General features: G+C 47.8%; 12 protein-coding genes and 1 long non-coding RNA gene across 52 annotated transcripts in view; 6 read left to right on the top strand and 7 right to left on the bottom strand.

Annotated features, from left to right (window-relative positions):
- The window catches only part of F11R (F11 receptor), a 19576-nt gene extending 4188 nt beyond the window's left edge, over positions 1–15388 (bottom strand). The window contains exons 1-3 of the mRNA XM_001503884.5: positions 15195–15388; positions 360–428; positions 91–198 (exon numbers count right to left, since the gene is read on the bottom strand). Coding sequence (XP_001503934.1) covers positions 91–198; positions 360–428; positions 15195–15258 — 241 coding nt within the window. The 5' untranslated portion in view covers positions 15259–15388. The remainder of the gene's footprint in view (positions 1–90; positions 199–359; positions 429–15194) is intronic.
- On the top strand, positions 15199–20468 carry LOC138924056 (uncharacterized). 2 transcript variants are annotated; one of them, XR_011438619.1, is made up of 2 exons: positions 15199–15578; positions 17865–20348. It is a non-coding gene; the product is annotated as an uncharacterized lncRNA (long non-coding RNA). The 2 variants fall into 2 exon arrangements; XR_011438618.1 differs by having other exon boundaries at positions 15357–15578; positions 19792–20468.
- A 7766-nt stretch (positions 20469–28234) lies between these two features.
- Positions 28235–29781, bottom strand: TSTD1 (thiosulfate sulfurtransferase like domain containing 1). Of its 2 annotated transcripts, XM_014739631.3 has the most exons (4): positions 29524–29781; positions 29200–29322; positions 28535–28697; positions 28235–28431 (listed from the first exon to the last, which is right to left on the bottom strand). In XM_014739631.3, the coding sequence occupies exons 1-4, from the start codon at positions 29597–29599 to the stop codon at positions 28380–28382; spliced, it is 414 nt and encodes a 137-aa protein (XP_014595117.1). In that variant the 5' UTR covers positions 29600–29781; the 3' UTR covers positions 28235–28379. The 2 variants fall into 2 exon arrangements, with proteins under 2 accessions (XP_014595117.1, XP_014595118.1); XM_014739632.3 differs by lacking the exon at positions 29200–29322 and having other exon boundaries at positions 29524–29688.
- Positions 29782–29894: 113 nt separating this feature from the next.
- On the bottom strand, positions 29895–36369 carry USF1 (upstream transcription factor 1). Of its 14 annotated transcripts, none has more exons than XM_070266854.1 (12): positions 36274–36369; positions 35546–36028; positions 33599–33691; positions 33150–33199; positions 32902–32986; positions 32423–32524; positions 31989–32184; positions 31652–31739; positions 31457–31515; positions 31216–31310; positions 30840–30968; positions 29895–30648 (listed from the first exon to the last, which is right to left on the bottom strand). In XM_070266854.1, the coding sequence occupies exons 6-12, from the start codon at positions 32519–32521 to the stop codon at positions 30559–30561; spliced, it is 756 nt and encodes a 251-aa protein (XP_070122955.1). In that variant the 5' UTR covers positions 32522–32524; positions 32902–32986; positions 33150–33199; positions 33599–33691; positions 35546–36028; positions 36274–36369; the 3' UTR covers positions 29895–30558. The 14 variants fall into 14 exon arrangements, with proteins under 14 accessions (XP_070122955.1, XP_001503926.1, XP_070122951.1 ...); XM_001503876.5 differs by having other exon boundaries at positions 32871–32986; XM_070266850.1 differs by lacking the exon at positions 36274–36369 and having other exon boundaries at positions 32871–32986; positions 35460–35665.
- Positions 36370–36636: 267 nt separating this feature from the next.
- ARHGAP30 (Rho GTPase activating protein 30) lies at positions 36637–51899 on the bottom strand. Of its 4 annotated transcripts, none has more exons than XM_001503866.5 (12): positions 51464–51899; positions 46571–46673; positions 44536–44680; positions 43318–43400; positions 43040–43147; positions 42304–42431; positions 41645–41816; positions 41462–41565; positions 41303–41380; positions 40294–40695; positions 39131–39396; positions 36637–39038 (listed from the first exon to the last, which is right to left on the bottom strand). In XM_001503866.5, the coding sequence occupies exons 1-12, from the start codon at positions 51558–51560 to the stop codon at positions 37401–37403; spliced, it is 3324 nt and encodes a 1107-aa protein (XP_001503916.1). In that variant the 5' UTR covers positions 51561–51899; the 3' UTR covers positions 36637–37400. The 4 variants fall into 4 exon arrangements, with proteins under 4 accessions (XP_001503916.1, XP_070122922.1, XP_005609925.1 ...); XM_070266821.1 differs by having other exon boundaries at positions 44536–44676; positions 51464–51852; XM_005609868.4 differs by having other exon boundaries at positions 39302–39396; positions 51464–51835.
- A 701-nt stretch (positions 51900–52600) lies between these two features.
- On the bottom strand, positions 52601–76827 carry NECTIN4 (nectin cell adhesion molecule 4). Of its 15 annotated transcripts, XM_070266826.1 has the most exons (11): positions 76666–76788; positions 70687–70851; positions 69617–69762; positions 60680–61039; positions 58253–58543; positions 57153–57273; positions 56039–56187; positions 55654–55810; positions 55169–55244; positions 54707–54781; positions 52601–54361 (listed from the first exon to the last, which is right to left on the bottom strand). In XM_070266826.1, exons 3-11 carry the CDS (start codon positions 69690–69692, stop codon positions 54137–54139), a joined length of 1530 nt encoding a protein of 509 aa, XP_070122927.1. In that variant the 5' UTR covers positions 69693–69762; positions 70687–70851; positions 76666–76788; the 3' UTR covers positions 52601–54136. The 15 variants fall into 15 exon arrangements, with proteins under 15 accessions (XP_070122927.1, XP_070122928.1, XP_070122925.1 ...); XM_070266827.1 differs by lacking the exon at positions 70687–70851 and having other exon boundaries at positions 76666–76827; XM_070266824.1 differs by lacking the exon at positions 70687–70851 and having other exon boundaries at positions 55654–55813; positions 76666–76803.
- A 2493-nt stretch (positions 76828–79320) lies between these two features.
- On the top strand, positions 79321–81233 carry KLHDC9 (kelch domain containing 9). The gene is made up of 4 exons (XM_003364972.5): positions 79321–79970; positions 80268–80427; positions 80521–80719; positions 80951–81233. Exons 1-4 carry the CDS (start codon positions 79444–79446, stop codon positions 81115–81117), a joined length of 1053 nt encoding a protein of 350 aa, XP_003365020.2. The 5' UTR covers positions 79321–79443; the 3' UTR covers positions 81118–81233.
- Positions 81234–81433: 200 nt separating this feature from the next.
- On the bottom strand, positions 81434–92940 carry PFDN2 (prefoldin subunit 2). 2 transcript variants are annotated; one of them, XM_001503858.7, is made up of 4 exons: positions 92821–92940; positions 82564–82652; positions 82326–82449; positions 81434–81740 (listed from the first exon to the last, which is right to left on the bottom strand). In XM_001503858.7, exons 1-4 carry the CDS (start codon positions 92893–92895, stop codon positions 81564–81566), a joined length of 465 nt encoding a protein of 154 aa, XP_001503908.1. In that variant the 5' UTR covers positions 92896–92940; the 3' UTR covers positions 81434–81563. The 2 variants fall into 2 exon arrangements, with proteins under 2 accessions (XP_001503908.1, XP_070122962.1); XM_070266861.1 differs by lacking the exon at positions 92821–92940 and adding an exon at positions 90660–90682.
- NIT1 (nitrilase 1) lies at positions 92916–95922 on the top strand. Of its 3 annotated transcripts, none has more exons than XM_001503854.7 (7): positions 92916–93047; positions 93635–93733; positions 93986–94240; positions 94352–94455; positions 94675–94808; positions 94979–95104; positions 95379–95922. In XM_001503854.7, coding segments are annotated over exons 1-7 (987 nt in total). In that variant the 5' UTR covers positions 92916–93045; the 3' UTR covers positions 95646–95922. The 3 variants fall into 3 exon arrangements, with proteins under 3 accessions (XP_001503904.3, XP_005609932.1, XP_005609931.1); XM_005609875.4 differs by having other exon boundaries at positions 92952–93078; XM_005609874.4 differs by having other exon boundaries at positions 92961–93395.
- Positions 95923–96201: 279 nt separating this feature from the next.
- DEDD (death effector domain containing) lies at positions 96202–107080 on the bottom strand. 3 transcript variants are annotated; one of them, XM_014739637.3, is made up of 6 exons: positions 106522–107080; positions 104740–104772; positions 98711–99099; positions 98400–98507; positions 97945–98091; positions 96202–97399 (listed from the first exon to the last, which is right to left on the bottom strand). In XM_014739637.3, exons 3-6 carry the CDS (start codon positions 99033–99035, stop codon positions 97023–97025), a joined length of 957 nt encoding a protein of 318 aa, XP_014595123.1. In that variant the 5' UTR covers positions 99036–99099; positions 104740–104772; positions 106522–107080; the 3' UTR covers positions 96202–97022. The 3 variants fall into 3 exon arrangements, with proteins under 3 accessions (XP_014595123.1, XP_023496603.1, XP_014595124.1); XM_023640835.2 differs by lacking the exon at positions 106522–107080 and adding an exon at positions 106362–106483; XM_014739638.3 differs by lacking the exon at positions 106522–107080 and adding an exon at positions 106081–106308.
- A 15219-nt stretch (positions 107081–122299) lies between these two features.
- On the top strand, positions 122300–127038 carry UFC1 (ubiquitin-fold modifier conjugating enzyme 1). Its single transcript, XM_001503835.5, has 6 exons — positions 122300–123402; positions 125304–125371; positions 125612–125675; positions 125974–126050; positions 126300–126390; positions 126592–127038. Exons 1-6 carry the CDS (start codon positions 123280–123282, stop codon positions 126670–126672), a joined length of 504 nt encoding a protein of 167 aa, XP_001503885.1. The 5' UTR covers positions 122300–123279; the 3' UTR covers positions 126673–127038.
- Positions 127039–127586: 548 nt separating this feature from the next.
- On the top strand, positions 127587–133993 carry USP21 (ubiquitin specific peptidase 21). Of its 2 annotated transcripts, none has more exons than XM_001503833.6 (13): positions 127587–127850; positions 128666–129286; positions 130084–130143; positions 130316–130436; positions 130660–130771; positions 130964–131119; positions 131600–131664; positions 131920–132023; positions 132209–132295; positions 132580–132658; positions 133087–133194; positions 133296–133410; positions 133624–133993. In XM_001503833.6, exons 2-13 carry the CDS (start codon positions 128687–128689, stop codon positions 133712–133714), a joined length of 1698 nt encoding a protein of 565 aa, XP_001503883.1. In that variant the 5' UTR covers positions 127587–127850; positions 128666–128686; the 3' UTR covers positions 133715–133993. The 2 variants fall into 2 exon arrangements, with proteins under 2 accessions (XP_001503883.1, XP_070122924.1); XM_070266823.1 differs by having other exon boundaries at positions 127656–128172.
- Positions 133994–134355: 362 nt separating this feature from the next.
- The window catches only part of PPOX (protoporphyrinogen oxidase), a 4257-nt gene continuing 3754 nt past the window's right edge, over positions 134356–134858 (top strand). Inside the window, exon 1 of one of the 2 annotated variants that reach the window (XM_005609877.4) lies at positions 134356–134858. This exon is cut by the window's right edge and continues 58 nt beyond it. The gene's annotated coding sequence lies outside the window, so the exon portion shown is untranslated. The other variant, XM_005609878.4, reaches the window with a different exon arrangement.

A 134858-nucleotide genomic window follows, 5' to 3' on the forward strand; every position in this document is an offset into this window, starting at 1 on the left:
GGAGCCCCAGGGTGTGCCCCTACCCTGGAATCCAGGCACTGATCATCCCTCCACAAGCTGGGCAATCAGAAAGGAGGCAGAGCCACTCACCTGTGATCTTGTTGTTATAGCAAACAAGGCTGGTGGTGTCGCCTTGGGCAAACTTCCACTCCACACGGGGAGAGTTGAAGCCCGAGTAGGTGCAGGACAACTTGGCAGCTGCAGGCAGAATCCACATGAGCGGGAGGAAAGAGCAGTGGCAAATGGAGAAGATGGGGAAATGGCCCCAAACCACAGTAGGGCTGAATCGTCCCCAGGTCCCCAGGGGTCTGCACCTGCCCACCCACCCCTGCCACGCTCCACAGCCCTTCCCAACTCACGTTTATTCTCAGCGACTCTGACTACAGGTTCAGAAGTGTAGACTGTACCTTTGGTCAACGCCAGGGAGCCTGAGGAGGAGAGAGGTGGGCCCATCAGGAGTGGACGAGAAATGCAGTGAAGAGGGAGGAGCAGTCCCGGCCGACGGAGCATCAAAGACCGCGGCTCCCCAGCGGCTTCTCCAGCCTGGGATCCCAAGGTGAAGGGATTCTAGAGATTCAAGCTCCTCCCGGGGTTTCCATCCTCTCACCAATATCCTAATACCTTCTCTAAAAGCTTTTTGCTACAATTGCAGGCCAATGCTTCTTTTACCAATGGAAATAAACTATGTCCTTCAAGTACCATTTCTTCCATGTTTTTTTCCCCTCTGTGACTCCCAATAATCTAATTAGATTCCTGCTAGTCCGACAGCAGCTTCCCAAATGACATTTCATGGTTCACAGAAAGCTTCTCAACAAATAATTGCAGCCACTTGTCAGACACTCCTGGCAGGAAGCCAGCAAAGCTGGAGGCAAGAGAGGGAAGGGAGAGAAGGAGCAATAATGAGGATAATAATAACACTCGACGTTTGTGGGGCATTTTGTGCTTTTTCAAGTGTTTTCACATACCTTCTGTCATTTGATCCTTGAAACAAGCATGACAGGTCAGCAGGGCAAGTATCGTTATCCCAGTTTTACATGAGGAACCGAGATGACAGGGAAGTAAAGTGCCTCAGATCACATAGCTCGTTCTGAGACGGAGTCAGGACCAGAACTGGCCTCAGACCATCTCATTAGAATCTCCCACCCAATGGAGAAGGGAAACAAGGTGGTGTGTGGTGGGGTGGGGAGAGGGGGAGAGGAGAGACAAGGCTAATTAAATAACAGTGGGAGGGCAGCCACAGGTTCACAGGAGGGGCCCAACATTCCAAAAGAAGCCCGTGACGGAGGATTCTCGAATAGTACTGTTACAAACCTGCTCTTACACAATTACTCTCATTCATGTTTTCAAAGCTCAAACTCATGGCATGTGCTTTATTTATAGCTTTAAGTCAGAGTTCTGTCTTCCTTAGATAAATGCAAGTGCACTTTTCCTTTATTTAATTACTCACAACTGAATATGGGCTCTTGACCTCTGAGGCCCCCTTTTCTCATCTGAAACAGGAAGGGTTTGAACTAGATGTTCTCTAAAGTCCTCGAGGTTCTTTGTGTTTGTTTGTTTGTTTGTTTTGGCATTAACATTTAGAGAGTACTTGACAGAATAACACTGTGTATAAGTCGAAATAAGTATTCTCTCCCTCATTTTAAAGATGAGAAAATTAAGTATCTAAAAGGTTAAGTGAGGGCTGGCCCAGTGGCCAAGTGGTTAAGTTCACACACCCGCTTCTGGAGCCCAGGGTTCATGGGTTCAGATCCTGGCACAGACCTACACATCACTTGTCAAGCCACACTGTGGCAGCGTCCCACATACAAAATAGAGGAAGACTGGCACAGATGTTAGCTCAGGGCCAATCTTCCTCGAGCAGAAAAAAAAAAAAGGTTGAGGGGTTGGCCCACGTTTTCACAGCTAGAATACGGCAGAGCTGAGATGAGCTTACAGGTTACTCCTATACCCCCTTTTTTCCCTTAGTACACTATACTTTTATAAACCATGCTGTTTCTCAGAAAAGCCATCAGTTTAATGGAGGCAGAGCACGTAATAAAATGTCATTCTTTTAGAAGTCAGGTCCATTTTACCTACAAATTATTTCTAATATTACCTTGTATACGAATATATGGCATTACACTTTACTGTCAAATCTATAATGAAATGTAATAACAGATACAGAAATTAAATAGCCTTTACTAAATTGAAAACTGAGGACATGGAAGTCCCTTACTCAGCTCTCATCAAGAATGCTGCTAATAAAATGCTTTGATTTTTGCCCAAGTCAGCTTGTTCTGCTTTGATGGTGGGAATTTTGTTAAGATTCTCAAATTTTACAGTTAGGTACCTGCAAAGTGCACTGTGATGCTTGAAGCGGATCTCTCCTCAGGAATGAAGGACCCCTTGTCCCAGCTGCTGGGGGAGCTCCCAGGGGAAGGCCTCCAGCTATCAGCCATCTTTGAGGGTAACCAGAAAAGCCCCTTGCCCAGGGGCATGCCTCCCACAGGGAAAGGGCGAGGGGCAGGGGCAGCCAGCATCCAATGCCTGATCAATGAGAGGAGGCGGGAGTATGAAGCCCAGCTCCATGACCCCAACTCGGGACAACACTGCAGGGCTATTCCTGCTCCAAAGTTCCTTGCGGAGCAGGCTGAGGCCTTATCGGGACTACAGTGCCACTGAGCTTCTCCCTCTGCCCAATCCTGTTCCGCCCCCTCCTTTCCATAGGTGTGGATCCCGAGAGCTCTCCCTAATAAAGGTCTTGGTACAATAGTTGACATCTCGGAGTCAGCTTCCCAAGAACCCAAACTATGACGCCACCCAAATAAAGAACAGCTTCTAATTACACTAAAAGCTAGCCTTTGAAATAAAGGGCAACCAAAAAAAAAAAAATCACAGCATATGAATTTGGTGATTATTTCTGCATCACTTCTGATGTTAGCTAAAGTTCTTTTTTGAGTCCTCTCAGATCATCGCATGTAAAACACATTCAGGAATTCCACCCCTATAGATACATAGACATATTGGGCTACAGGCGTCTTCTCCTTCTCCTCATTAATCCTGATTCCATGACCTCGTCCAGGCTTCTCTTCTCTTGTTTAAATACAGAGCCTTCACCTCAATGCCTTCCCACCTCCCTCTGATGTGGGACTGCTGATGTCTGCCTGTGGCCTGACTGCCAATGCTCAAAACTCTACTGGGACAGCATATCGCACCATGAGTTAGTCCAGCCTCACCACCATGCCCTCCCTAGTCACCACAGGATACCTCAGTCGCCCTGGTCCACAATCCCCTTCTCATTCCTGAGGATGCCTCTGGAACCAGACAGCCTGCATTCAAATCCCAGCTCTGTTACCTCCTAGGCTGTGCGACCTGGGCAAGCCACTTAGTCACCTGGAACCTCAGTTTGCCCGTTTGTAAAATGAGGATAATAACAGTTTCTACATCAAAGGGCTGTTGTTGAGAGTTAGAGAAGCTAATACAAAAAAAGTGCTTACAACAGTGTCTGACCAACAGGAAGCACCAAATAAGTATTATATCTTATTATCCTCATCATCAGCCCTTAGGCCCTTCTGTACATTCTTCTTTTCTTTTTTTTTTTTGCTGAGGAAGATTTGCCCTGAGCTAACATCTGTGCCAATCTTCCTCTATTTTGTAGGCAGGTTGCTGCCACAGCATGGTCACCAATGAGTGGTGTAGATCCATGCCTGGGAATCACACAGACCACCAATGCAGAGTGAGCCAAACTTAACTACTAGGCCACAGAGCTGGCCCCCACACTTTTTTTTCTGACTTCAAAATTTTCTTCAATAAGACATATAAATAAATATAAGTACTGCCTGGAAAATGCTTACACTCCAGCCCACCAAACCATCTCTCTCTATCCTTATAACCGCCTTGGAAAGCCTAACTCGTCTCTAGAAGCTTCACAGAGAGACCAGCAGAGCTGAGGGCTTTCCCTCATGACAACCTGTCTATACCAGGACACCCCCAGTTTCCCTCCCCTTCTCCTGATCCATTTTCTATTTTCCTCACCTCATCATGGCCCCCTTTTGTACTTAACCTTGGACCTATACTTGGCATATTGTACACACATACAAATGTCCTGCAATGCACACTGGTAGCCCAAAATAGAAGGAAATTTCATCCTTTCCATTATGAAGTTTAATTTATTCTAAATTCACCAAAAAAAAAAAAAAAAAGCCACAGAGTCAAAGGCATCAATAGATTTTTGGCCCTTTTCTGTACAGAAAACCTTCACAGTCTTGCACACCTCTCTAGCTGTTATCCTCTCCTCCCTTCCTCTCCAAACTTTTTAAAGAAGTGGTCTACACACACTATTTCCAGCCCAAAATACCCACTCACTGCTCAACCTACTGCACTGTCTTTGGCTCTCACCTTGGAGTTAAAATTGTTTTTTGGGTTTTTTTTTTTTTTTTTAAAAGATTTTATTTTTTCCTTTTTCTCTCCAAAGCCCCCCGGTACATAGTTGTATATTCTTCGTTGTGGGTCCTTCTAGTTGTGGCATGTGGGACGCTGCCTCAGCGTGGTTTGATGAGCAGTGCCATGTCCGCGCCCAGGATTCGAACCAATGAAACACTGGGCCGCCTGCAGAGGAGCGCGCGAACTTAACCACTGGGCCACAGGGCCAGCCCCGTTACAATTGTTTTTACTAAGGTCACCAATCATCATATTCCTCAACTCTAAGATGCCCTGATTATGAGACATAACATCGATTTAATAATAGCTTCTTGGGGGAAAATTATATTAAATGGATGCATAGGCTGTAAGTCACATCCCAGTTTTCAGAACATTCAAGTACTCTTAGGATTAAGGGTATCCAGCACTTGCCTTTTCAGCTGCCTTCTGTGGCTTCTGGAAGACGTCTGGCCCTGCGGATCACTCCCCTCCTCGGAGGTCACCCCACCCCTTGGTCCCTGCGTACAGCCCTTCTGGTCCTCCTCCTACCTCAGAGTTTTATCTTATTCTCCTTCTTGAACTTTTTGCTTCCTCTGTCGAGCCCTTGAAATTAGTGATCCCCAGCATTCCATCCTGGGCCTTTTCTTCTCCCCATATTCTCTCTAGGAAATCTCAAACACAGCCCAAAATTCGTCCAGCCCCATGTACGGCCAGCTCCAGCCACTGCTTCTCACCCGAACTGCAGACTCCTATCGCTGTGCTTTCTGACATCTCCACTTGGACTGCACACACCCCCTCCTGCCATCTCACTCTGCTCATGATCTCCCCCAACTTCTCTCTTGCTGCTCCTCTCTCCAGCTTGATGGGATCACCACTGACTTGGTCACTTAAACCAGAAGCCTTCAAGCCGTCACCATCTCTCCTTCACTCTAGTCAAACACCAAGCATTACAGTGTCATCTCCCAAACCTCTCTCAGCTTTGGCCCTCCTCTCTATACCCACTGCCACTTTTTAGTACCATCATCATCTGAAGAATTGCGATTGCTCTCCCTGCCTTGTTTAATCTCTACCCACTGAAATCCACCCTCCATCCCACCACTGGAGGAACAGCTAACACTTATTAAGCACTAACTATAGCCTAGGCAACGCTGCAAGCACGTTACATGGACCATCACTCAACCCCCACAACAACCTTAGGAGGTAGGTGATACTGTTATCATCATTTTCTACATGGGGAAACTGAGGCCCAGAGCAGTTAAGGGATGGTGCAGATTGAAATCAAGGCAGTTCCAGAGGCTGTGCTGCACTTAACTATACAACCTTCCTAAAAATGCAAATCTGACACTCACTTCAAACTTTCAATGACTCCTCATTGCCTATAAGACAAAATCCAAATTCTCCAGCAAGGCAAAAAATCTCCAGCACTATCTGACTTTGTGATAAGTTTATCACCTTCATCACCCGCTCTACTCTTGCAATTTACCCTTTAACAACGCAAAACTACTCAAAGTTCCCAGCAAAGACAGGCCGTTTCACAACCTCTGCCTTTGCTTATGCTATTCCTGCTATGTGAAACACCCGTTCCCCTCTTTCTTCATCTGGCCAGCAGCTACTCATCCACACTATTTTCTGAGAAATGACCTACCCCACCCTTAAGCCTCACCAGAGCCAGGTTAAGGCCTCTTTCCTAGGTTCCCCTTACCCCATGCAAAACACCATCAAAGAGATTCCCAAGTTATAATGACATCATCTGCGTACACGTATGGCTCCCCTACCAGACAGTAAATCCCCAGGGAGAAGGGACAGTGTTATTTATTATCCTGAGTACTCAGCACTTAGCATAACGCCTGGTACCAGCTGACATTGAACAACACAGAGCCTTAACGAATTAGGTCATAGCAGACCATACACCATAACAACTACTTGTTAAGGTTTATCTACAAAGATAAGACATACTTTTCAAACTGGTGGATGGGGGCATGCCCAAATGGAGAAAAAACAAACTTAAAGCTCAACCTTTTTAAAATTTTAATACCAGCAAAGGTTTTTTTTGGTTTTTCTTTTTTTTAAGTATGCTTTTTGGTGAGGAAGATTGGCCTTGAGCTAACACCTGTTGCCAATCTCCCTCTTTTTTTTTTTTCTCCCCAAAGCCTCAGTACATAGTTGTATATCCTAGTTGAAGGTCATTCTAGTTCTGTATGGGACACCATCTCAGCATGGCTTGATGGGTGGTGCATAGGTCTGTGCCCAGGGTCGGAACTGGTGAACCTCGGGCCGCCAATGTGGAGCACACGAACTTAACCAGTTGGCCATGGGGCTGAGACGGATCTGCACCTGGGCTGCAGTACGGCTGGTTTCCTGCATCCAGGGAAAGTGTGCAGAGCCAAAAGTGGAAGAAGTACGAGGAAGTCTTCTCATGCAAGGTCTAAAATAGCAGTAGGAAGTAGGGGAAAGGTGTGAATCCATTTAAAACATCCCCATTTTCTTCATGATCACAAAAGCAACCAAGAAACTCCAAGGAGGCCCAAGTCAGCTGAGGAGGAGACCCTTGGCCACAGTATTGCTTTTTGTAGAACAAAATCTTCAAAATGGTTTATGGTTGTTAGGGACTGAATTGTGGTCTCTCAAAATTCACATATTGAAGCCCTAACCCCCAGTACCTCAAAATGTGACTGTACTTGGAGACATGGCCTTTAATAAAGAGGGGATTAAGTTAAAATGAGGCCCTTAGGACGTGCCTTAATCCAATCCTGACCAGTGCCCTTATACAAAGAGATACCAGGGAGCTCGTCCCAGAGGGGACAACCACGTGAAGAGGCAGCAAGAGGGCGGGCATCTGCAAGCCGAGGAGAGAGACCGCAGAGGAAAACAACTCTACTAGCCTGGTGATTTTGGACTTCCAGCCTCCAGAACTGTGAGAAAATAAATTACTATTATTTAAGCCCCCCGGTATTTTGTTATGGCAACCCCCCGAACAGACCAATACAAAGGTCTAAGCTGGGTATCAGCAGTGGGCATTCTGGTTGAATCCCCAGAGACCTCAGCCTTGACTTTAAGTAAGCGTGATGACGTTTACGCACAATGAAAGAACCAACAGAACTCCTGAAGACCTTTACAAGGCTTGTCCTATACTTTTAACTAATCATATCTGAATTCTAGACACATATTACTGAGCATGACCAAATGAAAAAAATAATAGCATGAATAAAATAATAATAGCAGTTAACATTTCTTGAATATCTACTATGTGCCAGGTATTGTTCTGAGCCCTTTACAGGATTAATTCATGTAATCCTTGCAATAATGCTATGAGACAAATAGTATTGTTGCTCTCATCTTACATATGAGTTAACTGGGACACAGAAATTAAGTAATTTGCTCAAGGTCACAAAGCTAGTAGGTGGCAAAGCTAGGATTCTTTGTACACTTTTTTTATTTTTTTCGTGAGGAAGACTGGCCCTGAGCTAACATCTGTTGCCAATCTTCCCTTTGTTTTTCTCCCCAAAGTCCCAGTACGTAGTTGTAGCTCATAGTTGGAGGTCATCCTAGTTCTTCTATGTGGGATGCCACCACAGCATGGTTTGATGAGCAGTTTGAAGGTCCGTGCCCAGGATCCGAACCAGTGAACTCCAGGCTGCTGAAGCAGAGTGCACAAACTTAACCACTCAGCCACAGGGCCAGCCCCTAGGATTCTAACCCAAGTAATCTGGCTCCAGTACAGGAGACATCACACAACTATGTAAAATAGATATTGCCATCCCAAAAGTCAAGCTAAATCAGTTTGTACTGACATAGAAATATGTCCAAAACACATAAATAATATGTAGAATATGATCCTATTTTTATAAATTATAAAAATAACCTGAGTATATGCATAAAAAGGTCTCTAAGAATAAACTCCAAACACTTGACAGTACATATTATCTGAGAGATGAGACCACAGGGAGCTTTTCTTCTCTATGTTCTGCATTTCTGTAAAAAGCAAGTATGTATTAAGTGTTTTAATTTAGAGAAAAGGGAGTAGGAAAGGGGAATAAAAAAGAAAAAAAAATCAGACAGATCACAAGAAAAATAAAACTAAGCCAGAAAGGAAGGGCAAAACAAAGTCAAAAAAAAAGGAAAGATGATAAAGAATAACAGGAAATACTCAAATAGTGGCACACCAGGAAGCCCAGAATGATTAAACAAAACTTTAAAGGTAAAACGAGGTACAGATGAGTCAAACATATGAAATAGGAGATTATGACGCCATCAAGACCCTAGACAGCATATGTGAGTCCGATAAATGTCGAGGAGAGGAAAGGGGCAGGAGGAAAGAGAGCAGAGGCAATGTGGAGATGCTGCGGTGGATGGAGAAGAGGAAAGGAGGCAGGTGGAAAGGCACAGGGGTAGGAAGTGGAAGAGAAGGTGAGTGAGGCAGAGAAGGGGAGGCAGTGATTCAGGCATTAATACCTAAATCAATTCCCACACATTTTCATACACATCAGAAGAGTTGGTGGTATATAAATCTGTAAGACTGACGATATAATTCCCGAAGATCACTACGTATCTGAATAATAAACCAAGCGTGGCAAAGTGTAGTTTCCAAAAGGGACACACTTATCTGTATATTTATCTCATCCCACATGCTTTTCCTACAGTGAGACTGAAGTAGAGCCTCAGTTCCCTCCTCTTGAGTCTGGGCGAGGTCCTGTGACTGCCCTGATCAATGGAGTCACAGCAAAAGGGATACAGTGAGCCCTCACATTCAGGTTAGTGCCTTAGATGGATTTTCTCATTAAATTCTCCCAAAAACCCTATGAAACAAGTACTATTGTTATTATCCTTTTTTACAGATGAGAACACTAAAGCTTAGAAGAGTTGCCCCAAATCACACAGCTACATATAGCAAGGTGGGAATCTTAACCCAAGCCTGCCTATTTCTGAGCTTCCAAAACTATTATGCTACACAGCATCTACATCGGACAAGCAAGGAAATCCCACCCATCCTTCAAGGTCCTGTTCAAATGTCCCTTGATCCATTATGCCCTTCTCCAATCAAAATTAATCTCCCCAACTTCTAGAAATTTAGCCTAGGAAAATAACCAATGGTAAGCTTAAAGATTTGTGTACAAGGACAATTTAATGTTATTTAGTACAGCAAAGAAAAAGAAAACCAACTAAATGCTCAATAAAAGGAGAACAGTTAGGTAAATTGTGGTATAGCCATAGAGCAGAATACTACAGGATGGATTGTGCTTAAAAACAGACACACACACACACACACTCATACAGCAACAACTAGAATGAAACACCAGCAATGTGTTTATCTCTATATAACAGGATTACGTTTGATTTTATTTTCTCTATATTCCTGTTTTCCCATTTTTCTACGCTGAGCATGTATCATTTCTTAATTAAAAAAATTTATCTTTTTAAAAAGTAACTCTCTTCTCTTCTATGCTCCCAAAACATTTTGTACTTTGATGACAGCCCCTGGCACACTCTGCTCCACATTCTACTTAGTCAGTATATGTCTAGGTCCTTGGGAACAGAGACCAAGTTATGTTCGTATCCTCCCCACTCCTAGCACTGGGCTTTGCCTAGAGAAGGTGCTCGATGAGCCGCACAGAAGCAATGCTGCGATGGGAAGGTGGTCACAGAGGGTGACCAACAACCAGCCCTTGTCCCGGCAAGTCAAACCCACAACAGAAAAGCAACCTCCTACAACTGCATCATTAAGAGAACATTGTTTTCTCTGTATGTTCTGTTAATTATTAGAATCTCACTCAAGCCGCTTTCGTGCCACGAGTTTGTTTGAATTCATTTTTTTAAAAAAGGAAAGAAAATGAAGGAAGCCAGCCAGCCAGCGTCTCTGGTTTTCTCTAAGGTTTCAACCAAACTTCCCCTTTAGGCATCTGACCCTCATAGGACCCTCCAGCTACACGAGAGCTAGAGCTGCTGAACAGGCAGGATGAGCCAGAGGCTCCGAAAGCCACCAGCTACAGCGCACTCAGTTTACCTAATGGAGGCTAACCGTTACCAATACCCTTGGCTCCCTCAGAGCTTTTAGATAGCAGGTGCTATTCATTTTTTTATCCCTAATCTCCAGCACAGTGCTCAGAACATAGTAAACACCAATGTTTGTTAGATTAACAAATACATTTCGGGCTGGCCCGGCGCAGCAGTTAACTGCTCATGTTCCGCTTCTCAGCGGCCTCAGATCCACTGGTTCAGATCCCGGGTGCGGACATGGCACCACTTGGCAAAAGCCATGCTGTGGTAGGTGCCCCACATATAAAGTAGAAGAAGATGGGCATGGATGTTAGCTCAAGGCCAGTCTTCCTCAGCAAAAAGAGGAGGATTGGCAGTAGTTACCTCAGGGCTAATCTTCCTCAAAAACAAAACAAATGAATTTGATGTTGCAATACAATTAGAATCTGGACCTAGGGCTTCCACCCCTGGGGTGTCCTTTCCTGCCCACCAATCACCCTGTAGAGACTGAACTCCCTCCTGGAGCTTGTGTGAGACAGATAAGGAATGCATGGGCAAGAGGAAGGCTTTGTGAGCCCAAGAGGTCAGGCTAGGCCCCAACAGCCACCCTTGGCCGCACTTTCAGTGACGTGGGTCAGCTGGCACAGCCCTCTGAGGATGGCGGAAAGTGGCAGCGGCAGTGTAGGGCAGGAGTTTTCACTACACTGCTCCCTGCTGCCTTCTCTCAGCAGAATTTCCAGTTCTACCTGCTCAGCTCCTCCCCTCCCCCACCCATCTCCCCATTACAAGGGAAGGTGGCGCACACCCACCTGCCCAGGGCTCACTCCAGGGGCCTGGCATCCAACTTCCTGCCAACCAGCTGCTTCCTCCTATCCAACCCACACACTGTGAAACAAACGACATGAGCTGGACTTTAGACAGAAACCCTGCTTATCAGGGAGTCCCAGGCAGATGAACTCTGAGTCTTCAGCGCCTGGAAAACCCCAGGATACATCCACTCACACTGCCTTCCACAACCCCCTCACAACGCGGAAACCTCTTCCATAACTACATTTGACGAGTGGTGATCCAGGTATTTCATGAACCTCTGAAAAAAAGGAAGCAGGTCTGAGTTTAGAGATCCCCAAGGTCTCTCCCCGATGCTAACAGACGTGAAAAACCAGCTCCATTATTTCCTGATCTATCACATAAAATGTGTGTAGCTTTTAAATCTCTTTGAGCAGAAGTGTCAGCCATTTCTGTGTCCATAGAATAGGTGCCCCTGGGGCCAGTTGACTTGTGAGGGGGGGTGGGGAGGAGGGCGATCCTAATGGCCAAGCCCACAACACCTGTAATACCAATATGAAAAGATCTCCAGGGTATATTAAGTTAAATAAACAAGATGCAGGACGCAGTAGAACGTACATAGTGTGCGTCTTTTTGTGTAAGAAACAGAAGAAGAAACAAATTTGTATTTATATACACTAGTATCTGCTTAACAAAACACTGGAAAGGTACATAAGAAACTACAGAGAGATAGGGAGGGAACAGGAACAGGCTGGGAGCGAGATAACTCCTTTAATATCATCTGGATTCTCAAACCACGTCAATGTATTAACCTATTCTAAATAAAGAAACTTTTTCTTTTTAATTACAGCAGCTCCACCTCAAGCCAAAATTAGGCTGGAGACCCCAGACAAGCCCAGATCACAAAGAAACTGAAGAGAAACAGCAGGAGGCGAAAGTGTCCTGGAGCTAGGAAAAGACAAAGGTTCTGGAATTCCACTACCACAAATTTCCTAGTTTCGGCTACTGCCAGTCACCGGTTTCGAGGGAACAGCTCTTTCCTGGGAGTAAATTCAGCTGGGAGAGGGAGGGGAGGAGGAGTGACTCACCAATCTACAGTTTCGAGGTATGTCTAACCCTGAATGGCAAAGCTAGAAGGGCTCGAGTTGGAAACATCAGCAGGAAACACCACGACTCAGGCTCACAGGCCGCAGTTCCTCCCTCCTGGAATGCCTCAGTGGGGACACTACAGGGGTGGGGGGCAAACACCAGGGTTCCAACCTAGGTTCCCCTCTCTCCCCTGTGGTTACCCCAAACATCATCCTGACCACACGGCACCCCGCTGAGCGGAAATGCCTTTCCCTACCTGGGAGGTAGCCGGGAACTTTTCTAAGTACAGGCTCTCTAGAGGGAGGGAGACTGGTACTCTTTTAGACACGAGTTTTGCTTTTCCCAAGCCCAGTGCTCCCTGTGCTTCACCTCCCATCCCCGCCCGAGCAGGCTCAGGCCTTCCTCTCCGCTAGCTTCCCCAGCCTGCAGTAGGGCCTCTGCTTGACTTGATCATGTCTTGCCCTTTCCTCTTCCTCCCTGATGGCAGAGCCCACAATGAGCAGCAGCCCTGGAGGGAGGGAGAACACATGGGAATCTTGTATTTGCTTCCGACGTCCCAGGGGCAAAGGACAGATTAGATGCCCAAGAAAGAACCCCTGCCATTTGGATCTATCAGGGTCTCCCTGCTTTCTTTGACCTACTCTACGAGGGGCAGCATTCTTTCATCCTCATAAAATCCAAAGGGGATATCAGCTGCCCAATAACAAATAATCCCTTCACATATATGTAATGTAGCCATTAGCCCAGTTGATCCTCAGGACAGGCTTGGGACAAGTATTATTACTCCTTTTTACAGATGAAAACACTGAGCTACTTAGCCTAAGATCACAAAGAAGGCAGAAAGCCAAGCTAGAACCCTGGGAGGATGACCTTGCCTCTAGTCCCATCTTCATTGTACTAATCAAATCACTCCCCCCAGCTCTAGCCTGATTTAAATGTGACAAAGTCAGTTCCTCACACCCCCACCCTGCCCCCCTCCAACACCTTACTACCCAGGACCCACTGTCCTGTCAAGCTTACATAATATCATCTCAGGCTCCCTCTGAACCACTGTTTCTTGATTCCCTGAACATCCCCAAGCTCAGAATGGTGCCATCACAACGCTGTCAGAGCCAGTATATCACTGTGTGATTATCACAATATAGAAAATTAGAGGGAGAGAAAAGAAGAGGGAAGGGGAGCAGCACACAGTTCCAGGAAGCTTACAAGCCTGACAAATACTGTCACAAATAAAGTCACTGACTCAGAAACTTCTAGGTTTGGGGGGAAAAGTACTATCACAGTACAAGAGTTGGGAAAGTCTTTAGTACTGAGCCACACAGAACCAAAAAATGACCATGAGTGTTAGCAGTTCTAAGATAAATGCAGAAGTAAATAGGTGAGGGTAGGAAAAGAACGAAAATTGAAAAAAAAAAAAAAAGGAAGGGGAGAATGGAAGAATAGAATGAAAGGGAGAAGTGGGAGAATAAAGAATCTGGTGGGAAAGAAAAACGGAAAAAAGAAATAAGATAGTGGACAGTATCCCAAACTGATGTCTGTGATAATGGTTCCTGTGCCACAGGCTGCCTGAGATGCAGGATTCAGGAGTGGAAAAGGAGAAGGGAATCAGGGGACTTTGGATCCATTCCCAGGAACTTGTGTCAATCTGGAAAAGTCATTTCCTGTCTTTGGACCTGTTTCCTTATGTGTACAATAGAGAGAGGATTAGACTTGCCTCTGGTCCACTCCACCCACAGGGTTTATGTTTTTGTGATAAGGGACAAAGGATTAGTCAATCCATCTGTCTCAGGGCAGGGAATCTATTTCCATCCTTCAAAACTGAGCAAAATGAAATACCTCATAACCACGGATACTGAGTGTAAATGTTCATTTCTTTTACACTTCCTAAAACATGGACCTTGAGAGAAAAACAGAGATTCATGCAGAACACATACTGACACAACTATCGACATAAGCACACGCACACTCAAGAATCAGACAGATACACATACAGGTGCTGACACAGGTTGACTGACGAAGGCACAAACCTTTCACTCAGCCCGGTACAAACACATCTATAGACAGAGGCATGCCCCAGCAAGCCAGCCTCATTGTTCCACAGTAAAGGGAGTTTACAAAGGAAACAAACCCTCTCATACACGGCCAGGGGGAGGGCAGAGTTCTGGCTTAGAGAAGGATCCAGCCAACCAACAGACTGGCCCTCCCCCTGGGAATAGTCACTCAGTCAACAACATTTGTTAAAGACTTTTCGGGTAGCCTAGAGAAAAACTCTGAATTCTGTGCTCTGAGAAATTTCAGATTCCAGTCTTATTTCGTCTTGAGAGTTTGCGCCCGCTTTTCCCAGAGCAACCACCGCAACCCAAAGATCCAGGGGAGCTAAAGAGACCCCTTCAGCAACAGCCAGGGAAACATACCACCTCACCCCACCTCCTTTAGATTTTCTCTGAGAACCTTCAAGAGCAGAGCATCCACGGGCCAAGGGAGTCAGGGGGTGAGAGGCTCATGGCTTCTCTTGGGTTGCTCGCTGGTGTCGGATGAGTACTGGAGGGGAGGAATGCCCTTCCCAGGTGCGTGTGGAGGAGGAGGGCTGGGTAGACGTTTGTGGGCAGGGTCCTCGCGCCTATGACCCTCACCAGTATGTGAGGATAGGCAAAAGGGGAACCAACCCCTCCCCGTTATTTTTGGTGTATATGCGGAAAAGGCAGCTCACTCCCGGTGGGCGTAAGGGAAAAGGTCACAACTCACTGGTATGGGGGAGGGGAGCCAGCCACTCACCAGGGGAGGGGAAGGAGAAAGAAGAGAACTGAGCCAGAGGTGGAAAACAGGACCAGGAGAGAGAGGCAGGCAGGTTTCTGAACTCCTCCCCACGCGGGCAAAGGGCGTGGGGAGCGCCTCCCTCCAACCTCTGACCCGACCCACCGATTTCTCCCGAAACTCCGGGAACTTACACAGGATCACCGATATGAAGAGAAGCAACTGTTTTCTCCCGGCTTTCGCCTTTGTCCCCATCATGATGAGGATCCCGAAACGACAGCGGCCCCCGAAGCCCTGGGAACAGACACAGCTTCGCCCACAGCAGAACGGGGACTAAACTCCAGCCGCCAGGTTGAGCCCCGCCCGGCTCTTCCCTCCACGCCCGATTGGTCGGCGCCCCGCCCCTGCACATTCCGATTGGTGGAGGCAGCCGCCGCTCCGTTGAGTGACTCACCGTCGCCAGGTGCAACTCCGCCCACTACTCCCCACCCGGGCGGATTGGCGCCTCTCCAAGCCCGAGCCGCCCTTATTGGCCGGTGAGACTGTGGCGTAAGGAGCCAATTCCTCACCTTCTGCAGGTAAGGACATCCTGATTGGGCGGCGTTCTTGAAGTAGGGATTTTCTGACTGGCTGGGTTCTGAGTTTGAGCTGGAGGACTAGAGGAATCGCTAAAAGGAGGAGGCAGGGAAGGTAGTCGTACTGCGGGGCTCGCGGGGATGGGCTTGATTTTGTCTTTTGTCGTTTGTTGGTATGTAAATTGCTGGGTGTTGCAGAAACCTTGGTCCCTTTGGCAAGTGAAAATCACATATTCATATGCGAGAGTTGGGGGAGAGGACCAGGAGAGAAGTGGAATGATACCTTAACACAACCCCCAAACGGTGTTCCTCTGTCGACCTGGTTCGCAGCGTTCACAGGCTTTGAGAGTTGGGCTGCGCAGAGAAGAGGAAAAAAGAAAAGAGGGGACGGGAGTGCTCAACTCAAAAGTGGGAAAAGCAGAATTAGAGTATCTCAGAAAGAACTTTAATACACATGTGCGCCAAACACACCCAGATAATACAAACTGACCTACAGATGCTCTATAAACATTGTGAGTGATCGTGGATATGTCCTTTACGCGTCAGATCTGCCAGCAGAGCCCTACATTTTAGAATTATCTTCTCACTGTGACTAATAGTTGGGTGATGACTAAGACCCTCTTTCTATAGACTGTTGATACTCAAGCTTTCTGTTAATATTTACATTGTTACATCTTTTTAAATTGAAACTCATGCTCAACACCTTTCCTATTTCTAGTTTCTTTTTAAAAATTTTTTATTTTGTTAATTGTAGTAACATTGGATTATAACAATATAGAGCTTTCAGATGTACATTGTAATATATTTTGAATTCTGTGTAGATTACATCATGTTCACCACCCAAAAACTAATTATAGTCCATCCCCTCACATGTGAGCCTAATCACCCCTTCTGCCCTCCACCACCCTTCCCCTATGGCAACCACCAATCCAATCTCTATTGCCATGTGTTTGTTTGTTTTTATCTTCCACTTATGAGTGAGATCATACGGTATTTGACTTTCTCCCTCTGACTTATCTCACTCAGCATAATACCCTCAAGGTCCATCCATGTTGTCACAAATGGCCGGATTTCATCATTTCTTATGGCTGAGTAGTATTCCATTGTGTATAAATACCACATCTTCTTTATCCATTCGTCCCTTGATGGGCACCTAGGTTGCTTCCAAGTCTTGGCTATTGTGTATAATGCTGCAATGAACATAGGGGTGCATGTATCTTTATGACTTTGTGTTTTCAAGTTCTTTGGATAAATACCCAGCAGTAGGATAGCTGGATCATATGGTAGATCTATTCTTAATTTTCTGAGGATACTCCGTACTGCTTTCCATAGTGGCTACACCAGTTTGCACTCCCACCAGCAGTGTACGAGGGTTCCCTTCTCTCCATATCCTCTCCAACACTTGTTGTTTCCTGTCTTGTTAATTATAGCCATTCTGACCAGAGTGAGGCGATACCTCATTGTGGTTTTGATTTGCATTTCCCTGATAGCTAATGATGTTGAACATCTTTTCATCTGCCTGTTGGCCATCTGTATATCTTCTCTGGAGAAATCTCTGTTCAGATCTTTTGCCCATTTTTTAATTGGGTTGTTGGTTTTCTTGTTGTTGAGCTGTATGAGTTCTTTGTATATTTTGGATATTAACCCCTTATCTGATATATGGCTTGCAAAGGTCTTCTCCCAATTGTTAGGTTGCCTTTTCGTTTTGTTGATGGTTTCCTTTGCTGTGCAGAAGCTTTTTAGCTTGATGTAGTCCCGTTTGTTCATTTTTTCTTTTGTTTCCCTTGCCCAGTCAGACATGGGACTTGAAAACATGCTGCTAAGCCTGATATCAGAGAACGTACTGCCTATGTTTTCTTCTAGAAGTTTCATGGTTTCGGGTCTTACATTCAAGTCTTTAATCCTCTGCGCAGCCCAACTCTCAAAGCCTGTGAACGCTGCGAACCAGGTCGACAGAGGAACACCGTTTGGGGGTTGTGTTAAGGTATCATTGATTTTTGTGCATGGTGTAAGGGAACGGTCTACTTTCATTCTTTTGCGTGTGGCTGCCCCGTTCTCCCAACACCATTTATTGAAAAGACTATCCTTCCTCCATCGTATGCTCTTGGTTCCTTTGTTGAATATTAATTGTCTGTAAGTGTGTGGGTTTGTTTCTGGGCTCTCGATTCTGTTCCATTGATCTGTGTGTCTGTTTTTATGCCAGTACCATGCTGTTTTGGTTATTATGGCTTTGTAGTATATTTGGAAATCACAGAGTGTGATATCTCCAGCTTTGTTCTTTTTTCTCAGGAATCCTTTGGCTATTCGTGGTCTTCTGTTGTTCCATATCAATTTTGGGATTCTTTGTTCTATTTCTGTGAAAAATATTGTTGGAACTTTGATAGGGATCACACCGAACACTATAAAACATTGTTGAAAGAAATCGAAGAAGACGCAAAGAAATGGAAAGATAGGGGCTGGCCCATGGCCGAGTGGTCAAGTTCATGCGCTCTGCTTCAGCAGCCCAAGGTTTCGCCGGTTCAAATCCTGGGCGCGGACATGGCACTGCTGGTCAAGCGATGCTGAGGCGGCATCCAAAATACCACAACTAGAAGGACCCACAACTAGAAATACACAGCTATGTACCAGGGGACTTTAGGAGGAAAAGGAAAAATAAAATCTTTAAAAAAGAAAGAAATGGAAAGAATTCCATGCTCTTGGATTGGAAAAATTAACATCGTTAAAATGTCCAAACTTCCTAAAGCAATCTCTAGATTCAATGCAATCCCAATCAAAGTTCTAGTTTCTAATTTACAATGATTAATTTTAACTGAACTTAGTGTATCCAGGTTGCCTGTGGGAAGACTTTCAGGACATTATCTCATTGCAAGTAAAATCCGCATTTATCCAAAACAGTGGTGTTCTTTGACCTTTTACTTCAAGCATTTCACCTTTGGTCTCATTCCTTTGTCCACATCTCTTGGGCCAAAGGTCCACTTCCGGTTCCACCAGAAGCAAAGTTTATCAAGCAATATTTATCAAGCACCTACTGGGTGCTGAAGGGAAATACAAGCAAATATAAACCACAATCCCTGACTTCAGATGATTTGCAATCTACTTCCTAGACTAATGCAGGAAACAAGACAATATGTAACCAAAAGAGAAACTTCGTATTACTAAATCGAAACAAATACTTGGGTGGCAGCCATGTGTAAAGCTCTGTTCTTTTCCTTCAAAGGAATTAGTCTTGGAGAGAGAGACATATACAGGATGTTAAAGTATGAGAGTAAAGAGGATCAAGGGAAGAGCTTAGAGCAGGGACCAATCACTGTGGACTGTGATTGTCAGAGAAAACTTTAAGATGGGAGCACTTGAGCAGGGGTTTAAAGGAACTCTAAGACTGATCTAGTCTTTAGGTAGAAGGGTCATCTTAGAGGTCATTTAGCTCATCCTCTCACCCTTCACAGGGAGGCCCATACAACCACCCAGAATTTAGACATCCTCTGCTTAAACTCTTCTTAAAATTCTTAAGGCAGACCATTCTGCTTTTTGTACAATTCTTAATTATTAAAATATCCTTTCAACAAATTGAAATCTGCCTCCTGGTAACTTTCAGCCACTGTTCTCTGGCATTACACAAAATGTCTCATTATTCTTTGCCAATGACAGCCAGCCCTTCCTTCATGTATTTTAAGATACTTATTATAAGCCTTCTGAGTCTTTCCTTCTCCAAGCTAAACATCCGTATATCCTTCAGATAGTCTTCATATGGCATGATTTCGCAAGCCTTCCACCCCATAATGAGTCTCCCTCCTTTAGATAGTTCCTTGTTTGTTCATAAACTAGGCATTGAAGAAGCCATCTCTCTATGGGATGGACACATCTCAGTTCAGACCCAGGTCCCCAATATCTAGCTGTGTGTCTTCAGCCAGTTCACATCTCTCTGAAATTTTCTGCATCCAGAAGGTAGTTATGATGATGGTAATATCATTTACCTTATGGCAAAACAGGATTAAATAATATAATAGACATCATATGCTTAGTACAGGGCAAGGTACATTTTAAGAAATGAAATGGTATCTACTTGCATCACCCTTATTTACAGCCTAAGAACACATTTGCAAATATAATAGCCATATTACACTATTGAGTTATAGTCAATTTGTAGCAAACTAAAACCCATAAGCCTTTTATTTTCACTTGGACAACTATCTTTTTTTTTTTTTTTTTTTTTTAGGAAGGTTAGCCCTGAGCTAACTACTGCCAGTCCTCCTCTTTTTGCTGAGGAAGACTGGTCCTGAGCTAACATCCATGCCCATCTTCCTCTACTTTATATGTGGGATGCCTACCACAGCAGGGCTTGCCAAGCGGTGCCATGTCAGCACCAGAGAACCTCAGGCTGCTGAGATGAGGAAGATTCAAATTTGACCGCTGCGCCACCAGGCCAGCCCCTCTGGACAACTATCAAATCAGGTCTCTTACATCCTATACTTGTGCAGTTGTTTCTTAACCAAAGTACATTTTGCATGTATACCTATTCCATTTTATATCTTTTTGTTTTGAAAATGAAATATTAATATGTAGAAAAGTATACATGAAATGTTAATAATTAATATTAAATGAAAAAGTAATTACAAATAGTATGTATCCCAGTTATTTTTAGGTAAAACATTTGTGCATACATTTACAAAGCATGAAAGTAATTTTAGAGTATGCAAATAATTTTATATTCACCAAGTTCCTTTTCCCATATAGTTGCTTAAATGAATAATAAACTTTTAAATTGTATTGTCATTGACATTTGTTTCCTGTAGACTTTCAAAAGAAGAGCAGAGTTTGTAAACTTCAGGCTGGTGAGTTTGTCTGCAAAGTAGAAAGTTCTGGAAGGGCTTATTAAACATAAATCTGGGGCCAGCCCTGTGGCCGAGTCGTTAAGTTTGTGCGCTCCGCTGCAGCGACCCAGGGTTTCACCGGTTCGGATCCTAGGCGCAGACATGGCACCACTCGTCAAGCCATGCTGAGGCAGCATCCCATGTGCCACAACTAGAAGGACCCATAACTAAAAAAAATATACAACTATGTACCGGGGGGCTTCGGGGAGAAAAAGGAAAAATGAAATCTTAAAAATATATATATAAATCTTGATTCTGTCATCCAATATATTAGCAGTCACACTGGAATTTGTATTATATGCATGTTTCATAAACACGCTATTACCTAATCCAGTAGGTTAATAAAAATATTGAACAAGCATGGACTTGAAAACAAAATCCCCCAGGGCTGGCCTGGTGGCACAGTGGTTAAGTTCGCACATTCCGCTTCGGCAGCCCAGGGTTTGCCAGTTCAGATCCCGGGTGCGGACATGGCACCGCTTGGCAAGCCATGCTGTGGTAGGCATCCCACATATAAAGTAGAGGAAGCTGGGCATGGATGTTAGTTCAGGGCCAGTCTTCCCCAGCAAAAAGAGGAAGATTGGCAGCAGATGTTAGCTCAGGGCTAATCTTCCTCAAAAAAAACAAAAAACAAAAAAATCCTGAAGTGACCTCTTTCCAAGCTGGCATAGTACACTAACAGCACTCTAGGTATTGATATTTTCAGATGTTTCTGTTGAGAGATGCTGTGCTTCTGTCATATATTTGTCTGATGGATACCTTGAATTTTATATTAGATTCTATTGGTCATTTTGCTTTGATCTCTGGGAAGACCAAATCCAAATCTGCAATCCAAGTCCAAAAATTGACATGCATCCCTAACTTCATTTGTCTGTGTCCCGACTTCACCTGACTATGTTATTCAATTTTCCCTTAGCCCTGACATATTTTTTAAAATTCTTTTATCCTTTTTGGATGTAGGGTTTTGTGCACATACAAACATACTGAGTGGGTGCTGCGATGTGCTACCCAGACTCCCCTTCAGGAATGACGGACTTATTCCCCTAGCTGTTGGCCTTTTTGGGAATTGCATCCACTGCAGAGAGGCACCTAGGCCTAAGACACAATCCCTTCCCAGGGTGACCTACATCTAGTGACTAATCAGTGTGTGTCATTCAAGGGTCACCTTGAAAGAAGTTTCATTGGAGTAGTAGGGTAGGCAATAAAACCTGTATGGTATGTCAATAATACCTCAATTAAAAAAAAAAAAACTGCACGGAGTAGACTGAGGAGAGAGTGTAAATTGAGGAAATAAAAACTGTGACTAGAGGTCAGCCTGGTGGCACAGCGGTTAAGTGCACACGTTCCACTTCGGTGGCCCGGGGTTGGCCGGTTTGGATCCCAGGTGCGAACATGGCACTGCTTGGCAAGCCATGCTGTGGTAGGCGTCCCACATATAAAGTGGAGGAAGATGGGCACGGATGTTAGCTCACGGCCAGCCTTCCTCAAAAAAAACAAAAAACAAAAAAACTGTGACTATAGACACTTCAATAGAGATGTTACTGAGAAGGGCAGCAGGAAAAGGAGCGGCAGCTGGAGGGGTGTTGGATGAAGGCAGAGTAGGTATTTTGTTTACGTGGAAATGCTTGTATGCTAATGGCAATGATCCAGTAGAAAGGAAAAAATTAATGGTGTATGAAAAAGAGGGGATAGTTGCAGTACAAATTCTTGAGGAGAGAGGAGACAGGATCCAGAGCTCAAGTTGAGGGTCAAAGGGAGCAGAGACAACCATCCACTGTAACAAGAGGGAAGTATATGATACAGTTGGTACATTTGTTGGTGGGAAGATGATGGAAATTCAGTACAATTTCTTCTGTTCTCAGTGGAATATGAGGTAAAGTCATTAGCAGAAGAGAAAGGAAGTTTAGAAGATCTAAAGAGTGGGGAGAAGTGGAGACAGAAACTGAACACACTAGGGAAGTTTATTAGGACTGGTGAGCATGTTAAGTGCCTACTAGATATTTTGGACATAATTTAAAGAGACCCGTCACACTGGTGTGAATTTTACTCCAGCTGTTGGACTGCAGGGAAAGAGTAAATAGTTAGGTGGGTTTGACCATAGTTGGGATTTTCCGAAGCACGTGGATAGAGAGAGCAGCAAGGATGCTAAAGAGGTCTGCAAGGGAGTTACCTTTTACCAATTCTCTCTGTGTCCTTCAAGTTTCTTTTTGCTAATAAATATATATCCATATTACTTTTTTTTTACACAAAAGATAGCCTACTACATTTTTTTTTACCTGACAGTATATCTTAGAGATCCTTCATGAGTACACTGAGAGCTTCCTCATTCTTTTTTACAGCTATATAATATTCTATTGTATGTTTATGATGTTTATTTAGCCAATTTTAACTTCTAGACACCTAGATTTCTTCCAGTCTTTTGCTAATATAAATAAGGTAATGAATAAACTCATACATATCATTTTACATGGAAGCAGGCATATTTGTAGGATAAATCTCATCAGAAATGTGAATAGTGGGAAAACAGGCTATATGCAGTTATTATTTTGGTTGATGTTGACAAATTCCCCTCCATGAGGTTGTACCAATTATATTTACATAATATATTAGCATATCTATTTTCCCCAGTCTTGCCAAAAGAGTGTTTTCTCAAACATTAGAACTTTTGCTAATCAGATAAATGTAAAGTGAAACCTCAGTTTAGTTTTAATTTGCATATCTCTTATTATGAGTGAGCTGAGCATCCCCATAGATTTAAAAGTCAGGTGTATTCTGTGAGCTGTCTCTTCATATGTTTTGCTCATTTTTTTATTGGGACAGTTGTCTTTTTCTTATCCATTTGTAAGGGCTCTTTATCTATTCCAGGAATTAGCACTTTATGTATGCTATGAGTTGAATTTTTCCCCTAGTTTGCTGTTTGTCTTTTGACTTGACTTGTGTGGTGTTTGTTTCTTAGTTTTTGCCATGCAGAAGGCTTTCAATTTCTTGTTTTGTACTTTATCAGTCTTTTCTTTTATGGCTTCTACATTCTGACTCAAAGTTAGAAATATCTTCCCCACTTTAAGATAATGAAAGAATTTGTCTTGATAGTTTCCATTTTTACTTTAAATCTTTGATCCATTTGAAATTGATCTTGGTGTATAGTATGGGATATGGAACCCATCTCTCTATCTATGCACATTGTTTTAGTTACTAGCAATTTATTACATATGTTAAAAGCTGGTAGGGCTTCCTCCCCCTCATTGATGTTCTTTTTATAGCTTTTCTGGCTATTCTTAACTTCAACTAAATTGATATATTTATGAAGTTGAGTCTTCCTCTCCAAGAATCTCCTAAGTCTGTTCTTTTGTACAAGTCTTTTTTTTAAGGTCTTTTCATCGTGTTCTTTTTTTTTTTTTTTTTTTTTTTTTGAGGAAGATTAGCCCTTAGCTAACATCTGCCGCTAATCCTCCCCTTTTTGCTGAGGAAGACTGGCCCTGAGCTAATATCCATGCCCATCTTCCTCCACTTTATATGTGGAACGCCTATGACAGCATAGCTTGCCAAGCGGTGCCAGGTCCGCACCCGGGATCTGAACTGGTGAACCCCGGGCCGCCAAAGCAGAACATGCAAACTTAACTGCTGCACCACTGGGCCGGCCCCTTCAGTGTGTTTTAATATTTCCTTCAACTTAAACTTTCTTGGTAAGTTTATACCTAGTGATGCAAAGGAATGATGATAATGATGAGCCATGCATGGAATCTACTGGATTAGGAGGAAAACAGAGGCATAAGGAAAATAATGAATAGCAAAGTTTTGGAAAGGTCAATTAATTGGAGGACTTGATAGTTGAGGAGTACGATTAGGAATGGGAATACTAGTAGAATGAATGAGCGGGAAGGATTTTGCATTGAGAAATACTATCAAGTCTAGTTTCTGAGGACTTTCTACTTTCTTGATTCATATTCTCTTTTGCGTCTCTGGCCATGAGCTTAACCTATATTTTCTTTTACTTTTAAAACTCTGCTTTCCTGTAGTTCACTTCTTGTGTCTAATTTGCTTAGTGTTTTCTTCTTTGGTTAATATGAATTTGAGGAGACATGGTCTATTATTCCCATGTAAACAGTAACCAAAATGAAGCTGGTATCATTATACTGATAGCAAACAAAGATAAGAAGCATCACCAGAGCTAAAGAGGAACATAATGAGAAAGAATCCATTCAGGAGGAAGCATAACAATTTTAAATTTGCACACTCTGATAACATAGTCTCCAAATATATAAAGTAAAATGCCAGAACTAAAAAGAGAAAAGACAAATCCAAATCATAGTGAGAGATTTAAACATACCTCTGTAAGTAGCTGATAGAACAAGCAGACAAAACAAATTAGTAGAAATACAGATGTGAACAACATAATTAATAAACTGGACCTAATTGACATATATTTAGAACACTGTACCCAAAAACTACAGAATATACCTCCTTTTTAAGTGTTCATGGAACACTTACAGAAATTGACCTAAACTTGCCCATAAAGCAAGTCTCAACATAGTTTAAATGATTCAAATCAAACAGCATAGTTCTCTGACCACAGTGGTGGTAAACAAGTGTGTCCACTTTGTAAAAATTCATCAAGCTGCACACTTCTGATGTCTGACTCTTCTATTAAATGTATTTTCTTTTTAATATGACATGCTTTTCCACTGCCAGTCATAAGTTCCCTTCCATCAAGTTTCTATAATATTGATACTATTTTATTTACCTTCTTGTGTTTATTATTCACACTTGTATATACATCTCTAAATCCACATGTTCTATGTGGCAGGCACTTTACACATATTGTCGCGGTAAACTTTCACAACTATGCAAAGAGATAAGCCTTTTAACCCCCATTTATAGATAAGGAAAGTGAGAGTTGGAATAGTTAAAAAGTAACTTGCAGTGACCACTAAGTCGCACAAAGTCAGAACTGGAACTCAGAACTCTGATTCACAGGCTTTCCTCTTTATATAATAACGTGCTACCATTCATGAGTATTCTTCCCAACTTTCTCCTCTTGCATTTTTTCCCTTGGGAATTACTAAACAGCTCAATAAAAATTCAACATCCGCTGAATACCTCCTATGTGCCAGGTCGTGGTTTAATTGTGGGCCATACAAAAATGAAATAAATAGTCCCTCCCCTTAAGGAGCTCAGTTGAAAAGTGAAGAGCCATGCAAGTTATAATACAGTGTGATAAGTGCCACAACAGAGGTGTGTATCTTATCCACTGTTCTCCTGTTTCTTGTGTCCTTCATGGAATTCAGTTACATAATTTTATCTGGTTATTTTTCTCCCTTCTCCTTCAGTTTAAAAGCCCTCTGGATGAGGACAGCAAGTGTACTGCCAGATACATTCCTCTAATTCTTGTGAAATTCAGCGTGGTACAAAAGAGACTGGAAGTTTCCCAAACAGGGGAAATGGTGAGTAAAGGCCAGGGTTAGGAAGGAGTAGGGTCTACTCAGGCCACTAAAGAAACCAGCCTGATGGGAGCTGGCACTGAAAGGTAAGTTTGGAAAGGCGGGGTGCTGCTAGATCCAGACTGCAGACTGCTTGAGAGGCCGGCCAAGACGTGTGCTTGAGCCATCAGGCAACAAGGACCTGCTGTAAATTATCAACTCTGACTGATAAGACAAAAATGTTATTTTAAGATTGCTCAGACGGCAATGTTTCAGAAAAGCTGATATTAGAAGACTCTGAAAGTCAGGAGGCTAGTGAGGCTCAACAAACACCTCCTGAGAATTCACATTCATTCCAGACACTGGAGGTAAGGAAATGAAAGCCAGTTCCTGCCTTTGAGGAGCTCACAATCAATTGGAAGAGATAAACAACAAAAATGTAGTGGAGTAGATGTGATGACACAGGTATAAGGTCAACAGAAACCTGGGGTAGATAAAGTATGGTGAGAGGGAAGAGTCCAGTGTAGCATGGAAAGGAATGCAGAAGGCAAGGGAAGGACATAAAGCTGGTCTAAACTCTAGCTCTTCAGCCTCCCCTACTGAAATAGTTAGCTATGAGGAAACGGAAAGAGAACTTTCAAGGGCAAGGTAATGGGTTGGAACAGCCTATCAAGATTATGAACCAAATAGTTAATGAGGGAGAAAGAGGAATGTTCTCTTAGCAATCATCAAGCCAAAGGGCATGGTCACGTAGTGGGTCAGCTCAGCTTACTTGCAGGATCCTCCCTAACCCTCAACAGCCAAACTGGAGAAAGCAAACAGTGTAGGTTGGCAGGCCAGGAAGGACTCACTAACCGGGACACCTCAGAACTGTGCATTTTATTGTAGATAAGTTATGCTTCAATAAAAAGAAAGGAAATGCTATAATCAAATTTTAAAACTTGCAGAGGGGAAAAAAAAAAAAAAAAAAAAGACTCAAAGAGGGACATTAGACCCCAGGAAAAATTTCCCAACCAGTCTGAGAACCAAAGGGATTTGGGTATTTGGGGAAAGAGTAATTGACACTATTTGCTAGACCCAGAGCTAGAGTCTCTCATATATTTCAACTTTATCTCCAGACCCAATGTCCAGCTAAGCTCCGGCAGTAAGGTATTGTGCTTAGCCCAGGGAGAGAGGGGGATAGCTCTGTGAGAAGGTAAAGAGCCCAGATGAATGGAAGGTTTTGTAGAGTGACAGCATAGATGATGAGCTAAGAGATGGAGGAGTGGTATAGTGCAGAAGGCAGAAGGGAAGAGGAAGAGGAGGTGAGACAGGGGAAGGAATATAGGAAAAGTCAGAAGGAATTTCTTTAGAAACTTCAGAAATCAGAAAATTGGGTCCATCTCTCACCCAAATTTCTCTTCCACAAATAAAGCAATAAAATTTTTACAAGTCAAACTTAAGAAGTCAAAATTCTGCTGTTAAAATTTTTTAAAGTTCTGGAAGGATATGCATCAAACTATGCGCCACGCTAGAGGGAAGTTTTATACCTTCTGTGTAGTGTTGAATTTTGTCTCAGTAAGTATGTGCAGTCTTTTTTAACCAATTAAATTTTGTTAAATCCAGTGTGGGATCAGAAAGCAGTGTTGATAAAAACTGGGACCTGTTTTTGGTGGCACAAGAGGAGTCCCTGATACCTATAATCTGTGTTTGACACATCTGTAGGGATGAAGAGTGGCATCTGTTCCCTCAACCAACAGCCTGGGACTGACAGCCCTTTCATTTGCTCAACCCAGTGACAAAGTCTGAGGGAAGTGAGTTTGGGGCTGCAGACCTGAAGATCTAGAGCAAGGGTAGGCCAACTTTTTCTACAAAGGACTAGAGTAAAAATTTTAGTCTTGGAAGGACATATAGTCTCTGTTGCAACTATTCTGCCATTTTTGCACAAAAGTAGCCATAGACAATGGTCTATGAATGGTCATGGCAGCAGGGCCAAACGGGGCCATAGTTTGCTGACCTCTGCTCTAGAGCAGTGGTTCTAGCTCCTGACCGCATAATAGAATCACTCGAGGGGCTCATAAAACCACTAATGCACAGATCCCACCCTTGAGATTCCAAATCTGGGATGGGTCCCAAGCTGTTTTTTTTTTTTTTTTTTTTTTTTTTTTTTAAGCTACCAGGTGATTCTAATGTGCATCCTGGGCTGAAAACAATTGTTCTAGAAAGAGAACTGTAGTCTCAGGAAACTGCTGGATTTATTTATTTATTTATTTATTTGGTGAGTCGGGGAGTAGATGAATGGTGGAAGGAGAAGGACCCGGGGCTGAATTGAGGTCTAGATTAAGATCAGAACAGTTTTCAGTCCACCTGACAAATTTAGTGCTTCCGATACTTTGATTAAATGCTCTTTATTTGATGCTTTTGCATGCACAGCGCTACAAGGCATTGCCCAACCCAACAAGTCAGCCCCTTCATCACCCTTAGTCAAGGTGGCCATGGGCAGGCGAGAAGGGGGCAATCAGTAAACCATCTTCTACCTAACCTTCTTGCTGGAGCCATTCTCTATAGGCCCCTGTGTAGTTTCGAGCCCTGTGGAGACAAAGAAGGGTGAGGGAAGGACAGGCCTGGGAAGCAGTCCCCACTCACTCCCCAGCTAGCAATTCACACCTTCCGCATACACACTATCCCATACCCGGTGTATCCAAGGCCCTGGGCCAACTGGGTGGCCTGCAAGCCCCGCTTGCCCATCTGACAGAAGAAAATCAGATTCTCATCTTCCAGCTTTGGCTTCTGGGTGGAGTACAAGGCCTGGAAAGCAGCTGGCTCCATCTGCAGGGCACTTTCCAACTCAGACACTGGGAGGATTTGAGAGGACAGAATGGAAAGCCGGCAGTTTGGCAATCTCAGGTGAGGTTAGGCCTGGAAGGACTGGGTGCTGGTGGTCGAACAAATCTCCAGGGGGGGCCAAAACAACACATGGTGGGCACCACTCCCCAACCTCAAGGTCAAGATACAGCCTAGTCTCACAGGAAGTCAGTCAAACTACCTTTGAATAAGAGCCATTTCCCGAGTTGTGAGGAGGAGCAGGCCGACTCAAGTCTCGGGAGGTCAACCATAGAGAAACTGGTCTGCCCCTTCCTCACCGCCTGTTATCCCCTCAAACTGGAAGGGCCAGTTCTGCTGCCAGGATCCGCCTCCAATCAGCCCTTCTCTAGCTTAGCAGGGTAGGGGCTTAAGCAAACGCAGAACACCCGTAACAGTGCCTCTCCCACGCCATCCTACGTGAGGTCCCCTTAGCTAAGAACCTCCTGGACTGTCTCTACTCCACCACCGGGGCATCCCCTCTCAATCCCATACCCGGGATGTTGAGCGCCCCAGGGATGGTCCCAGCGGCCGCCTCCTCCCGAGATCTCACATCGATGAGTCGGGCCCGGCCCAAGGCTAGGAGCGAACGGAGTTCAGGGAGCGAGACGGCGGGCGCTGAGGAACGGAGCACGAGAGACCTGAGGGGAGCGGGACCTCACGTGGCAGCATCCCAACCCAGTGGGGGGCGTACGGGAGAACCTCTCAGCCACGCCCCTCGGCGCCACCCTCCGCAGACACCTCCACCCAGGGGGCTCCACGCGCTCCTGGGGGCCACATGTAGGACAGGATGTGGCCCCAGGTCTCCGGGGGAGGTACCTCCAGCCATGGTGCGCGCCGCGATTGCGAGTTGCAGGAATGCGGCCCCGGCCCGCCCCCTCGGAGCCTGCAGCATCTCTCCCGCCCTCCCGAAGCCGAGACCGGAACCGGAAGAAAAGGCACCGCCTCCCGCACGGCCCCCGCAGCACCTGTTAGAGGTGCAGCTAACACTGGCCAGCTAGGGAAATCTCCGCGGTTGCCGGGTGTGGGCGGGCAACCGTACATTGGTCCGGCCCAGGCTCTAGCACGTAGAGTAACGAGTATAGGAGGAGCACCCCAACCTAATCTCGGCCCAACCCTATGGTCAAAGTGCAATGTGCCCCCTCCCTTCCGCCCTGGGGCCCACAAAAGGAGGAAAAACAGGAGACAACTGTGGCTCTGAACATTTTATCTTAAAAAAAAAAAAAAAGGAAAAGAAAGAAAGAAAAGAGAAGAAACCATCCCCACAAGGGGGAAGGCCCCAAGTGGGCCCCTGCCTGTTGTTCTCCCTGGCTGGAGACTTCTGCATAGGCCTTAGCTGCTCTCTGGCCAATCTCCTCTTCCTGGGGCAGCAAACACTACTAAGCATCCTTTCCCCCACTTCTTGCTAAAGCCTGTTCCCCAGAGTCCTCAGGTGCACATCTGAGCTCCAGGGAAAGGAAGAACCAGTGGAAGCGCCAGAGTCCCGGGGCAAGCCTTGTCAGCAGACCCTCTGCTGGCACCCTAAGCAAGCACAGGGCAAGCCCCCCAGTTTAGTGTGTCCAGCATCCAGCGTGGAGACAGCACATGCATTGTGCAAGAGGAGCACAAGGGGCCCAGGGGCTGCATGGTGGGGTTGGGCAAGGCTGTCAGTGCACGTCCACATGTGTGTTTCACACCACTGCAGGCTGCTCTATCACAGGGCCTCAGTTCAAAGACACGCCTTCTGAGCTCCCCCCAGTCCCATGCCAGAGGTGGGCAGTGAAGGAAAGGGGCACGGGGTTAGCCTGTTGCTCCTGGGCTATCTGCAGTTCTCAGAAAGGGGCTGTGGGGCCCAAAGCCCCTCAATCCCCATCGTTAGTTGCTGTCATTCTTGATGACGACTTCTACTCCGTGGTGCCGTAACTGAGCTCGCAGCAGCAGATTCTTGTTTTTAAGATCTTCCACCTGACATGGGAAGGAGGCAGTAAAGGGAATGGGTAGAAAAGTGGGCCCAGCCAAGTCCCTGAACTTATTCAGACATCCACTGGTGAGAGGAAAAAGGTGAAGGCTTCTCTGTGGAAAATGAAGTAGGGAGTCCCAAAGTGGGGCGGTGGCCGTGGGGTGGAGGAGGGCCACACTGAGGATAGGAGTCTGACCTGCTGTCGAAGCACATCATTGTCCAGCTGCAGCTGGTCAAGCCCCTGCAGTTCTTCAGACAACCGGTGGTTACTCTGCCGAAGCTCCTGGATATAATCACAGGCTTTGGATAGAATTCCACCTTTACTCTGCAGGAGAAAGCCAGCAAAATGAGGACTCAGATATAAGATACCTGGCTTGCTCTCCAAAAGCACATTCACATTTTGGACTTCACTTTCCCCTAAGGGTGGTGGTATAACATCTCCCAGGGAAACAGGAGCCTCAGAGAGATGAGAAGAGACTACTGCCATGTGTGCCCACTCTCTACCATTTCTGGCAACAATACCAGGAGACAGAATTCAGGCATCCTGCCCACTACCAGGGTCTTTCCATGACCTGGCCAGACTTGGTGCTCTCCATGGAGCAGTCTGGGATGATCTTGGACAGCTGCACAATCCAGTTGTTAATCTTGTCTCGGCGGCGACGCTCCACTGTGGGGCAAAGCGGAGGACCAGGTGACTCAGTGACAACTCACCACAGGCCCCATATAAAATACCTACCTCTCCCAGCCTCACACATCACTGCTGTCCCCAGTCCCACCACACAGCTGCTGGCTTCACACTCGGATCACACCTACCTTCATTATGCTGAGCCCTGCGTTTCTCATCCCGAGTTGTCCGGGGAGCTTCTGACTTCCTGACAACAGAGCCCAAGGCGGCCAGAGTGAGGGAAGGACAGAAGATAAGACTGGAGTTTGGGATAAGGAATTACACAAGATTTGGCAGGGATCAAGACCACTCATGGTAACTGAAAAGAAACAAGGGTTACTCACGGGGAATAAGGGTGGGTCCTGGGGGCAATGGAGCGCTGGCTGCCTCCTTGCAACACTTCTTGTGGGGACATCATCACAAAGAATTGACCTGTGAAGGTGCAGGGCAGATTCTGTCAGGATATGGGACCAGGAACCTCACCAAGCTCTGAGGCCAGTGCCCTGGGACCCTCCTCTAAAAAGGTCATACTTCCTCCTGCTGGAAAGGCAGCCCCGGACTCACTGCCTGCTCAGGTCTTAGTGATCATTAAGGGATCATGAGTAAAGGCCCACTGCCCACCAGCCACGTCCCACAGCCTGTCCTAGCCCCGCCAGCCAGCATCCTCACACAGTATCTCACCCGTGCTGGGAGTGTTCGCCTGCCCCAGTAGTGCCTCTGAGCCCTGGGTAGTAACAACAGCTGCTGTACTCCCCGATGTGGTACCCCCTGTCCCATCTCCCACTGCAGTGCTGGGGAAGTAAGTATAGTGCGTCTCAGCAGCTGTCCCCTCTGTGTCAACTGCATCATCACTGGTGAACGCACCCTGGATCACCGCCTGGGAAGGGGGCAAGAGAACAGAGTCCAGCGACAGTCAGATACTTCCCACTGAACTACTCTGCAGCTTCTATCCCTTGGGGGAGGAGGGAGAAACATCCAGAAAGGGAGAGCCTAGTGCCTTGGGACAAGGCAGCCCAGATGCCTCACCACCCCTAGCCTCACCCCCATCCTATTGGTTCCCTTCTTCATCTTACTACTCAGAGCTCTAGTCCCCTCCCCAGCCCATACTCCTGTACCTGGGTCATAGATTGAGTGGCAGGGTAGCCACTGATGGCGCCAGTCCCCTCAGTCTGGCCATCTAGCTGCCCCTCAGACACCTGGATCACTCTGTACATCACCTAGAAGCAGGGAGGAAAGGGGAGGGAAGGGAAGAGAGAATAAGAGAGTAAGTGCTGGGGATCTCAGGGCCCCTCATAAAGCTTCTCTTGAATAGAACCCCAAAACAAGAGTCCTTCAGAGACACAGATTCAGCCATTCCCCCTTCCTTCCCCATACAGAGGTTTCAGCATAGCCCCTACCCCACCCCAATCTCTACTCCAAACCTCATTCTCTAATCCCACCACCCACCCCAGGAGTCCACATCTTCACCTCATCCTCCAAGCCAGGTCTCCCCTTGACAGGTTCAATTACCTCCCTCAACCCAACCACAGGGAACACCTGCAGCCACCTGGCCCCCTCCCTTACCTGGCCCCCATTCTCAGTTCGGAAGACGTACTTGACGTTGGGGTCAGGGAAAGTGGCAGCTGACTGGATGCTGGCGATAGCCACGCTGGTTGGGTCCTCCCCAGTTGCCACTGCACCTGAATTAAAAGAACAAAGGAAAAGTCTGTGAGTTACTTCCTTTCTCCCTCTGTTCCACTTGCATGTCATTCAGAAGGAGAAGGGCTCACAAGAGACGGGCTGATGGGGGAGGGGAAGAGCCCATGATGGGTTCTTGGTCTCAGGTCTGTTTCTACCACCCACCTTCCTGAATCTGCACTGTCCCCTCTTCCGTTTCAGCTGTTTTCTGCTGCCTGTTTGTGAACGGACAAAAGAAAGAATAAGGGAAGAAGTGAATGAAAAGCTCACCAGGCCAGTAACATATGGCTCCCAAACTCAGTGGCATTCCCAACAGATGTAGGTTAGGTTAGAGTAACAACAGCTAGTATTTACTGAGTGTTTACTCAGTAAACTAGCTAAGCACTAGCTAAGCACTTAACAGGCACTACCTTATTGAATACCAGGAACAGCACCAAGAGGTAGGTAGCGCTACTTGCATTCTATGGATGGGAAACCAAATCACACAGCTAGTAAGTGACGGAGCTGGGACCTGAATCTAGGTCTCCCTCACTCCAGAGCCAGTGCTCTTAGGCATTTTGCATCCTCCCAGGCCTCCCATCTCCCATCCCAGACCCTACCACTTCTTCACTCACCCCTTCATCTCTCTGTGAGGGGGTACATCCGAGGAACTGGTCCTTCTTTGGAAGTCTTCGTGTCTCCTGCCTCACAGGCCTGAGTGCTAAGTCCTGGTAGAAATCAGGGAGTCTGCAGTGAGTCTAGGAAACTGAACAGCGCCCCTGTTTCTAGAACCTAGGCTCCACAAAGACACAGCCAGGAACATAACCCAATCATCTGCAGGGTCAGCTTCCTCCATTCTGATGCTGAGGACTGGGCTACAGTGACTAAAAAAGCAACTCTACAAACCGTGCTCGTCTACCCTCCATTATCACCCCAACTCCTGGTGGAGAGGGGATAATTATACTGGAAGACCAAGAAACAACATATTTCTGCATGGATTATTATTAAAGCTATTATGATCTGCCATGACATAGGGATTAGGAAGGGCCATGTTTAGACCACCACTATCAAAAAATACAGGGCCATGGATGCTGTGAGAAGCTTCCAGCTTCTCAGCCACAAACTGTACATTAAGAAATTTCGGTTCTCAAATCCAGTAAGGGGAAACCTGAAATCCGTTGCCAGTGGAAAACCCTCCAGAACCATAAAGACCAGACGGCCCTCGGGGCCCCATTGTACTGACAGGGCTCTAGTTTTGTGGTGTCCAAATTTATGTTATTTGTTAAAGACCCTAAAGCCCAAGTGTATCATCTTCAAGCCCCTTCTATTTTATTCACCGAGGGAGGCTTCCCGTAGAACAACATAGTTGCTAAAATGTTGCCATGACAACTCCAAATCAACTGAGCTTCAGCGAGAAGGGAAAAACCTCCAGGCTCACGGTTTCGAAGAAGAGACAATGGGGGAGGATTCCATCTACAAGGTGCCTGCCTTAGGCCCCTGACACCCAGCCAGAGGACAGGAAAAACAAAGAGCCGAGCAGATACGCCCCCGGAAAGAAACAGCTACACAGTACAAAGCAATAAGCTAATCTCGACACGAAAGGGGTGAGATTGTTGTGAATTCTCTACCCACAAGATCCCCCAAACCTTTCCGATTCAAGGAAAATCGTCAGCAGATAAGCCTTGAAAAGCCCGTATCCAAGGAAAGTGTTAACCCAGAAAGGAACTGAAAGTGAAACTGTCCGGAGGAAGTAGCGCTGCAAGATCTCAGTCCCTAAGGGGAAGTAGCACTAGTGTTTCGAGACCACCTACCTCTCCACCCCCAAACCTGCGGAGGAAGTGCCCCTCCAGGTTCCATGCGCTGCCTGCAGAAGGAGGCAATGAAAGAGAGGGCAGGGCACAGGAGGCGTCTCTATCGCCCACAGCTGTCAGCCAGGAGCAGCCTCTGAGGACACCCCGCAATGGGGTCAGGCTACTTATTCAAATCTTAGTTGGACATCCGGAAGCATTTCCTGAGCATTAGGGGTATGCGACACGGAAACCGGGATAGGATGTTGTGGCGTGCACGCTCAGGCTAAGGTAGGGCCCAGGAAGAGCCCTTGCTAAGTCTGGACACAAAGAGAAAAATAATCAAGTCCCGAAAAAAGTCAGGCGCCTTAGCCCTTGCCTGAGAACGCGGCGTCTCCCTGCAGGCCCACTAACCAGCTGGCGCTTAGCAGCCGAGTGCGGCCAGGCGCGATCCCCGGAGCCCGTGCCGTGACCCGGCCAGCCCCGCCGCGCCCGCCCGCGCCCCCGCTGCTCCGCAGAGGACTCAGGAAAGCCAGCTCGGCTCGGCGGCCCCGCGGTCCCCGGCCCGCGGCTGGCAGCGCAGGAGGGCGGGGACGTGCGCGCTCGGGGGCGGGGAGTGAGTTCGGCCCACAAAGGGGGTTAGGAGGTGAAGGACCAGGCACGGCCCCCTCCCTCAAAACAAAGGCTCCCTCCCCAGGAGTGCCCGAACCTGAAAAACTGAAACGAAATCAAGGCGGCCCCGCCCCGCCCTGCCGGCCCATCCAGTCTCCAGACCCCGTCCGGTCCTGCGCTCACCCGCCAAGGCCGCCCCAGCTGCCGATTTTCCCCGACCGTGTTCTCCCTCTCCGGGCTCGGGTATCTCCATGGACAGCTGCTCATGCGCACTCCCAGCCCGCGGCCATGTTGATGAGGGGCGGAAGTGTCTCTGTCGACCTCCCTGCCTTCTCAGCCTCTGAGCCTCCCCACTTCCGTTCGCTCCATCTTGCTGAGTGAGGGCTGAAGGTGCGGACTTTGGGGGCCTCTCTGGGGCCGGGAAGAAGCTATTTACGGATTCCTGGGAGGATGGTGCTGAAGTCCTAATCGCTTTCGGCAAGAACGGGAGAAAGACGACTAAGTTGTGCTACTATCTTTCTGCTGGACAGGGCCTTTGTAGTTCACAGAAGAGGGAGTGAGAGAGGCCGGCCTAGATCAAGGGTGGGACGTCGGACGGAGGCGCCATCTTTAACAAGGGCTCTTTGGGAGGCCATCTTGGATCAGGACACCCTTTTGAAGTGTTTCCTGTTGGAGATTAGGACATATCTGGGCACACTCTTTTTGTATTAGCATCAGCAATCGCTCTCCCAGGGACCTCCCAGGCCTCCAGTTTTTCTGAGACTCACTTTCTGTGAGAGGGATCTTTATTCCCATTCTTCTCAGTCAGGACCTACTGTTAATGGATTTGGAGTAGCATGGTGGAATGGGGAGAATTCAGACTCTGGAGCCAGACAAACTCGGGTCTCAAACTATTCTCTGCCGTTTCTTACCTCTGAGATCTTGGGCCAACCTTTTGAGTTAATTAGCTTCAGTTTCCTCATCTGTAAAGTGGAGATGCCAGTACCAACCTTACAGAATTATTAGATGGACTAAATAAGGCCAAGGGCATAGGTTCTATATACGTAGAGCACCTAGGCTTTACTGGCACATAATGAGCGTTATGTAAATACCAGTTTCTCTTCCCCATTTCCTGACCACCATGAACCCAGCTCTAGTTTCTAGCCACAGTCTCCATGACAACAACTGAGGAAGAACACGCAAACAACAAAAATAAAAGACAACGTCTGGCCAAACGTAGGAAAATATGATACCTATCACCTGGGACTTTAAAAGAATAATGAGACTTCACACTATTTACATGTAAAAATACAATTTTATTCTGAGACATCACCCCTTATTAGAATGGGACCTGTGGCCCCAGACTATCTGGAGAAGCAGTCCCAGAGCCTGAGTGACACCATTTCCCTTCCCTGAAATAAGAGGAAGTTATTCCAAAGGAAAAAGGAGAGGCCAGAGAGATCTGGACAGGACCTCTCTTCCCTAAGATGACTGGAGGCAGAGGGTGGAGGAGCTAGAAAGGGGGGCAGTCCCTCCAACAAACGTTGAGGCCTTCAAAGAGCTTCCTGGACATGTTCCTCCTAAGCTGGAGCTAAAAGGGTCAGGAGGTATCCAAGAGCCCAAGAGCAGAACAGGGATGGGCAGCTCTAGAAGTGTTTGTGTGAAAGGCTTTGACCTGGCCCTGTCCTCCCCACCTCCACCCTGGGCTTCCATGAAGAGAAGTTCACAGCCTCAGAGGAGGGCAGGAACTTGGCTGGAGTTCCCCCTCTTTCTTCACTTTGAGAAACCTCTAAGTTTTCTGCCTACTCTTTGTTCCCCTTGACCAATGACCTTGCTCTCTGGGAACAGGATCTTGTTGACTTTCTTGGGAATCTCCTAAGGGATAAGTTCTTTGTGTCTGAGACAAACTCAGGTAAACCAACCAAGGCAGTGCCAGAGGGCCAAAGCCTATAGAGTTGGGCACTACAGCTGCTCAGGCTGCAGAAGAGACTGCTAGTCAGGGATCCCGGAGATTCAAGACAACTTACTGTCCCTTTTGCCCAGTGCTCTCTGGTCCTAATCACAGTCCTTCACCTTTCTCAGGGTTAGCCTGTGTTTCAAATGCATATGATCGGCGCTGGGGGGGCATAAGAGGGTCAGGGGGCTGGGGTTCTCTGGGGGGCAAACTAAGCCGACTCCGGGATCCAGACCCTTCTGTGCCTTCAGATTGGAGCTCCAAGCAGCTAAAGGGTCGGAAAGAATGAGCAGGGATCATGCTACAGGGGGAGGTTCTGGGGATGAGGCTGTAATCCACACCCCCAGTACAGGTCAGCGTCCGCCGAACACCCTGAGCCTCAGTCTTCTGGCGGTCCCGGGCCATGGCCACAGCAGCATCAAAGGAAAGACTGCCCCCATTCCTCCAAGAGGAGCGGGAGGCTCGGGACCCCCAAGCCCTTTCCCCAGGAGTCCCATCAAGCCGACCAGGCCTCGGGCATGGGTTTGCAGGTGCCACATGGATCTTGCCACACATTGCACTGGGCATCTTGGCAAACTGTGGTTTGGGGGGCACCACAGGCACAGAGCGGACCTGTTGGACCTGAACCAAGGTGGAAGCCAGGCGCATGCCCACACTGCCAGCTGAGCCAAATGGACAGGGGCACAGATTGCAGCCCTCTGGACTGGGCTGCCCCTCAGGCTCCATCTCCTCTGGCCGGGGCGGCTGTGGGACTGCCTGTTCTGTCTCAGAGGAGTGAGCATTGCCCTCTTTGGCACTGTCAACCTCCAGGGACTCTACATGTGACCCTTCAGGGAGGGAGCCCTCTTCTAAATGGTCACCTCCAGCCCCCTGGTCTCCCTCAGCCTCTCCATCCCCACTCTCTCGTTCCTTGCTCACCTCCCCTACTCTTCCTTCAGCTGCTGCTTCTGGGCTTCTGCTATCTTCACCATCTCCTTGTTCTTCTCTTGCCTCTTGGTCCCCATCCTTGCTCTGTCCTTTGACCTCATCCTCTCTGCCTTCCTCAGCCTCTTGTTTGTGTACAACTTCCCAGCTCTCCTCAGCAACTTGGTTTTCCTGGGCCCTGTGCTCTGGGTCCCTTCCAGGTTCTACCTGGGCTTCCTCTCCTTCCTTAGCCTCTTCCTCTCTCTCAGTCTTTCTTTTCTTCTCCTTGTCTTTTCCCTGCTCTCCTCCTCCTTCCTCCATAACCTTAGCTTCTTCCATACACTCATCCTGCTGTGGACCCATGGACTCCTCTCCCTTGGCCTCTGTCTCTTCCCCACTATCTTTTCTCAAACAGACCATCATCTCTTGGTTTCCCTCAACCTCCCCTTCTTTCTCATCAGCCTCTCCAGCCTCTACCTCACTCTCTGGACTCCCCTCAGCCTCCTCCCTGATGTCCCATCTGCTTCCAGGCTCAGCTTCCTTGTCCTCTCCAATTTCCCAGCATGCCTGCTCTCCCTCAGTCTGTCCTGGAGCCTCCTGATTTCCACACCTTGCTGCCTCTTCTTCCAGACTGCCTGGACCCTCCCAGCTTGGGGATTTGGGCCCCAGAATGGGACTTAGGTCATCGTAGGCACTCAGGAAGACTTCCTCCCCACTTTCGTCCTCTGCTTCAGGCCTGGGGTCAGCAGAGTCCAGGGAACAGCAGCTGGGAGCTAGGACAAACTGCGCCTCATCCAGAGACAGGTCATCCAGGGGTGGCTCCACAGAGAACTCCTCCACCTGTAGGCACAGCATTATGGCTCAGGACTAGGTGGCCCTGTCCACCCTCTGGATTCCTTACCACCCCCAAACCCAGCACAGCCACTCCTTACCTGATGCCCATCTCCCAGGAGCTCCTCCATGTAGCCCATCCCAGGGTCGTCCTCCCCAGGGGAGAAGGCTGCTCCTGCTGCTCCTGCCTTGGCCACCTCCCCATCCTCCGCCCCCACCCACTCAGGTTCTGAGCTGCTTGAGTCCTCTAGGAAGGAGAAGGAATCCTGCACCTCCTGGGACAGGCAGTCCTCCAGGGCAGGGGCCACATCCGCTGGGCCTGAGTCAGTCAGGGGACCTGGGGCTGGACTTGCCTCCAACTTCTCATCTGTTGGGAGAGAGGTAGTCCCAGGAATACAAAGGTCAAGACCAGCCCTGACTCTTCCCAGTCTGGGTCTTCCTAGCATTGCTGCAGTATGGACACAACAATCCCAGAAAAGATATTCCATGTGGCTGATCCTCTCAGACCAATATCCCTAACTATTGGCTTATAGCTGCCTTGATCGAGCTCCCACCAGGTGCCAAGCACAGTGCTATATATTTTACAGTGCAATATCTTACTTTTCCCACAAAACAACCCTATAATATAGGGTGTTTATCCCCATGTTACGTTTGAGAAAACTGAGACTCAGAGAGATTTGTCTAAGGTCACAAAAACTAAGCAGCACAGCCAAAATTTCAACCCAAGTCTACTTAACCCTGTAGCCCATGTCCTTACCACTAGCCTGTGCTGCCTCAGTACTTCTCGTCAGCGACACTTCAGGAACTGGAGTCAGAGAAAAGATCAGATCCCAGCTCTATCACCTCCTACCTAAATTAATAGCAAATTGCTTAACCTAAGTCTCAGTTTCCACTGCTGTAACATAAGGATGACAACCATACCTGTGTCATGAGATTACGAGAAAATGAAATAAGCTAACGCCTGCAAAGTCCCTAACACAACACTTGGCTCATACTTAGCCCTCGATAATTGTTAGCTATTAGTATTAATGTTACTATTATTGTTACCATCATCTATTATATATTCCCACCTTGTACTTAGTAATCCCTGCTATATATATCTGACACAGGCCCCCATTCTTGGTTATATCAGTGATCTGAAGGCTGCCAGAAATCTTCTTTCCATGAATCTCACACAATCTGATAATATTACTGGATTCCCCCAACCTCGAATCCAGGGAGGCTGTTGAAGGTAACCACCCAAAGCCCAAGGGCTGAGGCTCACCTGGGGGACCGGGGCCAAGGCCAGGGCCAGGGCCAGGGCCAAAGGCAGGGCTTGTCCGAGGCTGTAGGGCCGGGCACTCAAGGCCACGAGTGAGTCTGGCCAAGGCGACGTTAGAGATGATGTTTGGGGGCACGTTGAGGATAGAGGTGATGTGTAGTGGGAGGTTGACATTGTAGGGATCTGAGATGTGGACGCCAGCACAGCGCTCTGCACGGCTGCTGGCCCCAACACGGATCGCTGACCGCCCAGCTCGTGGTGTGCCTGGCTCAGAGTTTGTGCCACCCAGTGCCTCTCCCTCAGGCTCCTGTTCACCCTCTGCCGCCTCCACAGAATAATTCTCCAAGCTCTCTTGCAGCAGTGGGTTTGGCCGAGGGCTACTGGGTCCTACCAGCCCCTCTGGCTCTGTGGAGGAACGAGAGGTAGGCAATAGCCTCAGCTGCAAGGGGCCTGGATACTTCAGGAAGGCTTTGGAGAGTGACCCCTGCTTCCTCAAGCATGAGAGGCAGGATGGCTTGGAAGGCACCAGGCCCAGCTTCCCTTGGCCACTGCTGCACACTCTCCATAGCCAATAAGTCAAAGACCATTGCACCTGCACGTACCTAGAAACCCCCTTCCCTCCCTGCAGACACAGTCACTGGCCATCACTGCCACCACACACACACCACCTTTTCCCTCTATGTACACTCATGAACACACCCATAGATTAAACAATAAGCTCACCACTGTAAACCCAGCATCCTGCACTGTGGCTGGTGTATAATAGGCACTCATTACATATTTTTGAAATTAGTGAGCACACTTGGCCACATGTACAGACACACACACAGAAATGCACACACAGTGGTCTCCTCTATAATACTGTTGGTTCCTCACAGACCCATTCACAAACATGTTTCCACACAGGTGCTCACAGGTCCATGCTGTTTGTCACGCAGCATGCGCGCGCGCGGGCGCACCCACACCTCCCCCCCACACACACACACACACAGGAGTGCACACCTATACTCACCATCACAGGCCCCAGCTGCAGCACTCAGGGAGTCCATGCTCTTGGCTGGCCGCAGAGTCCCCTTATCAGATTTGTCCTCTGCAAGAGAGGGATGTGCATAGAGCCAGGGCCTGACACGCCCTTGGCAGAGCTCCCCCCCATCCATCTCCCCAGACTTACCCCTATCTTCAGCCCCCCGCAGAACTTTACGCTTAGTCTCATGGCCAGAGCGACCCAGGTTGAAGATAGATCTCCACTTCCTGACCTTCAAAGACCCCTTCCTCCTGGAGGAAATGGAGAAATCACTGGGGTTGGGGCCGGGGGGTCAGCGCAGGGGAAGAGGGCCCAGGAAGGAGGCCTTACTTGTGCTCTCCAATCTCAATGATAGTGTGGTAGGGCCGTATCTGTGGGGGGCCATCTCCAGCCTGCAGGCTGCTAGGCAGGTTGTAGGGCAGGGACCTGGGCATAAGGTCATCGGGGCTGCCTGATGCCCGGGCCCCTGGAATTGATCGCCATACACTCTCCACCTCACCACCTAGGAAAAGAAGAAGAATTGACCAGCCAGGAACAGAGATGACAGAGGGCCCTCAGGTACCCGGCTCCTCATTGTACCCTCCCACTCACCAACTACCCTGTTAGGGATATAATCCCAGACCCCTGGAGATCCATGTCTAGCTCCTCAGAGGAGGGTCCTGAAGGACAAAGAGGGCCGGGAGCTCCCAGGACATTAGCCTGGTGGGCTGGGGGTGGGAATGATCAGTCGCTAGCCTTGAGAGCCAGGACGGTGATTCAGAGGTCAAGCTATGCCCTGGACTGAGAGCAGAAGAGGCCCGCTCAAGTTCTGACTGCGACATTGTCTCTCCAGGGTCTTCTCCATATGACCAGAAGCAACATCTCTCTATGAGACTCAGTTTTCTCATTTACAGAATGGGGAGACTGAACTAGATGATCTTTGAGGCCCCCTATAACTCTGATATGACTCCCCAGAGAGTGGTGATGTGGTGGGTGGGAAGGATACTGACCAGAGAGGGCAGCACCCCCAAAGAGCTGCTCCACATGTGTGAGGATGAACTCGACAACGATGGACTGCACACGCACCTCCATGAAGGCTGCTGTCCCATTGAAGCCTGAGGCCTCTATGTCCTTAGACCTGTGGAGATGTGGAGTTATTCTACCCCCAGACCCACCATACTTCCCCATCTGAATTCTCCCTAAAAATACCTTATACCCTTTCCCCTGCATGCCCTTAACTCCACCTCCACCTCTTAAACCATATGCATGATTCAAGTCTCAAATGCCACTTCCTCCAGGAAGCCTCCAGGACTTAACCCTCCTCAGGATTAAGCTCTACTTCCATTGCACACCAGGGTGCCTTGTTTATAATGAATATCAGGACTTCTCATAGTCTACCTTGCACCACAGGAAGTAATATGCAGGCCAGTTCTCCAATAGACTGCAAGACATTTGCTCAAGAAACGTTTAACAAGGACCTGTCCTGTTCCAGTCCCTGAGCTCATATACAATGTAAGAAAACATAAAGGCCCTGCCCTTAGGGTCTTTACTCAAACTCAGAGAAGGCGCTCAAGTGAATGAGCCCCATCCCAGCCAATGTGACCATAACACTTCCTCTTTCTCACTGGGCTCCGTGAGACCCCATGCCCCTCTCCATTGCACTCACACAGCCATACCCCATCCTGGGGTAGCCTCCCAGTGGCTAGTCTCTGATAGAATCCCCACACTGCTCACGCACACACCTACCTCAGCAGGTTGGGGGCCCACACGATGGCCAGGTTGCGGGCGTGCATGTTGGTCTGGGCACTGAATGAGGCCATGTGCACCAAGTGCCTCATGAGGAACTCCAGGGTCCTGCAGAAAGGAGGTGTCATGGGGCAGGGGTCACACAGGGAACACCCAGGGCAGGAGTAGGGCTAGGGCCTGGGAGCTGGAATAGAGGGGACAAGTCAAGGCCCCAGGTAGAGAGAGAGCCTGGGCTGTGTGAGGAGTCAGGGCTCTGGGTGGGAAGGAGCCCCACACACCTGTAGTTTGGGACAGGGAGTTCTCGAAGCACCTCTAGGATCTTGACCAAGCGCTCTGGCTCCAATTGCACTGCCACAGCTTCCTGATTAGGGGGAAGAGTTCAAGAAGCAGGAGTCAGTGACCCAGCACTGCCCCTGCTTGCTCCCCAGAGCTCTGAGCCAAACTCTCAGGAACAATCTGTGCAGTACCCCACACCTCCACAACCCCAGGTCTTCCAAAGCACGCTGACAGAGAGGGCTCAGAACTTGGGGCCCACAAGACCTACAGCTGAATCTTGGCTATACCAGTTGATAGTTTTGTGACCTTGAGCAACTCTCTGCCTTAGCATCCTCATTGGTAACCCTCTGGTACTGGAATACATCAGTGGCCCTACCCTATGGATGCCTCAGGGGCCGTGGAGTTATTCCAAAGGTTCAGGAAGGCCTACACCCATCCAATGTAGCTTATGTGGGCTGAATGGCATGCCGCTGCTGCTCAGGATCTCTAAATGCTGTTGTGCTCAATAAAATGTAGCTTATTTAAAAAGTGTTACTCAGGGGCCAGCCTGGTGGCACAGCGGTTAAGTGCACACGTTCCACTTCGGCGGCCCGGGGTTCACCGGTTCGGATCCCGGTTGCGGACATGGCACCGCTTGACAGGCCATGCTGTGGCAGGCGTCCCAAGTATAAAGTAGAGGAAGATGGGCATGGATGTCAGCTCAGGGCCAGTCTTCCTCAGCAAAAAGAGGAGGATTGGCAGTAGTTAGCTCAGGGCTAATCTTCCTCAAAAAAAAAAAAGTGTTACTCAGTTCAGGATAGTATTTTTGTCATGTGTTTTCTTACTCAAAAGATGTTCAATGTACAATCACAGCTCATGGAGGGGCATGCTTGGAGAAGTTTTGATTTCTGAAAAGGATTTTAATTCTCTTAACTATAGAGAAGCTCTGGTCTAGGTGACTTCCAAGGGCCTTCCAGCTCTGACCACCTGGCCTCTACTCTCCCTGTCTCACCCCATGCTGTGTGTGATCCACAGACCTTAGGGAAAGGAGGGAGAATGAAGAAGAGGGACAGGGGAGGGGAGAGGTAGGAGATTTGGGGAGGGGGGTCTTTTCATTTCCATGTGGTCTCTGTCATTCAGGATCTCGAGGACTCTGTCTGGCATTAGACACACTCGGGATGTCCCAACCACAGCAGCCACCCCCTCAGCCTTCTTTTCCACACCACTGCCTCTCAACTCACAGCAAACTTGTCATAGAGCCGGTAAGTGAGCAGGGGATCTGGCAGTTCTCGGAAATAGGCCTTGCACAAGGAAGAGACGCAGTGAATGTCCTGGAGGTAAACATCTCGCCGCAGGTCTGGCTTCCGCTCTGCCTCAAACTCCTGCCTGGGGAGGTGCAGAGTGGTCAGGAGTGGTGGGGGTCAGAGGAAATGTGGGGAGAGGTGGGAGCTGTAGAGATGGGCTCCAGGCAGGGTCTAAGGTCAGTGTGTGTGGGACTTTGAAGGAGAACGTTGGGGCATGTATATACACAAGGCAGCAAGTCTAAGACGTTGTATATGTTGGTGTGTAGAGTGGATGTGAGGATGGGTAAGTGGACCTGTGCATGAACAGGGATACATATCAGAGATGTAGCTGCAGATGTGAGAAGCAATGTAGGGGTCAGTAGAAGTGGGGGAGATGAGCCTAAATGTGTGTTTGTTTCTGGGTATGTGTAAAGATGGATGAGTGTAATTCTTAGAAGGAAACGTAAGTGTAAATCTTCATGATCTTGGATTAGACAACAGTTTCTTAGATATGACATCAAAAGCACAAACAAAGAAAGAAAACGTAGACAAACTGAAAAGCAACATTAAAAACTTGTGTGTGTCAAAGGATACTATCAAGAAAGTGAAGACAACCCACAGAATGGGAGAAAATAGTTGCAAATCATAGATCTAATAAGGGTCTAATATGCAGAATATACGAAGAACTCATAACGCAAAAAAGACAACCCACTTAAAAAATAGGCAAAGATGGGGCCGGCTCCGTGGCCAAGTGATTAAGTTTGCGTGCTCCGCTGCGGCGGCCCAGGGTTTGGATCCTGGGCGCGGACATGGCACCGCTCGTCAGGCCACGTTGAGGCGGCGTCCCACATCCCACAACTAGAAGGACCTGCCACTAAGATATACAACTGTGTACAGGGGCGGGTTGGGGAGATAAAGCAGGAAAAAAAAATGATTGGCAACAGTTGTTAGCCCAGGTGCCAATCTTAAAAAAAAAAAAAAGACAGAATTTGAACAGCTCTTCTCCAAAGAAGATATACAAATGGCCAATAAGCACACCAAAAGATGTTCAATGTTATTAGTTGTCAGGGAAATGCAGATATAGAGGAGATATCACTTCATACCTACTAGGATGACTATAATTAAAAAAACACACACTTACAAGTGTTGGCAGGGATGTGAAGAAATTGAAACGATCATACATTGCTGATGAGAATGTAAAATGATACAACTGCTGTGGAAAACAGTCCGGCAGTTCCTTAAAAAGTTCAACACAGAGTTACCATATGACCCAGCAATTCCACTCCTAGGTATAGACTCAAGAGAATTGAAACCATGTGTCCACACAAATACTTGTATATGAATGTTTACAGCAACATTATTCATAGTAGCCAAAAGGTGGAAACAACTCAAATAGCCATCAACTGATGAATGGATAAAAAAAAACGTGGTATAGACACAATGAAATATTATTCAGGCATAAAAAGAAATGAAGTACTGGTACATACAACAACCGATACATACAACAACGGTGCAGCAACCTTGAAAAAAACACTAAGTGAAAAAAGCCAGGCACAAAAGGTTACAATTAGATGAGTCCATTTGTGTGAAATGTTCAGAATAGAGACAGAGAATTAGATAATAGTGATGGGTGCACCACCTCGTGAATACAGTAAAAACCATTGAATTGTACATTTTTAAGTGGTGAATTGTATGGTATGTGAATTATATCTAAATTTTTTAAAAGCTGAGTGGGTATATGTGAGAGTGGTGTACGTAGGAATAGAGGGGTGTGTGTGTCTGTGTGTGTGTGTCTGTGTGTGTGTCTGTGTGTGTGTCAGTGCGCATGCCCTAGCCTGGGGGAGTGGGGTGCATGGTCGCAGTCTTGCCTGAGGAGACTCTAGAGCTCCTCCCTTAGTACTTAGCATCTATGTTTCCTTCTCCCCATGTCCCCTCACCCCCCTGGCTCCCTGGCCACCTGGCCGTAGAGCCTTCCCCGCACTGCCTGACTCACCGAAGCTTCTGGATGTTGGAGGAGACCCCTGAGAGGCGGTAGATCCCGTCCACCACTCCATATTCCTCCACAAACTCTGCGCAGCTCCTTAGCACCTGGGGCACTGGGGACACAGATGGGGCAGAGAAAGAGAAATCATAAGGTCTAGGAGGTCAGAGACTGCAGGGGGTCTGAGAAATGGAAGCATCAGGGAAGGAGGTTTGGGGAGATTGAGGACAAAGCTCATAGAATAAAAACTTGTCAGAAAGATCCTTACAGGACGTCAGCTCCAGCCTGCCAACCCCTCTACAATATCTCTGCCCATTAGATCTGAAGCCTCTGCATAAATGTTCCCAGGGAGGAGGAGCTCGCTGCCTCCCCAGACTGTCCACTCCTGTTAGAAAGTTCTGCTTTTGTTGAACTGAGATTTGCTCTCTGTAATTATTAGTTGCTACTCCAGATTTTTTTTTTTCCCTAGGAAGGATTCACCCTGAGCTAACATCTGTTGCCAATCTTCCTCTGTCTCTTTTTTTCCTCCATCCCCAAAGCCCCAGTACATAGTTGTATATTTCAGTTGTGAGTCCTTCTAGTTCTTCTATGTGAGCCGCCACCATAGAAGGGCCAACAAAGCAGAGCACACTGAACTTTAACCTCTAGGACATCAGGAGAGGCTCCAGGATTTTTAAAGGGGCAGCAGTCTGGTTAGAAGGGGGCTCAGGGGAAAGGACTGGTCTTAAAAGTGAGTTTACATACTACTTCATGTAAGATAAAGGAACATTAGTTGTCCCAACCAAAATGGAACCGGGCTACTAAGCAAGTGTATGGATATTAGATCTGTCATAGGAAGGTACACAAAATTGTGGCAGGCCTTCAAACAGGTCACTTCAGGAGAGAAACACCTATGTGCCAAGCACTGTGCATTAGGTATTCTAGTCCCCATTTTACAGGCAAGAAGACTGAGGATCAAAGAAGTAACAAGTGCCTAATGTCACCCAGCTAGGTCCAGGATTCAAATCCAAGAGTGCAAAAAGCTGTCCTACGTCTCCCAACCCCAGACCCCGCCCCTTATGACTCGCCTGTAAGCTCCTTAAGGACAAGATCAAAGTGTGACCCATTTTGATATTCCTCATATTATCTGACATGATGTCTCAGATGTGGGAAACTCTCAAAAACCATGTGTGGAAACCCAGCTCCACAAGGCCACATAGTTATTTCTAAGCACTTCCCTGCTTTCAATCCTTTATTACATATACACCCACTCCACTCCGATCTTCATTTCTTACCTTACAGATACAGAATAAAATATAATCTCTTCAGTGTGGTATATAAGACCCTTCACAAATCTAGTCCAGCTGCCGTTCCAGCCTCAGCTCCAGCCAATCCCCTGACAAATCCTGTGATCCAGCACTGTGCTACAAGAACAAGCCTTGATACCATCACTCATGTTATTCCCTTGCCTGGAAATGCCCCTCCCTCTGTCTCTGCTTGGTAAACTCCTATGCATTCCTCAAAACACACCTCAAATATCACCTCCAATTCTGAACTCTTTGCTTATATCTGTCTTATGGTTCCCACAGTCCTTTGTTTATATCTGTTATAGTACTTATTACATTTTGTTATGATTAATTTCTTTTGTACCTATACCTTCTGACATAGTAACATCCTCCCCAGCATCTAGCACAGTGTTGAAACAGAGCAGGTGCCCAATAAATGTTTATTAAATGACTCAATGAATTAACCAATCAATTATGAGGATTGGTGACATCCCTTGGAGATTTAATAGACAATATTGCCTAAGACAAAACATTGAATCCTATTAACTGGGACTCACCAGAGAAATCCCCATCATGTGTCAGTGTCAGAAAAAGCTATGTTTCTCCTAGGCCATCTTTTTTTTTCCCTCTGGGCTTTATAAGTCTTCTGCCTAATTGTGTTTACTTCTTTACTTTAATCAGTAGGAAGCTCAGAGCCCACATCTAGGAACCATAGAGAACCCCCTGATATGCATTTCCGGGTACTGATTGCTTTCCCTTCACCACAATTCCTTCAGTCATTTATTCTATCTTTTTGTAGAGTTTTGGGTTTTGGAAGTCATCCATCCCAAGCTCTTTGTGGAATTAAGTAAGATAGAAATATAGAATGAAGGAAGTAATCAATAAATCTACCAACCACTATTTAAAACCCTCCTCATATGACCTGGTGTCCACATCCTTTGCCCTCCTGCACCCCAGAGACAGGACTGGGGTGAGACAAGGACGGCATCAAGGGTGCAAAATTTAAGGAAGCACTCACTCTTAGGGTTGCACAAGTGGCAACTGTGCACATGCACAACCTTGAGAGTGAATGTCTCCTTGAGAAAGAGGCACCTAGGCAAGTGCCCAGCCCTGACAATGACAGCTTCCTTAAATTTGCACCCCAGTCAACTCCTCTTGCCTCACCTTAGTCCTGGCCCTTAGTCATCTTTGTTGTCCATCCATCCCTTCAGGACTTGTGCCCATTTGCCAGGGTCCCCTGACCTCAGGTTCCCAACACTGAATGCAGAGATGGGGCAGGTCCTCCTTGCTGCTCTACTCTTGGGTGTCTAATGCTATACCAACTCTCTTGGCCACCACATTAGTCAGTTGACTCATAAATAGTCAGCTGTCACCTAAACCCCAGTTCCTTTTCACATGAACTGCAACCAAGACAGATCTTCCCCATCCTGTCCTTCTCTGTTGATTTTGAACCTCCAGAAAGTGTCCTTAAAGAAGGGATTGAGAGCCTAAGGAGTCAGAGCCATAGAGGAAATAAGTCAAGGAGATGAGGGAAGAGACAACAGGGTCAGAGAGATAGGGGAGTCTAGGAGATAAAGATCAGAGAGATGGGCTCAGAGGGAAAAGAGACAGGATTGGAGTGGTGGAGTCAAAGGGATGGAGCCATCAAGGAAATGGGAGTGGGTCAGGGAAGAGGGCTCAAAGCTTGGGGACCTGGAGAATCAGAAGCCTGAACAAAATGTCAGAGATAAAGATTAGGAAAAGGAAGAACTCAATACAAACAGGACTTGGGGAAGGAGGAGACCTGCCTAGGGCAAAGAGCTGGGAGAGGGCACTGAGATGGAGCAAGGGTGACAGGATGGGGGAAACCAAGATAATCAGGGAGGATAAATTGACCAGAAAGACAGAGCTTCCCTGGCCTGGGCTTTCATTTTTGCTGGATCTTGGATTAAAGAGAGAAACCATCACCAGCCTCTCTTTGTCCTTCCACTCTCCACCTGTCTGTGCCAGGAGGAGCTGGGGGATGGGGAGACAGCAGCCATTGCTGCTCTGGTGCCCCAGATTACACCACCCTTGGGCTCCCATGAGGATCTGATGAGGGCCAGGAGATGCTTCTCTCCCACTCTGGGATTCACCAGGATCAGGACCCAGCAACCAGCTGTCTATCCCTTCCAGAGAACATGCCTGGGAATGCAGACAGGAGCCATGAAGGGTTACAGGAGTGGGGTCTGGGCTGGCTATGGGTTCAATGTTTCAACATGGGGTGGGCAGGGGGCCACAGGGAAGGGCAGGGCCAGGATGAGGAGGCTCAACTGAGGGTTTGCAGAGAACTGGGAGAAGAAGATCGGCCCCAGTTAAATCAAATGGGTCTTGGCCAAGAGTCATCATTCTCAAGAGGAATTCCTTGTAAAGGAGTGAGCCCTGCCCTGGCAGCTGGGCTCTGCTCAGAGAGAAGAGAAAGGCACAGAGAAGCCACTTCAGATGTTTAACACTCTTCCTTGGGACCTGGGCTTTCCCTTAACAGAGGCCACTGGGGATGGGGGCCTCTCGGGGAGGAGAAAAGGGGAAGGAGGTGTCTGGGGACCTGGGGGCGGGGCTAAGAGCAGGAAATGAGCTGGGAACCACCATCACCCTCCCTCTATGGCAGGCGCCACAACCCAGAGCAAAGGAGAGGACAAAGAGGAAATGACAGATTGGGGTGGGGAGGGTTGGGGTGGGGGTAGAATCGTGCCTTCTCTGGGAGGAGCTTGAAGTGCCAAAACCAAGCTGTGTTGGGCAGCCGGGATACCTGCATTCACTGTCAAATCAAATCAAGAAATTTGTTGAGTGGCTACTCTATGCAAGGCTGAGCCCAGTCTTGTCCCTGGTCCTGCTGGTTTCCAAGCCTCCTCCAAGGTAACTCAGGAAGGAGCTGGGTGAGCCCCACAGACAGCCCCCACACTCACTCTCATATGCACCCTCCACCCTCGTCTTCAAACCAAGCCTGAAGCCATCTCTCGTAATTTTTGGGTGTTCCCCATTTCAGCAGCTTCTCCCCTGGCCCTCCGCTTTCAACTTGTTTCTCCTTTGCACAGGGAGAACAGGAGAATCACAGAGACTGGGAAAGGGGGCTATCCCCACCCACATCCTCACCTGTGGCCCAGCAAGGCTGCAGAGGGGCCAGAGCCCCGGTAACCCTGTCCCTGCCTCTCCATCAACCAGGAAATCCCTGTCCCCCAAGTGCCATCCTTAGACTCTCCGGAGCCCTTGTCCTGTCCCCTTTCACTCAGACCCAAGGACTGTCCATGCCCCTCTTGCCACTCATTTCCTGACCCTGTCCCCCCAGCCTCCCTCTCCTCCAGTAGTCACCCTTCACCTCTATTTCTTCTACCTTTCCTGGGTCTCCAGTCTCTCCATCCTCTCTCCTCAGTGCTCCATCGCTGCCCCCATTCTCATGCCCTCAGCCTCCCCATCCACAGGCAGTTACACAGGGAGCTACCCTGCCTTCTTCACCAAGCCACATGTCCTGCCTTGCCTGTTCATCAGCCTCCGGGGTGGTGACCCCAAGCCACTGCCCCTTTCCCAGGAGCACCCAGAAGCTGATTCTGCCCCTCGGACTAGACCAGGCAGGAAAAGCTCCCTGCTCCCCACCCCCAGCAGCAGCTCTGAGGGGCCTCCTTACCCTCCTGGCCTGAGTGCTGCAGGTGCTCCTGCAGGTCGCACCCAAACACCCGCTCCTTCGAGCTGCCCTTCTTCTTTCCTTTCTGCCGAGACTTCATGGCCGGAGCCCCAGGGGTCTGGCCCAGCCACCTCTGTCCCCCAAGACCTTTGCCCTACCAGTCCCCCATGGGATCCCAAGCCAGCCTATGGGCTTGGCCTGGCCCCAGGGGGCAGGGCTCCGAACTGGGGGTGGAGGGTGGCCTGGGCAACAGGCAGCAGCTCCTGCCTCTGGGGCCCCGGCCACACGGAAGTGGCTGTGGAAGAGGAAGCTGCCAGGACCCTGGCAAGAAGCTGTGTCTCGTGGCACTCGCCCTTCTCGCCCCACTCAGCCCTGGGGGGGGGCAGGAAGCTGTGCAGCTCCTCAAACCCGCTTCCTGTTAGAGCATCTTTGCAACCACAGGACCTGGGGTGGGGGAGGTAGCTGACATTCACATCCTCACTCATGGCTGGGACTTCACTCATTGGTCAAGGGGAGATGATGTCAGAGCCTTGGGGTGGGGTGGTGGTGCCTGGGGCGTGAGCAGGTGACTGACACCCTTAGAGACCAGAATTCAGGGGTTTGAGGTGGATACCTGAAGCTGGCTTGGGACCATGGTGGCACATGGCTGTGCCAAGCACACCCAGGAGGAGGAATGCCCAGACTCTGCCCCTGATGGGCCTCAGTCAAGTTACGTGGCTTTGCTAAGCCTCAGTTTCCACACATGTGAAAATAAAGGGAGTGGATTAGATGATCTTTAAATCCTTCCAACCCTAACATTCTGTGGAACTCACTCAAGTTTCAGTTTGTCTGTAAAATGTGTGCACTGCTGTCTACCTCCCAGGCCTGTCGGGGGAGACTCCAATGCAGTGCGGGATTTAGAACACAGCACACAAAGGCACTGCCTATCCTGGAAGGGGCTCTTAGCTCCAGTGTCCTACCCAGAGACTCTCAGAGATGGCTGAAGGTCTTGTGGAGGCCATTTCTTCCCCATCCCTCTCCCAGCTGCAGGCATCCTAACTCCTCCCCTACCTGGGACCACACGGAGGAAGATGCTGAGACAGAGAGTATAGGAGCTTGGGGCTTACACAGTTCAGGAGGCAAGACAGGAACCAGACAGAACAGGTTTTATCTGTTTATTTAAAAACAGAATATTTTATGTACAAATATGCACATATTTACACAAAATGTACATACTGGGATCCCAGATCTTCGGGTACCACATCCAAAGTCCTGGGCTGGCTGGGGAGTGGGAGATGGGAGTCTCTCCTTTGGTCCAGAAATCCATCAGATTTCAGGCCACACAGGGTTTGGGGGCTAAATCTAGATATTCAGGCTGAGTGCATTTGGGTGGCCTGGCAAAAATGGACCTTATCTAACCCCAGTCCCCACCCAGAGAAACTGCCAGAAGAGCCCGAGTTAGTGACCCCGAGCCCCCTGGGGGAAAGGAGACATTCTTGCCCCCCACAGCTCTTTCACCTTGCCCGAACTCCCACCCTCCCTTGATCTATAATCACCACCCTCTCTCCCCTCCCCAACAACTGAACCAGGAGCCCTTGTCACCAAGTCCCAGCAACCCCCCAAGGGACCACAAACAACTGTGGATACAAGTAAGAAAAGAGATGAGGCTGGGGGAAGAGCTAAAGAGCCATGAGGGCCAAGGACCCGACCCTGTCCTCCAGTAGCCACTAACCCAGGGCTCGGGCCTCTAATTCAGACTCCACCAGCCTCAGGATCCCTCCCAAGAGGCTGCCTAGATTAAGATGCCTTCGAAGGAGCACCTTTCAGAAACACAAGAATTCACTCCCTGGAGTGGGGTGGAGCAAGGTCTATCTTTGCTGAATTCCTGTATAGTCTAGTCTCATTTTAAGCAATCCTGGTAACAACAGACATCCAGATAAACCAAAAGTTTGTTAAAAAGTCTTTTCTCTTATTAAAGAGTTTGGAGCAGTATTCCTTAAAGAAGCTCCCCTGGGAAGGTTTATTTACAGAAAATATATACATGCAGCAGGCCCAGAGGCCACCAGAGGGCAGAGGGCTTCTTCTGTAACAGTTCAAGCCTCTAGCCGACCCCTAAGCTGCCTGCTTCATGCTTGCCCCAACAGCTCCCAAGTGGTAGGAGCCCAGCTCCCCCACTCAGGAGGCCAGACTCCAGCTCCAGCTATGCCTGCACACCTGGATCTGGCCCCCAGTCTCTACCTCTCGCCTCCAACCTCTGCATCATTAATACTGCTCTGGGGTCTGAGGAAAACACCTGCGTTTACAGGTAAAGGCCACGCAGCCACACAACACACAAACCAAACCCCACAGCGTTTCCCACGCAGCCTCTGGAATCCTGTGGCTCACACACCAAGGTTTACTTGGACTCTTACACGACAACATGATACACACCACGGGCACAGTCAGCCCTCCACGCACACACTTTTCAGTGAACACTCACAAATGTACACACAGTGACCTGGACACACGGTAGGAGGGACTCAACCAGTGGAGCCCTCCCGTCATCGAACAGAAGGGTTGGAGGAAAAGGTTGAGCAGTCGGTGGGGTAGGGAGCGTCTTCCCCAAGAAATGGGGTGTTTAGGGAGGCCCCCAAGGTGAGCTGAAATCCCCCATGTCAGCAGAAGGAGTCAGGCTCAGGGGAAGGAGGCAGGCCTGGGTCAGACCAGGTGCCCCCGCCCGTTGATGTAGATGCCATTGCCCGTGGGCTTGGCCCGCAGGGTCCCATTCTCCTGAACAAAATGGTTCATGGCCTGTTTGATGCCTTCATCCCGATCTTCCTCCTCCTCTGCCCGCCCAGAGCCTGGAGACAGCAGTTCAGTCTGTGTTTCAATCTCCCTCACTGTGGTCAGCGTGGAGTAACTGCGGCCCTCTGGCTCTTCACTCTGGAAACCAAGGACAGAGGACAAGTCAGAAACAAAGGCAGGGCAGCCAGACATGGGGGGTGGGGCCGCTGGTTGGGGGATGGTGGGGTCAGAGGTCAGGCACAGCAGGGGTTAGGGTTGTCTCAGAGGCATAGGGGCTCAGAGATGGGGGGGAGGAACGAGTGTTAGGCATGGGGAAGGGGAGATGGGGACAAAGGCATAGCAGAGGCGCGGGGCTGGGCAGTCAGTGTGAGCCAGGGCTGAGGCGAGAGGGACTGGTGAAGGGGCTGCTGACGCACCACATCTGGGATCAGGAGAGGGGCCTGAGGAGAGTGGTGGGGACACCGGTGGGGCCGGGGGCCTCACCATCACAGAGCAGCTACTGTTGTCCTTGAGACTATCAGGGTGGCCCTCGGCTCTCAGCCCTACACTCTCCTCCGGCTGCAGGGCCCGGACATGGGGGAGGAGTCAGAACAGGGCTCCGCCTCCTCCCCTCAGCCTCTTCACCCCTGTCCTCCACCAGCGTCCTCCCTAATCACCTTTCCCCCAACCCGACAGGTCCACTCTTTCCTTGATATAAACATGTTCATTCCCCCACTCCCACCCCACCCTGAAATCAGTGCTGATAGTGGCTTCCCAGAGCAGCCCCCAGGCCAGTGCTGAAAGGGGCCTACCAGAGGAGTCCAGTAGACCCAAAGCATCTATGCCCCCCCAACTCTGCCTCCAGCCCAGCCCTAGCTATGAGTCAGCGGCCAGACTGGTGGAGTGTGTGCTCCTGCTCTGCAGAGGGGCCCTGGCCCCATGAATGCACCCAACCTTGGCACACACCTGATTCCTGGGGTCCGCGTGATGAGAATGCAGCCTCCTGATGGAGTTCTCCCTGGTCAAGGTCAGCTCCTCCTCGCTGGGAAAGACACCCCCTTGTCAGGAGCTGAGGGTAGTAGTGGCCTCCCAAGGTGAACCCAGCCTGGCCCAGTCTATGTGAGATGGGACTGGAGGGTGTGGGTGCTGTCCCTGCAGTGCGAGTGAGTGGCTGCAGGTGGCGGTGTGGCTCCAGAGTGTGTGTGTGCCGAGTATGTGTACTTGGTGATACCCGGGCATGTGGATCTGACCTTCACTCAGGCAGCATGGTCCCCCTCCTTCGGCTGCGGTTCAAGCCCCAAGCTCCTTCTCACCTCCCGAAAGACTCTGCCCACCTCTGATCCATAAGCTCCCAGATGTCCGGCCACCCAGTGTTTTCTTGCTCCTGGGTCCTGGCCCACCTCCTCTGTTCCCAGCTTAGCTCTACCTGCCCAGGAGCGGCCAGTACTCACTATTTCTGGGTCATCTGCTGGGCCTTGCGCCGATGGTATCGGGACATGAGCACCACCACCACTACCAGAAGGCAGAACAGGAGCGCAGCAATCACTCCCACCACCACCACGGAGGCTGACACCAGGTCCACCTGCTTCCCTGGGGCATCCTGAGGGTCTGCTGAGACAGGCCAATGTCTGAGGTGGATGCCCAGATCCCTGACCCACCCCTAGACCCCACAGCCCCCCACAGTGTCCTCACAGACACATCCAAAACCAGCCCCTCACCCTGACCCTCTGCAAAATACACGCAGTACCCACGCCCCATAAACACTCTCCCAATTCGCTCTCTCTGTCTTGCTTCCTGTTGCTCCCACCAGGTCCCTGCCCCTGCCCCAGTGCTTACCAAGAACATTCACAGTGACCTGAGAATCCCTTGAAGAGAGCTCATTGCTGACGTGGCAGACGTAGACGCCACTGTGCTCAGGCGTCAGTGGGGGAAAGCCCAGAGTGTCCCCTTCCACTCGTACCCCACTGGGCAGAGGCCCGTCCAGCCTGGAGGACAGGGAAGCTGATGGGTGCCGGCTGGGGCGGACTGAGGCTGCCACCACCCAACGTGCCCAGGCAGCTCTCCACCGCCTTCCCCATGACGTCACCCGGAGCCACTGACTGTTCCCACGGTGCCCCTCCCTCCACTAGGCAGGTCTAGGCAGGGGCCCCTTCTCCCTACCGCCCAGCTTGACCCGGACACCCCCCACACACACCCAAGGAAGATCCACACGTGTGCCATCCCACATGCTCCCACAGGCATCACGTCATCCGGCACTGGGTACCAGGTACACGTGGTATAAAGTCCACACAACAGGACACTCCATTCCTATCTGGCTCAGATGTACTTGGAAAACGTGACTGCCTGCCCTGACAACTCAGATGTTGCGGCAGGGCACATGCACAGAGCCCCAGGCACAGGCCACATGCATGGCTCATCTGCTCACATGTGAAAACATGCCTGTCATGGGCTCACACACATGTGCACCTGACCCCTCCCTGATTCCCTGGACATCTCAGACCCTGGAAAAAGGCCAAGGACTCCTTGAGGGAACTGGTGGAGGCGGGTGGGTGCTTCTGAGGTGCTGGCAACACTGCGGTGTTTATAAGGAGTGTTGGTTTAACAGCAGTTATAGTCAGCTGTAACCTTTTGTCTTGTGCACTTTAGGCACTTGCACAAATATATAAAATATTATTTAAATACTGTATGATATTTCATAATTTAAAAATTAGAGGAAAAAAAGCCACGGACTTATTAGCTTATTCCCTACCAATGACTATGTGTCCTAGACTCTGGTACAAGCCAAGAATAATATGTGGTATCCAGGCATATTCTTGTATTGGTCTGAACAGGTGCCCCAATTTATGTGGGGTTCAGAATATATTGTCCCAGCCCATAATGAGTCCATGCTGGCCCAAGGGGGGAGGACGCTGCTCCCAAGGTAGGCCCTCCCCCAGGCCCGGGCCCTTACCGTGTCCAGTTGTATGAGGGTGGAGGCTGCCCTTCACTCAGGCACTTGAGCATAGCTCCTTCCCTGCCAACCTGCCACAGCTTTTGGTCCTCAAGGCCCCTCACAGAGGCCTCAGCCAGGACTGGAATGGAAGGTGGGAGGAGAAAGAATGGAAATGATGCCTTTGATCATGCTGTTCCTCGAAGGGCCCCCGCCCCACGCCCCACCCTGCCTGGAGTAACCTCCCCCTGCCCATCTCCATCCTACTCATCTGCTGCCAGAGTTGGCCCGGCCCCACCTGGCTCATGGTTCCCTCCCCTCTCTAAACTCAGAGAGTCCTTAATGGTTCACCTGTGCAATGAGCCTATCAGTCCCTCGGCATAGCGATGTGTGACACTTTTGCTGAATCCCTTGTGTTCCTAGCTTAGTGCTAGTCACAGAGCAGGTGCACAGTAAATGCTCCCAGATTCTTCAAAAGCTTAAGAGTCCTACTATTTCATTCGCTTCTTTATGATTTGTTGAGGACCTACTTTGCGCCAAATGCTGGGTTAGCATGAGTAGAAAACAGTCCTATTTCCCCAGAGGTTCAAAAGTCTAACGCTAGGAAAACAGTATCTACTGTTTACTGAGCACCTTCTATGCGCTAAGCACTGTGCAAGATGCTTTGCATTCACGGTTTCTAATTCCCATCAGAACCCTGGAAAGTTGGTATAATTATCCTCATTCTGCTGATGAAGAAAATGAAGCCTAATGAGTTGAATAACAGCTGGTAAATAGCAGTAGGTCTTGTCTCAAGTTTATCTGTCTCCAAATCCTAAACCGTATATTTTACAAAGCGCTTTGAATTCCATGTTTATATGTGATTCTCCCAACAACCCTGTGAAGCAGGACAATCTCCACTGTAAAGAGGAGGACACTAAAGGTCAGAGAGGTCTAAGTGACTTGCCGAGGTCATCTGGGAGGAGCTCCCAGGCTTCTACCTTCGGACTAGTGCTCTTTCAGCCACACAAGGTGGCCTCCAGCACCCGGGCTGGCCAGCTGGTGTAGCTCAGGGTCTCTTGGCATCTCACCAATCCTCTCAGAGCCCATGCGGGCTCCCTACCCAAGATCCAAGTACTCACAGGCCACTTGGAGGATGTGGGTGATCCTTTGGTCCTGGAGCAGGCCAGGGTGAGACACCACGCAGGTAAGTGGCTGCCCATTCATGCTGCGGCTTGGTACCAGATGGAACTCTGAAGTGACAGCAGCTGAGCGGGAATGTGTAAAGGAGCGGCTGGATGTTGTGCCCTTGACCTCTGTGTCCCAGGTCACGTTGGGGGCCGGGCTGCCTTCTGCTGTGCAGGAGGCTGCCAGTGTCAGGCCCTGGCCCTCTTCTAGTGCTGGACCAGGATTCAGTGAGGGCAGGGGAGGCACTGCAGATCGGGGGAGGCAGGGGTCACAGTCTGCACAACCCCTGTCAGGAGGCCCCACCCTGTCCCAGTTCAGTCTTGCACAAGTGCAAAATTTCAGGCCCCTTTTTCTTCTCTTATTTCACCAACAAAGATACCAGATGAGTGGGAGAATAGAATTTCAGCTGACTTTATACCTTTCTCCACTGTTCTAATTCTTTTTCTTTTTTTTTTGAGGAAAATTGGCCGTGAGCTAACATCTGCCACCAATCCTCCTCTTTTTTGCTGAGGAAGACTGGCCCTGAGCTAACATCCGTGCCCATCTTCCTCTACTTTATGTGTGAGACTCCTACCACAGCATGGCTTGCCAAGCAGTGCCATGTCCACACCCGGGATCCAAACTGGCGAACCCCAGGCTGCTGAAGCAGAACGTGTGCACTTAATCGCTGTGCCACCAGGCTGGCCCCCATTGTTTGAATTATTTACAATGAGCATGGGTCATTTTTTTAAAAAAAACTTGTCTCCTTTATTAATACATGAATTCCTTATTTTATTTATTTTATTTTGTGTATGTGTGTGAGAAAGATTGGCCCTGAGCTAACATCTGTTGCCAGTCCTCCTCTTTTTGCTTGAGGAAGATTGTTGCTGAGCTAACATCTCTGCCAGTCTTCCTCTATTTTATGTGGGATGCCACCACAGTGTGGCTTGATGTGTCTGTGCCCAGGATCCGAACCTGCGAACTCTCGGCCGCTAAAGTGGAACACACAAACTTAACCACTACGCCACCAGTCTGGCCCCAGCATGGGTCATTTTTTAATAAATATAATGAATTTTTTTAATTAAAAAACTAACCAGATATCTATATAAGGTGTATATGTATATATTTTTTTTACTATATATTTATTATATAGTATATGTAATTACTATACAATGGTAATTAAAAAAACATATGTATATAATGATAATAGCCACCATTTATTAAGCACTTACTATGTGCCAAGTATTATGCTAAGCACTTTAAAAACATTATCTCATTTAATCCTGTCAACAAACCAGTGAGGTGCGTATTATTATCCCTGTTCTACAGCTAGGGAAACTGAAGCTCAGGGAGGTGAGACGATTCATCTCGGGTCATCAGCGACTAGATTCACACTCAGGTTTTTCTACTCCAAGGCTGGTGTTACTGACTTCCATGTGGACAAAGGGAAACTACAAAGGTCTTTATTATTATCTTTATAGCATTAACAGCCCCAGTACAGAATGGAAAAGACTTAACTTGACCATAGATTGAGGGCAGCCATTGACCACGGGTGCCCACAATGCAAAGCGGTGGTTTAAAAAATGACTGTGGTCTCTAACCACATTCACTGAAGGTGCGGATCAAAGAAGGCATTAGCCCCACTGGTCAGGCACAGCTACACTGAGCATGGCTGGACCTGCGTGTCCACATCGAGGCCCCACATTTTAAGACCATGGAGCCTGGGATGGCGAGGGAGGCTCTGAATGAGCGTCTTTGGCAGATCTGCTGCAGAAAACCAGTAGTTCCGCTCAGAGAAGAGATTTGGGTGGGGCCTGACAAAGGTCCTCAGCTCTTTGAAAGACTGTTGTGGGACAGTCACTGTAGACTGGAGTCATGTAGGAGGGCCTTATGCACGAGTTGGGTAGGATCAGGAGAGGAAAAGATCCAGAAAGGCATTCCAGGTGAGGACCAAGGTGGGCACAGGCCAGGGTGGAAGTGGAGAGGCTGGCTGGCTCAGGAAGCATATGGAGCAATAGGGCACAGGCTCATTCTCTCTTGGCTGTTCCCTATTGCTCCAGAGGGCAAAAGTAACCAAGAGGGAGATTTCAGGTCAACGGAAGGAAGAACTTCCTAATAAATGGATTCTTCCCAAGGCTGACCAAGTTGTATCAGCTGTTGGGGTCACTTGGAGAGAATTTCTGGATAGGGTAGGAGGATGGGCTGATGAGGCTCCCTCATCCCTACAGGACCCCACCTCCTGTTCCGGTTCTGCCTTTGCCCCATCCATCTCTGCAGTCCCCATGTCCGCATGCTCCTGGCTCCAGCTTCTGCCCTCTGACATCCCAGGGCCTGAGGTCCTGGTGCCTCCGCACACACGCAGTACCCTGTCCCCCGCACCGTGCGCAGCCAACCCCACTTACCCAGCACGCGGAGCCGCAGCCGCGCCTGGAAGCTGCCAGCAGGGAAGGTGCTGACGCGGCACTCGTACTCGCCCTCATCGGCCTGCACAGCGTTGCGAAGGAGCACGGAGCCGTCCAGGGGGTTCCGTGGGGGTGGCGGCTGTTCCACGCGGCCCTCGTAGGCCGAGCTCACGTGCAGCCCGTACTTGGAGTGCAGTAGCGCCAGCTCCCGGGCGCCCTCGCCCGCATCCACCCGAGCCCACGCCACCTGCCCCACCTGCTCGTCGGGGTCCCCTCGGTAGAAGCAGGGCAGCTTTGCGTCCTGGCCCAGCACCACGGTCACCAGGTCCGAGGTCTCCAGCTCGCCCGCCAGGCACCTCCCTGCAGGGGGCAGACAGAAGCAGCCAGGATTAGGGGCGCTGCCAGAGCCAGGGGAACATTTATTCATAATGATAATGATAGCAAAGGCAGGCGGAACTCCTGGACATTTTATGCTTGCAAAGCGCGTTCAGCCCATTACCTCATTAGATCCACAAAGCATTCCCAAGAGGTGGGCGTTATCATCGCCATTTAACAGATGAGGAAACTGAGACCCAAAGAGAGGAAGTCACTTTCCTAAGGCCACACAGAAGATACATGGAAGAGTCACACCCTCTCCCAGCCCAGGATTGTATCCAGAGCAATTGCAAGATGGGCAGCTATAACAGGAGGAGAGGCCCAGCCTCTGCCCTCAGGGAGCTCACAGTCTTCTCAGGAAAGTGGATTTTATGCGCACAGACAGGGCAAGGCACCGACAAACTTTCACAGAAGGCTCAACCTACCAAGAGGGTAAAAGTGAATGCTTTCAGGAAGTGTGGCCAGGAGCCAAGGCAAGGGTCGAGAACAGTTGGTGTCTAGGATGTGGCACGTAGTGTGGGAAGGGTCCATCCCAGTAGGCCCTTCAAAACATTCTTTTCATGGCTTGAAGATGAGAGACCTGGATTCCCAGAGAGAAGAAGGTATTCTATGTGGGAGGAATGGCACGAATCAAGGCTCAGAGGCAGGAATGAGCAAGTCACTAAAGACAGAAAGGCCCCAGGTCAGAGGCCCAGAGAGATGAGGTCAGGGCAGACCCACAGCAACAGGGTCAGGACAGTGAGCCAGAATCAGAGGACCAGAGATGGGGACCAGCGACAAAAGGCTAGTGTTTTTTTCTGCATTGACGAGGAACAGTATGAAGCACTCAGGGGTATCTATCATGTAACTTTATCTGCAAAGAAGGATCCATTTCCTGCCCTCATGGAACCTGAGATCTGTTCAGGAAGAAGAGATACACATGGAGACAGATATGGAAACGTGTGTGATGGTTTCTGATTTAGTGCTCAGTGGTGTGTTGCAGGCCAGATGTGGGATGGGACAGTCACTGTGGACCCGAGTCATATGGGAGGGCCTCATGCACGAATTGGGTAGGATCAGGAGGAGGAGAGACCTGGAAAGGGATGCCAGGTGAGGGACCAACGTGGGCAAATCCCAAGAGGATGGAGAGGCTGGCTGGCTTAGGAAGCAGAGAGGAGAGGACACAACTAAGGCAGGGAGTATGTGTTGAGCAGGAGTGGACAGGGTTGGGACTAAATCACCCAGGACCTTCCTCACTAGGCAAAGGAAATCAGAGTTGGTCCAGGGGAAATGGGGAGTCAGTAAAGTGTGAGGCCAGTGGTGATGTGCCCTCCGACTAGAAAGTAGGAAGACTGAAGACAGGAGACTCACCAGGGACCTGCAGCTGCTGCCCTGTGTGGTGCCACCAGGGCGCGAAGGAGGGGACACTTCCTGGGAGAAACTTGTTAGGATTTGACCACAGACCAGAAAGAGAGATAAGGAGAGGAAAGACTCAAAGACAGCTCATAATGAGGGAGGCAGAGCCTGGGGAAACTCATGGTTGGGAAGAAATAAATTTGGAGTTGTGGAATAAACCATGTGAACTGTAGGGCTAGGGGCTGGGGACTAGGGGTAGGCTCTCTGGGATACAAGAGCTCCTTGCCTTGGAATGTGTATCCAGCAACTCCCAAAAGTTCACAGCCCCTGCCTCTGGACAGCACTTCGCACACCTGCTGTCCCTCACCTTGCTCACACTGTGCCCTTGCCTGGAACGCCCTCCGCCCTGTGTCTGGGAGCTCCTACTCATCACTGTCTGGATAACTCCTACTCATCCTTTAAGATTCCGCTTAGACATCACTTCCTCCTGGAGTCCTCCCTCCTCCCCGCCCCACCTCAGGCAGGGTTATGTGCCCTTCCTCTGTTTCCCCCTAGCACCTAGCACCCTGCTTTTACCCCATCATAGTACTTGCTCCCAAAGATTATATTCGCTGTTTTCTTGTCTGCCTCTCCCACCAGTCCGAGCTCTTCAAGAGTAGAAACTGGGTCTCATATGGCATGTGGAAACATGGTTTCTGATTTAGTGCTCAGTGGCATGTGGTCTGCATTCCTGGCACACCACTGGTGCTCAATTAATATTTATTGACTGACTTACTGAATGAATGAGAGATGGGCAGAAGAAGGAAAGGGTGGAACGAGGAAGAATGAGAAGTCTCTGGTTGGGCTGGGCAGGAATGGGTCGGCATGGCAACCTTGGGGTGGAGGCAGGATATGCTGGCTAGCTGAGTTCACTGCCAAAGGGTGCACCTCCAGACTGGACATAGGGAGAAAGAAGGGGATGGAGCAGGGCAGGCATGGAGGGAGAAAGTGAAGCCCTGCTAGAGTGGACCAGAGGGTTCCAGCGAGGCAGGGCATGAGGCAGAGGAAGAGGGTCCTGTGGCCCTGCTAGCAGGGGCAGAGGGAGGGAGGATGCTGTTGGGAGCTGGGAGGGCCTGATCAGGACGGGACAGACTTGCAGGGCCAGATACCAGGGCCCTGACCTGCCGAGGCTGGTGTTGGTCCCACCCAGCCCAGCCTGGGAGTCCAGCTAACCACCTCACCCCTCCCAGGCACCTCCTCCCGGCCCCAGAGAGAGCAGGGTTGCCAAGAAGGGCTGGAGGTGGGCTTGAGATAGAGGTTTCCCAGCACATCCTCTGCTTCCAATGCTGGTGTCTGTGCAGGCCACAGAGATCCCAAGCCCTGCTCCACTGGGACACTCAAACCTTTCTAAAGACTATTTCTGGGACAATGTCAGATGGCATATTTTCCATCCCCATCCCTACACTTGCCAACCATCTGCCCTGTCCCTACCACTAATTGCCCATATTTCCCCCAAAAAATACCTTCTTAGGGCACAATAGGCATTGACCGCCGAGCGCATGCCTGAGTCCCAATCCTTCATGGCCCTACCTGTGAGTCCCAGATCCCCACAACCAAGCAACAAGCCCAAGCTTTGCAGGATGAGGAACCCAGTAAAACAGGAAAGTCCCTTCTGGAGCTCCCGCACAGCCCCTAGTGTCCTAAATCCACTATTTAATCATGGGAGCATCTCAGCTTGGGGCAACACCCTTCTCCAGTTCGAACACACACACACACACAGAGGCTGCAAGACAAGGAAAAGTGAAAGAGAACTCAGGCTCTAGAATCCCTGTCTTCAGCTAAATGGACCCAGAAGCCCAGACCAGGGCAGGCCAGGACTGCCTCCTCCTTCTCTCCCCCACCCAGTGCCCGCCTGGCGTCAGCATGGTGATGTCACCAAAGCAAAGGAGACACACTGCCTGCCTGGTGAGGTCACCCTGCGGGCATGTAGTGGCCAGGCCAGGCCAAGCCCACAGACCCTCCTGCTGCAAATTGTTTGCTGAGGCTGGTGGACTCTGCTGGCTGCGCACTCCTGCCTCTGACCCTCCCCACCCTCCTCCCGGGAGCACCAGGACGCTGGTCAGGAGCCTTGGTGATTCAGCAGCTGCTGCACAGCGGCAGGCCTAGCCACAGCCGCCACCAGCCACCACCTTGCGCAAGGGAGAGAACAGGCCCAACTGGCCGGACGGGATCCCTGCCCTCGGCCTCCCCCACCCCTGGCCAGGCCCCCACGGGCCTCTTTGGGGCCCTGCCTTCTGTGTACCCCGCCCGCTCCCAGACAGGCCCTCCATTCCTGGCTTGGGCTGCTCCCCACCTTGTGCCTGGGTCTCAGCTTTCCTATCTATGGGACGCCTGGCCTCTGATCAGGAGGGGAAACTGAGGCTGGCAGCTGCAGATAACAGCATGTCTGGGGAAGGAGGCTTTTCTTTATCAGGGGCCTTTTTCCGTCAGCATCCCCTGCTGGTGCATATAGGAGTACATTAAGGGGTCCTAGAGCTGGGTCTGTGAGGAAAAGGAAAGGAGTAGATGTGATTCTTTTGTTTCTGAATGTGTATCTTTGGGCGACGGCCTGACTCAGTGCTGGTTCACGTGCATGTGAGGCTGTCTTCTTGCATGAACTTGGGGATGTTTGGCACATATCTGTGTTTATGCCTTTTCTTCAGGAGAGTATGTGTCCTTGTCTGTGTCCGGAGAGAAGAGCTGTGGAATGGTGTGTGTGAACATGTGTGCACACCCCATTCCATGTGCATCTCACACGTCTGTACACATGGCATGCATTCCTGTCCTGCGGAACTCTGCACACATAGTAAATATTTTGATGTCGGTTTCTCTTGGCTTCCGCATGTCTGTCTGTCCCAGGCACCCTTGGTCAGTGGTGTGTGGCTCTGCGCCTTTGCTTCTGCGCCTGGAGTATCGCCCAGGCACCCCTCCCCACCTCACCCTGAGACTTGAGGGCAGATTCATCTCAGGTGGAGGGACCCAAAGATGAGGTCACTGTTCCTCCAGGTGATGGGAAATTGCCATCAAGGGCTCCCCAACAGAACAAAACAAAAACTCTCTCTACCCTTGCTCCTCAGGTTCCTACTAAAAGGACTCCCACCCTTCTCACTCCCTCAGCCACTCCCCTGGGCCCCCCAGCACCTCTGGCCCCCCAAGGAGGCCTTTCCCTGGGAATCTCTGTCAGCCACCACCAGAAAAACCAGCTCTAGCTCCAGGCCTGGGGTAAGGGTTGTCTGGTGTGGGTTTGGTGGGAAGGGGGGGGATCCTGCCTGGGGCTAGGGGGAGGGGTCCTGTCTAGGGTCTCATTCTCCTTTGTTAACTCTTACCTCCCCTCACCCCACAGCAGCAGCCTCTGCCAGAGAGAGCTGGAATATGTGGGTGAGTCTGGGACAAGAAAGGACCTGGGAGGGGAGCCCTGAAGCCCCCCATTCAAGACAAGTGACATAAACAACCCAGCAAGCCCTTTTCCTTCTACCCTTCCCCCCATAACCTTGGCCTTGGACTGCCAAGGAACTTTGAAAACTAGGAGATTCTCCCTCTGCCTTCATCCACCTCCCTCACTTATCCCCCATTGTCCTAAGCCCCCCAGCTTAGTGAGAGCTTCCCAACCCGGGCAAAGCGCCCACCCACAGATTAGCGTCTGGGGTGGGGGGGCCACACCAATCACAAAGAGAGATGAGAACAATGGGGGAGGACAGGCCTTAAGGCAGCCCCGGCTCTGGCCCAGACACAGCTCCCAGCACAGATAAGTCCCCTAAACCCCCCGGAGCCAGAGTCTGAGCCCTGCTGAGTCACCACAACAGCCACACAGTGGGTGGGAGACCCAGAATTCTGCTTCTCCCAAACTCCTGAGATCCTAGCCTCCACCCCCACCCCAAATCCTACCAGCTAACCCCCGTCAAGTGTGGCCAGATCAGCCCCACCCCAAATCACAGCCTCAACCCAGCTCTCAGGACACACAAGTTTTAAAGGCAAGAGCGGAGGAGGGTAGCCAGAAAAGTATGGGAAAAGCTCCTGAGGCCAGGGGCTCTCAGTCCCAGTGGAGTGATCCCAACCACCTCCTTCACTGCCCTCCTTCTGGAGGCTTGGTGGCTGGCCCCCAGCTCTGAACTTGACCTTTGCATTGTAGATTCTGTTCCAGATCCAGCCCCTAGGCTTCTCTACTCCCTTCCCTCCTGACTCAGCTCCCCACCCCACTCCCATTGCTTCTCTCTGCCTAGACTTCGGTCAGCACAAGGGCAAGTTTGGGAGGCCAGAAAGCTCAGGCATTCCTTCCTCACCAGGCTTGCTGGGCCTGGTGGCTGGCCCCCTTCACTTTGCCTGGAGGACCCCAGGATCCTGACACTGTGGTCTAGAGGCCGGGGCGGTGGACCCTGCTGTGAGCTCCTCAATGCAGTTGCTGTGGCTGGGGTCCCCTTAGCCCAGCCCCTTGAAACACTGGGGTGGGACCAGGGTCACTGGGGCCACAGGGCTTCCCTGGGATTCCCTAGGTCTCCCCACCTTGGAGAGGGAAGTAGCCTCACTTTCTGGCTTCCCTGGGTTTGGGTAGGTCCTACAGGAAAGAGCCTGCCCCCCTCTGTAAATAGAAGTAGAAAAGCAGGGATGGGGCCCCTCCCTTTCTAGGAAACTAACCTTGCAGGAAAGCTGATCCTAACCCTCAGAGGACAGACCTCAGAATTCAGAGAACCCCTCACCCTACTCTCCTGCAGGGCCCAGCTGGGCCCAGACAAAGAGCCAGGAACTAGGATTCTATTGGAGGGGTATCTGTAGATTTGGGCCCATCAGCCCCAGGGCAGGAGATGGGGGAGGCAGAAGGGAGGGGACCTCACCCGGAAACTCATCCCATTAAAGACAGACAAAGAGCTGTGGTGTCAAGGCGCCTCCCAAGCCTGGGCTCCTCTCCCTGTCAGGGGTGGGGCAGGGCCCTCGGGCTCAGAGCTCTAATGGCCCAGGAGTAGGGGGGTTGGGGGGGGCACTAATTTGCAGTAGGGCAGGGACAGAAGGAAAGCTACCCCACTTAGAGATGGGGCCAGGACCTTTCCCCCTTCTATCACCACACCCAGACTACTTCTTCCAGCACCTAGCACCCCCCTTCAGTCAAGGGATGGACAGTCACACAGCCATAGAATTTCAGAGCAGGAAGGCTCAAAGACATCACCTGGCCCTACTTCTTGGTCTACTGAAGTCTAGTCTCTTAGTTGTCCAAGGTCACCTAGCAAATTAATAGCGGAAATGTGGCCAGAACTCTAGACTCCTGACTTTCCAGTCCAAGATATTTTCAGAGACAAGAAACACTCCAGCTTCCTGGGGGCCATTGAGGAGATGTCTACACACAGAGGAACCAGAATGGGGGTGGCAGTGGAGGTGGGCCCATCTTATCCTCGGGCTGAGAACCTGGGGCTGACTTCCAGCCCTCAGAACACCCTCCAGAACTGTGCAGGTTATAGCAGCAGTGGCAGCAGCATGGTGGCTCACTGGGCACCAGTTCCCAGGGCAAACCTGAAGCCAGGCTGCCTCCCTTGCCACAGCACCTGTCCATTGGGCATTGGGCAATTTCAGGGTATGCCCTAATTGGAAGGGGTCTCCTCTCTCCTTCCCTGGGCTTCCCTTAGAAAGAATAGCTTTGTGTTATGGAAAAAGAAGGCAGGGACCATGTCCTGTTCATCACTGCATCTCCAGCATCTAGTGCCTTGGCTGTACCCAGTGTACACTCAGATGTACTATCCTTTAACGAACTAGGAGTTGGAAATTCAAGACACTAACCCAGTTGTGTTTCTAACACTGAGTAATCTTGAGATCTCACTATCTATTTCTCTCAGTTTTCCCATCTGTAAAATGAGGGAGTTGGAGCGGTGATCTCTTTGATCCTTTCCAAGTCCTGAGACATCATGGCTCCATTCTTTAGGTGTGGGTAGATCCTACAGGAAAGTGACTGCAGAGTTCCCTGGCCCAGCAACCAGGCCCCACCCTCTTGGCCTGAGCAAGCAAGAAGGGTTGTCTGGAAGATGGGAACTAAGATGAGGGTGGGGAGGACAGGGGGATGGCAAGGGTTAGAGCTTACTGTCCTGTGATTGGAGGCTGGGCCAACGACCCTTCCATTATAAGATTAGAGCGAGAGCAGCCCCCACTCATCCACACACCTGGGCCTTGCTCTCCTCCTGACAGCTTCAGCTGGGGATGAGGTTGGGGGAAGTCACTTCCTGGCCCCGCTGGACAACTGAGGCTCCCTTGCTATTGCTCCTGGGACTGGAATCAAACTGTCCTGTCCAGATAGGGCTCTGTCTTTCCAAGGAGAAAGATTTCCCACCTATTACTCTGGAAACAGCCTATGGAATCCCACTGTGGTCTCATTGTGCGCACACACCCTTATACACACACAGACACACACATACATATTCTCTCCCCACTGTGCAGATGATAAATTCCTATTATTTATATCTGCTATTTATACATTAGATAGGCGTAATATAAGGCATTTAGTTGAGAAAATGGAGGGACAGGTGGTAAACAAAAGGGGACCACACCCTACCTAGAAGGTACCCTACCCTAGACTCCCGCTCATCTAAGTAACTACCTCATTCCCACTCTTGCATCTAATAGTGTGCCCAGCAAAGAGAGGGGCCAGAGTGAGAGGGGCTTCCAGCTCCCTGATGGTCCCTCAACAGGTGCTCCAGTCCTGGTACTCCAAGACGTCATGGAGGGAGGAGAAGGAGACAGAAATTCTGTGTCCACTCTCTGGGCACCAAGCTTCCTACACCTTGATGACTGCTGAAACCAGCTCAGCCCCTGAGTCAGCCTCAGCTCCAGTCAGCAGTTCTGGAGCCCAGGGAGTAGGTGAAGGAGCCTCCAGGTATGAAAGGGTCCCCACCAGTTCCACTTCCCTGCCCACCTGCACTGGGTCACCATCTCTCGTCCCCCAGAGGCAGCTCCAGCCAGGGCAAGGCTCTGGCAGAGGTAGTCATGGACCCCAGACATAGTGACCTGGCCTGGGGCTGGAAGGGGACATGAAGGAGAAGAGCTATGCTGGCTCTTCTGGGGCACTGCTGGCAGCTGGGAGTGGGAGAGAGAGATTGGTTCTTCAGTCCAGACTCAAAGGAAAGAGAATGTGTATGCGTGTGCGTGCGCGTGTGCGTGTGTATGTGTTTGTGTGTGTGTTTGTGCCGGCTTGGGCTCAGAAGTAAGGGTCCTGATTGTTCAGGCCAGTCCTACCTGTAAATGATGCCAGGAGCAGCAGCAGCAGCCAGGCCTCAGGCCCCCACATCTCGGCTCCCAGGGACAGGGGCATTGGTCGAAAGGCAGAGCTGACCAGTGTTTCTGAAGTTCCACCGAGTTCTCCCTGGGAGCCGGCTCTAGAGCTGGATAGGGCACCGACCCAGAAGGCAGGAAGTCACAGAGTCCTCAGGCACCGACGCACCTGTCTATCCCACTGGGGTCTCCACTAGCGGACCCGGCCCCGTTCTGCCCACTCAGCTGTAGCTACCCCCAAGAAACTGTGATTGGGAGCTCCGAGCTCCCCCAGAGCTGCTTCCCACGCCGTGGCCAACAACGACGGCAGAAACCTGGGAACCTGCTCAGCAGGTCAGAACAGGTGCGTCTCCGGGGGCTGGGCCTGGCACAGAGACTCAGCAGCCGCCGCCCCCACGGCCTGGGCTAGCTAATGGGCGCCGGGGAGGGAGGGAAGGAGGGAAGGACCTGGGGGGGGGGGTGGGATCTCATCGTCAGCTCCAGGCTTTACCTGGCAGTGTGAGGAAGGGGCTGTGAAGGGAGAGGCAAGGTGGGAGGGGTGGGGGTGCAGGGTAAGAGAAGGCCCGGGGTGGTTCAAAGAGGGAGGCACCAGGCCAGGAGGAACAGGGGCAAGGCCTTTGTGGGTGGAAAAGAACCCAAGCATCCCACATCCCAGCCAGCCTTGTTGCCCCTCCAAGGCCTTGTTCCCCAATCTCCTGGACGGCTCAGCTTTGGAACCATAGAGTCAGAGAAGACCAGAAGTGAGAACAGTGCTGGCTCATATACCTCATCCTTCGGATGAGAAAACAGGCTCAGCGAGGGGAAGGGGCTTACTGGAGGACACACAACTTAGGTAGTATCACGGTTTGCTCAGACACCTCTATCCTTGAGGAACTAGCCTTGAGGCTAGTTCAAAGACCCCTGAGAAAGAGCTTAAGTGACCCCCTGGACCCCAGCCATACATAGGAAGCCAAGGGATTGACCAAGGAATTAGCCCTATAGATTCCTGGCCTCCCTGGCAGGGCCCTCTCTCAGCGTCAGCACCTTCTCGTTACCTGGCCAGGAGTCCCGAACGTGCATCAGCACTACTTGAGTGGAAAGGGGTTCCTTTCCACCACCTCCACAGTCATTTTACTGATTTATCCATGGTCCTGGAGCAAGACCATATGTCTGGACTTTGCAGGAACAATCTTGATTTCAAATACTCTGTCCCTGTATTCCTGTAAGCAGACTTAGACTTGCAAGATCATGTGTTTCTATTTTGGATGCATAATATGTAACCACCAAGTTACACAAAACCTTTCTGGCCTCTCTGGGACAGCCAGAGGAAGGGGCCTGACTCTGAACTCCCTGAAAACTGAGCGAAGGGGAGAGGCAAGACAACCGACAGGCTGGGGCTTAAAAGAATGGTAAATATAGAGATAGACATAAGAGAAGAAAAAAAATATAGGTTAAAATCTTGCAGCAGGACCCTTTTGTCTGGCAAGAGGCAGGAAGGAGGAATCAAGAGCAGTAAGGGCAATCATTTCATGTAGAATATTCTCCACACACACACACACACAGCTCTACCTGTCAAAACCTTATTCATCTTTAAAAGCTGACCTCAAAGGCCACATCTTCCAAGAAGCCTTCTCAGCGCCTCCCACCCAAAATTAATCTTTCTCCCTTCTGTTCTTCCTCAGCCTCTCCTAGTCCCTTTATTATAGCTTCTGTACTCATAATTTGTGCACATCTTATCTCCTTAACTAAATTGTAAGCTTCGATTTAAGAAACATTGATTGAAGTCTGCCGTGTGCCAGGGATTCGGAAAATGTGTTAAATTGAGGGACAGGACGAGAGCTGTAGTCTGTGAACTTCTTGAAAGTTGGGCTTGTTTTATGATCTCGTCTCAGTCATCCATGCTAGGACAATCCATGGAACCTAACGGGGACTGACTACATTTTTGTTGAAGACAGGAATTTGTGAATGAATGGATGTCAGTATGGAAAAGGTGGACAGGGAGGGTCAGTGAAGCAGAAATCCTGACTCTCCTGAACCTGGTTTGTGATCCAGACTTTAACTCTGCCTCTGGACCATGACTCTAGCTCTGGCTCTAGATCCCAACCCCCAGCCATTACCATGGTTGTGACCTCTTCTTTGCAGGCTATTTCCCATAGGTCAGGGTTGTGGCCTCAAGGGCCAGGCTGGATGCCAAAACTCCCCAATTTCTCTCCATCTCCATCATGGCGAACCCCTTCTCCTCTTCAGGACTCAGGTCCCCACCTGTGCCAGGGGAGCAGCCCCACCCCGATGCTTCTTTGAGATCCACTGTGGCAGGGGTGGGGTAGGGCCAGGGGGAATGGGGAGGGAGCATCCTGTATTATAATTATAATTATCACACCTTGGATCCTATCGCATGGCTTCAGAGGAGCTCTTTTCCTTCCCACGGATTCACCCCTCCCCGTCCAGGAGACCACAGGAGAAACTGAGGCATGGGGGTGGGAAAGCAGTTAGTCCCTAAGTCTTCTTTGGCCATCCCATTCACAATATACCCCTACCTCTCCACAGCACTACCAGTCAGGAAGTCTGTGAGCCCCTAGTTGGGACACTCACTCACTCACCCCCAGCTCCAGGCATACGGAGCACTGAGGGAGGCAGGACTTTCCAGGGGATGCTAAAGTCAGGACTTTTTTATGATTTACCCAACATTTTTTCATGGGTATGTTCAGGTGCTCATAAACACCAGAGGTGGCCTTGATGGCCACGCGCACCATTGGACCTGAGAGGGAGCACCTGAGCCAGGCAGCCCACTTCAGGCCTTTGCTTGAAGTAGGAATCTTTCTCCTTCTCATCTAACAATATCTATCTCCAAGTCCCTCTGTCCCATCGTGCCCGCAGTCTTATATGTCTCACAAGGGCTGTGCTCTTGGGGAATATGCCCTTGTACTTAGGCCTTTCCCCCCTGCTTCTAGGATGAGTCCTGTGGAAGGCAGATTCCAGGGCTGGGGCTGGAAGAAAGTACTTGGTTGGGGAAGACTTTCTTCTTCATTGAACCCCCATTCCCCTCATTCCTCACTACCTACCCTCTTCCCATCCAAATTCTGGGCCCTAAGAATGGGAACAATTCGAGCCAAGGTGGCATCTTTAGTATGTATATTTGAGCAACATCACTGTGTGCATGCCTGCATGCCTTAGTTCATGCAACAGACATTTAGTGAGCACCATTTTGTACCAGCTTCCAGGGAGGGGACAGAAATGCATGGTCCCTGCCCTCAAGGAGCCCTCAATTAGGAGAGACAAACATAAACAATTATAACAGTCTGTATGCCACCATCACACACTCCCTATGTGTCTCTGTATGTATACACATGCCATGCCCATACTCAGGACTGTCTCTGTGCATAACTGCAGATGTTCATTACCTCCATGTTTCCAAGCATCTGTGTGTAGCCCGTGTCTGTCCCCATGGCAGGCTGCACACCTAAGCCAAACCGGTTGGAGTGGGTTGTGCTGAAATTTTTGTTTGTGTCAATGGGACTTGGAGGTGAGTCAGGGAGGGACAAGGATGGGTGGGGTGGTGTGGAGGAGAAGAAGAGTGAGAGTGAGGGTCAGATTGAGTGAGGGGGGAAGGGGGGAGTGGGTCAAGGTGTGAAGGGCTGGAGGTGGTGTGTCAGGAGGATGGGATCGGGGAAGGAGTAGATGAGAGAGCTCTTTAGTGAGAAACATCCTGTTTGTTTGCAGTGAGATCTCAGGTCAGAGAGGAGTCAGAGGGTGGGGGGAGACCCTCAGGCTTTGGGAGAGATGAGAGTGGATAATAAATCAGAGTGGAACTAGTTGGAAGCAAGGGTGTGGACAAAATGCCTGAAATTCATTTCTACACAGCTTTGTTTCTCTGTGTGATATTAAGCTATTCCTGATCTGCTCGTTGCCTTGGTTTCTGTAGTTTGTAAAGAAAAGGTGTTGGGAGGCTGGTTGACGTGGTGGTGGAAGATTACTGATACGGGACTTGATTCCATCCCTAGGACCAAGGCTATTTCAAGTAGAAGCTTCAAGGTCACTCCTGCTCCTCTCTAGCATGATCCTCACCCATGGAGAGGTGGGGAGGGAGCCCCATAAAGAAAACAGGGGCTCCAGCAGGGTTTGCTGCACTGAAAAACACCTTGCTCCCCTCCAGCTGGAGCTTCACTGTGCCCAGTATTAGGATGGAGGCATCCTGTTTTCCAAGAGATGCCATCTAAACTTTCCTCTGCTGTGCTGTTCCTATCTGCCTATCCAGAGGCCCACTGATCCCCAGTACCCAGCCCCATCCTTTAATGACAACCACACCTCCTGGTTGCCTAATAACATCCCTTGGAGTCCCCCGAGCTTGTTCCTAAAGAGTCCAAGCTGGAGTGAACCACCCCGGGGAGGAAGCAGCTGAACATAAGGCACATTTGGGCCCTGATTCTCAGTAGGCCATTGGGTGCAGAGCTCCCTCCCCCTTATTCTCACCCCATGAACTCACCAAGCTTCTGTAAATACACAGCCATGAAATCAGGGACTAGGGCATGCGTTAAGAGGCAGATGCCTTTATCCTTTGACCCAGTGTCCTGGATAGGCTAGCAGTTTTAGGAGGGTCTAGAAATAGGTCCTGGCTGGTCTAGGACAAGAGTAAAAGCCATCATGGAAATCAGTCTTCCAGGTGGTGACAACAGCAGCAGGAGATGCAGCAGCAAAGAGGAGGTAGGAGCAAAGGTTAGGTGGAGTCCTGAGAATTTGGTAAGAGAATGGATTCTAGTAAGGACCCCAAGCTGTGCTCCCCTGCATTCTCCCATCTCCATCCTGACCACAGAAAGGGCCAGGTTTCTCCCAGGGAACCCACCTGTTGGGGAACATCGAGGCAGCCCCCAGGGCCGGGGGCACCCTGCACCACCAGGGGCATCCTCAGGTAACACCTGGCCTCTTTAGCTTCTCAGCTGGGATGCTGAGGGTGTGGTTCCTCTCTGAACCAAAGACTACTCCTTCCTGGCCATCAGCCTGAGCTCTTGCTACCACCCAACTCCGCTTCCCCAGGGGAAAGCCTCCTGGGGCCCTACAACCTAGTATCACCCTTGGACTGGGCACTGGGGGTGGCAGGACAGTTGCAGAGCAGAAAATGGGGCTGCAGATCAAAGAAAATACCATGAGACACAGGGGCTGTGAGAAGCCTAGAAGAGGTGGGAGCGTAGGGAAGAGAGTAGGGAAGACCCTGAGAGGAGAGGGCAAGTGTTGAACGGTCCCTGAGGGAAGACATTCGAGGAGAGGGCACATGCTGAGAGGACACAAGGGGGAGGTGGGAATTAGGAGAACTGGTAGGAACTGGGGATTCCTAAATTTTTTTATTTTTATTTTTTTGAGGAAGATTAGCTCTGAGCTAACATCTGCTGCCAAGCCTCCTCTTTTTGCTGAGGAAGATTGGCCCTGAGCTAACATCCGTGCCCATCTTCCTCCACTGTATATGTGGGACGCTACCACAGCATGGCTTGACAAGCAGTGCCATGTCCGCACCCGGGATCCAAACCAGCGAACCCCGGGCTGCCGAAGAGGAACATGTGAACTTAACCATTGCACCACTGGGCCAGCCCCATGGGGATTCCTAATTTGAGGGCAGATTTTCTTTTGAAGTTTGTTAGTATAATCCTCCTTCTGTATGGCCCGAAGTATTCACTTCTGTAAACCCTTTTGTAAACCCTAATTCCCTCCTTTCTCTCCCCACCGGGACCCAAAGTCACCTCAGACCTGCAGCTCCACCTGTCTCCATCGTCAGTGCTCAGCACCCGTCAGCGCTCAGGTGTGGTTGGCCTGGTCAGAGGCCAGGATGTGGTGCAGCTGCAGAGGAGCCCTTGTCTCAGGTGCCCCAGGCTCTATCTCTGCCTGGTCTTGGAAAGGAGGGGCCAGGTCTTCCAATTTTAAGACACCCCAGAGGCCCCGCGGCAGCAGGACTAGTTCTTGGCCTTGCTTCCACTACACCTGGAAACTTGGACCCTGTTCTGCATCAGTTTTCAGTCCCAGAGACAGTGAGGTTGGGAGCCTTTGAGATGAGGATGGAGGAGGGAAGCCCCAGACTGTGGGAGAGGCAGGGTGGAAGCCACATAGAGCATGCCCCTGACTCCCTTCTGAGCATCTTCTACCACACCCCCCAAGATGTACGTCATACCTTCCTTGCAGAAACCCCTCGTAACCTTCCTCCAGCCTCACCTTGAAATCTTTTTGAACTTCAATTTCTCTTTCAATTCTAGAAGTGGCGTAAAAGAAGAGCTAGGGATCAAGAAACAGAGCAAGAGTCCCTTGCCTGTGATAATTAGCAAGATTAGGAAGCACTGGTCCATGAGCTATAAGGAAAGGGTAGTGGAACAAAGACTGCAGTCTAATCTCCCCTTGCCAGCCTGCTTCCCTCCCTGAGCCCAGGCCTCCATGCTCTAAGGTCTTCTGTGGGGAAATCCCACTCCCTGAAAAGGCCCCCATATGTTGACACTCACTCAGGCGCTCATCAGTAATCAATACTCTATGACTGTGCCCAGGGACCCCAAACTGGTTTTACAGTTTAGAATACAGCCAAAGGGGAGAAGCCTGGTCACTCCTGGAAATTTCCAAATCTTCTTTCAGGAAAGTCAGACAGTTGGCTCTGTTCAGCAGTACAGAAAGAGACAAAGAAAAGGGCAGACCCAGAGAGAGAAACACAAGAGCAGAAATGATGAGAGACAGATCTCAAGGCACAATGAGACAAGTGGAAACCCAGAAAAAGAAAGACACAGAGAGAGAGAGGAGGAAGGACACACACAGACACAGACACACAGTTACTGAAGAGAAGTAATTCAAAGAGACAAAATCTGAAACAGAGACAGGAAGACCTAGAGAAATTTCTGGATGCCTACTTGCCCACTGCTAGGGTCACTCAGGTACTTCCCTCTCCTGCCCTCAATTTCCACCACTCAGCAACAGCCCAATGATACTTTCCTACTGAATATTGCCAAGTCCCTCAAAAGTTCAAGTTCTTCCCCACGCTAACGCCACCTCTCCATCATTCTCTAACTCACCTGATTCCCACTCTCCTCACCCCAAGCTCCTTCCAGCTCACATCTCAGTCACAGGAACTCAAGATATGGCCTCCTGCAGCCCTTCTCTGGTCATTCCTCTGTCCCTCTGTTTGTCCATGTCCTTATTCTGGCTGAGCTGAGAGCAAAGAGCCAGAATTGGGATCAGGAAGGCATGGGGCAGGAAGTCAACTGGCCAGAACGAGCTGTGGGAAAAATGTAGAAGGGTCAGAGGACAATAGAGGAAGGGCAAGAGAGAGGGCCTGAAGGGTGGGAAAGCCTAGGAGATATAAGCAGAGGGAACTGATGGAGTCTTGAGAGTGTGACTAACACCCCTAGGGTCCACTTATTGGCTTTCTGTGTGTACTGACCGATGCTGAGAACCAGGGATGGTCCCAGGGTCAGAAAATGGGGTTTAGGGAAGGAGAAAATAGACTAAGAGTTTTGTGAAAGTTTGAGCCAAGGAGGTAAAAATTTGGACATGAGTCTGGGAAGTTGGGCTGTAGGGATCCTTGCTTGCCAGAAATGGCCAACTGAGACCAAACTCATAGGATCATGTCAGGACTGTGAGACTTTCAGGATGATCTGCCCCCAGCCCCTTCCTGGACAGAGGTTGTCCCTGGATATTATTAGCTGGTGAAAGCAGATCCAGAAAAGGAGGAGCCCTGGCTGCCCTTCTCCTTACCTCTCACAATTCTCTCTCAGGTCTACCCTTCACTTTATCTTAATGCCCTTCCAGTTTTTGTATCATTGACAGGGTCATGATAGACCACTTTAGATGCTGTCCTGGGGCATCTAAAGTATGTGTCATCCAAGTCCAGATCAGCTTGTTTTCTTTTCTCTTCCTTTTCTTATTCTTCTTTTTTTTTTTCCTGGATTCTTTTCTGCCTTCTCCAAAATCTTGGCTTGGCATTAGAAGTTAGTGACTTTTTAGAGATTTTTTACAATGATCTGGGAAAACTGAGGATCTTCCTTGTCAGACTCAGGGAGAGCTAAAGTTGAGTTGGCAGAGACTTTCAAAATTATTATTGGATCTCAGCATTAAGTACAGGTGGGGAACAGGTCTTAGTTATCTTCCAGCCTCTCTAACTGTGCCTTCCTGCCCATACCCCCCATACTTTTTTTTTTTTTAATGGGCACCTGAACTAACATCTTTTACCAATCTTCTTTTCTTCTTCTTCTTCCCAAATCCCCCCAGTGCATAGTTGCATATTCTAGTTGTGAGCGCCTCTGGTCGTGCTATGTGGGATGCTGCCTCAGCATTGCTTGATGAGCAGTGGCATGTCCGCACCCAGCATCCTAACCCGCAAAACCCTGGCTGCCAAAGCCAGTGCATGAACTTAATCACTCCGCCATGGGGTTGCCCCCCCCCCATGCTGTTGTCTCTGAGGACCAAGAGTTAGGATTAGGAGTGAGAAAGCCCTGCTGTGCTATCAGATCCCTGAATTACATGTCCATGTGCACCGTAACCCTGGCCTCTCTATATGGCCTCAATTTCTGGGTATGATGGGGATCAAGTCGATGTGTAGAAACCAAAGGCAAAAGTAGCAGTCATCACTGCCATTTACAGCCCAGCCCTGGAGGACACAAGTCTTGTTTTTGTCCCACATCAGTTGTGCTGGGAGTGGAAATCTGTCTGCATTTCCTCCTATAGCTGAAACTAGTCAACTTGGATCTGGGCCTCTTCATTCTTCACTAGGTCCTGCAGGGATAGAGTTAAGAAGAAGCTCAGGCACCAGGCTTGAATAAAAAGAAGCTATCAGGGAGGGGCAGGAGTCTGTTTTTCTCACTCCTCCCCCACTTCACCCCTATCCAGCTTCTAAGGCTGGGCAGCTTCTGCCCTGGATCTTATCAGGAGAAACTCCCTGCCTTTAATCCTGAGTTCCAGGTGCCACAATATCTCAGTTTCCTTGTTGTGTGAGCCTATAAGGCAGACGAAATAAGGAATTACTCTTCCTAGGACTCAGTAGTGGAAAGTTCTCCAAGGTTCAAGTACGCCTTAGGTATTTCCCCTCACCCCCAACCCAACCACACGCACAATTACAATGTGCCCCGAGAAACTGGGTTCTACCACCCTCTAGTGGCCAGAGCGGAAAGGACCTTCCCACCCAATCAATCAGGACCTTCAAGCCTTTCACGGAATGACCGTCTGGAAGACACCTAGGGATAAACCAACAGCACATTTTATAAATGAGAAAGCTGAGGAGGCCTAGAGAAACAGTCACTTTGAGAGTCAGGAGTATAGTTGGGAGCAAAACCCCAAGGCCAGTTCTCCGTCAACTTTCACTCTGCCTATCGTCTCTCCTTCCTAGCTCATCCCTGGGGAGGTCAGTACGAATTAGAAACGCCGCCGAAGCCAAAGGACAAGGTCCCTCACCTCCCCCAGCAGAGCAACATCTGCACCTCAAACGTCATCATTCTAAAACAGTTCCCAGCTTAGAAGGGGCCCTTCTGAGGAACTGGCTGTCATCGGACTTTGCGAGGTTAACAATCTTTCAGTATTTTTGTTGACCTCGCACAGCTCCTGCCTCCGGTGACCACATTTTACGATTCTGGTAGCTATCCAGGTCTCCTGTCTCCACGGTAACCGGTGCTTTGCGACCTGCAGTTTGCAGCGGTCGCGCGGCAGCCGCTGCGGTGGTTGCCGGGCGACGGTGGAGCGAAGCGGTGGCTTGAGGTGGGGACCGGGGCGGGCTTCCGCGAGGGGCGGTTCCCAGGGCGGCCTGCGGAAGGGGCGGGGCCTGGCCCCCGTGTAGGGGCGCGCCCCGGGTTGCCCGCCCCATGGCTGTGGCGGCGTCCCCCGGTGGGGCGGGGGCCTCGGGCTGGACCTGGCGGCCGGTGGCTCGGGACGCGCTTCTTGCCCGGGCCTTCCACTCCTGCACCGAACTGCGGGGACAGTTCTATCTGGTGGGGGGTATCCTAGCCGGAGGGGCGAGAGAGCCGAGCAGTGATACGGTGGTCTTCGATCCGGCTGCGGGCCAGGCGGTGCAGGTGGGAGTCCGTGGCGGCCTGAGGCGCAGCCATCACGACTCGGTGCCCGTGGGCGGGCGCTGGCTCTGCGTGGTGGGCGGCTGGGACGGGTCGCGGCGCGTGGCCACAGTGGCTGCCCTGGACACGGACCGCGGGGTGTGGGAGGCGTGGACCGCAGCCCCTGGCAACTGCCCCCCTGCCGGCCTCAGTAGTCACACTTGTACCCGCCTCTCCGACCGAGAGCTGCGGGTGGCAGGCCGGGAGGGAGGGACCCGAACTCAGCGTCGCTATGGAAGCATCTACACGTTAAGGCTGGACCCCAGCGCCCGCACCTATTGGTATGGCATCCCCTGCCCAAAACTTTTCACCCTCCCTTCATCTACATTCTGGAAAAGCAAAGGCTAAACAATTTCGCAGGCCATTTATCCACTTCGTCACCCTAGCATCCTCTTACCCTGGGAATCTACCATGTCTAAGATAGCTGAACTCTCTACCAATATTACCCTCCCTCTCATCCGACTTATCGCACTGTCCCATGCGTCCTCTCTAGCCTTGTTAGGGGAGCGAGGGAAGTAGGACAGCACTTACATTTTCCAGAAAACCCAACTCAGGCCTGAATTTCTGCATATCCACAGCTACAAGGAAGAAGGCTGCCACACAGTCTCACGCTCAGGTCATTGTGCTGCCCTGCTCCAAACTCCTGGGCCCCACGCAGGTCACCAGCTATTGCTTTTTGGGGGTTGCGACTCAGGGGAACCAGAAGTAGCTGGGCATTGGAGTCACGGGAAGATTAAGGTATGATCTACTCGCATCTTGCTTAAGGGTGGGAAGGGGGCTAAACTTGTGATGCCCAAATCCATCCAGACGATCCCTTCTTTCTCCCCCAAGGAGGAACCACCTGTTGCCCCCCGTTTGGTGGAACAGCTTGCAAGGCTTGTGAGCAGTGGGCAGGGGTCCCAGCAGGGGCCTCGGGGACTACGGCATCACTCATGTTCTGTGGTGGGGCCATTTGCTGTGCTGTTTGGTGGAGAAACTCTGACCAGAGCTAGAGACACCATCTGCAATGACCTCTACATCTATGATACCCGTGAGAGCCGGCTTAATGGTTGAGGAGGGGAAAAGGTGGGAAGATAGAAGACTATAGACAGAAAGAGAATGGAGTGATGGGGTAGAGAGGAGGAAGAATTAGTTGACAAGTGAAAGGACTATGCAGAATATTAAATTTTGATCAGGCCCACAAATCAAATGAGAAAATAAGAGCCCCACGGGTGCCGATGTGATACTACCTCAATAACTACCCTTTGCCCTTACCCAACAGGCAAGTCTCCTTCTCTGTGGTTCCACTTCCCCTGTGCAGACCATGGGCTGAAACGCGTGGGCCATCGGACCTGCCTTTGGAATGATCAGCTTTACCTGGTTGGGGGGTTTGGTGAGGATGGCAGGACAGCGAGTCCACAGGTTTGCATCCTGGACCTCTTTATCTAAAGAATGGTGCCAAGACACACTGCCAAGTCTCCATTTTCTTGCAAACTCATAAGGTATTATCACCAGAGCTATCTGCCTCATTTCAAATGCTTATTAAATTTCAGTCTGAGAGTTAACATTTGTCTTTGAATCTTTTTGGGGGAGGGCAATAAATAAGTAGACACATTTTTATTTGCAAGGGTAAGTAAAAAACCTGGGACCTCCTCTGATATTGTGAGCCATTAAACTGATGGAACCAAAACCCACAAATCATATTCTTTTCCTTGCTTCATGCAAATACCACCCCTAATATTGGGAGAAAGCTTCAGGCTAGAGCTAAGCATTCTGACCAAAACATTTAATTAACAAAAAAATATTACAATAGCAGAGAAAATAATAATAATAACAATAAAGAGAAATTAGAAGAAATGGGAGTCGGGGTAAAAAAAATGCAAAGGCCTTGGTCCCTAGGAGACCAACACTCCAGCTGAGCTGGCCTTAGCCCCAGCCCCTTCTGAGTTTTCCTTGGCTGCTGGCTTCTCGTCTTCCCCCATGAGACGAATGTTGTGCTTTTCCCGGAATTCATTTAGTTCTTTTCCCTTTGCCTGAAGCTGCTGTGTCAGTGTCTCAATGATCTTCTGTATCTAGAGGGCAAGCGACAGGGATTATGTAAGGATTTCAGGACTCCCTCCCCCAACCTGGTATGGACTACAGTTGGGGGAAGTGAAGGACAGATGATACCTCCAACCTCACCCTTAACCAAGTATTAATAGTAGAGCCCAGACTAAAATTATTCCTTTGTCAAACACAATAGTTTATAACCTTTAGTGTACGTAAGAATCACCTGGGCTGCTTATTTTACTGCCAGTTCATGGGCCCCGTCCACAAAGGTTCTGAATCAGTGGGTCCAAGAAGCTGCATTTTAAATTAGTCCTCCAGGTGACTTGGATGCAAGTATCCAAGGACTACACCATGAGAAACACTGCTTTAAGCACCTCCCCTCCCCCAAATCAGCCAGTCACAGAGCCCATGGAAAGAAGCATACAGCCAGCAATACCTCTTGTCTAAGGAGTTAGGCTTAGCATAGCATAAAGAACATAAGCTAACAGACTATTTATGCTGTCTTCAACGTGAGTTCCTACGCAGACTTTCCTCCACCATATTCCCTAAATCCATGGCCTCCTTACCCCTTTGTTGCTCAGAGCTTCTATGCGGGGATTCTTGCTCACCTGCTCCTTGTTGTTCTCCAAGGCAGGCAGCACCTCTTTGACAGTCCGCTCCACCAGCACTCCTCCAACCATGCGGTAGCACTTGCGGGTTTCATCTACCTCCTTCAGCGTATCGATCACTAGGCTGGGGTAGCAGGACAAGGCAGGATCTGAGAGTTCAGTCCCACACTACTGCAACCCTCCCTTACAAAACGGCCCATCCAACTCTCCTGTTGTCTGCTTCTCCTGGCTTCCTCACCTGTGCTCATTCAACTCCATCTCCAGCTCAGCTGCTTTGGATGCTAGGCCCCGCTGTTCCTGCCGAAGGCGGTTGAAGCCAGCGATTACCTAAGAAAGTGAGAAAGAGATGAGGTGAGAGAGGGGACAGTGGAAATGGCAGAAAGTCAAGATATGACATAGGATGGCAGGCTTTACAAAGATGCAGTAGGTGGACACCTACAAGTTTGCAATGTCTAACTTACGTCTGTCTGGAATTCCATTCACCCAACAGAGTGCCTTCTAGGTGGTGAGATACTTGCTAGGCCATCTTGCAGCTTAGTTTGGTGAGAAACAGGCATTTGTAATATAGGGATGGGTGTGGAGAGCTCCCGGAGCACCTACGGGGAGCTTAGACTTGCAGGTAAAGAGGGCTGTCAGGAAAGGTTTTGTAATAAGTAACTCTTGTTTGGGTCTGCCCAGCATCCCTCCATTGGGGAACTGCCCCTCCTTAACTCAGTAGCGTTCTTGTGGAGCGACTAATCACAGGACCCTTGCTCCTGGACCACAGGGGCGGTGACCTATTCTGTACTATAGTCTTTCTACAGGAACTGAATTTTGGGTAGAGATAAACAGGTACAGAAGGTGATTGGAGGTAAGATGCCTAGTCGTCCTATAGAGACAATCCTCCATTCCTATTGCTGAAATCCCCAAAGCTACCCCAGTTCTTGAACTTTGTGTGGCCTAGTTATTTAACTTTTCTTTTCATTGTGTTCAATTCTGTGACCTACCGACTATCCTTCTAAAACACTCCTTTAAAAAAATAATAAGTTGCCCAGAGTCAGTTTCTATAGCCTATAAAACCTAACTGATAGAGCCTCTCTCAGAGATAATGCTTTAAATGAAGACTGAAGGATGAAAAACTGGGGGCAGGCGAGTGGTGTGCAAGAGGCACAAGAAATAACATATGTTGGGGCCGGCCCCGTGGCTGAGTGGTTAAGTTCGCGCGCTCTGCTTCGGTGGTCTAGGGTTTCACCAGATCGAACCCTGGGTGCGGACATGGCACCACTCATCAAGCCATGACGAGGCAGCATCCCACATGCCACAACTAGAAGGACCCACAACTAAAAATACACAACCATGTACCGGGGGGCTTTGGGGAGAAAAAGAAAAATAAAATCTTTAAGAAATAACATATGTAAAGGCCCAGAGAAGTGATTACTACCAGCTCCTTGTTCCCCAGAAACTGAGCAGAGAATCAACACAGTGTGAAAACCAGACTGGGTATAAATATGACCACCACCATCACTTCCAGTGTAAGGCCCTGATGACTGTATTTGGAAAGAAGTATCAGATGAAAGGTAGGAGATATAATGAGGAAAGAAAATTGGGGGGTAGGGGTAGGGGGTTGGGGGTAAAAAGGAAAGAAAAACATAAGGCTCAGAGACGAAAGACCAAGTTTCAAGTTTTGTCTCTGCCACATATTGGCTTTATGGCCTTGGACAGACATTTAACCATATGGTTCTCAACCCTGGCTACATGTTAGAATCACCAAGGGAGCATTTTGAACACAAATAGTGGAGCCTCAGAACAATTACATGCTCACTGGAGTGAGGGCCAGGCCTCAGATTTTTTCTCACCTGTGAAAAGCAGATAATGATACCTACTTCATAGGGCTGTTGTATCACTTGAACTAATTAGTGTGAAACAGCTTTGTAAGGAGTGAAGTACATTAATTACTATCATGGCCTTCTCTCCAAACCCAGAAGTGCCCCTTTGGACCCTCCTGGTCAGCTGAGAGCAGTGGGCCCATCCATCCAAACCAGGCCAAATTTCTCACTCTCATTTACATCATCTCCAGTCTCACTGCCATTGACGACTAACCACCTCATCTTTACCAGGGTCCCTTATCTCTAGCTCTCTCTCTGCAAGGTTCATATATAGCTAATATAACCCAAATGGCTGATGTGTACCACCCCGACATCCATTCTACAGCCCAATAAACCAAAGAATAAACTTGGCTAGGAACTTCTCATTCTAGCAACTTGCTTCCTTCTCCCATCCATCATCTTTTCAATCTACTTTCACCTACTCATTTCAACAAATGCCTTGGGAATCTCACCCACTCATTTCCACAAATGCCTCGGAAATCTCAGTCATCTACAGGCTGTTTTTCTTTCACGTTCATTGCCTATACCAAAGCTATTCCATTTATAGTTAGCTTTTTCTCCACTGTCAATGTTACTGATCAAAATAATTTCATCTGAGAAAATTCCATGAATAAACCAGATTCTAGATGTTCTTCTAGAGCCCAGATGACCCACTCACTCTCTGGATGTATGTTATTAAATACGTCAGTGAGATGAGCTTAACTGTCTAAAATTTCTGAGGCCTGAACTTATTTTCCTTAGTAATTAGTAGGAATCTACTTTTCAACCACCAATTTAACACAACTAAAGGCAAAAAGAGATTTTCTTTAAATTCCAACTTTTCTTCAAACATTCTTGCTAATTAACAACCCCTATTTCCTCTTAGTTTGGTTTAGGAACTTTTAATCAAATACCAAACTAAAATAAATCTAGTGAAATGTATGAACTATCCACAGTTATCATGGAAAATTTCAGCCACTCATGCACTTAAAGGAAATGAAATCTCTTAGCAGCTAACTGCAACCTAACTAAGTTAAATGCAAAATAAGCTGATATTAACACCTGTCATGTCTGAAGTCTGCCAGGTAATAAAGACAAAGAGGCTGTGATCTATGCCCACATTTTTCCTCTTAAAATACAACTTTTCTAATGGTCTTCTCCCCCACAGCTAGACCCAACTTTCTTTCCCTTTCCCTTATTCCTTGTTCTCCCAAAGTTGTCTGGCGTGAGCGCGGATGGCCAGTGTTGATTCTCTCAGCCCTGTTAAATCATCATCTTACATGTAAACATCCCTATTGAAAAAGAATTCAACTAGATTAAAATACCAACTATTTACCCTATTCGAAAGTAACTTCAATCCGTGCAACTATACAGAGCTCTTTACATTCTCATAAATGGCATATACAAACAACTTTATACAGGACATTTTTTTTCCAGCTTTATTGAGATATATAATTGACATAAGACATTGTATAAGTTTAAGGTATACAATGTTACAATTTGATATATGTATAAAGTGCAAAATGATTACCACAATAAAGTTAGTTAACACATCCAGCACCTCACAGTTAACTGTTTTTTTTGTGGGGAGAACTTTTAAGATCTATTCTCTTGGCAACTTTCAAGTATACAACACAGTATTGTTAACTAAACTCACCATGATGTACATTAGGTCCCCAGGGCTTATTCATCTTATAACTGCAAGAGTGTACCCTTTGACCACCATCACTCATCCCCCCCACCCCTGCCCAAGCAACCACCAATCTACTCTCTGTTTCTATGAGTCCAGTTTTTAGAGTCCATATATAAATGAGAGAATATAGTATTTGTCTTTCTCTCACTTATTTTCACTTAACATAATGCCCTCAAGGCTCATCCAGGTTGTCACAAGTGACAAGATTTCCTCTTCTATGGCTGAATAATATTCCTGTGTGTGTGTGTGTGTGTGTGTGTGTGTCACATTTGCTTTATCAATTCATCTGCAAGACACGGTTTTCTTTCTTTCTTTGCTGAGGAAGATTAGCCCTGAGCTAACATCTATGCCAATCTTCCTCCACTTTCTATGTGGGTGACCACCTCAGCATGGCTGATGAGTGGTATAGGTCCACACCTGGGATCCAAACCTGTGCACCCAGGCCAATGAAGTGGAGCACGCTGAACTGAACCACTATGCCACAGGGCTGGCCCCAGTTTTCTTATTTTTAAGGCTATAATATTCATACGCTATTCATATATTTTTTAAAACTGTCTAACTATTCCTCTGTTATTGGGACATTTAGGCTGTTTCCAACTTTTCTGTAATAAATAGCACTGATTTTTAGTATCTGGAAGAACAGTACAAAAATGATAGCCATATTTCTTGAATCATATTTTCAAAAGTGAGATTAATGAGTCAAAGTTTATTATTATAGCTTCTGTTGCAGGTTGCTATAAAGCTCTCCAAGATGACCAGATGAATTTACAGTGCTACCAGCAATGTCATGATTGTACCTGTTTTCCCAGAGCCCTAATGACAGCTTTTATTATTTTTGTTAATTTAATCATTTTTAGAGTTGGGAGAGATCTTAACTCCAGAAACCTTGGAATCATTCTTGACTCACTATCCACATCCAATTAATCTTTAAGTCACATCTGCTAAATACCTCAAACCACCCACTTCTATCTCACTCTCCTTTCTCCCCTTTACTATTATGGCCTCCTAGCTGAGGTCCACACTGCCTCCAGATCTGCCTCCTTCAATCCATTCCCAACATTGTGGCACAAGTGACTTAAAACTGAAATCTAACCATATTATTCCTATACCTGAAACTTCAGTGGTTCCTACCGTTCACATAAGGATAAAATCCAAACTCAACACAGCAGAACAAAGTCCTGTAAAGACCTGGTCCCTGATGACTTCTCCCGATCAGGCCTTCCCTCCACCTCTTACTCTCAGCACTCCTGCTGTCTTAAACCACTTATAATTCCCCTAATCATCATGCATTTGCATACAATATTCATGCCACCCAGTACACTTTTCCAAACCTCTCTCATTCCATTCTTCTCTGCCTAACTCTATTTCCTTCCTCAGGTTTCAACTCAGATTCTTCTAGAAAGCAGTTCTGGCCATCCACTACTCCCATATGTTATCCCCTTCTATGTGCTCACATATAAATGCCTAGCAATTCCTTAAATTTTTTGATAGAAAATCTTTTCTACTTATATTGTGTTCCTTATTTTCCATCATGCAGCCTGCCTTCTAATCTTTGAAAATTTTAAATATGCAAATACAACCTCTTTTTAAATACCTGTTTCTTTCATAGTCCTACAATAATCTGCCTTTCTTCCATAGTTTGTATAGTAAAGGAACACTTTATGTGCCAGGCACTGTGTTAGACTCTATCTCATTTAATTCTAAAACAAACAAACATTATAAGACACGTCACTTCATTTTATACATTGGGAGACCAAGGCTGGTTGTGGGGTTGGGGAGTAAAATAACAGTGAACTGCAGCACTGGTAATGGTACCCAGGCTTGTCTAACTCTAAGAATCCACTTCTATTGATGTCTTACTCATGGCTGTCATATATAATCTCTTATAAAAGTCAAACTGTTTCCATTTGACTTATTTTCCTGTTTTCTTCCTTTTTTGTTTAATCTATACCATATAGTTTGGATAACTTCAGGAAAAATCTACAATTATTACCTTGATCCCCAAAACGTCCTTTGGCCTTCTTACCTACATGATATTTACTCTTATTGGGTTCAATGGAAGAATAGAAGAGGTAAAGAATTATGATCGGATGCATCTGGAAAAAGACTTTCTGGGGTATTGCTCCACTTAAATATCTTCTTTTCAGCTCAGTGCCCCCTTTCTGACAAACATACTCAACTCTAAAATCTTTGACCTTACTACTCCATCCAGTATTCCATCAAACAATGGTTCTCATCCCTTTTCTTCATCAAATGTTTTTAGGACTGAGCTATACTCACTGCCTCTGCTTCCTTACCTCTCATTGACTCCCATCCCACTTTAAATTCCCTTCTAATTGTCTTCTGTCTATACCAGTTATTAAACTATTATTAGTTATTAAACTATTTCTCAAGGATCATGAATGGCCTCCTACCTAATTGCATAATCCAACGAGCTTTTCTCAATCTTTAATCTACTTCTTTTTTTTTTTTCTAAAGATTTTTTATTTTTTTCCTTTTTCTCCCCAAAGCCCCCTGGTACATAGTTGTATATTCTTAGTTGTGGTCCTTCCAGTTGTGGCATGTGGGATGCCGCCTCAGTGTGGTTTGATGAGCAGTGCCATGTCTGCACCCAGGATTCGAACTGACGAAACACTGGGCCTCCTGCAGCGGAGCACACGAACTTAACCACTCGGCCAGGGGGCCAGCCCCTAATCTACTTCTTGAAATATTCTTCCTTTAAGTAGCAACATGGTATGGGGGGAAAAGCCCAAACTTTAGAGTCTGACCTGGGTTCAAATCCTAGTTTTGCCATTTACCTGCTATATAATTGAGTTATTTAACTTCTCTTGGTTTCTTCATTTATGAAATGGAGCTAATATACCATAGAGAGGGTTTCTCGACATCAGCACCACTGATATTTTGGGCTGGATAATTCTTTGTTGTGGGGGGCTGTTCCTGTGCATCACAGGATGTTTAGCAACATCCCTGGCTTCTACCCACTAAAAGCCAGTAACAACTCCTACTTGTGACAACCAAAGTGTCTCCAGGCATTGCCAAATGTTTCCTAGGGGGCAAAACCACACCAGGCTGAGAACCACTGCCACAGGGTAACAATGAGAACTAAAGTGAGATAATATGTCAAGTGCTTGATACAGTGTAGGTCCTCTACCCTCCTTTAGTTTCCAGGACCCTTCAGTTCTCTGGTTCTCTTAACCCTTTCAACTCTCCTTTTTCTTTTCTGGAAGTTCTTCCTCTCACCTCTACAGTGGAGACAGGATCTAAGATTCTGTTCATAGCATTTCTCCCTTTACTACCTACACTATTTCAATTGGTATTCTTAGCTATTTCTATGGTTTCAACAATTGCCTTTATTCTAATTGCCTGCAAACCCAAACCTCCTCAGAAATTCTAAACCCAATTTCCAAGTTAGAGGAAGGAGCTTCAGAGTCAGACAGAAATGGCTTCAAAGTCTGACCATGAGCAAGTTACTTCTTTTTTGACTCTAAGTTTCTTTACCAATAAAGTAGAGATAATATCTGTCTCATAGGATGTTGTGAGGATTAATTAATTACATCAAGGGCTTAGGATAACATCCAGCATTTAACAAGTTGTCAATAAATAAATTGTAGCTGCTATTACTACAGAACATTTCCACCTAAATGTCCTATAGATACCTTAAATCCAGGACATTCAAAGCTGAACTGATCATCTTTGACCTTGTTTTAACTGTTCCTCTTCTTGTCTCCCCTATTTCTGCTAATGACACCACTTTAGCCCCCCGGTAGGAAACCCTGGTTTCATCTTTGAACACATCCTTATCCCATCAACTACCAAACTGATTGCATCAGCAATTTTTCTTAGGCTCACTGACATCACCCTAGTTCAGGCCTTCATTACCTCTTGTCTGAGCTACTGCAATAGTTTTCTAAATTATCTCCCTATTTTTGGACTCTCCAAATCCATCCTATACACTGCTGCTAATTTAATTTTCCTAACACTTGGATGACACAGAAAAGTGTTCATGATATAGTATTAGCTTTAAAAAGCAGATTACACAACAGTACATACCGTATAATACTAATTTTATAAAATATGTAAATATACAAAATACACGTCCTCTGTTTCCATCTACACACACACACACACACACACAAACATAAACGAGGGGGGAACCTCTCAAACGATATACTATCTCTGGATACTACTAGTACCATCATGGCTAATTTATTTCTTTTGTTTCGTAATTTTTATTTTGTACTTTTTCCTGGGTATTCCATATTGTCTACAATGAACACGTATTATTGTATGTAATGGGGAAAAAATCCATAGTATGATATATATCCTTCTGTGACTCCCTCACTGCTTACATTAAAAAGTCCTAAATTCTCTGCTATACAAAGACTCAGCTTGCTTTAAGGACCATATCTTTCTGACTTACACCTCATGATTTAGCTAAACAAATTTAACAGTCACTGCACTTCGTGTCAAGGTAAGCTTTCCCTGGCTCTCCTCTTCCTACCCTATTCCCTACATTCTATTTCCATTGCCGCCTGTTCAAATCTATCCAATCCTCAGGCTCAGCCCAAATATCTCTAATATGATCACAGTATAAGTGGAAAAAATAGGTCTGATCCTCAAGTCCCTCAATTAAAAGCCCTGCTCTTCCAGTTACTGACTTTAGGTAAATTAACTAAAGCCTGTGAAACTCAAATGTCCTTATCTATAAAGGGAGGACAACACAACCTACTTCAAATGGCGGTAATTAAATAACAGAAGATAAAACAAGTAAAGTGCCTAGCACAATGTGTTACTCACTTCCATCTTATTTATAAGGGACATATGTGGCTCAAATTTGCAGCAGTGATAAATCTTGTATTTTTATCCAGTGTTCTCTCTGGAACACAAACACAAAGGCCAGAGAATGTTAAGCAAGGAACAGCCTCAGAACTCAATTATCACATCTCCTCAGTCTCTCTGAGGGCTCTCTTCCTTTAACCCCTTAAATATTGGTTCCACCCTCGTTCTGCTTCTTTTTTTACTTTCTGTACAAATCCTAGATGATTTCCTCCACAACCAGGGTTTCATCTACCAGCCATAAACTCATAAATCTCTAATCTGTATCTCCAACTCAGATTTCTTTCTGTAACTCAAGATTTATAAATCAAACTGCCTACCAAGGTCTCTACCTGGATGTCCCACAAGAAATCCTAACTCAAAATCCTAAAATAAACTTATTTTCCCCCTAAACTTGCCCATATTCCTACATTCCCTATGACACCAGCATCTATCAAAGACAAAAACCTGCGAGATCCTAGATTCCTCTTTTATCTGTTTTTCTCCAGATTTAAGTCTTGTAGTCCATCCTAAACTTTACATCCACCTGTGGCCCAAACATGTCAGGCAGTTTCACGCCTTAGTGCTTTTAAACACATTATTCTCTCCAGCTAGAAAATCCTTCACTTCCCTCTTTGCTTGACTAACTTCTCTTATCCTTGAGAATTGAGCTGAAGGATTATTTCCTCTAGAAAACAAACTAACTAGCCTTTATTAAACACATAGTATATTCCAGTCACCGTGCAACACACTGTGCATGCATTGTCTTGTCTAATAATCAAATGCAGTGATGAGGTAGGTACCATTACGCTTTTACAGGAGGGGAAGGCCAAAACAAATAACCCACAGGAGGTCATCTGTAGATAGTAAACAGGAGAAATGTGATTCAAACACAGGTCTGTCCGACCCCAGTGCACTTATGCTCTTGGCCACCCCACTATACCACAGGTTTCTTTCCCATCTATGCCCCAAATCTCATAAGCTCGGGCTTAGTTAAGCGCTCCTCCTTTAGCTGCCATAAAAGGGCCTGTGTGTAACACTATACAGCTTATTGTTTGCTTTGTCTTTTCTCAAATGAGTCTGTGAGCCAACTTGAAAACAAAGTCTATTTCATTTATCTATTTCCCTGTACCCACCAGAGTGCCTGGCACATGGTAGAGACCCTCAAAAAGTATTAGGTTCCTTCTCACTTCTCTTTTTTCCCTTAAGTCAGAAACTCTCTCTTCTCCCTCCCCCAAATCCCACAGCACTTTATAACTCTCTTAGGACACTTATCTTCTGCCTCATATTAGCACTTTGTATGTCTTATTTTCCCCACCAGACTATGAGCTCTTTGATTGCATAGGTCAGTGTGAAAAATCTTTATGCAGATACCTTTGCCCGTAATAACCGTCACAACTGGTAAATGAAACTGTAACTAAAAGAGCTGTTGTTCAACTGTTTTTCTTTCTATTACGTAGATTTCTTCCCACCTCTATTAAACACTAGCCCCACTATTAGCAAACCATGGTTTCCCAAGCCACAAAGGGCTTTCTAATTAATTTATCAAACATTTCTCGATGCTAGGCACTGGGGGAAATGCAAACTCGGGTGTAAAAAATTAAAAAAGGGTGTCTGGTCTCTAAAGAAATTCAATCTAATGATGACTCCCAAATCAAAATAGTATGGAACACTAGACAGATCGAGTATGTGAGTCACGTGGCTCTGCAGAGTGCCCGCGATTGTCAACGTGGTTTCAGGGTCACGTAGCAAACTACACGACCAGCCCGCTGACTAATACTCTGAGATTCGTTACGAGCTGCCTCGCCCAGCCATTTATACCCTGTGTGAGGGTGTGGAGAGGTGGAGAAAGCGACCACCCATCTCCCCTCAGACCTGTGCATCCTCCCAGACCCTGCATCTCGGGGCTTTGCTCTCCCCGACGCTCAGCCACCACCCCAAGGGGGGCGTGGCTTTCGCCTACCAACCAGCCTACTCTCTCCCCGGGGGTTCGGCTAGCTTCTCCAAGGACCCTCCCCTCTCTGGGCGGCCACGCAAATGTGGGACTGGAGTCAAGGCCTGCACCAGCCCCGGACTCCCCGCTCTTCTTGCATCGACTCCGGACCCAGCCGGGTTGGCCTCCTTCGCGTTCTCCGCGCCTCACCTGCTCTGCAGACACCGCCCCCTTCCCCGCGCCGCTCCCGCTGCTCTTGCCGGCGCGACCGCTGCTCTCCGCCATCTTCGCCGCCTGCTGGGCTTCCGGCCTGCGCAGCTCAGCCCCCGCCTTGCGTCACGTCCGGTCTCGGAGTTACCGCCCACTCGCCCCCGGGCCGCTGCTTCCAGGCCCCTTTTCGGTTCGGATCCTGCGGATGGTTTTGGCTGTTCCTTCATGTAGGACCTACTCCCTATCCCGCTGGCCGCGGTGAATTCCGCCTGTGGTGCTTTAACTTATGCAACAGAGACGCTACCCCTGAGAGGCGGGGAAGGACGGGTTAACTAGAGAGTGGGGGAGCGGCTTGGGATTCGGGTGCCAGTGTCCCCTGCCCACCATGGGGTGGTGGGGAACGAGGGTGAACTTCCCCTCAGAGATTGTGGTCTAAGGAGGGAAATATGCTTTGAGTCAGTAAAGCTGTGCAAGTGCAGGGTCAAGAAGAGAGGCTGGGAAAACCAAGGAAGTTTCTCGGAGATGACTTTTGAACTGCAGAAACGTTTGGCAGAGGAACGGGGCTTCAGGCTAATGTAAGATCACTAGAAGTCGCGGTATTCAGGTGCCCAGCAGACCCCCTTCCTCCATCTTCCCACTTTATGATCTCTCCCTGTAGCCCACAATTATTTATAGTAAAGAGTGTTTTGAAGACTTGGGGTTTTTACTGGCAGGGCCCTGATTTAGCCTCACAGTATGAAAAGAGAAGTCAGAAAATCGGAGAGATTTTTTACTTGAAGGAGGGGTTGGTTTCCTGATTTCTCATCTTCCTCAGGCTGGGCTTCATCATCAGGCCTCCTCACCAGTTCCTGTCCCTTCTTTTGTGTCCTGGCCTCCGGATACCTCCTCTTTCAGTACTTAGTGCTCAGCCCAGGTAACGTGTTTTGTTGTGTCCTCAATGCCTGGCGCATAGTGGATGCTCAGTAAATGTTTTTTAAATGAATGAATGGTGGGAAACACTGGGGTACCAAACATCCACAGAACATTTGATTGGTGGGTCATTCTGCCTTGTAAGAGCAGAATCAAAGGGAAGTCCAGCCTTCCTGCCTCCCCATTTGAGCCCCTCATCATCAAACTTGGATTTCCACATGCTCGGAAATCTGAGTCCTGCTTATGCCATTCACAGACCCAGAACCATGGCTGTCTCCTCTTCCTCCTGGGAACTGCCCCTTGTGGCTGTGTGCCAGGTAACATCAACACCAGACAAACAGCAGAACTTTAAAACATGTGCTGAGCTGGTTCGAGAGGCTGCCAGACTGGGCGCTTGCCTGGCTTTTCTGCCTGAGGCATTTGACTTCATTGCACGAGACCCTGCAGAGACGCTACGCCTGTCTGAGCCACTGGATGGGAACCTTTTGGGAGAATATACCCAGCTTGCCAGGTATCAGGGAAAGTGGGAGGGAGAAGTAGTTTCTTTGTTGGGCAGTGTCCCTGGATTGCCAGATATGAGGGTGGAGCCTTGAGAAGAGTTGTCAGTGTCCCCTCCCCCCAGGGAATGTGGACTCTGGCTGTCCTTGGGTGGTTTCCATGAGCGTGGCCAAGACTGGGAGCAGACTCAGAAAATCTACAATTGTCATGTGCTTCTGAACAGCAAGGGTGAGACTTCATAACTCTTTAGCCTGCCTCTTCCCAGGCTTTTCTGCCTAAACTAAGATTCTCCAGAATTCTATTTTGTTTCTGTTTCCTTGGCCAAGGGTTTTAGGGGTGTTTGTACTTCTGTCGTAGCCTATAAACTATTTCCTCCTTGGGAGGAGAGGAACTAAGCTGGGCTTCTAGAACACCAGCACTGAGTAGTCCTTCTCCCTGTTATTTTAGGATCAGTAGTGGCCACTTACAGGAAGACACACCTGTGTGACGTCGAGATTCCAGGGCAGGAGCCTATGCGTGAAAGCAATTCTACCCTGCCTGGGCCCAGTCTCGAGTCACCTGTCAGCACACCAGCAGGCAAGGTGGGAGTTGTGAAAGGATGAAAGTGGGAGAAGAACAAGAGGGAGGGGATTTAGAAATACTTTGACGTGGTAGTAGATGATAGAAAGCCCTAAGGAATAGGTAGCGGGGGTATAACTAGATGCTGTGACACACAGGATTAGGGGGCTAAGTAGGCTGATTTTCTTTCCAGGTTGGTCTCGCTATCTGCTATGACATGCGGTTCCCCGAACTCTCTCTGGCATTGGCTCAGGCTGGAGCAGAAATACTTACCTACCCTTCAGCTTTTGGATCTATAACAGGCCCAGCCCACTGGGAGGTAAGAGGACACCTCTTCAAAACATAAAGGCCTTTTCTTAACCGCATTCTCCTCCCTTGGCCCTACCAGTTGATTTTCTTCCCCTTCTCACCTAGTGAGAGAACTCATTCTCCAGATTGTTGCCTAACTCATATGTTAAAGAATAGCTCAATAAATCATTCCTAAGCACTTATCAGAATGGTCCCAATGGGTAGATTGGCCTGTAAAGTCCATTGCCTATCACTTCCCCACGACCACCTACACATACTTAAGTGAACACATATCTCATCCCCAGGTATTGCTGCGGGCACGAGCCATTGAAACCCAGTGCTATGTAGTGGCAGCAGCACAGTATGGATGCCACCATGAGAAGAGAGCAAGTTATGGCCACAGCATGGTGGTGGATCCCTGGGGAACAGTGGTGGCCCGCTGCTCTGAGGGACCAGGCCTCTGCCTTGCCCGAATTGACCTCAATTATCTGCGACAGTTGCGCCAACACCTGCCTGTATTCCAGCACCGCAGGCCTGATCTCTATGGCAATCTGGGTCACCCACTGTCTTAAGACTTTTGACTTCTGTGAGGTGAGACCCCCATTGTGAGCTGGCGTTGCTGTGACTTGTTGGCAGGACCCAGGCGCAGCTCCCCTCACTTGGGGAACCTCGACTCTCTTGATGGAACACAGGCTCAGCTTCTTGGGAAAGAAGAAACTTTCACCTGAGCTCAGATTTCAGTTTCAGAAAGGTGGAATTTTATGTAGTTACTGTTTATTTCATGAAAACTGAAGTTATGCTGAGGGCTGAGCAGCACTGGCATTGAAAAAATATAATAATCATAAAGTCTGTGTCTGGTCATCTCCTTTGGGAGCTGAAAGGGAGGTGGTATTGTACTATCTGGACGAGGCTCCAGTTCTAGTGTTCCTGGCTTATTCAACTTGCCTCCCTACCTAAATAAAAGTGCAACACTCAGTGCATATCCCAGCCCCATGCTCCCAAGCTTGGGAGTGGGAGTAGGGGTAGAGGATGGGGAAGGAAAAAGAAGAAAGGAGTTGATATTGAATTATTTCACTTTCACCTATGATGCCCTTTGCCCAAATCATAAGAAAGCAAAGGGGAAAGGGCTGCAGGGTACATTATTTATTTTCACTTGAACATGGAAGGAAAGTGTCACACTCCCCCTTCCCCTTTTTAGGGGGAGTGTATTTTAATTAGCAACAACTTCTCCATCCACCCTGTGTATGTGTGTACACACACACACTACGGTTGGGAGAGAGGACTAGGCCGACCTAGTCCTCTTACCTATTACTCCTTTGAAGAGGGTTTGACAAAGGAAGAGAAGGAGCTACACCAGGCAGAGGTTTCAAGCCATGGAATGGAGGAAACAAGGCAGAGAGGAGCAGCACCAGAGGCCAGGAGAGAGTGGAAAGGGCCACAGCTTCTTTGTTTTTTAAAAATTCTATAATTTGGGAGAGGGTGGTGATTAAATTCCAAAATACATTTCAGAGTCCCACCTTCCACACAGCTCCCTTACTCACAGCCCTTTGGTTTTTCAGACAAAATTTAAGAGCCCTCATAAAGCCAGAAGTACTGATAACCCCTCAGTGCACCCAAAAGCAGTGTTCACTTCAATCCCTTACAAAGACTATGTTCTATAGACTTTGCTTCTCCCTATACATTTGTCTTACGGCTCAGTGGCAAGGTGGCTGTAGAGACACACATTAGGGGGGTAAGTGGAAAGGGGGAACAAAGGGGAAGCCCAGGCACATGGGTGCAGGGAGGGGTGGGGAACACCACTTCCATTTTCCTTTGTCTTTTCCTTTTTAAAAAAAAAAAAAGGCAGGGTGTGATTGGTTGGAAGGGTAGAGAACAAACCCCAGAACAGTATGTAAGCTCCAGAGGTGGATGGTGGGAACAGTCCCCAGAGAAGTGAGAAGGGGAAAAGGTCAGGGCAATGCTTGCAGCATCAAGTTCCTCAGGAGTTTCTGTCGGCCCAGCTCATAGTCCTCCTCGTCCACATTCACCAGCAGCTTGATGGCTTCATGGCCCACAGCCTGCTTGAGGGAGTCTGTGATGAAGACACCTTTAAGTGCCTCTAGTAATGAGCCATTGATGTAGTCGCGCCAGAATGCGTCGAGGTAGGTGAGCTCAGAGAACTTGATGTCACAGATGATGGAGCCCAGGTCCCGGGACTTGAGGATGGTGTTGGCCTGGTTAAAGCGCTCAAACTGGCGCTCAAGGGGGTCCTGCTTGTTAGAGAAGACATTGCCCTGCAGAGCAGTCTCGTGCTGGCAGTATTCAGCCCGAACCCGCAGTCTGATGTCTGTGGGGAACAGAAGATATGTAGGGAGGTTGCAGTGAGGGGTGAGTTTACAATCCAAGGTTGAACAGCAGAGTAGCAAAGTCAGGAACATCACCTGACCCCTTTTCTACCTCTTCCCCAGGACTAGTTCTTTTCTATGTACCTCTGAAATCCTTGCCTGAATGCAGCAGGTTCCCTTAACTGGGCCACGCCCAAGTCAGATTATTCCCATCACTCACAAACAGCACCTTGCTTCTAGCAGTTATTTTCTCAATTAGCAGGCACAGAAGTTCATTTTTATACTTTATCATGACTTGGTTCATCCTCCCATAAGGATGTCATAACAGCATTCTTCTGATCTAGTATTAACTAACAAAGAGTTGAAATGTACTCTGCCACAAAGATAGAGGAATTCTAGCCCCAGAGACTAAACCATTCAACCTCACTTTGCAAATAGCAATCAAAGTGAACCTTGCACTAAATAGCATAAACTGCCCAGTATCCTAGCAGTTCTTTCTATTTCCCCTCAAGTCTACTCCACCTCTGGTACCTCTGAACTTCCTCACCACATGTCTGCTTTTCCTTGGGATCTGGTGTCACTGACTTCCGGCGTTTTCGCTGGCTCCCAAGTGTGGCTCTCCCTCGAGCTGGCCGCTTGCTACACATCTGAGGGCCCGAAGTGGGGCAGCACACCACAGGATAGTGGGGAGGCACTGACCAGAGGGTACAAGGGGAGAAGATGTAGTAGGGTAAATGCAGAAATTCAAACACTGCTCTTGGAATGAGGAGGAATCATTTAGACTTAGCATTAAAAGCAACAGCAATAATGTGACCTAAAGGAAGACACAACGTGGGAACAATTACAGGATCTAGGTGAAGCATTAACACCTCACCTAATTTTTATGAGGTTAGATATGGTGGGACGGTGTCCTTTCATTTAAGCTGGCAAAGCTGGGAATATGATGGGTTCAGTGTCCTCTTTCTTGATTATGGAAATTAGGAGGAGTTAATGTCTTCTCACCTGTTTTAGGGGGTTGGGGAGGCCTCGGTTCTGGATCACTGAGGGCTCTGGGGGTCACATAGCGAATTGATGTCTCCTCCAGATACTTGTCTACAAGATCAGGGCACACTGTAGGGGAAAAGGGCGTCATTCAAGAAAAGATATACCCCTCCCTTCTTCTAGTCCAACCATCCAAGGGGCCTCATAACTTATTCTCCTAGGTACTCCCCAGAATCAAGGTCTCTTCCCGCTTGGACTCCTATGCTGCTCACTCCTGGCTTCCCACAACTCTTCCCTGATTCCTGTGTCCCCAGCCCCCAATGCACCCTCACCAGCCCGTCTCCTCTTGAGGGTGACGTAGGGCAGCAGGTCATGGCGAGTAATGATGCGCAGCAGCTGCAGCACCTGGCGGAAGTTACTCTCATCACAGCGGCCCTGGCGCTCCAGTGCCAGTAAGAAGTCACGTCCATTTCGGATGAGGCCACGCTCGTGGTCATCAATGACATCAACAAAGAGGAAGGAAAGAACGCGCACATCTCTGTGTGTCAGGTGGGTGCCCACGATGTCAAACATGCGGTGCAGGCTATATAGCCCATGCTCCTGCTCACCATGCTCTTCTGGCCACACCTGGCTTGCCCGCCGCTTTAGGCCCGCCATGCTGGGGGCTCAGGTACACACTGCTTTCCAGAATCCCTGCTCAGCAGCTGCAATCCTCACTATACTGTAAGGACAAGGCAAGAACCTTTGAGCCACTAAATGGCAAGAAGTGGTCTTGTTCATTCCTGTATTCCCAGTGCCCAACACAATGCCCAGGCAGTGTAGTGCTTAATAAGTATTTATTAAATTTTAAAAAGTGTTCATTTAAAAAAGCCTAGAGCTCTCCATACCCAGCAGATGCTGCTCTAAGTCCAGACCCTACTGGAGAAATATAGTCACTTTCCCTAAGTGAGGATGTTATAATGCAATTTTAGTGCTATATACTCAGCAGAAAGTGCTGTTAGATATTACCTCAGTTGTTCCTCCTGCCCCTAAAACACTGCTTTTGAGAACTGTGCTTTCCCCAACCAGTTCACCTCTTAAATGTAGGCAAACTTCAATAGTAGAGAATTCACTCTTCTAATATGAAAGCTGCAGAAAGTGAACTCAGAGACTGATAGTAGGGAAAGTGAAAATCTTTAGGATTAGAACTAGTTTCAATTTTGTCTGTATCATTAACAAGCTGTGTAGCTGTGTGACCATAAGTCACTTAACTTCAAAGTTTCACTGCCCTCATCAGGAATGAAACAAACTACTACTCAGACTTAAAAATCCAATGAGAAAATACATGTGAAATTACTTTGTAAACCTTATATAAATGGTGGTGAAAGATATTTCAAAGAGAGAAGCATCCTTGACCTCTGCAAGCCAGACCCATCCCTCCACAAGCCTATCCTCATTTTTCCTATAATCCAACCAAGTCCAGAAGCGTAACTACTCAGAAGGTTAATAATATTCACCGAAACTCATAGATTTAAATCAGTTATTATTAAGCTCCTGAATTGAGCATGCTTGTAATCCTCCTATGTGACTTGTACACCCTTGATGTTCATACACCATTTGGATATACCACCTTCTAATCTTTCCTCATGGTTGTCATTTACCAATATTCTGTCCATGACCAATCATAGCCCTACATTCATTATATAACTTGGCACTTGATTCACAAAGTTCCTCCATCATCCTGGGTAGTATCAATGACCCAGCCACTATCCAATCCTGAAGTCCAACAACTTTCACCTCCACTCTAGTCACTTATACTAGCCAGCCCTGGTGGTTTAGTGGTTAAGATTTAGCACTCTCACTGCTGTGGCCCTGGTTCATTTCCCAGTTAGGGAACCAAACCTCCCGTCTGTCAGCTGTCATACTGTGGCGGCTGCGTGTTGCTCTGATGCTGAAAGCTATGCCACTGGTATTTCAAATACCAGCAGGATCACCCATGGTGGACAGGTTTCAGCGAAGCTTCCAGACTAAGACAGCCTAGGAGGAAGGACCTGGCCACCCACTTCCAAAACAACTGGCCATGAAAGCCCTATGAATAGCAGTGGAGATTTGTCTGACATAGCGCCAGAAGGTGAGAGGGCAGCACAAAAAGACTAGGCAGAGTTCTGCTCTGCTGTACACAGGATCGCTAGGAGTTTCAATCAACTCGACAGCACTAACAAATAGTCACTAATACTTACTGCCCTGCCAGAGAGTACCACCCAATACTGCTCTACCCTCTGACCACAATCTCCAATCACCCAATCAATTATAAATTCCTGTTGATGCTACTTCTAAATATCCCTTAAACTGCCTCACCTTTCCATCTCCACTGCCACGGTTCAGATCCCAATAATCTCTCACCTGGTCTATTACAACAGCCTCTTTAAGGGCTCTCCTTACCACCAATCTTAGCCCACCTAAAGCCATCCCCCACATTCAGCTGAATTAGCTATCTAAAATGCACAACTGATCACATCACTTTTCTGCTTAAGACCTATAGGAACACTCCAAACTCCTTACACAACACACCAAATATCCCAAGATTGGGTTCCCGCCTACCTTTCAACCTCATAACCCACTTTTTATTCTCTAACCTTATGAGTTTGTTTATCATTCACATACATCATGCAATTCATTTCTCTATACCTTTCTTCAGGCTACTTCCTTTGCCTGAATGCCCCTCTCCCTTCTCTGTTGCACACCCCCATCACCACCCTTTTTCAGATGGCTAACTCCTACTCATCCTTTAAGAGTCAGCTCAGATGCCATCTTCAAATTCATTCTCTACACCCCCATGCTGGGATAAGTAGTCCTCTTCTGTGCGCCTATGGAACACTGTGCATATTTCCCTTTAAATCATTTATCAAAGTGTACTAAAATCATTTCTGTATTTATTATCCCATTAGATCTTAAGCAACTCATGTAGAAGGACTAAGTCATATTCATCTTTATATCTCTAGTGCCTAGCAATGGATAGAGGCTGGCACATAGTAGGAGCAACATATTGTCGAACTGAACTTAATGTCCAAGCAATACTTTAATTAACTCACATATGTGCAAGAATGAGAGGACCCCATTAAAAATAGATACCTGCAACTCAGTTACCATGCATATACAGTCATGCACCACATAATGACATTTTGGTCAATGATGTACCACACGTGCAATGGTGGTCCCATAAGATTAGTACCAGATAGCCTTGGTGGGTAGTAGGCTATACCATTAGGTTCATGTAAGTATACCCTATGATGTTCACACAATGACAAAATCGCCTAATGACCCATTTCTCAGAACATATCCCTATTGTTAAGTGACGTATGACTGTATTCTAGCAAGCTATAGCCTCCCCTACACTGTGCCGTACCACAGCACCCTACTCAACAATGAGACAGGTTGTTCTGTCCATTTTATACACCAAGAAACTGAGGCTAGCTTAAGAAAGGGAATAAAATGATAAGCTACTTCAGAAGAACAAAGCTGATGGGGTCTCAGAAAACTGAAGAGCAAGTAGGACCCGGTCCTCTCTTCCTCAGTAATCCTAAAATAGAAGCACTGAGAGATTTGTAGCCTTAAGGGGAGGTCCACCCTGGAATCACTTAGCCCCATACCATGGGTTCTGATATGTGGACAGGAAATATAGCCCATATCTAGTTAGAGAGCCCAAATGCCCCACCCAAAGCATGGAAAACAGCTGGGAAAATAGCTATTCAACTATTGACTAGTTTTCCTTGTCTCGTCCTTTCTTGTTTCACCTGCTACAGTCCCTGGGTACAAATAGAGGGGACTGAAGGAAAATACCTTCTTGCTCATAGCCAGCAACACGAGAAAACTGAGCCTCCTTAAAACCCCTACAACTTCTCCTTGTTTCCTGTCCCACCTGTTCCCTTTGGCCAGCTGTTGATTATGAGGATCCCAGAAAAAGCAGATGGGCAGATTTCAAATTAAACCAATCAGAAGAGCAGGTTGCTCCAGAGCTCCTCAATTCAAAGTGTACTGACTATAAAGCCCAGGAAATGAAGAAATATTGTCCTCACAGACCTGGCCACTGGAAAATGAGGCAGAGCACAGGAAAGCACTATGGTCCTAATTATTCATCAACGGATGCAATTCTACAATAGGCCTCAATCCTCTCAGGGTTAACTCCCTACATTTGAAGGAGAAAAAAAAGGCCACTTTTAAGTCCTAGATTCCCAGGCTGGATCATTCAAGGTGCCAGGAATTATCAGAGCTTCTAGGTCAGTGGTTCTCAACGAGGGGCAACTTTGTCCCCCAGGGGACATTTACAATGTCTGGAGACATTTTAGGTTGTCATGACTAGGGGGGTAAGGGGGAGTGCTACTGGCATACAGTGAGTAGAAGCCATGGATGCTGCTCTACACATCCTATCACACACAGACAGTCCCCCACAACAAAAAATTATCCAGCCCAAAATGTCAATAATGCTAAGGATGAGAAACTCTATTCTACATGGAGCATGATGAAAGGTCAAAAGGAATAGAGACAACATTGTCACTTTCTACCCTATATCTGGAGTAGGAAGCCATTTGTTCCCTCCAACCCAAACTATCAAACAATATTCCAGAAGAAAAGAAAAGCTAGTCAGACATAGGCTCATTTAACCTCTAAGTCCAACCAGCACTAAGGAGTTCCATCCCACTCCAACCTTGGCTTTTCTATCACCTGCTGTTGCCATTCAGGTGAACAGCAGGTGGTAGGGCTACACTCCCTTCTACCCCATCCCAGGAGGTCTAATTTGACCTACTTCAATCTGGATCTCTGTGAAGATAAGAGAAATACCATTCTCTGCAAGACAGACAAAAAGGATCCTGGACTTAACCCTCAGCAGCCATCTCTAAAGTCTTGAAACTAGACTGCTAGCAGACCCTCCCTGGTTAGGCTGCTAATCAGACTTATACTACTTATTCACTGAAGAGGTTTAAGTTTCCCAAGTCCATGTCCTTGGGAGAAATGTGAGGAGGCTGGCATATAGGCTAATAAGCAGCCCTCTCCACATAATTCTCATGTAGGATGGTGAGTTTACTCACTCAGCAACCCAGATGGGGGTTCCAAGAATCTATTGAACTTCAGCATTAAAAGAACATGGCCAACTTCCTCTGAAACTAAAATATACTCAGCTTTCTGCAGCAGTGAAGCAAGGGAACTCAGCTTAAATTATACAGTGATCCTAGATGAAAGGTATCAGAGTAGTGAGAAGAATGGACCCCCTCTATACAGAAGATTAGAAAGAACTCTTGAGTCTTGGTGTCTGAAATATTGCCAGATACCAAGAGACAAACACTCCAGTAAACAAGAGTCCTGATCCCACTAGCTGGTTTAAGTCCATTTGAGATCCTAAAATATGGGTTTCCCCCTACGTTTCCCAAGAATAATTCTTTATTCTGATGAATTGCAGCATCTCCTAGAGTTGTAGTTCGTTTGTTTTCTTTAGGGAGCTCCAAGACAAGTCAAGGGCCAATGGACAGTCCATATGTATCTACAGGATTTCCTCTTGATTGGTCGTTCTCTATTAGGTTTCTATTTCCAAGCAAAGTCTAGTCTGACCCCAATCAGGGATGATATCTGTATTTTTTGAGGTATTTGACTCTTTTGGAAGCCCTGAAAGTCCTGTGGAAGAAATAATAAAGAGTGATAACTTGAAATGAAAAGGATAGTCTAGTTTCCTCCCAACAGGGATGATATTTGTATTTTCACAGAACCAGAAGTATCTGACTCTCTCAGAAGCTCTTAGAGAGGAAAGTCAGTGGAAGAACTAAAAAGAGTGATGTCTTGAAACTTGAATTGGAAACGACGTGGAAAACTTAAATATGGCTAAGAGCACATAAAGAGCTTTCTCGCTGGTGGGAGAGGAAAATGTAACTAAATACCTGAAAAGTCAGAATTACATAGTATTTTCAAAAGGAAGATTCCAGGAACCCTGAACAACTAAAAGCAAGAATAAGCTAGAGGAAAAGCCCTCCAGTGGAAGGTGCCTCAGCAACCCTCCAAGGGCAATATTTAGTAGACACTGTACTAGAGTACAATGTTGCACATGTTTAAAAAAATGTTTCTCTCAGAGCTAACCAAGACGACTAGATAATAACAAAACAAAGCTGGGGGCCTGTCCCAAAACACCTAATTTTTGCTCTCCTTTCCCTCCCACCAATCTCTAGTTACCCAAAGAGACAGTGACTGCAAGCAACAGATCTTACGTACTCAGTTGGGTGGGTGAAACTCATTTTCCCTGGCATCTACCCCATTACTGAGCTGACCCACCATAAATTTCTCATGCCATTTCCATTCCCTGCCATTGTTTGAAAACAATAAAAAGTTCCAGACTTACCTCTGCAAGAAAGTTAATTTCCCAGGTCTCTTCCTAGCACAAGGTTCAGAGCCAGCAGCAAAACAAAAACAAACAAGGGGGAAAAGAGAGTCAATTTTCAAGCTTTATTTTGAAACCTCACAGGCCCAAAGAGTTAGTCAATCTCAGTTGCAAAAATACAAACAAGCCTAAAGCCATTTCGATTGAAATAATCCACTCCAGGTTAAATGAGGTAACTCGCCCCAACAAAGCCCAAGCTTCCCTAACTCTCTACTCGGCAATTCACAAGACAATACCAACTCTGAGAATTTCCAGCCTCAATGGCTGGTACCACGAAAGGCCCCCAATTCAACAACTTGTGGGAAACCAAGTATCCTCTGACAACTTCTCACCTGACTCCTCAATTTCTCATGAGACTCACCTATTTTGCTACAATATTAACCTTGACTTTCATCTTTAGGAAGAAGTGGGAGGAAAGTGGTTACAGCCAAAGGAGACACTTTCCACTGTTTTCCTTTTCAGACCAGAACCATCCTCCAAATTCCACCTTCGCCCTTTCCCTTACCTAGCACACAGTCAGAACAAAATATCCACGAGGGCAGCATCCACTCATATATCTACATTTCACCAGGGAATGTTTTCTGTGTAAGAATACTGATCCCTCCCTCCCAGCACTTAAGCAGCAAAAGAACGGTCTGGAAACTAAAGTACTCATTTAATTAGCCTGGCTGCCTAGATGCCATCCTGTTTTCCTTTTCTCAGGCTTCCAGAGTCTCAACCTTAGTATATAGGGCTTCAACATAGCATGGCTGTTTCCTCACTCTTGCATTGCTAATTGCTAAAAACTACAAAAGTCCTTCCACACACTGGCAGCGACACCAGCTTCCCCATTTTCCCTTCCTCTCGTAACCAGGAAAAACAAGAGAGCAGTAAGCTAGAGAGCTTTTGGAAGGCAAATCCAGTTGAACTCTCATCCAACCCCAATTCTCCAAACCCACATGACCATTCCCTTCTGCCCTTCCCACCCTATTAAAAGCTAAAGGCCTGGCAATTGGAATTGGCTGCAACTGATGCTGCTTAACTCTGCTCTCTCTTCCTTTCCACAGGGGAAAAGGAAACCCCCGAACCTCTATCACCCGTGCAGCTCCACTGTCCTATCTCCCATCCCATTCCCCTTCCTCCCAAACTTTCCTCCTAGTCTCTCACTTTCTCCATTACCTCGTCACACCGACAGGCTCTCCATTCCCCAAACCTCCGTTCTCTCCTTTTTCACCCAAATATCTCCCCTAGGCCCTTCCCCCTCCCACCTCAAATTTAACACTTTCAAAACCTCCCCCCAAACGTCTTAAGTCCAATTCTCACCTCTTCCCAACACCCCTCAGAGTCCAGTCCTCCTCCCAACGACAAGCCACCAGCCCCTTCCCCTTCTCACGCTCAGCCTCTCCCTCCCGCTCCTAAGCCCCCTCAACCCGGCGGGATGGCAGCCCCACTCCCCAACTCGGCCTCTCTAATACCCCCAGCCCGGCCCAGCCTTGGCCCTTGTTTACGCCCCTCCCCACGTCCCCTCCCCCGCCTCGACCCCTGCCCTCTGCCACAGTTGCCACCTCCCCCGCACGCCCCCCTCGGCCGCTCCCCTCCCCCACCTCGCAGCGTCCCGTCACCTCCCTCTCCTGAGGTTTTCAGGCTGGACGTCGCCACCGCCTCCCCCTCCACTTTCCTTCCCCAAGCCCTTTGCGGCCCCGCCCGGCCCCGCCCCGTCCCGCTCGACTCCCCCTCCCCACTCCGGCCGCCCCGCCGCCTCACTCTCGGCTCAGGCTTGGCGCCGCCATGTTGGATCCATCCGCGCCGCGCTCCCGGGCCTGTCTCCCGGCGCCGCATCCGGGCTCCAGCCGCCGCCGCCGCCGCCACGGGCGTGGGGGAGGGGAGAGGCGGGCGGGGGTGGCTGCATCCTGAACAGCGCCTCCCGGAACCTGGCCGGTTCGTGGCGGCTTCGAGACCATAGTGAGGCATGAGCCGGAGGAGCCATGCTAGGTGAGGGCAGCCTGGCAGCGGCATTAAACGGGGAGTGGACAGCTTCACGTCGGGAGGAGAGGCTAGAGAATGGCAGCCATCTTGCTTTGGGGCAAGCTGGCAGCGCAAGTATTACTTGACGGTGGCTTCAGGGCCGGAGTAAGTAAGGAGAGAGGGTTGCATTCTTGAGTTTGGAAACAGTGGTGGCTCCAGAGCTGGCTGGTGTCGACTTCAAGACCCACCGAAAGACTGGGACTGACAGCCATGACGCGTACGGGCGGAATATTATGGGGGGTGAAATTGCCCCGCATCCTTGGGGGAAGGTTCGTGATCTGGATTTGACCTTTGCTCTGAGCTTCCTGGTAACCCGGACGTTCCGTAAACCTGGCTCCGGAGCAGAAAGCGCTGCTGAGATGCCCTCTCGGATTTCATGCTTTGAGCATTTGTCTTTTGAGCACCCGCTTTCTGAAGGAAGTGTTGCCTGAGCTGAATCCTGGACTCTTGGGAATTGGGGGTCGGGGCCGGGTACTTTCTGGAGCTGCTAGTATCCTGATGTGATTTTAAGAGAGGTAATAGATGAGGCCTGTGAGATTGACAGGGGCCAGTTTACGCAAGGCCTTACAAATTTAGTTGATTTCATCCTAAGGGCAACGAATAGACTGAAGAGATTTAGCAGAGGTGTGACTAATTATATTTGCATTTTAGAAAGATCACGGGTTGCATTGGGGAGAATGGATTAGAAAGGACGCAGTTAGAGGCGTGGAGAACAATTGGTAAGATCTTTTCCAGGCGAGAGACACAGTGGTCTCTCCTATAGAAAGGGAAGTGCAGATGGGAAAAGATAGATGGGAAATGCGCATAAGGCAGAGGGAGGAATCCATGATATTTCCCAGTGTTCTGACTTGGGCAACTGAGGAATAATGATGCCATTTTCTTTTTTGTTTGGGGGAGAGAATGAGTTTTAGGTGCCTGTGGGATATCCATTAGACAACTGGATATTGGATAATGTGGGTTGGGAATGCAAAAGAAACGTTTGGGGTGTGTGCTCTCAAGCGCCTGTGAATATAGATAGTTGTTGAAGCTGTGGAAGTGGATAAGATGGCCTAGTGAGAGGAATATCTGCGTTTGAGAGATGAGATGAGGAAAAGAAGCTGAAAAGAGGACATTGAGCAGGGGCAAACAGAAAGGAAAGAAGGCAACCAGGAGAGAAATATCAAGGAAACTGGTTACAGTGTTAAACGTTACAAATCAGGTAAGAGGTGGACTAAAATGTGTCCATGGATTTTGCAACAAGGAAGTCATTTAGTAATTTTGGAGAAAGCTGTTTCAGAGATATATGGTGGGCTGGAAACCAGACTGAGGTAGATTGAGTGACTGGAAAGGCACAGTGTATAAAGATAATTTTTTAGGGGCCGGACCCCTGATGCCAAGATCAAGTTTCAGGCTCCTCTTCAGTGGCCCGGGGTTCGCCGGTTCGGATCCCGGGTGTGGACATGGCACCGCTTGGCAAGCCATGCTGTGGTAGGCATCCCACATATAAAGTAGGGGAAGATGGGCATGGATGTCAGCTCGGGGCTAGTCTTCCTCAGCAAAAAAAAAAAACTGTCAGCAGATGTTAGCTCAGTGCTAATCTTCCTCAAAAAAAAAAAAAAGAATTTTTAAATGGTGTTGAGGTTAGCAGTAGGGTGTAGCATGAGGGAGAATTCCAAAGAAAGGGAAAGAGTTTTAGGTGCCTGTGGGGCAGCCAGATGGAGATGTCCTAATGGCAGTTGACTATACAGATCTAAAAGGTAGGAGAAAAATATATTAAATGGGAAAAAAGCTAGTGTAGAAGAATGCATATGGCACATTTACACAGGCATTAAAAAATTAACCATGAAGAGTGGGCCTGGGAGGGATGAAACTTATACGTTTTTGTTTTAGCTCTATCTTTACTGTTGGTATTTGTTTTACTGTGTACATAGATTACTTTTATAGAAAAGTACTTTTTAAAAACTTCAGCGTATATAGCCAGAAATTCTGATGAGTTTGGGTGCATTCAGAGTGATACTGCCTTAGACTATAGCCAGAAATTCTGAATCATGAACGTCTCAGTGGTAGTTGAAGCCATAGATTTCTAGAAGCTCCCCAGAGAACAGCAGAGGGCTAAGAAGAGTGCTGTGGGGAATTCCAACATTTAAGGCACAAGTAGAAGAAGAGCCCTTGGAGAATCTTTGAAAAGGAACAGCCAATAAGGAAGAACAAAAACTGGGTGGTAATTGGCACAGAATCAGAGGGAAGAGAGCGGTTCAAGAGAGTGGAAGTTGTTAAAAGTGTCAGATGTCTCCAGAAAGACGGCTAACAGGAAAGGTGCTTTTAGCTCCAGACCCAGGTTTCCTGGAAGCTTGGCACAAAGGTCAGATTGAGATTTTGAACTTTCCCCCAAGTATCATGTGGAATCTGACCCCCATGCTATTCTACCCTTATGCATCATGACTGGCAGTCCTAGTCTTTCAATGGGTTTTGAAGTCAGCACCAGCCAGCTCTGGCACCACCAGTGTTTCCACACTCAAGAATGCTACCTCTCCCATTCCATTCTATGGCCCTGAAGCTGCCATGAAGAAAAACCTGTGTTGCCAAAATGATGGAAGTTAAGGATTTGAAAGTAGGAGTATAAACTGGAGTTGAGAAGGTCAAGAACTAAGGATCGCATGGATTTTCCTAAAACCACCCTGAAAGATAGGAAGAGTTTGCATAGAGAGGTTACTTAATAGGTGCTAAAGTCCTCAGTAAACTTGAGGGCTAAAGGGTAGTTGAACCAAATAGCAGAAGCTTTAAAGAGGAAAGAGTTTTTGCAAGAGGATGGAAGCACCATAGTCTGAAAGTACCAGTGGATAGCAAAGAGAAGGATGATAGCCTGCCACCCTTTCCTACAGGAGTGCGAGAATGAACAGCCTCTACTTTAGAAGGTTGAAGGAAGAAGTGTCTGTTAGAAAATGCCAAAAATGTCAGCCCTACCCAACTTTCCATCTGGACCCACTGCAACTCTGTTCCTTTGTAAACAACCTCCCCTATATCCTAATTTTCTTCACAGATTGCTCCCTAGCTTTTCCTAGAGGAAGACTCATCAGGACAGAAGTAGCTGTGATGTATGGAAGGGGGATGTGCCCCACCCACGTAAATCCACACAAGAGGCAGGCACAGGCACAACTTCTTAAAATAGAATCATATTCTCTCCATATCCATATTCTGAAGCAGTTTGACACCTAGCAGTCTTGGCATCATGGTAGTAATTCCTTTCTGTGAGCCCACCTCTCCTCTCCAAACCTAACCCAACCCCGTTTAGAGGGTTAGAGAGGAGAGTCCATACTGAAGACTGCCTTTTCTAATAGTGTGATGTCCAGTTCACTCATTGCAGCCCATGGGGAAAAAACACACATTGCCCTCTCCACTCAGAATGGAAAGGTAAAGGAAGGGCTGGGATTTGGCTCCATTAAGCCTTCCAGAATAATCTCTCTTCCTCTACAGGACTCGTAGGACTCAGTCCTTTTCCCTGGAGCCAAACCTTAACAACTAAATTTTACATATTCCAGACAATTGGGACAAACATTGTCTGGCCAACTGTTCCTAAGGTAATTGGTCCATTCATGGTTGCAGTTGTAGGAATGTTTTCTGTTTGGGGGGCCCTGGATGTTCACTTGAGATTTAATAGGGGCTGAAGAGATCATAATGCCAATAAAGAGAGCTGAGCAGATTTCCTGAGGTGAAATGGAATAAATACCAGCTAACCCAAGGAGACCTGTGTGGAGATGGACACTCTCATGCCCACCACTGAGAAAAAATATTTCAAACGCTTTCAAGATTTTTCACTAGCCATAGCTAAACAGCTGTTCCCCCTTGGGTTAAACTATACATCAATAGTTATAGCAAAAACATCATCTTTTGTCTTCTGTTCTTTTTCCATCCTCTCGTTGCTTCAACTGAAAACTTGAGAAAACTCCACTGAGAAGACTGAGAATCCTGTGTACGATTCTTTTGTTACTCAGAGTCCTCTGTCTTTCACATTCCTTCCTTTACATCAGCTCCTGTCTCTTCCTTGGAGCCTCTGCTAAGAAAACTCCCTCTAGCTTTCAAAGACTAGCCCCTTCAGCTTGACCCTGATTCCCATTCTTTTCTGCTTCTCAACACACTGTTCCCACCATTATCTCTTCCTTCACTAGACTCTAACCTGACATCCTTCAGCTACCTTTCACATTCTCCTGTTTCTACTGTGTCCTGTGCTATAGTTCTCAACTCACTGTAATTCTCAGTGATTAGAAAAGCCTTTTTAGGGGCCAGCATGGTGGCGTAGTAGTTAAGTTCACATGCTCTGTTTCAGTGGCCCAGGGTTCGCAGTTTGGATCCCAGACACGGACCTACGTACCACTCATCAGGCCACGCTGTGGCAGCATCCCACATACCAAACAGAAGAAGATTGCCACAGATGTTAGCTCAGGGATAGTCTTCCTCAAGCAAAAAAAAAAAAAGAGAAAGATTGGCAACAAGTGTTAGCTCAGGGCCAATCTTCCTCACCAAAAAAAGCAAAAGAGAAAAGCCTTTTTTCTGTACTTTAGAAAAATCTATCTCTTTGTACCTTCCATTTATTGGTCCTATTTTTTCTCTCTGGATCACCACATCATAGCTGTGTGTCAACCCTTCAGATAACTACTATGTCCCTACTAAATATTTTTTTTCCAGGTCAATGGTAGTACCAATTCAAAGTATAGAAGACCTCTTATCTTGCTTGATCTGAATACTCTATTAAGGCTGCTTTTCCCAGTTCATGCTGTTCTACACCTCTGCCCAAATTAAGATCTTTTCAAACCAGACATTGCCTTAAAGAAGTCCATACCCTATTGGCAGCTATTGTCACAAGTATCCTTTTGATTCTTCCAGGCCCAGTCTGATCCCTGTGTCCCTGCCTGAGCTTTATTCTTGAACTTTATCCTACAGTGATTTATTGACCTGACAGGCCTCTCTAGTTCTTGGCTCCCCATTAACTTCAAGCTTCTCCAGTTAATCATTTTCTTTCTTTCTTTCTTTCTTTTTTTTTGAGGAAGATTAGCTCTGAGCTAACTGCTGTCAATCCTCCTCTTTTTGCTGAGGAAGACTGGCCCTGAGCTAACATCCGTGCCCATCTTCCTCTACTTTACACGTGGGACGCCTGCCACAGCATGGCTGGATAAGCAATGCCATGTCCACACCCAGGATCCAAACTGGCGAACCCCAGGCCGCCTCAGCGGAAGGTGCAAACTTAACCGCTGTGCCACTGGGCCGGCCCCTCTTTTTTTTTTTTAAGATTGGCACCTGAGCTAACAACTGTTGCCAATCTTCTTTTTTCTTCCCTGTTTTTTCTCCCCAAATTCCCCCAGTACATAGTTGTATATTTTAGTTGTGGGTCCTTCTAGTTGTGGTATGTGGGATGCCACCTCAATGTGGCCTGACGAGCTGTGCCATGTCTATGCCTAGGATCCGAACCAGCGAAACCCTGGGCTACCGAAGCAGAGCGTGAAAACTTAACCACTCGGCCATGGGGCCGGCCCCCCAGTTATTCATTTTCATCCAGGCATCATCCTGGATCCTAATTTCAATTGAGCTTCAGACCTAGCTGTAAGCCCTGAGCTGGAATTCTGATGTCTCCTGGCTCCTGAATAGAAAAATAGGGACCACAATCAGTCCCTGAATCCTAACTATCTGCTATCCAAAATTCTCCTTAACCTGTTTCCTTTTCTTCATTTGCCAGCTCTGACCCTCACTAATATGACTGGGCAAATTCCTTAGCTTCTCTGAGCTTGTTTTCTTATCTGTAAAAGGGGCAAATATAACATCCACATGATAGGTCATTGTTTTAATGATTATGTTGAATAATATATTTGAATTGTTAACACAGGGCCTAACTCATTGTAAGTGCTGGGTAAATGTTACCTAGTATTTGTATATAACGATATATATGTTTCAGGTTTCAGAAATTCAGCAGGTCCTTTATCAATGCTCTCTGCTGCCCCCATGGGGATGACTTTTTCCAAGTCATTGGTTATCCTGCAGGCCACGACAAAAACAGCCTTGTCTCACCAACACACCAGTTAATTAGAAAATTAGTCAGTTCTTCTTTGGTTGATTGTTCAATCAAATAAAAATGCTTCTATATTCTAGCCCATTGTCTATCTTTTTCAAAAAACATACCAGGAAACTGTTATGTTTTCCTGCAATCAAGATATACTGTCTCTATAATGTTCTTCTAGTTTGTTTATCTAGTAACACTGGCGAGGAAAGTCATTCAGTCGTTTACTTAGTATGTTAAGCATTTACTAATGTCAGGTATTGTGATAGACATATAGGATAGGATACACAATGGTGGACAAAACAGACATGTCTTCATGGAGCTCACTACGTGGGTAGACAGACACTAAGGAAAAAATAAATACATCATTCTAAATTGAGATAGGTGCTATGAAGGAAAAGAACAGAATGCTGTGACAGAAAAATGAATGATCCGGAAATCCTCTGTGAGGTGGTGACATGGAAGCTGAGACCCAAAGGACACGAAGGAGGCAGCCATCTTGCGGAGAATGGGGAGGAGTACCCTAGGATAAGCAGACACCTGCAAAAGGCCAGGAGGCAATGAAGATCGGACACCTTGGGAGACTGAATCACATCGTGATGAACCACTGTAGGCATCTGGGGATTGCTGCTTTCTTTTGTCATCGCCCTTTAATACCTGTTCTATAGTTTTACTAAGAATTCATAACCTTAGGTTTTTGTTGTTGTTTTGAGGAATATTAGCGCTCAGCTAACATCTGCTGCCAATCCTCCTCTTTTTGCTGAGGAAGACTGGCCCTGAGCTAACATCCGTGCCCATCTTCCTCTACTTTATACGTGGGATACCTGCCACAGCATGGCTGGATAAGCAGTGCCATGTCCACACCTGGGATCTGAACCGGAGAACCCCAGGCCACCAAAGCGGAACGTGCTCACTTAACTGCTGTGCCACTGAGCCGGCCCCTAATAATCTTAGGTTTTTAGTTCCCAGAGTTCACCATCTAGAAGTTTCCTCTTTGAAAATGTGGACATTTGCCATATTGTGAGTTCCTCAGATTACCTAAAGGGGACACAATTTTACTTATACTTTTTATTTCTAGAATAGCATGTGTTCAGGCCCTGAACTCATTTAAAATGATAAGAATCCTGTTACTATTTTAATCATTAATGAACTTATAACAGAAAGGATTTTCCTAACTCCTTGCATTACCTCATTTCTTCGTGTGTTCTTCCAAGCTTTAGCTATTTATACATTTTTATGTAGCTAAAATAATAATCTAATTATCATTATTGCAGATGATAGCTTGTTTAACTAGATAACTCATGAGCATCAACTTAAAAATTATTACAAATAATAACGGAATTAGTCAAGTGGGGGGAAAGTAACATGCAGAAGTGAATATCCTTTATATATACAAACTGTAAGTTAAAGATAAAATCTAAGACCCAATAGCAACAAAACAAAGTTCCTTATAATAAGCCTAACAAGAATGTGCAAGATCAGTATGAATGAAATTTTTAAATGCTACCCATATAAGAGAAAGCTTGAACAAATGGAAAGTAACATCATGTTCTTGGGTAGAGAGAAAATATAATGATGTTGATTTCCAAAGTTGTCTATAGATTTATATGATCTAGATCAAAATATCAGCAGGATTTTTAAAAATAAAACAAGCTTATTTTAAGTTCACATGGAAAAATAAGGAAGAATTAAAAGGAAAATTCTGAAAAAGAAAAGTGATGAATAGAAGCTAGCCCAACCAGATATAAGAATTTGTTATAAAGCTGCAATGATTAAATCAGTAGAGTAATGCCCTGTGAATAGACAAGTTGTTGGAACAGAATGGAAGGCCCGGTGATAGACCCAAATACGTATGGAAATTTTGTATTGATAAAAGTGCCACCTTAGATCAGTGGAAAGAATATGCATTATTTAGTAAATGGGGTTGAAACATCTGAAGAGACATCTAAGGAGAAAATGTTGGATCCTGACATCATACCCTTCACCAAAATTAATTCCGTATGGATTAATAGCCAATCATAATTAATATAAAATACTGGAAGCTATCCAAAACATAAGGGTACAAAAAGGTTGAAAGTAAAAGAGTGGGAAAAGATATACTATGTAAACATAAACCAAAAGAAAATTATATAATGACAGATATAGTAGACTTGAAGGCAAAAAGCATTACTAGAAATAAAGAAGGAGGGGGCCAGCCCAGTGGTGCAGTGGTTAAGTGAGCACATTCCACTTCGGTGGCCCAGGGTTCACCAGTTCAGATCCCAGGAGTGGACATGGTACCACTCAGCAAGCCATGCTGTGGTAGGTGTACCATATATAGAGTAGAGGAAGATGGGCATGGATGTTAGTTCAGGGCCAGTCTTCCTCAGCAAAAAGAGGAGGATTGGCAGCAGATGTTAGCTGAACACTAATATTCCTCAAAAAAAAAAAAAAAAAGAAAGAAAGAAAGAAAGAAAGAAGGGGGCCCGGTCCTGTGGCCAAGTGGTTAAGTTCATGTGATCTGCTTCGGCAGCCCAGCATTTTTTTTTTTTTTATTACTGTTATGATAGATTACAACCTTGTGAGATTTCAGTTGTACATTATTGTTAGTCATGTTGTGGGTACACCACTTCCCCCTTTGTGCCCTCCCCCCACCCCGCCTTTTCCCTGGTAACCACCGATCAGATCTCCTTGTCAATATATTAACTTCCACCTATGAGTGGAGTCATATAGAGTTCGTCTTTCTCTGACTGGCTTATTTCGCTTAACATAATACCCTCGCGGTCCATCCACGTTGCTGCGAGTGGGCCAATTTTGTCTTTTTTTATGGCTGAGTAGTATTCCATTGTGTATATATACCATATCTTCTTTATCCAATCATCAGTTTCTGGGCATGTAGGTTGGTTCAACATCTTGGCTATTGTAAATAATGCTGCGATGAACATAGGGGTGCAAGCGACTCTTGGGATTTCTGATTTCAGGTTCTTAGGATAGATACCCAGTAATGGGATGGCTGGGTCATAGGGTATTTCTATTTGTAACTTTTTGAGAAATCTCCATACTGTTTTCCATAGTGGCTGTACCAGTTTGCATTCCCACCAACAGTGTATGAGGGTTCCTTTTTCTCCACAACCTCTCCAACATTTGTCGCTCTTGGTTTTGGATGTTTTTGCCAATCTAATGGGTGTAAGGTGATATCTTAGTGTAGTTTTGATTTGCATTTCCCTGATGATTAGCGATGATGAACATCTTTTCATGTGTCTATTGGCCATATTCATATCTTCTTTTGAGAAATGTCTGTTCATGTCCTCTGCCCATTGTTTGATTGGGTTGTTTGTTTTTTTGTTGTTAAGCCGCAGCCCAGCATTTTGCCAGTTCAGGTGCTGGTCGTGGACCTAGCACCGCTGGTCAGGCCATGCTGAGGTGGCATCCCATATAGTACAACCAGAAGGACCAACAACTAGAATATACAACTGTGTACTTGGGGGAGCTTTGAGGAGAAGGAAAAAAAAAGATTGGCAACAGATTTTAGCTCAGGTGCTAATCTTAAAAAAAGAAAAGGGGGGGAACAAAGGCATTCATATTAATAACTGCAATTTACCAGGAAGTTCTACATTTGTATGCACTTAATAAAATAACCTCAAATTATATAGAGCAACAGAGCTACAAGAAAAAAATAGCCAAATTCATGATCATAATAGGAGATTCAATACATCTGTCTCACTCACTGATAGAGCATGCATCTTTCAGAACTAATAGACAAAAAAATCAATGAGGATATAAAAAACTTAAATGACATTTGAGCAGCAAATTGGATTCAACAAGCATATATAGTCCACTATATGCAACAACTGCAAATTAAAAATTATTTTTAGGCACACTTGGAGCATTTTAAAAACCGACCATGTTGTGCTATAAAGCAAGTTTCAACAAATTTCAAAGGATTGAAATTATACAAAGTTTCTTGCCATCATTGCAGTTAAGCTAGAAATCAGTAAGAAAAAGGTAACTAGAAAATCTCTATAAGTTATAAAATACTCTTCTAAATAACACCTCAAAAGAAATCACAACTGGAGTTAGAAAATAATTTGAACTGAATGATAATAAAAATACTACATACCAAAACTTATGGGATGTGGCTAAAGCTGTGCTTACAAGAAAATGTATATTTTTAAGTGCACATATTTGGAAAAAAGAAAAGCTGAAAATTCATGAGTTTTGCATCAATCTCAAGAACATATAACAGTAAATTAAACCCCAAAAAAGTAGAAGAAAGGAAATGTGCACATAGACATGTCTGGAAGGATGTATACTTAAAATTATAGCAGTTTTCTCTCTTAGGGTAGGAATATGAATTAATTTTATTTTTCTGTATTTATATAAACTGGAACAAACAAAGCCATTTTCATTTTAGGGAAAAAAGTACTAGAGGAAAACATATTTTTAAAAAATCTAGACTGTTGTAGTGACAAACACCAGTAGCTATAAGCAAAAAGACTCATAAATTCAACTTCATATATGAAAATTTTCCATATGGTTAAAAATACTATAAACAAAAGCAAAGACAAATGACAAACTGGGGGAAATATTTACAACTCATCACAAACTGCTAATCTCTTTCGTTAAAAAAAAAAGCCCTCTGGGGTCAGCCCGGTGGTGCAGTGGTTAAACTCGCACGTTCCACTTCGGTGGCTCGGGGTTCGCCAGTTTGGATTCCGGGTGCAGACATGGCACCGCTTGGCAAGCCATGCTGTGGTAGGTGTCCCATGTATAAAGTAGAGCAAGATGGGCATGGATGTTAGCTCAGGGCAAGTCTTCCTCAGCAAAAGAGGAAGATTGGCAAGAGTTAGCTGAGGGCTAATCTTCCTCAAAAAAAAAAAAAAACCCCTCATAGTAATTAGTAATTAGTAATCAGAAAAAAAATGAATGATAAATTAAAAGGGACACAGAATATAAGAATTTACAGAAAAGGAAATACAAATGGATACCAAACCTATGAAAATTTATTCAGCCTTACTCATAATAAGAGAAATGGACATTAAAATTGTCTCGAGATTCTATTTCTATCATGGAATTTGCAAAAACAACTCTGTTGTTAATATTCTGATTTGTTTTGGGGGAAACCTTGTCATTTCATGTATTGCTAATAGTAATATAAATTGGCTTAATCTTTATGGAGGGCAATTTGGAAACATTTAACAAAATTTAAAATGCACAAGTTTTTTGAGGCAACAGTTCCATATCTAAGTATTTATTGCACATGTACAAAGTAATGAAAACACAAGGCTATTAACTGCAGCACTGTTTGTAATAGCAAGAGACTGACTATAATCTAACTATCCATCCATGAGGGTCTGGTTGAACAAATTATGGTAGATCCATACAATGAGATGCATCTACAAAGAAGAAGGAAGAAGGGGAGGGAGACAAGGAACAAAAGAATGAGGTAGTTCTATATGTATTAATATGGAGCAGCCTCCAAGATATATTATTCAGTGAAAAAAGCAAGGTGCACAAATGTGTATAGTATGCTACCATTTGTATAAAAAGTTTTTAAAAAATGTATTTGTGTAATGGTAAATGCATTGGTATGTGTATTGGTAAATGCATAGAATATATTTGGAAGGTTATACAAAAAACTAGGTGGAGGGGAGGGGCCCCTGGGGAAGGGAACTGAGTAGCCAAGGAATGGGGTAAGAGGGAGAGTTACGTTACACTCTATATTCTTTTGCACCTTTTGAGTTTTGAGCAGGTGCATGGGTTACCTATTCAAAAATAAATATTTTAAAACCACATGTACGTAAAATTTTGTGTTCTGATTTTATAATTTATTTTATAAATATTTCCATATGGCATATTGCATAGAATTAATATTGTAACATTAATGGTTTCTAGGAGCTTTTTTCCTGTTATAAATAATGATCTGGATATTTGCTATTATTAATATAATACTATATTCCCTCATGCCTTCCTGCCTTACACATGCTCTTCTGTCTGCCTAGAATGCTATACTTCCCCTGCTCTCTCCTTGCCTGCATGTTCAATGGACCCATCCTAAGAGTTCCAGTTCAAATGCTATCAGCCTTACCCAATTCTCTCAGGCATACTTACTCAGACAGTACTTAGTATACTTCCAGAATAGAGATTTCTTATTTTATATTCATTCCCTGCATATTAGTTTCTCCTCCCCAAAGACTGTGTCTTTTTGTCTTTATTAACCAAATTCTCTGGCACTCCCAACCGTTGCCCAGATCTTACTAGCTAGTAGGTAGAGGTGAAGTCACATTATCAGTTAAACTCGGAGTCCATAGTTCCACCCTATGGGTGATACCAACACCTCAGAGGGTCCTGTGCACACTTCAGCCCATTCCAGGGAGGGGGCTGGTTGTCTCATATGTGTTCCTGCAGCTCTGCTGTGCTTGGTTTAGAACCATCAGTCTCTCTTTGTGTTTTCAGAAACACAGTTTCACTACTGATTGTTGTCTGCCCTTTTAGGGCCATCCATAGGCCCTGCCACCATCTCCAACCCCTCAGATCCCTGATGCTAGTTTCACATTGGCCTGGAAATGGTGGAAAGGCATATCAGTTGGTTAAGGATGTGATCTCTAAAGTCGGACTGTGCTTGGGATTGAATTCCAGTTCTACCATTTACTGGCTGTGTGATATAGGGCTTTCTTTCATTTGACCTGATTGTTTCTCAAATGTAATGCCTCAAAATTTGTTTCTTCAAAGGTAAATGGAGATAATGAGAGTACCTATCTTAAGCTTGTTGCCAGAATTAAAGGAGCTAATTTTGTAAAACGTTTAGGACAGTGTCTAGCACATAGTAAGCACAGTTACTTTTTATCATTCTCTTTACCAAGTTCTAACTGTGGACCCAATTCTCCACAGCATAACAGAGACCAAGTTATAATTTACAATAGTTCTTTCCTGAAGTCTCCAGAATAATTAAAGGCAATAGCAAAAGAGAACATTTTCCAAAACTGGCTACGCATCTACACTGATCCTCTATAGGGTGGCTCCCTCCCTGTAGTAGAGCTAGCATTTTCCTCACCATTCTGAGGTATCTTCCAGCACACTGGAGTCCAGACCAACCCCTTAAAGACCAGAGGGAGGAAAATTTTCAATTCCTTCCATAATCCAAGGTTTATTTCCCTGATCTGATATTTATTTCTCCTTCTGTCCTCTGCGAGCTACCTTTTCCCCTGATGACTGACAATCGGACTTTCAACTACTTTCAGGGGCTCCCCCTGTGCCCAACTGTACTATCCCATCGAAACAATGGTCCGACATCAGTGCATTTCCCAGAATTGAGTTATCCAATCAATCCTGCCCAATTCCTTTTTATAACTGTTTTAGGATAATTTCCATGAGGGAAAGGACTCTGCCTGCCTTGTGCACGACATATTTCCAGTGCCTGGATGTAGTAGGGACTCCATAAACATTTGCTCAGGAATGAGTTCTTCCTTTGAAAAAAAATGAAGTTCAGGCCTACACACTCTTCTTTATCTTAGCTTCTGATCTCTTGTGAGAATTAATTAAAGCCCAGAATAAGCTAAATGCATAATTTAAAAATAAGCACTTCTCTAAAAGAAATATACTCTACAGAGATGCAACTATGTGTACAATAGAGACAGCCTTATGTTTACAATAGAGACAGCCCTTTGTATTATCATACATATTATGAGCTTTGCTTTGCTATGTCTAATAAGGTGATTTTCCAAAACAATGCCAGAAAAGTAAAATGCAGATTTAAAAAGACAGCTTTTCTGGTGCTTACCTTACCCATCAAGATATTCATTTATTTTAAAAATATTGATTGATCACTTACTTCGTGCCAGGCATTACAGCATTAGGTTTTAGAAATACGGCAATGAACAAGATAGACACACAGTCCCTACCTTGAGCTTCCAGTCTTTCAAGACAAATAATTAATAAAGTGTGACGAGTGGTTACCATAGGAGAAGTATTCTAAGGAATAGAGGTCTTGTGCCTGCACTTGAATGAGAGCAGCTCTGCAGTGATCATTTCTGTATCTTGAGATTCCAAGTAAGATTTTGTTTATAAACCTGGCTCCACTACTAAAAACAGTTCGAAAATTACTGCCATATATTTTATCTGAATTTCATCCTGAAAGCCTGTTATGTGAATGAATGAAAAGACATTGTATATATAGTTACCACAACCTTATAAAGATTACTATCCTCCTTCTATAGGTGAGAAATGCATTTCACAAAGTTAAAGTAACTCTCCAAAGTCTTCCTCCCTCCCAACTTTATTGAGGAATACTTGACAAATACAATTGTATATATTTAAAGTGATGATTTGATATACATGTACATGTGTATCATATACATATACACGTGAAGATTTTTTAAAGATTTTATTGTTTTTCCTTTTTCTCCCCAAAGCCCCTCAGTACATAGTTGTATATTCTTTGTTGTGGGTCCTTCTAGTTGTGGCATGTGGGATGCCGCCTCAGCATGGTTTGATGAGCAGTGAGTGCCATGTCCGCGCCGAGGATTCGAATCAATGAAACACTGGGCCGCCTGCAGCACAGCGCGAGAACTTAACCACTCGGCCACGGGACCAGCCTCTAAAGATTTTATATACATATACACTGTGTAATGATTACCAAGATCAGGATAATTAACACATCAATCACCTTGAGTAGTTAACTCTTTTGTGTGTGTGTGTGTGTGTGTGTGGTGAGAATGCTTAAGATCTACTCTCAGATGGGACTGGCCCGGTGGCCGAGTGGTTAAGTTCATGTGCTGCGCTGTGGCAACCCAGGGTTTTGCCAGTTCGAATCCTGGGCATGGACATGACACCACTCATCAAGCCATGCTGAGGCGGCGTCCCACATGCCCCAACTAGAAGGACCCACAACTAAAAATACACAACTATGTACCAAGGGGCTTTGGGGAGAAAAAGGAAGAAAATAAAATCTTTAAAAAAAAAACTACTCTCAGCAACTTTCAAATATACAATATTGTATTATTAACTGTAGTCACTATGCTGTACATTAGATCTTCAGAATTTATTCTTATAACTGAAAGTTTGTATCCTTTGGCCTTCATTTTCCCATTTCCCCCTCCCCGCATCTCCAAAGTCTTTTGATGATTAAATCAAATAAGTCTCATTCCAGATCTCTGCACTCTGTACCACACCACAGTGCCTACACCCAAAAGGAAATAAATATTTCCCCTAGGAGAGAGATCTCTAGTGAGATATTACAAAGCTTTGTCTGAGCCTTATCCAGTATCCAATACTTTTAAAAAATACATAGCATGCTAAAAAAAAGACAAAAACCACATCATCGTCTCAATGGAAAAAAAATTGGAAAAATAATCCAACATTCATTCATGATAAAAGCCCTCAACGCTAGGAATAGAAGGGAACTTCCTTAACCTGATAAAGAGCATCCATGAAAAGCCAAAAGCTATCATCATACTTAATGAAGAAAGGCAATGCTTTCACCCCTCAAATCAGAATAAGGCAAGGATGTTTGCTCTCAACACTTTTATTCAACATTGTATTGGACGTTTCAGCCATTAGAAATCAAGATATAGCATGCTTATCAAATTTGTAGATGGACTATAGAATTTGATGATTAATAGAATCTGATCCAAAATTACTGCCACAGGCTGGAACGATTAATGTTGCTCCATTACAAAATCTTATTATTGTACTCCATTACAAAATATTAAATTAAGCCAAAATTAATGTATTTAGCGTTAAAAACCACTGAAAGATACAAAATTCTGCAAAAGGATTACCGGGTACCCACTCTGTGCCATGCACTAGAGATAGAGACATGATTCCTTCCTAGATGAGTTAATTCCAGACGCCAAAATGTCTAGGCCAGACTAAAGCAAGTCTTCCTGTGACCTCTAAACTCCTTTGACACTTAAGAATTCTCTAATTCGATTGTGTTAATTCTTCAGGACCAAGACTATATACTATACTTTGATTCTCCATGGATTCCAATAATTATCAGAAGTACAATACCCTTTCATTGTATGGCTTCATTGGCCTCTGCTAACTCAGCCGGGCTTCACGGAAGCTAAGTAAGCTTATTCGAAGCGGAAACATGTGAATCGCGTGTTTTAGGAAGCCAGTGCCCAGAACAGTGCCTAGAACAACCTGAAATTCTAACGGCTTTCCAAGTCTGGGAAGGCGTACGGAATGGTTTTCTGAGGTTTCTTCTCTGAGCATGAGCGGAAGTTATCCTTGGAACAGTCTGCTTTTTTTTTTTTAAACGATAGGTGCCATATTCAGGACAGAGCCGTCCGTTTCCATTCTGTTCTTCCTGTTGTACCCACAAACAGGTGACCAGGTAACAAATTTGTCTTTGTTAGACAATAACGATCGCATTCAAGGAAGTCTTCAGGAAGCGCAACTCCTCATCTTCCCATAGTAAAGATGGCGGCGCCTCCAATGTAAACTGCAGGTAATACCACTTCCTCATTTCTCCTGCGCCCTCGTCCAAGATGGCGGACGAGGCTACTCGGCGTGTAGTGTCTGAGATCCCGGTGCTGAAGACTAACGCCGGACCTCGAGATCGGGAGTTGTGGGTGCAGCGACTCAAGGAGGAATATCAGTCTCTTATCCGGGTCAGTTATGCTTCCGCGGCCGACCGCGTCGCAAAAGGGTTGGGGGTAATCAGGTGTCCTTACGAATAGGCTCCGTGTGGAAGCCGCTTCCGGTTTTAAAGTTTAACTCCCAAAATCATAGAAATTGGACGATTGTAGGGCTGGGGGACGAGGGGAAAAGCAGGGGAGGAGGCAGAAGAGACTCAGTTTAGGAGCCGCAGTAGGGCTAGACTTTCGGGCTGAAAGCAGCAGTTATTCTAGGGATACGCCTCCCCAGAAGGTGACGTGTCCCTCTGGCACGAGGTGTGTGCTCTCTTGGATGAAGGGGTGGGGGTCAAAAGAAAATTCTGGGGCCCTAAGACCCGGTCTGTATCTCTCTGCTCCCTCCTTCACTCTTTCTGAGCGAGGAACACACGTTAGGGTTGAAAATTCAAGTAGGTCTTCGTTGCAGAGAGTTGAGGAGCTGAGCTCACAGGAGCGAGCCGTGTTCTCAATCTCCCTTCTGTGGACAAAGAAGAAAGGTTTCCTTCTTTGCAGTGGTCTCTGTCTGTTTGAAAGGCCAGCAGCTCTCCTACTATGTATTCATATTCACTAAAAAAAAAAAAAAAAAAAAAAAAAAAGATGTTGTAGACCTAGTCTTAGGAAGGGGATCCCAAGCCGAATAAGATGGAGCCTACTGACATAGACAGAAACAGATCATTATAACACATTATTTAAGTGGAGAGAGACAGGGAGAGGAAGACAGAGAAATTGCTAGGATGTTTTGAAGTAAGAGGTGAGATACTTAATCCAGCTTGGGTTTAGTCGAAGAAGCCTTCCTAGAAGAGGCAATGCTTGAGCTGAGACTTAAAGGGTAAACATAAGTTGCTCTGATACAACGTGAGGGTAAGAGAAGAACATCCAAGGCAAAGGGAACAGCATGAAAAAGGCATAGAAGCTAGAAATACCATAACGTGTATGAAGAATCACAAATAGTTCAGAGTTGCTAGAGCATCAAATGTATGGCAGGGAGTGGTAGGCAAGGCTTGAGAGAGAGGTTTGAGCACTTGAATTTTGTCTTGGAGGCATTGGGATATCTTTAAAGAATTTTAAGCTGAGGAATAACATGGTCAGATTTGGGTTTAGATCAATCACAGTGGCAGTAGAGAGGAAAACAATTGACAAGGATAAGATTGAAGGTAGGAGACAAGTTAGGAGGCTGACATTAGCCCAGGTGAAAGAAAGATAGTGAAACTCAGCAGTTATCGTGAGGATAGAGAGGAGAGAGAGATTTGAAGAATATTCAGAAGATAAAATCAGCAGGACATCGTGAAGGATTGGTGAAGTAGAGTAAAGAAGAGAGAGGGGCAAGGATGATTCCCAGGTTTTGGGCTTGAGTGACTGAGTGAATGTTAATACTGCCACCTGAGATTGATGAGTGGAGAAATGAGTCTGAAGGATCAGGAGGAAATGCTGAGTTTGAGGTACCTGTGAAACGAAGGTAGAAATTTCAATATGTAGTTGGATACTGGAGTCTTGAAGCTCTGAGAAAAAATCTGGGTTAAAGATAAAGATTTGGAAGTCATCAGCATGTGGGTGCTAGCCAAAACTAGGACTATCTGAGGTCCTTTAGAGAGGGAATCTGTGATAAAATGAGTTTGGGCTGAGAGCAGACACTATCAGAAGTGAGAAGAGAACCCAGGCGATATCATCAAATCTTTTGTGCATGCTAAATTGAGTGGAACCCAAACATTCTGTTCTCATCTTTGGGCAAATCCACTACTTATCAGCATAGCTTTATCTTCGGTTTTGCTTAACTCAAAAAAGTTGGGTAAACTTTTTTTTCTTACCCTGAGAAAAAGTAATCACACTTTTCTTCTGAGGGAGAAGAGACTGCCCTTGGCCCCAAATCCTTCCTCAAAGACCTCATTCTCTGCTTTTAGTATGTGGAGAACAACAAGAATGCGGACAATGATTGGTTCCGACTGGAGTCCAACAAGGAGGGGACTCGGTAGGCAGACCGTCTTGGGAGGTTTGGGGGTGGGAATGTTAGATGGCTTGAGCATTTTGGTGTCCCAAAGCCCACTGCCAGGCCTTCCCTGCCTGATAGTAGCTGTCTCCGCTCCCACAGCTCCAGAGTTCTCCAGTTCCCATCCCATGAGTCTCCCAGGCTGGCTACCTAAACAAAGAAGGTGTCATTTGAGTATAAGAAGAATGGGCAAATTGCACTGAGGTTCGGTCTTTGTTACAGGTGGTTTGGAAAGTGCTGGTACATCCATGACCTCCTCAAATATGAGTTTGACATCGAGTTTGACGTGAGTAGGATGGAGTGGGAAATATAGAGGTTAGTAGAAGGGGAGGGATTAAGTGATTGCTAACAAGCTAACCTTTCTTGGAGGAACCAACAACAACTTTTAAAATGGGAGGGAAAAGCTGAGGTTTGAGGCAAGCATAGGTTACAGTTACTCATCTCCATGTCCAGAATTCTGGTGTGTACTTGCTGCTTAGGGAGTTTGCCAAACATTTCAGTTGAATCAAGAAATGCGTGGGTCTGATTCGATTCGTTCCTTTCTATCCTGATTCTGTTTTATTAAGGCTTTATAATTCCTCCAGATTCCTATCACATATCCCACTACTGCTCCAGAAATTGCTGTCCCTGAACTGGATGGAAAAACGGCAAAGATGTACAGGTAGGACTGAATAGGAGATGGGAAAAGGTCAAAGAAGGCCTTAGGGAAGAACTCTGGGAGGCAGGAATTTTCCCAGAGTCTGCTGACCCAGAGGAGCTCCATACCGCCCTCTGCCAAGCCTGGGCAAAGTACTTAGCAGACCTTGTTCTCAATTCTCATTACAGTATTTTTCCTGTGTTCCCAAGAGGCTGCTATGCTATACGGTAAACCTTGCGTGTCAACACCTTCTTCCCCTTGTCCCTCTCATAGGGGTGGCAAAATATGCCTGACAGATCACTTTAAGCCTTTGTGGGCCAGGAACGTGCCCAAGTTTGGATTAGCTCATCTCATGGCTCTGGGGGTAAGTTTGGGGTATTTGGTATTTAAGGGGGGGAGGGGCTAGGCCCTGAGTGGTATAAGAAAATATCTGAGAGTAAACAAAGAATAACAGTGTTTTCCTTTGGGCATGTTCCCCTAGAATCTCTCTAAGAAGGGGCTTCTGATGAAATAAGAGGCATCGACTGGGTGGTAGTAATCTCACAGGGTCTCCCTTGTGTTGCAGCTGGGTCCATGGCTGGCAGTCGAAATCCCGGATCTGATTCAGAAGGGTGTGATTCAGCATAAAGAGAAATGCAACCAATGAAGGATCAAGCCACTGAGGCAGGACAGAGGGAACTTTGATAGTCTACGTTCCTGTTTTCCTGTACATTACTCTTCTTACTCATCTAACTGCTTCCCCCCACATCCATTCACCCGTAATTGTTATGAAGTGGCTGCAGCAGGCCTTGCTCGGGGGGAAAAAAACAACAACGGTATTGCTACTGAATTTCTAAGTTAGGCTACACGGGGAGGGGAAAGACTGGGGCTTGGGAAAACCGAAAGGCAATTTATATCCCTTTCCCAGGTGGAGCAATGTGAGATCCTGGAGGGATAGGGGGTGACTGAAAGTGGGTACATAGTCTTGTTGGTTTCTGAAGATAACTCGTCAATAAAAGCTGCTTCCTCTGGTGGTCTGTGGTTCTCATTGGTGGCTATTAAAGAGGGTGAGCACGTTAAAGGTGAGCAGGCGAAGACCCAAGGCACATGTACAACTACACTAGTTTGGGAGAGAGGGGAAAATGGAGGATGCTCTGGTGAGGAGCTGGGGAATGAAATCTTGACTGCTCTCCCTGCTGCTGGGATCTGCCCCTGTCCTGTAGCAGGGATCTTACTGCTTTGGCCTGCAAGGTGCCTGAGGAATGGTTTTGCAGGGCCAGCATCCCCGCCCTCCAGGGATCTTCCCATCCCTATGTGGAGTGCTGGATGCTTCCCCAGAGGTCTGCTGACTGGACCCAGGCCCTGCAGCTTCTCACACTCGACCCCTGCTCCATGGGAAGGATCTGTGCTGCAAGCCTGGGGGCCATACTATGATTGTCAGAGCTACATCGCTACGGGCACCCTGTACTTCAGGAACTTGCTTTGGAGCAATGATTTAAAGAAATCCTGGGCAGGGCTGGGAAGCGGCTGTCCTAAAGTTGGCTACGTTTCCATGGTGTCGGCGGTGAAGCTAAGGGGGCAGGTTCACGCAAGCGCCAAGGAAGCGGGTGGGTGGATTCCCAGTGTGGCTGCGCAGGCGCCGTGAGAGACGGTGAAGCCGGTGACCGGTGGCCGGGCGGGACCAACAAAGATGGCGGCGGCCCCTGCGGCGGGAGAGATCTGGGCGATAGCTGCGGCTAAAGCTGCAGCCGGGCCCGCGGGGGAGCTGCACGGGGGTGGTAGGGGGTGGCCCTGAGCTGAGGCCTGGTCCCGGCTGGCCTCCCCCGCCGCCTCACCGGGGGACAGGTACAAGCCGGGGCGCTATGGCGTGGGGGGCCGAGGGAAGACTGCTCCAAACCCGAGGGGACGCCCTCTACAAAGGCAGAAGCGCGGGGGACCCAGCAGGCCTGGGAGAACTGGGCTGGAGAGACAGCATCCAGGGACCGCGGGGAATACGCCGCTGGACCCCGTAGCCAATCAGCGGCCTCGGCCTTTCTGCCCTCGAGGGGGGCGGTCCCGGCTAAAGCCCTGCTGTGGTGGGAGACGTGCAGAGATAAGGGGCCAGGAGTTGTTTGTCCTCCCTCCCTGCTACTGCCCCTGAGCCCCGAAACCACGTTGGAACTCAAAGGTGGGGGAGGGAGTGGTTCGCAAGTCACCCATTTAGTCTGCTTCATTTGCAGCTCGGGGCGGGGGGCAGGGTTTTGAGGGTGGAATGCTGTCTTTTGGACGGCTGTTCTTGCATCCACACCCCCTTTTGGCCAGACGTCTTAAGTGACCCAGGGCACATCCCACTTGACTAGCCAGGTATGGGGGCCCTTGTCATGAGCGTTTAAGATTATAGACAGCCAAGATAGGGACTATCATTGGCTTTTCAGTAAAGATGTATTCTGCACAAAGGGGATGAGGAATATAGAGTCAAAGCCAGGGGTGGCTATCTTTCATTCATTTATTTACTCAATGGACACTAAGTATTTACTTTGTGCCAAACGCTATGCTAGGTACTGGGGATACAATGATATGATAGACATGGTCGTGCCCTCAGTACCTGTAGAAGCTAATATGGTAGCCTAGGTTCTTACCACTCTCCATATTCAAATGCTGACCTTCTCTTCTCCTCCCAGGTCCAGCCTGTGGTGTCCACGATGCCCCAGGCCTCTGAGCATCGCCTGGGCCGGACCCGAGAGCCACCTCTTAATGTCCAGCCCAGAGTGGGATCCAAACTATCATTTGCTCCCCGGGCCCGCAGCAAGGAGCGCCGAAACCCAGCCCCTGGGCCGAACCCCATGTTACGACCTCTGCCTCCCCGGCCAGGTCCTCCTGAGGAACGGCTCAAGAAACTGGAGCTGGGACGAGGACGGACCTCAGGCCCTCGTCCCAGAGGCCCTCTTCGGGCAGATCATGGAGTTCCCCTTCCTGGCTCACCACCCCCAACTGTGGCTCTGCCTGTCCCATCTAGGACCAACCTAACCCGTTCCAAGTCTGTGAGCAGTGGAGACTTGCGTCCAATGGGGATTGCCTTGGGAGGGCATCGTGGTGCCGCAGAGCTAGGGGCTGCACTGAGCCGCTTGGCACTCCGACCTGAACCACCCATCTTGAGACGTAGCACCTCTCTCCGCCGCCTTGGGGGCTTTCCTGGGCCCCCTACCTTGCTCAGCATACGGACGGAGCCCCCTGCTTCCCATGGCTCCTTCCATGTGATATCTGGCCGGCCCTCTGAGCCTTTCTACTTCGATGACAAGATGGTGAGGACTTGCCAGCACACGTGGCCTTCCACGCCCGTGTTCCTCCATGCCTCCAGTTTTCTTGCCATTGTATGGCTTTCCTTTCCCCCTTTTCTCCAAGTTTCTTTTTCAACCCCTTATTACAGCAGCCTGGACTCTCCTCTTCCTTGCTTAAGTACCCTTGAGCCTCACAGACCCTGTTTGGAGTTGTCTGTGACTTCCCAGCATGGTGTACCATTTCGGTCCCCAGGGAATTAACCTAGCCATTTGGAATTCTTCTTTGGGTCTCCAGGCCCTTACTTTCCCTTGCTGTACCTTCTCTCCTAGGACGCTGCCTAGGCCTAATTAATCTCTGGAGCAGAAGAGGGGCGGGCTCAGAACATCTGAGCTAGTGTGGTTGCCCATTTCCCGAGCTAAGTGAGCTAGGCTGGTTGCAGTTGGAGCCATCAGGAAAGAGTGCAGGAAGAGGCCACGGGGGCAGGAGGGGGTCTTGGGGGCAGCAAGGTGGGGGTGGGGAGCAGCTGGGCAACCATGCCAGTGCTTGGGGAGTTGCCCCAGGAGCTGCAACGCCGGCTAACCGGGCAGAGGAGTAAGTGGGGGACAGGTGGGAGAGCCATGGCTGAGTCCGTGGTACACTCAGCTGTGATGGGCTTACTGCTCATGGCCAGTGAGGTAGGGAGACCCCAATACCCAGTGAGGGGAAGAGGGTGGAGTTTGGGGTGAAGTAGGTGGGGGAGGCAGTGGGCAGCATGCTGTTGCAAGGTTAAAGTGCTAGGTGGGATATATGGGAACCTGCTGACTGTACTCCGACCTTCCAGGCTCACCACACACTGCTCCTGGGCTCTGGTCATGTTGGCCTCCGAAATCTGGGAAACACGGTGAGAACCACTCCCTTGTCCTTCCTCTCTAACAGGAATGTAAAATAGTGCTGGGGGCAGGGGGAACCTGCCGACTTGGGGAAGGTGTGGGAAAGAAGAGCACTGAAGCTCTCCTAAGGCTTCCTGGGCACTGGTCTGGAGAGATAATGGCAGTGTCTCTCCTGCTCCCCAGTGCTTCCTGAATGCTGTGCTGCAGTGTTTGAGCAGCACTCGGCCTCTTCGGGACTTCTGTCTGCGAAGGGACTTCCGGCAAGAGGTGCCTGGAGGGGGCCGAGCCCAAGAGCTCACTGAAGGTGGGGCGACAACTCCTACTCCCCCCTTTCAAGTCCGCTTTTCCCCAACCCCTTGCAGGTCCATCTGCCAGTGTTAGTGGCCCCAACCCTTAAGTCTGGCAGTTGTATCTGTTTTTCCCAGTACCTGCTTTCCTAGAGGTTGTTGTCCACCCTCTGAGCCTCCTCTTGCTTGCCTCTTCCAGTCATTAACCTTTGTTTCCCTTCTCCACTCCCACTCCAATAGCCTTTGCAGATGTGATTGGTGCCCTGTGGCACCCTGACTCCTGCGAAGCTGTGAATCCTACTCGATTCCGCGCTGTCTTCCAGAAATATGTTCCCTCCTTCTCTGGATACAGGTGAGAGAGCTGAAGTGTACAGGATTTCTCTCTGGCCATTGTGTGGGGGTAGAGCCAAGCAGGGGCCCTGGCAACATTGTTCTGAGCCTCGAGATGTTCTTCATCCAGGAAGTGCGGGCTGACGTCTAGGTAGGGGATAGTGTCTGTGGACTAGGCAGGGGCCAGTTGCCCATACTCTTTGTCTGGCTGTAGCCAGCAGGATGCCCAAGAGTTCCTGAAGCTCCTCATGGAGCGGCTGCACCTTGAAATCAACCGACGAGGCCGCCGGGCTCCACCAATCTTGGCCAACAGTCCAGCTCCCTCTCCACCCCGCCGCGGAGGGGCTCTGCTAGAAGAACCTGAGTTAAGGTGAGGTCACTCTTCCTCCCGCTTCTCCCAAGTAGTTTATCAGCAGCATTCATCCTTCACAGAACTGAGCTAGTCAAGATTGAGGAGGTAGGGTCTAGGGAAGTGCTTAGCCTAGAAAATGGTCTGAGAAACAGTGCATAACTAGGAGGAAGTCAGGAGGAAGGAGGCTAAAGGGTCAGAGGGAGGCAGGGGATAGTGCTAGGGTGTCACCATTTTGAGGGAGGGGAGGATAATTAATTTACAATCAGGTACATAAGGGTTTGAGGCCAGGCGTCTGCATGCCGTCTTCCTTTTCCTCTCACCTTGGATTCGCCCAGAAAGTCCTCTGAAGCATTGCTCCTTTGACTCTTCCTTGAAATTTAGAGAAGGAGCTGGGGTGTGGATGGGGTACAGAGGTCTGTGGATCAGTTCAGTGGTGTTGGGGGGCCCAGTGTTCCTGCTGTCTCATGGGTGCTCCCCACTTCCCTTGATCTGTGGTAGTGATGATGACCGAGCCAACCTAATGTGGAAGCGTTACCTGGAGCGAGAGGACAGCAAGATTGTGGGTATGGAATGGGGCAAAACAGTGGGGGAAAATTAGTGTGTGGGGTTGCACCCTTGGGAGAAAAAATTGCTGCTGTCAAGGGGTGTGAGAACAAGACTAGATGATGAAAATGTGGAAAAGGTGTGAGGGATTTGTTAGGCGTGTTGGTGGTGGGAAAGGAAGGGTCAGGCAGAGGGGTGGGAAGAGGTGGGAATCCAAGGAAGCATCTCAGGCATCCCACAGTAACTGTTTCTCCTGCCCCTTTGCTTCTATCTAGACCTGTTTGTGGGCCAGTTGAAAAGTTGTCTCAAGTGCCAGGCCTGTGGGTATCGCTCCACGACCTTCGAGGTTTTTTGTGACCTGTCCCTGCCCATCCCCAAGGTGGGATTCCAGAGGATTCCAGGGGTGGATGGGATATGGGTTCTGCGACCCAATCCTACCCACCCCCAGAGTGTGGGAGGGAACCCTGTGGGTCTCTGGAGCAGAATTGAATCCTGGGTTGATTGAGAAGAATTGGAAAAACAAATTCAGAACATGCTGACCCTTCATTCCTCTTTCCCCCCCAGAAAGGATTTGCTGGGGGCAAGGTGTCTCTGCGGGATTGTTTCAGCCTTTTCACCAAGGAAGAAGAGCTAGAATCGGAGAATGCCCCAGTATGTGGGGGTTCACAAGGGATATAGTAAGGGTGGGAGACATGGGAGGGGAGCTCCATATAGGTAAAAGGGGTTGCATGATGCCTTAGTATGGGGAAGAATAGTTATATATCTGGGTTTGTGTTGGAGTCTGACATATCCTGGTACTCCTAGGGCAAAGAGGGAGTGGTCCAGAGGATACAGAAGTATTGGGGAGAATAGTAAGTTGTTGTGTGAGTCAGGGTGTTGGAAAACCAATTGAGGTGAGGAGCACCTTAACCAAACATTATTTGACATTTTTTCAGGTGTGTGACCGATGTCGGCAGAAAACACGAAGTACTAAAAAGTTGACAGTACAAAGATTCCCCCGAATCCTTGTGCTCCGTATCCTAATCTTCAAATTCTTATTTCTCCCATCCATTCTTTTTTCTTTCTTAATTTTTATTTTTTATTGCAGTAACATTGGATTATAACATTATTTAGCCCTCAGATATACATCGCAAAATACCTCGAACTCTGTGCAGATCACATGTTCACCACCCAAAAACTAATTATAATCCATCACCACACATGCGTGCCCAATCCCCCCTTGTGCCCTTCCCCGACCCCTCCCATCCATTCTTTTTCCTCATTCTCCATGTTTGCAGAGGCTGGACATTTGGGAATTGAATTTTCCGTAGGAAAAGCCTGCTACTCCACCTTTCCCTACCATGCTCCCAGTGTGTCTTCCGGGAGAAAAGTGGGCAGCATTCAAGACCCCGGTCCCCCTCAGAGGCCCTCTGCCTCCCTGATGCTCCTTAACCAGGGCTTAGATCTTAATCGATTTTCCGCCTCCCGAGGCTCCATCAAGAAAAGTTCAATAGGTGTAGACTTCCCACTGCAGCGACTGAGCCTAGGGGACTTCGCCAGTGACAAAGCTGGTGAGTCTGGTAGGGAAGGTCCTAAGGAGCCCCACCAGGGGGAGGGAGAGAGTGGGAGCTGGGCACAGCTCTGTAGAATTTAATCATCTCTAACCCTGCAGGAAGCCCCATCTATCAGCTGTATGCCCTTTGCAACCACTCGGGCAGCGTCCACTATGGCCACTACACAGCCCTGTGCCGGTGCCAGACTGGTTGGCATGTCTACAATGACTCTCGGTGAGAAGAGCCTCCTATTCAACTCCTGCCCCATTCCCACCGCAGCCCCTCACCCCTCTCCCTAATACAAAGCCCCAGGAGAATCCAGTGCCTGGTGAAAGGAGAGGTGGGGTCTCTCCTGATCTCTTCCTGTTTACAGTGAGGTTGATCTTGTGGGGAGAAGGGAATCTACAGGAATGATCACAACCCTTTCCCCATCTGCCTTCTTCCTAGTGTCTCCCCTGTCAGTGAAAACCAGGTGGCATCCAGTGAAGGCTACGTGCTGTTCTACCAACTGATGCAGGAGCCACCCCGGTGCCTGTGACACCCCCTTTGAGCCTTGGCACCTGTGAAACCCTTTCAACACCCTTAAGCCCCAGGCTCCCCATTTACCTCAGAGACGTCTATTTTTGTGTCTTTTTAATCAGGGAGGGGGGAGGGGGTGGTTGTAGCTCCCATTATTTTTTTTATTAAAAAGTACCCTTCCACTTGGAGGCTCCCTTGTCTCCCGGCCCCATGTACAGAGCTCCCCAAGCCCCTGCCCGTGTACAGCCCCCAGACCCTCTACAATCTCACTTTTTGTGAATAAATTTATTAAGAAAAAGTGATGTCATTTGTGTTAGTGCTCAGGGTGCGGAGATACAGAACTCGGCCGAATAGGAGTTTTCCTGGGACCCAGTTCCCTCTCTGAACAGATGGGGGTGCTCTCGGAGCCGGGTTGGGGTGGGGATGGCAGTGCCGGACAGGCTCATGTCAACGTTTGCCCAAAGCAGTGAAGGTTTCCGTTGGGAGGAAAAAAGGGAATGCAAACTTGAGACTTGTGAAGCTGCGGGGAAGCCTGGAACTAGAGTGCAGGCACCGGGGCGACGGGTCCTGCAGGCAAAGGGGCTGCCCCTCGAGGGCAAGGCACCCAAGGACCCCTGTTGACAAACACTGGGTACGTTGCTGGGCGGCCCTGGCTCCCGTAGGCCCAGGCTGTTGCTAACATCAAGGAGCTGTTTATGGAGCCGCCTCCCCACGGACCAGCTTCCAGTGTCCCTATCTACTCTCGCTACAACCAAAGCTCATGGGGCCTTCGCTCCAGGGTCCTCACCCTACCTAGGCCTGGGAAGCTTGAGCTGGGGAATGCTAAGCAGGATTCAGCTCTCACCGCCCCGGCCCGGCGGGGAGGGCAGCGCCAAATACCGCAGCTCACCCTAACCTGGCACGGAACGTGTTAACCTCCGGCTCTACGGAGCGGCCCCTGAAACCCGCGGTCCCTCCGCCTATGCTGGGGAGCCATGGCCAGCTCAGTGTTTTCATTGGTGAATGTGATCCGGGGCCTTCCAAGACCCACCAATCCAGAAGCAGGAAAGATAGGCTCGGGAGCGTGCCGCGAGAATAGAGTGGATGGAGCCTCGGAGAGGCCGAAAGGGTTGGGAGCGGAGGTGGCGACTCGGAGTCCTAGGCCTAGTGAGGCGTGGGAGGCA

The sequence above is a fragment of the Equus caballus genome, chromosome 5 (genome assembly GCF_041296265.1).
Source record: "Equus caballus isolate H_3958 breed thoroughbred chromosome 5, TB-T2T, whole genome shotgun sequence".
NCBI lineage: Eukaryota > Metazoa > Chordata > Mammalia > Perissodactyla > Equidae > Equus > Equus caballus.

What these genes read in the sequence shown, in the direction of transcription:
- TSTD1 (XM_014739631.3), bottom strand. Translation starts at nt 29,599, where the DNA reads ATGCTGCAGGCTCCGAGGGGGCGGGCCGGGGCCGCATTCCTGCAACTC. An exon ending in GGCGCGCACCATGGCTGGAG is followed by an intron (nt 29,323 to 29,523) that starts GTACCTCCCCCG and finishes TCCGTTCCTCAG; the next exon opens with CGCCCGCCGTCTCGCTCCCT. An exon ending in CAGGGCCTTGGATACACCGG is followed by an intron (nt 28,432 to 28,534) that starts GTATGGGATAGT and finishes TTGTCTCCACAG; the next exon opens with GGCTCGAAACTACACAGGGG.
- USF1 (XM_001503876.5), bottom strand. An exon ending in CAGGGCTCAGCATAATGAAG is followed by an intron (nt 31,311 to 31,456) that starts GTAGGTGTGATC and finishes TTTGCCCCACAG; the next exon opens with TGGAGCGTCGCCGCCGAGAC. An exon ending in ATGATGTGCTTCGACAGCAG is followed by an intron (nt 30,649 to 30,839) that starts GTCAGACTCCTA and finishes TTCCCATGTCAG; the next exon opens with GTGGAAGATCTTAAAAACAA.
- ARHGAP30 (XM_001503866.5), bottom strand. Translation starts at nt 51,560, where the DNA reads ATGAAGTCTCGGCAGAAAGGAAAGAAGAAGGGCAGCTCGAAGGAGCGG. An exon ending in TCCAACATCCAGAAGCTTCG is followed by an intron (nt 44,681 to 46,570) that starts GTGAGTCAGGCA and finishes GCACCTCCCCAG; the next exon opens with GCAGGAGTTTGAGGCAGAGC. An exon ending in ATTGAGATTGGAGAGCACAA is followed by an intron (nt 41,566 to 41,644) that starts GTAAGGCCTCCT and finishes CATTTCCTCCAG; the next exon opens with GAGGAAGGGGTCTTTGAAGG.
- NECTIN4 (XM_014739670.3), bottom strand. Translation starts at nt 61,585, where the DNA reads ATGGACCCTTCCCACACTACGTGCCACATCCTAGACACCAACTGTTCT. An exon ending in CATTCACTTTTACCCTCTTG is followed by an intron (nt 61,040 to 61,479) that starts GTAGGTTGAGCC and finishes TGCCCCCTGCAG; the next exon opens with GGAGGTGCCTGGCGGGCGAG. An exon ending in ACGCGGACCCCAGGAATCAG is followed by an intron (nt 54,782 to 55,168) that starts GTGTGTGCCAAG and finishes CGGGCCCTGCAG; the next exon opens with CCGGAGGAGAGTGTAGGGCT.
- KLHDC9 (XM_003364972.5), top strand. Translation starts at nt 79,444, where the DNA reads ATGGCTGTGGCGGCGTCCCCCGGTGGGGCGGGGGCCTCGGGCTGGACC. An exon ending in CCCAGCGCCCGCACCTATTG is followed by an intron (nt 79,971 to 80,267) that starts GTATGGCATCCC and finishes GCATATCCACAG; the next exon opens with CTACAAGGAAGAAGGCTGCC. An exon ending in GGAGTCACGGGAAGATTAAG is followed by an intron (nt 80,428 to 80,520) that starts GTATGATCTACT and finishes TTCTCCCCCAAG; the next exon opens with GAGGAACCACCTGTTGCCCC.
- PFDN2 (XM_001503858.7), bottom strand. Translation starts at nt 92,895, where the DNA reads ATGGCGGAGAGCAGCGGTCGCGCCGGCAAGAGCAGCGGGAGCGGCGCG. An exon ending in GGGCGGTGTCTGCAGAGCAG is followed by an intron (nt 82,653 to 92,820) that starts GTGAGGCGCGGA and finishes TCACTTTCTTAG; the next exon opens with GTAATCGCTGGCTTCAACCG. An exon ending in ATGGAGTTGAATGAGCACAG is followed by an intron (nt 82,450 to 82,563) that starts GTGAGGAAGCCA and finishes CTGCTACCCCAG; the next exon opens with CCTAGTGATCGATACGCTGA.
- NIT1 (XM_005609875.4), top strand. Translation starts at nt 93,026, where the DNA reads ATGGTTTTGGCTGTTCCTTCATGTAGGACCTACTCCCTATCCCGCTGG. An exon ending in TCCCTATCCCGCTGGCCGCG is followed by an intron (nt 93,079 to 93,634) that starts GTGAATTCCGCC and finishes CATCTTCCTCAG; the next exon opens with GCTGGGCTTCATCATCAGGC. An exon ending in CAGGCCCAGCCCACTGGGAG is followed by an intron (nt 95,105 to 95,378) that starts GTAAGAGGACAC and finishes TCTCATCCCCAG; the next exon opens with GTATTGCTGCGGGCACGAGC.
- DEDD (XM_014739637.3), bottom strand. Translation starts at nt 99,035, where the DNA reads ATGGCGGGCCTAAAGCGGCGGGCAAGCCAGGTGTGGCCAGAAGAGCAT. An exon ending in CCTCAAGAGGAGACGGGCTG is followed by an intron (nt 98,508 to 98,710) that starts GTGAGGGTGCAT and finishes TTTCCCCTACAG; the next exon opens with TGTGCCCTGATCTTGTAGAC. An exon ending in CAAGGAAAAGCAGACATGTG is followed by an intron (nt 97,400 to 97,944) that starts GTGAGGAAGTTC and finishes TGTTCCCCACAG; the next exon opens with ACATCAGACTGCGGGTTCGG.
- UFC1 (XM_001503835.5), top strand. Translation starts at nt 123,280, where the DNA reads ATGGCGGACGAGGCTACTCGGCGTGTAGTGTCTGAGATCCCGGTGCTG. An exon ending in AATATCAGTCTCTTATCCGG is followed by an intron (nt 123,403 to 125,303) that starts GTCAGTTATGCT and finishes CTCTGCTTTTAG; the next exon opens with TATGTGGAGAACAACAAGAA. An exon ending in AGTTTGACATCGAGTTTGAC is followed by an intron (nt 125,676 to 125,973) that starts GTGAGTAGGATG and finishes TAATTCCTCCAG; the next exon opens with ATTCCTATCACATATCCCAC.
- USP21 (XM_001503833.6), top strand. Translation starts at nt 128,687, where the DNA reads ATGCCCCAGGCCTCTGAGCATCGCCTGGGCCGGACCCGAGAGCCACCT. An exon ending in AGCCCAAGAGCTCACTGAAG is followed by an intron (nt 130,437 to 130,659) that starts GTGGGGCGACAA and finishes CCACTCCAATAG; the next exon opens with CCTTTGCAGATGTGATTGGT. An exon ending in CTTCGCCAGTGACAAAGCTG is followed by an intron (nt 133,195 to 133,295) that starts GTGAGTCTGGTA and finishes CTAACCCTGCAG; the next exon opens with GAAGCCCCATCTATCAGCTG.